Below are 117030 nucleotides of genomic sequence, written 5' to 3' on the forward strand. Positions count from 1 at the left end.
AGACTTGCTTGCCTGAACAGATGGAAAAGCAGGTCCTTGCAGCAAGGTGCTATTCACCATGTGAATGCTTTATCCAGCTCAAGCCCTCAGTCACAGAACAAATTACCTCACGTTTGTATTATGTCAGCAGCTCTCTGCCAGCTGAAGGTAACAAAACTGACACATCTGAAGTAATTCCTACCAGCTCTTCCCACCACATGGAAAGCCAGTTAGATTAATGGTAGCGCTACAACATGGGGGATTACAAAGAGCACAGCTCCCATAGCTCAATTGTGGAGCGGAGTTGCAGTTTCCAAAACATATCCTCATTAGTTCACTTCCTGACTGTCGAGCAACGCAAAAAAACACGTGCAGACTGCGGGCATGCACATCTGGAGAATGGAGGGTCTTTTTCTCTTCCCCAACCCCACCCAATCTAGGCAGTAAAAGTGGAGGTGCTGCACCCACCCCACCCTTAAACTGTAGCTATGCCCAAGCACAAGAGAAACCATTCCTTAAATATGGGACCTGTTCCAGCTTGTTGATGTCAATGGGAATCTTTCCACTGACCTCAGTGGGATTTGTATCATGCCCATAGAGCATATAAAGCCAGGGTATAAAATCACATCTTGGCCATTAGGCCAAGTTGAAGTGCAGCATAATTTAAGTATCTAATCAGTAGCCTATTAGGGAACTATGTCCTGCTCCCACTATAACAGAGCTAACACCGCAGATCCTTTGCTATTATGGACTCAAATTCCTAAGCAATAATGAAGGAGGAGATAGCAGTAAGTGATAGAATGTAAGAGGTCCCTGCTCTAGGACCCTACAGTAATTTTCATACAATATAAAGCCGACACCACACAGATGGCGCAGAAGAATTTGCAACGTCTGCTCATACCATGTAACACAGCTCATGCCTTACTCTGAGTCACTGTCAATGCCCTTCACCCTTATTCACCACTGTATTGTTCCTTTACTCTCTTATTGATACATCATTCCAAACTGTTTCCCAATGCCGGTAACCCAGAAAGGAACACTACAGCTAAATTATATTATATGGTGATTTAACAGGGCAAAACAGTTAGCTAATGTAGGAGGCTTGAACATGTGATGAGTTTTTCCGATGTATTAGCGATATGGAAAAAACTGATAATATGCTTAAACAGGCTTATTGAAAGGCAAATACATGGCTACATATGTGACATAGGTTTGTTTTCCAATACTAGTAAGTACCTCCATAGATAGTGCCTCCCTGCCTTTATCATTTCTCTCTCGGTAAGACAAGCAATGTCTTTCACTCTGAAGCAGTAACATTGGCCTACCCCAATTCTACAATCCTAGCTCATAAGAGTAGACCCACTGGATGTTAAAGAGAGCTATGTACGTCACAGATAGCACTCAGCAACTTGTTGGAGCAATGCAGCCGTTCACATGAATCAGGATTACATGTGGTAGTAAAAGCTGCAGGATCTAAGCTCTATTTGAGCAGCACAAAGCAAATGATGCAATAAAGGTTGCAGGGAGTCATTGGTTCAAAGAGCCAATGGAACAATAACCCGAGTATCAAAAACATTAGATTTTTTGATGATCAGATCCTTGCCTGCAGGCATGCTTAAATATGGGACAGTCTCACCACATATGATTAAAATTACTATGGCTCCTCTTCTGTCTTCAGAGCTGCTGTGTCAATAATCAGCACTAGTTGTCATTATGAAATGGTTAGATAGATGCTCACAGAGCCCAACTACCGTAACAATTCACGTAAAGTAAAATAAACCTCCACAGTCAACACTAACATCTCATTGACTTCTCTCTTTTGGCACCTACCTACCACAGTATTTAGTGATCTCGGAGTATCTCAGAAAGAAAAAAGAAGTGGAGGCAACCTTCATGGGAGCAGTGTCAGGTGAAGAACATTTTTAAAGTGCCAGTTTCCTACCCTGTGTAACTAATACCATCGGATCATTGAAACAAAAACTTCACAAATCTAAAATGACTTTTCAGAGTTAGCATCTTTTTGTTCATTTTTTGCACTTCACTCAGCTTGCACCATGAAAAAAGATTAGTCAGTCTTACTCGTCAGCTACTTACAAGCCCATTTCGCTTCCTGGGTCTCATGCCCTAACACAGCGTTGCAATGGATGAGTTAGACACACTGCAGGGGAGCTCTTGGCTCTTGTTTTTAAATTCCATAAACCATGTCTATTGACATGAGGCTTGTTTAAAACATTTTTTTAATTTAACAGAATATAAATTTGAGGCCTGCGTCTGTTTAAACGTTGTGGTTTAAATTTAAATTAGTTTTACTGGTTTGACCTAAAAAAAAAAAAGTAACCCTTTTAGCTAAAATCTTTTCCTTCCTCCATCTGCCTGCCTCCATTTTTATTCAGTCAGAATAAAGAGAAAAGAATAGCATTTCAATTCGATGCAACCCTGCTAGTGGATGTCCTGTCTTACTGTACTATCCCTTAGCACAAAGAGTTCTGTCATTATTTGTGACAAAACAACATTCTGGTTAGATTTCTCCCCTTCCCACCCCCCCACCCCCCCACTCTGTTTTGTAGTCACAGATGTACTGGACAATGCGTGTGTTTACCAAGTGCAGTATACAGGTTAGATCCTTGTTTCACCTTTTTTATTCTTTTCCCAGGGAGTGAAATGAACAGTTTCTAGAGTAACAGTACCACGTCCCACATGTGCAGCACACCATTAGCTGATTTTATCCAACCACCACCTGCTGCTGAGCTGAGCCACTTAGCAGAACATTCCTGTAGTTAGGAAGGAAAAAAAAATCTATGGGTCAGATTCTGCATCTTTAATCAAATAAAACTCCCACTTATTTCAGCTTTGCTTTATGTGGGCTCCATCCTGCACCCTTTGAAGTCAATGAGAATCTGGCCATTGACTTCAATGGAGACAGGATCAGACCATAAAGGATCACAGACTTTGGCACTGTATCTGTTCTCAGAATGAGGACTCTCATATGCAGCAGGAGGACACCACATGAATTTGGGCTCTGAGATTTTCAGCTGCGTGCCAGGGTCTGGAAAAAGCTTGGAGAAGGAAGGGCACAGGCCAGTCTTGAGAAAAGGAGCGTCTCTTATCACTAGCCAACATATTAATGGCTGATGCATGGCACTGCGTAGTTTACTCCTGGGGGAATTCTGCACCACTGCACAATGCAGAATTCTGCAGAATTTAACATGCGCACAGAATTTCCTTTCCCACACAGAAATGGGCTGCAGTGCTGCCAGCTGCCACTAGGGGCTGCTGGACTTGGCAGAGCCCAGCCCACACATAGAAGACACTGCTGTGGGGATGGAGAGGGAACTAGTGGGTTCCTGGCAGCTGCATTTCCCAGCTAGCCCTGAGGGAAGGAGAGGGCAACGCGCAGGAAACTCTGTGCAGGCCTGGGACCGAGCATCAGGCTGTTTCTCTCTCTGGATCCCTAGGCTCTGGGGCGGGGGGTGGGGGCGTGTATCTGGGCTGGGGGGCCCCACGGCTGAGCTCTGGGGGTGTGCGGGTATCTGGGCTGGGGGGCCCCACGTCTGGGCTCTGGGGGGAAAGGGGTTCGGATGTATTGGCTGGGGGGGGACCCCCACAGCTGGGTTTGTAGGGGGAGGAAGGTGGCAGAGAAACTGGAACTGCATTGTCATAAGGGTTTCTTTAACTCTGCTCCTGGGGGAATTTTTATGTGTGTCTGTATTGTTACAGACATACTTGCTGACTTGAAATAAATTACCAAAATAATTGAAACTGGCATGCTTATGTAGTGTTATTTTGAGAAATACAATTTGCAGAATTTTTTGGCACAGAATGCCCCCAGGAGTATAGTAGTTAGACACAGGTAAGAACATCAAGCCCCCCTTGGCCAGAGCCACCCTGAGTTGGAGTCTTTAAGGGTGGCATAATGTCCTGGGACATTCCTTCCACATTCCTCCTCAGGGCTTTGAAGCCACTAAAGAGGAGAGAGCCCAGACAATCCATCCCAAGTTTTACACCAGGCTGGATAAAAATCAATTATTAATATTTTTTTATTTTTTTATTTTAAATCAGATTTTTTTGATAAAATGCTTTTTGAGGAAAAAAACTATCTAAAGTTAGTTTTAATTAAGATACATTATAGCTCGAAGAGATCTCATCATGGAATAGGGATTATAAATTCTGATTCTATAGTATGAGACAATATATTCATGTAATGTTTAAGAAAAGTTTTGTAAATGAGTTTCAATAGTTTATGGATTAGGGACTCAATCTTATGGAGTTCCAGGGGCTTCTGTATAGATTATTTAGGGTAATCTTTCTATCTACCCAATAGGACTCAGTGCTCAGTCTAGAAGATACCATATGAGATGCTTAGTTTTGCAGTTCTCAAACTGTGGATTTGTGTCTCCAGAGATATCATGCTTGTTAACAGCAAAAAATGTTTTTAAAATAAATAAATAATATATAAAGATGAGAAATAACAGACCTCAACCCTATTGTCCCTCTGCAAATTTGTGTACACAGAGTCAATCCCTTACCTCTCTCTAAAAGTGCAAAGTTTCAAAAAGTTCAATGAATAGAAGATTGTTGGGGGTGGAATAGTTCTGCACAAGGAGAAGAAGTCTGGAGATAAATGTGAGAAGGGAGGGACAGGCAGTAGAAACAAAAGTGAAACTGTTTGAGGAGCATATTCCAGAAGTCTTGTGGTCTTTCTCAGTGTAGCCTTCATTGATTTGAGATCTACCATACCATTCTCTCACTAGAAGGGAAAACCTATAATGGCAGCAGGCCATAAAAGAGACCCAGTTTGGGAATAAGAATCATTCAAGAAATATACGTTTGCTGATGATGTTTTAAAGAAAGTCACACTAGTGAACTGGAGGAAATCACTTAAGCACTTGGATTCAGAGACTGCTGAAGTGATAATCTCACTTTTAACAGCAGTAGCTTCTTCTGCCGGTATAGATAGAATATTTTCTTCCTTTGGACTAATTAATTAGGGTTACCATATCTAACAAATAAAAAAAGAGGACCCTCCACGGGGCCCTGGCCCCGCCCATTTCCCACCCCCAGCCCCGCCCCAACCCCGCCCAGTCCCCGCCCCAACCCCACCCAGTCCCCGCCCCAACCCCGCCCCCTCCAACCTCCCACTCCCAGCCACGCGAAAAGGGCTGCCCGAGCGCTATCGGCTTCACGGTTTGCCGGGCAGCCCCCAGACCCTGCGCCCCCGGCCGGCGCTTCCCCAGCGCAGCGGAGCCCGGGAGGGGAAGCGCCCAGCCGGGAGCGCAGGGTCTGGAGGCTGCCCGGCAAACCGTGAAGCCGGTAGCGCTCGGGCTTCGGGCAGCCCCCATGCCTCCGGACCCTGCGCCCCCGGCCGGGCACTTCCCCTCCCGGGCTCCGGCGGCGCAGGGTCCGGAGGCATGGGGGCTGCCCGAAGCCCGTAGTGCTCGGCTCTTAAACAGAGCCGAAGAGTCAGGGGAGGAGCAGAGCCGCCGCGGCCGGAGGCTCTGCTCCTCCCCTGACTCTTCGGCTCTGTTTACGAGCCGAGCTGCCCGAGCGCTACGGGCTTCGGGCAGCCCCCATGCCTCCAGACCCTGCGCCGCCGGAGCCCGGGAGGGGAAGTGCCCGGCCGGCGGCTGGGGTCCGGAGGGTGGGGGCTGCCTGAAGCCCATAGCGCTCGGGCGGCTCAGCTCTTAAACAGAGCCGAAGAGTCTGGGGAGGAGCTGAGCAGCTGCGGGAGGGGAAGTGCCCGGCCAGCATTTTTCCCGGACATGTGCGGCTTTTTGGCAATTCCCCCCGGACGGGGGTTTGATTGCCGAAAAGCCGGACATGTCCGGGAAAAACCGGACGTATGGTAACCCTAAATTAATTCCAAATTGAGAAATCGTTTGGGACCTAAAAAAGTAGGAAAGCTTGTTTTTCTTTTCCAGATTATGGACAAACAGGAAAATGAAGGTGAAGACAACTGAGTTAGCTGCAGAAGCCAATATTTCAAGTTTTTCATGTTGACCTGGCTGACATAGTTGATTTAATTTTTGTTTTTTTAAAACAAATATTCCATTTCACTGTTTTAGTTAAAAACAATTTTAACAAAAACAAACCTGATTTTAAAAAACCTGAATGTTTAACTAAATTTGAAAATTCATATGCTTGTTTTGTTAAAATATTGTATGTTTGCTGTTGAAGAAAAAAATCCAGAATACATAACGTTGTTGTTTTAGTTAAATAAAACAGTTTAAATGTCTGTCTGGTGATGTTCTCCTCCTAATACAGCATGGCAAGAAAATCCTCCAAATATTAATGATTAACCTATTGAATTGGAGATAGTTCACCTCCCAATGACTTCATAAATATCTGTTTCAATTACCTTTGGTAAATGAAATAACCAATCATTCATTTTCTGATATAGTTGTAAAACTAATCTGAAAAGTTTTCAAAATAAATCAGTTTAAAAATGTATAATGTGTATCTTCTAAAAATGAAACCTACATCTATCCCTGAGTTGTGAAGAATATGTATTAAGGTTATAACAACCAACAAGAATGCACTTTTATGTAGAAATCCATGATTAAATCGAGTCTTCCTGACTAGTGATTTAAATCATGATTTAAATTAATTTGATTTAAATTAAATCCACCCTGTTTTATACCGAGGCTAATGCAACATGGGACAGGACTTTGCGAGTTTAGCTGGTGCTATGTGAATACTCATGCAGTGCAGACACGATCAATCAAGCTCACGGCTTTTCTACCATATGCACGTCCCAGTGCTTTAAGGATCTCCCTAGTAATCCGGGATGTTACAGGTGTGGGGAAGAATACCAGACTATACTACCAGGCAGAGAAATTCTGTCTCACTTCATGAGACTACTAACTACACCAGAGTCCAACACAGCTGAGAGCCAAGGCTAAGTAGCTTGGTGTTACAGCCAGTCCTGCTCTAGTGAATGCAAGTAGTTAATGTTCATCACAGGTGCAGTCCAAGGCAGAGTCGCCTTGGTTTCTTTTTACACCTACCTAAATAAACCATCCAAGCTAATTAGTCCTGGGCTACTATAAGCATGTTCTTAAGAATACCACACCTGTATAATTAAATAAAACATCCTGTTCCCAGCATTGCCTGGCAGACATTTGCTCTAGAAGGAACACTGAAGCCGCACCACTGTGACATCTGAAATTTCAAACTTCACACTGATGTAGGTAGGTAAACGCATGTGACTGATGAATATGTGCGAATAAACATGGTCCCAGATAAGGCACTGATACCGTGTGCTTGTGCTTCTGCCAGTACTATTTAAACACCGATAGACTCTGACAAACAAAAGCCCTTTTGTGCATTGTGCATCTGTGGTTACCATCCCCTGGTTTTCCATATGGTCTAGGTTTGTGCTCAGATTATTCCTCGTGGTTCATTATTCCAGCTTGTGCTTGCACCAGCACAGCTCACCACAGTTCTAAGGCTGAATGAAGGAGCTTTCACCCTAGCAGCAGATGTCCTACTTACTTTGTCGCAAAATCTGCCTCTTCTGGTTCTGCTGCACAGGGGACAGTTTTGTGTGGCCCACCCCGAGGTCCGCGCTCCTTCTGCACCATAGGAGACAACACTATGAGGCTTCCCTGCATGCCAGGGATTGGGTAGGTTTGTGGATGGGGTGATAGAGCCACAACTAGGCAGAACCTCTGGACATTCTCCTTTCATGGAGGGAGGGACACAGTGACAGAGAGGCTGAATGCCAAACAGAGCTACATCATCAAATCCTCCTACAGACTAGTGCATTTTACTAGAAATTAATCCAGTTCTAAGCCTCAGTAAAGTTAGATGAGTATTTTGATTACCTGGCTTAACTTTGTCCCGTTTCTTCCAGTGGGTGCATGGAATGACATCTGCTTATGGGAAAGCCTCCTTATATTTATATCCCGAATCCATTTTTTCTTTTCCATTATACTTTCCCAAATACTATAAATTTTATTTGGAGACTGGGGGCATTTGGTTGTTTCCAGCTGGCTGTAATTTTACATTAGACAGCAAAGAACAGAAGCAGATATAAAGGTATATTTTCTTTTCTTTTTTTAATTGTAGGACCCATCAAGACAACTACAGTTCTATCCTACATCATCTTAGAACTGTTTACTGATGACGTGCCCTATCCTGCAAGTTGCTGAGTACCCTCAACTCCCATCCACTACACTGAGCATTGTGGGAGCTCAATACACCTCAGGAGGCACTCAGAACCTCACATGACTCGAGCCTACTGTCTTTTTATAGTGGTAAATATGTTATTAGATATAGAGAAAGAAGCCTATTTAATTACATTGAATTCCAATTTGTCTCTACTGAGCACAACTTGTCTCCCATAAAGATTCCCTTGCTCTTTTATACATTTATGAGACTCACAAGGGCAAGGTAGCACTGGTGCATTTTTTAAAATGTATTTTCTTTTATCACAGAGCTTATAGATGACGAGACAGCTCTACTCCATATATGCATACACAGAGCATCTATAAAAGTATCCTATTCTTGACTTGGACTAGTTATTTAACTGCTCCTGCCTGAAATATACACAAATATTATAATTCATACAACTGTGTTTCTTGTTCTGTAAAAATGTTTTTTTGTTTTTGTTTTTTAAAAACACAGTGGGTAGTATTAGTTGCCACATTATAAAAAAGAGGCAAATCTGAACAAAAAGAAAAACCACCATTTTCCTGCTACCCAAGTTTGCTGGAGACATTTATTGTGCTTTGTAAGTGATTTTTAATGCATATTAAGTCCCTGAAAGTTATTTTTTTAAGTTAAAACACTAATGCAGTTTTTAAAAGATTAGGTGTTCAAATTCACTTGTAGCTGCCCATGTAACGTTCACATGGGGAGATTGTGCGCCCAAATGGCTGAAGCATTTGCATGCAGTTTTCCAATTTATGCACATAAACCTGCCAACTGCATGTTCAAATTAAACATGCAGGGTTTTTTAAATGAATGAATGAAAAATATTGATCAGACAGTAATCCTTCAGTCTTCACTTCCTCCTGTCTATGAAGAGTGCTGTAAAAACCCCAAACATACACAACATTTTCAAAAATAACAGGAGTACTTGTGGCACCTTAGAGACTAACAAATTTATTAGAGCATAAGCTTTCGTGGGCTACAACCCACTTCTTCGGATGCATATAGAGTGAACTATATGCATCCGAAGAAGTGGGTTGTAGCCCACGAAAGCTTATGCTCTAATAAATTTGTTAGTCTCTAAGGTGCCACAAGTACTCCTGTTATTTTTGCGGATACAGACTAACACGGCTGCTACTCTGAAACAACATTTTCACACAGCTAAACACAAAAGCTAAGAAATGTTTGATTTGCACATGAAAAATCATGGTTTAGACCTACTGTGTGACAGACAATAAATGGAAATTATCTGGTAAAAACTGCAAAAACAACAAGCTCTGCTCCAGGCTAAAAAACCTAGGTACCGCCTACGGCCCAAAGAAATAGCAACCCTGAGAAGTTCCTCTTAAACCCATTACTCTAAGGATAGCATGCTTGACTCGGTCATTTCAAAGCAACGGCACCGCTTTAACATGAGGATTAGGTAAGAAAGTTGTAAGAAACAATTATAGCCTGCACCTACTTTTGTGTTAGATAATAGACAAGAGTTGATGTTTGTTGCTGGTTTCAATAAATTGAGCCCCAAATCATTGATTTGCTGATATTTATGAACAGCTGCAATAGTTACGAGAATCTCTTTAACCAAACCTGTCAACAAAGGAGATGAAAAATATGAAAAACGTTCAAAAATTAGTGGGAAAAGGGAGAGCGTGGGCAACTTTAACCAATGAACCAATTTTCCCATGAGCTCATTCTTTTTTTAAGCAAATGTGAAAAAGTTATGCATCTTCTAATAAAGGGAACTAACTATCCAAAGATTATTTGCAGGAGGAAATCATGTGCTGTTGCTCACATTATTGGAACACCAAACATAATGCAATTTCTAATACACTAAGGCCTGTGATATTAGTTGTATCTGTTATAACTCTTAACAAAGGATACTGGGCATATAGACCCAAGGGGGAACACTTTTGCCTTGGTTAATTAACTTCTTAGAAGCAAACATTGCAGGGAGGTGCCGGCCTGAGTTCACTTCTTGAGCAGCGGCTGTACTCAAAACAGTATTTTATAAAGGGACTAGCTTGAATGAACTTAATAACCTTTTCCTGTTCCTAACATTAGTAAATGTTTTTATATGATGAGTAATAAGTGTCTTTAATAAACCCAGCCTTGTAAATGCTCCATATTCAAGGAGTTTTTAAAAGCCTCTTTAATCCAACTGCTACTAGATTTGGCTTATTGTACATATTTTCCGCAACACATTTGTTTATCTTTCCCTCTAATTAAAGTATACTCTGCTCTCAATATGAAGAAATAAAAGCAACAGTATGTGCTATGAAAACTTATTTCATGATGTAATGAGATGGCAGCAAATCCCGCATACTCTCTAGATATGATCTGAAAATACAGAAAAGCTACACACCATTAAGCTACTGTAGGTCAATTTGCTTTTTCCCTAAATTATGGGCCCAATCCTACAAAGTACTAAGCACCTCCTATATGATACTGAGTGCCTTCAACTTCCACTGACTTCAAGGGCACTCAGCACTTCGCAGCACCAGTTCCAAGAATAACTTAAAAGATCAGGCTACACCACACTATAAAATGGGCCAAGATAATTCAAGTAATGAGTCATTTATATAAAGGAAGCCACCAAAAACAAATTCAAATCATTGGCTTTGTGATGGCCAAAGTGCTGCACAGTGAATGCACTTCAAACACATTTTTCTTGTAGCCTTTGGCATAAAGCAAAGTCTATGGAAGTTTTTAGGTTTAAAAAAATATCTAATAGTATTCATCAACCACTTCTTGGAAACATAATCGTGTTAAAAAAAACAAAATCAGCTGGAATGAAAAGAGGAAAATTTCCTCAATCTTTTTAAGCAGTGGGGAGGTCTCCCACTAACTTGTTTCATTGCTCAGCCTTAATCCTCACTATTTTCACACGAAGGCCATGGACAATTAGCACCAAACCTTTTCCTCTGAAGCTGAACTCCCATTAGGCTAGAATAAAAGAACAAAAGGACACGTTTCATAATTCCCCCCCTGCATCCCACCTGACAGTCCTCCATTCTTTGCAGACAGATTGAATATCCTCCGACACATGGTGTTCTTCTCTCATCATCATCTCATCCTGTCTCCATCCACTTGCTTTTTCTTCCTTCAGCGGATCCAAAAGGGACTTTTAAATGGTTGCAAAGAAAAATGGTGAATCACACAAATGTTTCTAATATTTATATCAGATTGAAGAGTGGCTCCTCTCTAGCACAGCCAGTGCTTCCTGCATAGAGGCTAATGATGATGTACATGGTTAAACCTATTACTTTATTAGACTTACAATGAAATAATCTTTTGGTCACAGCAGAGGGCTGGGAGCCAGGAAATCGTGAATTCGAATCCCATCTCTGCCAAAGACTCACTGTGTAAACTTGAGCAGGTCAATCTCTCTGTTTCTTGATCTGTAATATGGCATGGATAACGTTTGGCTACGTTAGGGAAAGCACTTGAAGACCTGGAACGAAAGATGTTAGGGTAAATGCGAAGGACCATCAACCACCAGGAAAGGTTAAATAAAAATCCAACAGTTTTACCTCCGAGCAGAAAAGTTTGGTTCCTAAATGGAACAGACAGAACACTGGGCCAAGGAAACCAGTCAGCCTTCTTGAAAGACTAAACAGTAAAGATTGGCCCAAACACCAACAGCCCCAGGCTCTAGGGAAGTCTTGTGTCTCAAACCCATCTGCACTAAATAACACACATTGGGTTTTATTTTGTTAAAAATTTCCCAATTAAAATTTCATGGAAAAACAAACAAAAGCATTTTAATCATCACACACTAAGCTAAAGCAGTTCTTAGTGAGGCAAAGAGATAATGTACCTTTCTTTCTTTACAAGCAGTTTTGGGTAGTCCCAGTTTAAAAAAAGTCTACAGTTTAACTCCTTAAGGTTGCATTAAAGTGGATTAAGGGAGATGTCAGCTCCAGGAAACTGATGCCACATACATACCATTTCTGCATGGAAACCCAGACATTTGCTTTGCGCACTTTGATAGGGTTTTAAAAATGTTGGATGCTGTTTACAACTTTAATGGCAGGCCTGCTTAAAGAAACAGATCCAACTCTTGGAATCATTGAATTAAAAAAACAAACACCCAGTATTACCACAACTCCAAATGTCATTTCTAAAGTGTGGCAAAGCCTCTCTACAAGCTAGTGGGTAAAATAGGATTAAAGATGTTACGGATGGACAAGACAAAGTAGATCATCAGGTCAGTCTCCTGGAAAAATCAGAATACTGTCATCTCAATGGAAGATGTATCAGATATTAAAATAATACACAACACTGATACTGATGATATATCGTCTTTTAAATTGCATGTGTGACTTCGAAGCTGACCTTTTAAGAATGGTACCAGCCAAGGCCGGCTCCAGCGTTTTGGCCACCCCAAGCGGCGAAACAAATAAATAAAAAATTGCGATCGGCAGCACTTCGGTGGCAGCTCTACTGCCGCCGCTTCATTCTTCGGCGGCAATTCGGTGGCAGGTCCTTCCCTTCGAGAGGGCCTGAGGGACCCACTGCCGAATGGCCGCCGAAGAGCCGGACGTGCCGCCCCTTTCGGTTGGCCGTCCCAAGCACCTACTTGCTGCGCTGGTGCCTGGAGCCAGCCCTGGTACCAGCTCTACAAATGAAAAGAACTGAATTTCAACAGGAGGATCAAATACAACTCATTGTCAGAACCTGACTGCTATGGCCCCTTAAAACACACCCAGGGCCGGATTAACCTTTGGTAGGCCCAGCACCAGACATATTTGTGGAACCCCATGGGGGCAATGGGACATGGCATGGAGGACGGGGTCCCCAGAGCAAGGGGCCAGCCGGGGGCAATGGCATGGCGAGAGTGGCCCTGCTCCGCCCAGCCCAATGCGAGGGCACTGTTAACAAACCGGCAGCCACCAGACACACACTGGCCCAGCGCCCAGCCCTGTGCTGCCAGTGTGCCCCTTCCCCTCAGGGGCAGGCCCACACCATGCCATACTGCCCCCCTGCCAATCGCCCCCTTACTCCCTATGCCCAGCACCCCCCCGCCCAGACTCCTATGCTTAGCACCCCCCACCCAGAGATCCACCCCCCAGACCTCTATGCTTAGTGCCCCCCCAGACTCACTATGCCCAGTACCCCACCGCCCAGAGACCCCCACCACAATGGCACAGCGCCCGGCACACACACACTCCCGCCCAGCACTTCCCCACCCACAGACTCCCCACTGCCCTGCACACCACCATCTCCGCCCAGTACTTCCCCACCCACAGACCCCCCACTGCCCACCACAGCTCCACCACCACAACCGCACAACACCCCAACACACAGACCTCCCCCACCTCCCATTTCCCAGCGCACCCCCCCCCCAGACTGCCCAGTGCGCAACACCCCAAAACATACAAACCTTCCCCACTGCCCAGCAGACCCCTCCCCCAGAGACCCACTCCCCATGCCCTGCCCCCCAGACACATTCACCGGCCCCGCTAGGAGGTGATCGTGTCTGCCAGGCTGAGCCAGCAGTGCAACCTGGGCCAATTGTTCCGGCCCCTCAGGAATGGCGCATCAGCCAGGCTGGAGCAGGAGCGGGACCTGCCCGGGCCAGGCTCCCTCAGGACCCACTTGCCTGGTTGGGCCCGGCCGAGCCCCCCATGCTACCCTCTCCCCCACTACCCGAGACCAGTCCAGTCTCTGCACTAGTCCCAGGCAGCTAAGCCCCAGGGAGGTAGGTGGGGCCCCGCAGGTGGCGGGCACCAGAGAGTGTTCGGAGCTGGAGTCATGCTGGGGAGCAGGGCAGACCCCTGGGATGCGATCCCCGAGAGCCTACCCAGCTTGCCGCACCCATCTGCCTCAGGGCCAGCACCCCTGCTGAGCCCGTATGGCGGAGCCTGGCTAGTTCCCGACAGGTGAGCGGGACCTGCTGGCTGGGAGCCACTCACACAGGAAGGCCTAGATGCTGGACTGCACCAAGTGAGGGGCCAGACCCAGCCGTGTGGATGGGCTAGAGGGGTCCATACTGGGCCCCTTCCCAGTGTGGGCATGGCCCCACGGTGCCATTGTAAACCTGGTACTGAACACACCCCAGGAACTGAGTCAGAGGGTATGTAACACCTCTCTGGAAAAAACTGTGCAAGGCAGGGACGGCTCCAGCGTTTTTGCCGGCCCAAGCGGGAAAGAAAAAAAAAAAAAAAAGCCGCGATTGGCGACACTTTGGCAGCAGCTCCACCGACACTGCTTCGTTCTTCGGTGGCAATTCGGTGGCAGGTCCTTCCCTCCGAGAGGGACTGAGGGACCCGCTGCCGAATTGCTGCCGAAGAGCCAGACGTGCCGCCCCAGGCACCTGCTTGCTGCGCTGATGCCTGGAGCCGGCCCTGGTGCACGGGAACAATTGTCACCACTGCTAAACACAACATCCTCAATTTTATAGATTCATAGATTATAAGACCAGAAGGGACCATTGTGATCCTCTACTCTGACCTCCTGTATAGCCCTGGCCATAAAACTTCCCCAAAGTAATTCCTAAACCACCTCTTTTAGAAAAACATCCAATCTTGATTTAAAAACTATCAGCAATGGAGAATCCATCATGATCCCTGCTAAATTGTTCCAATGGTTAATTACTCACAACATAAACAAATTACACCTTATTTCCAGTCTGAATTTATCTAGCTTCAACTTCCAGCCATTGGATCGTGTTATTCCTTGGCTAGATTGAAGAGCCCCTTATTAAGTATTTGTCCCCATGTAGGTACATATAGACTGTAAGCAATTTACCCTTAACCGTTAAATTAAATAAATTAAATTTGTTAAATAAATGGAGATATCCTATCTCCTAGAACTGGAAGGGACCTTGAAAAGTCATTAAGTCCAGCCCCCTTCCTTCAGTAGCAGGACCAAGTACTAATTTTGCCTCAGATCCCTAAGTGGCCCCCTCAAGGACTGAACTCACAACCCTGGGTTTAGGAGACCAATGCTCAAACCACTAAGCTATCCCTCTGCCCAACTGTTTCCTTGTTAAGCTAAGTAGATTGAGCTCTTTGAGTCTCACTATAAGGCATGTTTTCTCATCCTTTAATCATTCTTGTGGCTCTCCTCTGAACCCACTCCAATTTATCAACATCCTTCTTACATTGTGGGCACCAGAACTGGATATGTTATTCCAGCAGCGGTCACACCAGTGCCAAATACAGAGGTAAAGTAACCTCTCTACTTCTACTCAATTGTCCTTTGTGTTTATGCATCCCAGGATTGCATTAGCTCTTTTGGCCACAGCATCACACTGGGAGCTCATGTTCAGCTGATTATCCACCATGACTCCCAAATCTTTTTCAGAGTCACTGCTTCCCCATTGTGTAATTATAGCCTACATGTTCCTAGACATACACATTTAGCCATATTGAAGCATATATTGTTTGCTTATGCCCAGTTCACCAAGCAATCTAGCTTGCTGTGAATCAGTGATCTATCCTCTTCATTATTTACCACTTCACCAATTTTTGTGTCATCTGCAAACTTTATCAGTGATGATTTTATGCTTCCTTCCTGGTCACTGATAAAAATGTTAGATAACATAGGGCCAAGAACCAGCCCCAGTGGGACCCCACTAGAAACCGAACCCGTTCAACGACTATTCCATTTACAGTTACATTTTGAGATCTATTAGTTTTTAATCCATTGAATGTGTTGCAAGATAATTTTATATCACTCTAATTTTTAAATCAAAATGTTGTATAATATTAAATCAAAACACCTTACAGAAGTCTGTTATGTCAACACTATTACCTTTATCAACCAAACTTGCAATCCCATTAAAAAAACAGATATCACCTTAGTTTGACAGGATCTATTTCCCATAAACCTATGTTGATTTGCATTAATTACATTACCCTCCTTTAGTTCTTTATCAAGTCCCATATTAGCCACTCCATTATTTTGCCTGGGATTGATGTCAGGCTGACAGGCCTATAATTATCTGGGTCATCCTGTCTACCCGTTTAAAAATATTGACACATTAGCTGGCTTCCAGTCTTCTGGAACTTCCCGAGTGCTCCAAGACTTATTGAAAATCAACATTAACAGTCCAGCAAACTCATAAGCCAGCTCTTTTTAAAAATCTTGGATACATGTTTATCTGGACCTGATTTAAAAATGGCTAACGTTAGTAGTTTCTGTTTAACATCCTTCAGAGATACTAGTGGAATGGAAAGAGTGTTATCACCATATGATGAGATATCATCTGTTCTTTCCTCAAATACAGAACAGAAATATTTAGTGAACACGTCTGCCTTTTCTGCATTATTACTGATAATTCTAACATCTCCCTATAGTAATTGACCAATACCATTATCAGAATTCTTTTTGCTCCTAATGTTTAAAACACTTATTGTCCTTACCCGTGCTGATCATAGATTTCCCTTTGTAGCTCTTGGCTTTCCTTATCAATTTTCTACAATTTCTAACTTTTGATTTATATTCATTACCAGTTTCCCTTTTGTGTGTATGCGTGCGCGCATATTATATATATATATATATATATATATATATATATATATATATATATATATATATTTACAGCTGCTTTCATGTCCCTTCTAGTAAGGTGTTCTTAAAATGATTCCCAATTATCATTTTCAATGCCTCTTTGTAATAAGAGGCAAAATAAACTCTCTTGTTTCTGAGCAGGGCCTGGTCAACTCAATTTTTGTTCTGGTATAACTATTTTAATGGAATCAGATATATAGGGCTTGAAGAGACCTCAAGAGGTTATCTAGTCTACCCATCTCCCCACTTACCTCTGCCTGTGTTGAGGGAGGATCAAGTATATCTAGAGTCTAGAGACAATCTCCCTTGGAAGCCTATTCCCGTGCTTAACTATCTCTACAGTTAGAAAGATTTTCCTAATATTAACCTTAAAGTCCCTTGGTGCAGATTAAGCCAATTACTTCTTGTCCTACCTTCACAGGACATAAAGAACAATTGATCACTGTCCTCTTTATACAGTCCTTAAGATCTTTGAAGATCTATCAGGTCTTCCCTTAGTCTTCTTTTCTCAAGATTAAATATACCTAGTTTTTTTTAACCTTTCCTCATAGGTCAGGTTTCCTAAACCTCTTATTTTTTTTGTTCTCCTCTGGATTGTCTCCAATTTGTCCACATCTTTCTTAAAGCATGGTGCCCAGAACTGAGCTGAGGCCTCACCAGTGCAAGGTACAGCAGAATAATTACCTCCCATGTCTTACATGCCACACTCCTGTTAATAAACCCCAGATTATTAGCCTTTTTTGCAACTGCATCACATAGTGGATCACAAATTGAGTCTGAATCCCCAGATACTTTCCTGCAGTACTATCCCCAAATTTGTACTTGTGCATTTCATTTTTCATTTCTAAGTGTAGTACTTGGCACTTGTCTTTACTAACTTTCATCTGGTTGTTTTCAGACCAATTCTCCAATTTGTCATTTTGAATTCTAATCCTGTCCCCCAAAGTGCTTACAGCCCCTCCCAGCTTGTGTCAACTACATTTTTATAAGCATATTCTCCATTCCATTAGCCAAGTCATTAATGAAAATATTGAATGATACTGGACTCAGGACAGATCCCTGCAGGGCCTCACTTGATACATCCTCCCAGTTTATCAATGGTTCATTGTCAAATACTCTAAGTATGGTTTTTCAACCAGTTGTGCACCCACCTTACAGTAATTTCATCTAGACCACATTTTCCTAGTTTGCTTATGAGTATGTCATGTAAGACTGTTTCAAAAGCCATAAATCAAGATAGATCAGGTCTATTACATCCCCCTATCCACAAGGGCAGTAACCCTGTCAAAGAAGGAAATTAGGTTGGTTTAGCATTATTTGTTCTTGACAAATCCAAGTTGGCAATGTATCACCCTATTATCCTCTAGGTGCTTACAACTGATCTTTTAATAATTTTGGTTAGAGGTGTGATTTATTTATTTTTTAACTGAAATAGCTATGCTGTAACAACCTCTAGTGTGGACAGTTATGCTGATATAAAGGTTACTCATAGAAATATAGCTTATTCCTCTTCCCATACAGGAATAGTTACACCAGTATAAAGCACCTTGGTATCACTATAACTGCATCCACATTAGGGGGTTGTACTTCTTTATACCAGTATAGTTAAAGTGCTATAATTTGGTGTATGCAGACAAGCCCAGAGTCTCCTAGATCTCTTATTCCACACACAGCTAGCTAAAGGGTCCAAAGCAGCTTGACATTTCTTATATGGAAATTGAGAGAATTTTAAACCCGAAGTAATTCACTATAGGGTCAATCTCTTTCTTCATCTGTGCTTAAGCCCTCTAGATTCCCAGAAGTAAATTCTCCTGTTACCCCATCTTTTAAATTATCAAAGTGAACCCTTACTGGGTCATTCTAATGGAGAAGTATAGACCTCTGCAGCATTTTCTCTACTTCACATGCCACCCCTTCCCCCCACCACACACTTAGAACCTGTTCCTCTTGCATTTCTGTGCATGTTACTTCCATTTATGTTGTATGTATAGGGTTAGCAAGATTAACCTAAGCCCTTGATCAGAATACAATTTTATCTAAATAAAAAGAGAGAGGAAAACACAGCGGTGTGGCATAAAGCTCTTATAGGCATAAGTTTGGGATGGCTGCATTACTGAGTGAGCTATACATGTCATCCCAAATATGTGCCAATAAAGCCTCACCATCATGTATTCTGCATATGCCATGGCATGAGATAGAGGACATTACAACTGTCACTGGGGCAGAAGTGAATACTCAATTTAGGCTTCAAGCCACTATTTTTTTTGGGGGGGGGGGGGAGGAAGGAAGATATATTTTTCCTTGAATGTAGACTATTTTTATGCAAGGTTGATATAAAAAAAAAAAAAACATGCCTGCTATTTAAACTTGCTCAAGAATTTAGAATATTGGGAGTCCTAGGGTGATGAACTAATGGGCAAGGGAAGAGGCCAAAGGTGTGCGATAAATTAAATTTATCACACAACTGTCAGCACCACCTGTGTGGTATAAAATGGTTTAACTGCCATAAGATTTGCTTCTTAACCTCAAAATAATTATTTGAACTTGGAATTTAGAGAAGCCAGTGTGGAACTCCATTTAACAACAGATTCTTCAAGCCCAACCATTCACCCATTTTTACAGAATATTCCCCCCACATCCTTATACACCCCTCCCCCCCAAAAAAACCTAATGATTCCTTAAACTAGAACTGATATCTTAAACGAGTAATTGAACACCATGGGCAAGTCTTTGGCCACCAAATGAACGGAAACAGGAATGCAAAATATTCCAGTTCTCTGAATATACAAGACCAAATAAGGCCCAAATGCCAAGAGAATAAACACGAGGCTAATCTACCAAGTTTGGGCAAATGTGAATTAGAGTTCTCTAATGCTGCAGATATTACTTTGCAGGGTAAACTTAATTCTTCCTGCTGCAAATGTGTATACTTATTCCTATTTAAAAAGGAAGCCTCTGTGTAACCTGCACAGATCTTTGTAAGTTCAACTGCTCATTTGTCACAACTGTATAATCATGAAGACTATGAATAAATCATTTGACAAACAGATAGAGTTATACATTCTAGACTAACAAAAACAATTTAAAATTGTTCATATAACCACTCGTTTCGAAACTGCCAGAAGGATAGCTAGTATTTGGACATTGCCTGAAGGACTTGACAAACTGTTTATATAAAGGGAGAAAGACCTTGAATTTCAGGAAATAGATGTGTAGAAAACTTTCTTCTAGCAGAAAATAAAGTTCCATTTGTACCACACTGGTTTGCAAGACATTAAATAGATGGTATTGGCAGCTGATATCCAGATCCCAATAAAGTTCATTTTCTAAATTAAACACTTGTCTACAGCAAAAATTGCTACATAAGTGACATTTATTAATGTTCTGCTATATTTACAGTTTTAACATAGTAAAACTCCAAAGTGAATTACCACTTGGCAGAAAGCACGAAAGTGCACATTAAATCTACACTTATAATGCATCATAGTTTTTGCTAACACAAATTATAAAAGCAAGAATTACAGGTATGTTAGGGATCATCTCAAAAGTCCCAAAGACAACAACAACAACAACAAAATGATGACCTCTCTTTTGCAAGGTCAAATTTTTTTATACAAAGTTGCGTTATGATCTTCGAGCTTTACACTACCAGTATATATTGCGGAAATCCCTATATAGTCCAAAAAGTATGCAGTATGAAAGTAAAATATACTGCAAGATTTAGAAGAGACTATAAAAAAACCCAATACTGGTGCCATCTTCAAAATAATACTTTCCCCCCAATTATGCCATAAAGAATCTATTGTGCACACTGATTTTACTTTCAGGTATAGAGACAGCACAGTTTTAGATTTAACAGCAGATAGATATGTGCAAAAATGTAGTCATAACAAAACAGTCTTCTAAACTTTTGAGAACACCCCTTCAAAATAGCCAGCATTATACATATTTTACACTAAAATATTGGATTCCAGAATCATTTTTAAGATGGAGAATGAAATAAAGCAAGACTGCCCCCTACTGGCTACAGGGGCATAGCTCATGCTATACTACAAATACTATATAAGGCATTATAAGTACATCACAGACTTGACTGCAATAGCTTTTTCAAACATTAGCCCACTAATGATTCAATAATTACAGAATTCTGCATTAACTATTAAAATTTTACACCTAGAAACAAATAGAAAGAAATGCTTCTCTTTTTCAACAGTACTTTTATTTATTTATTTTAAAGCAGGTGATTATTTTTTCTTCTGTGTTCAGAGTCTTGATTCACTTCCTGCAGGTGTCCTGTTACTTCTTGAGGGAGAATTCATTAACGCAGGAAGACATTTGCCAGAAAACATCTGTCAGAGAAGGATATTGAATATTGAAACTATAGTTAGATGGTTATTTTGGTTAAGAGAAGGATGTAGTTCACAAAGAGTGCAGGATGTTGGAAGACATATGACATGCATCTGAGCACAGTTACAAGTTTATAGCGATGGCACAATTACACAGTAGTTTTCTGCCTATTTGACAATTTTAGAGTTCAAACCCCTTTAGAACATAAAGCAACAGAAAAAGGAAGACAACGGGCCAGATTCTGCTCTTGGTTATGCTGGTGTAAATCCATAACAACATCACTCAAGGCATTGGAGTTAACCTGTATTTGAATAATGGCAGAGCAAACTTTGACCCCATGTTTGGTTTGATTTGTCTGCGCCCCTAATATGGCTACATGCTAGCAAACATGTGGGATATTGGAGAAGCCAAACCTCCTAAACTCTCTATCCTGATTACTCTGGCTGGGATGTTTTTGCACCAAGGATAAAGTATGAAACTAGTACACCTACAGTGTAGTTTGTATCTTCTGCTTGGATCCTGATTTGCCCTGCCAACTGCATGCAGTCATATACCAGGAAGATTTCCAGCAGTGATAGATAACATGACCCATTAGAACACAGTATTTAGATAGCATATGCCAAGCTTTCAGCCAGGTTCATTTTACTGTTAACTACTTTTGGCTTGCATAAAGCACCCTCCCCAATCCCTCAGAAAACTAAAACCAACAATCACCGTCCTAACAGTGATAGGTTCCAGAGTGTTCTGTGCACTTCTGTCACTCACTAACAGCGGATGGGATTTTAACCAAGAAAAGCTCTGTTCATTTATTTATTTATTTTTAAAAAAAAGTGATACACACTGGCTTGTAATTCAAGTTAACTAAAAGCAGTATCCTCAGAAAATCCCCACTCCAAGTTCACAAGCCACTTGCAAGCTATGATCCTTGGGCCTCTTCTGGAAGCCTGAGCCATGCTTTGGAATCTTTTACCCTCTCCTCATTCCGTGTCCTCACAAGGTCAATCAGTACAGGCATATTTGGAGAAGGTTCTGACATGCTGGATTCCATCACCAAATTTAAATGATCTAATTCTAAAAGGATCTGTTTAAGGAAAAGTAAACAGAGAAAATGTAACACTAACTTCTTCACAAGGTTCCCAATACATAGGTAGTGATTCTTTCCACCACCTACCTTCAATATTACTACAAATTGTGTATTTATAATATCCCCTCTTTATTAAGCTCAGCATGTCTGGCTCTCATCAATGGTGTTATGATGTGGGTGGAGTGCACTAGCAAGCAAATGCTAATTAGAAGTAATATTTTCGTTTCTTCAGTGGTCAGCATTTTTCACAGCTATTTATTCTCGGAGACTTTAAGGGCATTTTAAAAACAAAACAAGTGAAAAGTCTTATTTTAATTATGTCTACTTCAGCTCTCTCAGAAGGAGAAGGAAGTGACACAAGGGCAACTGGAAGAGCTGGTGTTTTGTTCCTACAAAGCACCTACACAGACCATAGAGGCACAGCAGATGTAGAAACCCCAGTGAGATATGTGCAGCTATAGCAGCTGCATGGGGACTGATCAAATATGTGCTATAATGTTTTTTAGACATATGCAATGCAGTCCAAATAGTTGACTTACACAAGTCAGTCTTTGGTATTATTGCTATGGACAAATTAGCCTCTATTTCATCCTTAAATCAGCATGTTTAGAGAAGGATGGGGGTATATTCCTGGGGCTATGGGGAGAGTGAAGAGGGTAGAAAGAACTTTTTTGTTGCTTTGATTTACTCGCTGGCGGTTTGTGTATATCCAGATAGCATTTCTGTTGTTGCTGGATGACCATTATTATGCTGTTATAAGGCTTTCAGGGCACCTACAGCTCTTTGTATAGTTTGTTTTAAATCTAAGTAAATAAAACATATGTGGTTTAACACAGGCCTGAAAATCCAACATTTTAGGGTCACAAAATCCTTTAATAAAACTTTTTGTCTTCTCTGTAGTCAAATGTACACCTCACATATAATTATATTCAATTTGAACAAGACAAAGAATCTGAAAGGACTGTCAAAGAGAACTCATATTTCAGTATATATAGCATATACATGCTTGTCAGAACTGAATAGTCTGTGTTGATTACACAACAGTCGTCCGCTCTGGCACAGCTAGTATAATTAGATAATATTTATGGGTAACTTTATAAATTTGACTCTTCTCCACAGCATGCACAAGCTTTGCCATACATGAGATGTCTCAGTCAAAGAGGAGTAAAAGGTCATAACCAGGGGTTCTCAAACTGGGGGTCCGGACCCCTCAGGGGGTCATGAGCTGTCAGCCTCCACCTCAACCCCGCTTTGCTTCCAGCATTTATAATGGTGTTAAATATAATAAAAAGTGTTTTTAATTTATAAGGGGGGGTCACACTCAGAGGCTTCCTATGTGAAAGGGGTCACCAGTACAAAAGTTTGAGAATCACTGGTCATAACCATTCTGATAAGGACTCTAGGCCCCTTCATATAGTTTTTTTTTTTAAATTAGGTTTTCTATGCTATGAAGACAAATAAGCCAAACACAAACAGTGAAAACAAGCTACTGTACATAGGAACAGTTCCAACAGACAACACTCACACATGAATCAAATTCCCACCCTCCTTGTAAAGAGCAGGCAATACTCAGATCTGGTTCTGCCAATTAAAATTTTAACTTACATTCCTAATCTTCACTGTTAATTATGGTCTTGTTCTCAGCCTCCATAACATCTATCCCAAAGAATCTCCTTTTAGTATATATCAGAGGGGTAGCCGTGTTAGTCTGGATCTGTAAAAAGCAACAGAGAGTCCTGTGGCACCTTTAAGACTAACAGATGTATTAGTGTACATCTGTTAGTCTTAAAGGTGCCACAGGACTCTCTGTTGCTTTTAGTATATATGTATCTCAATTCCTTTCTTAGCAAAACAAACCAGACTTTTGGTGACTAGCTACAATTAATATATGGCAATATAGATGTTCTTACAATATACGCCTTCTTTCTAGATACAAATATGGAATGAAGTTAAGACTAAGCCTTCTCAAAACTTCTGCATTAAAGAATCAGGAGAATGAGAACATCACCATGTAGTGCTTGTTCTAGATACTAGAACCAAATGTATGAATTTAATGTTAACCTCTAATATCCTCTAACTTTCATAATAAATAATTTTTAGATATATAATCAAGTTTTTTAAATTGTGAGAAGGTAGGTAGTGAAATAGCAGCTTCCCTTCACTGGCACCAGAAAAAGTAAAAGAGGAATCTGATTTGAGGAAGGATGCTATAGTGATACCAGAAGTGTTTTGAGATGCTTCTCTTCAATATTTCATATTATAGGTTTATCTGAAGAGTCCAACAGAGTGAAGTTTAGGGCATGTGGAAACATCAAGGCCTAAATTTTCATAGTGCCTAGTGTTTCTGGATGCCCAACTTGAGACACCTTAAAGATGCCTGATTCAGAAAGTGCTGAGGACCCACACTTTGAAAGACAAGCCCCTTTAATGTGTCTCAGGTTGGGCACCCAAAAACGTAGGCACAAAATCACTACTTGCATTTCAAAACATAGGCTTCAAGGTCTATGCTACCAGGAACCAAGCAACTCCTATAAAAAATGAAGAGTCAAGTCACTTGAAGAGCAAGAAGACCAGAATACCAGTTGCTGGGACCAGAAATAGCTTTAGTATTCAAGTATTAAATACATGGCTGTACAACCAGTAACAATGTGAATTTAAGAGGGGTTCAGAGGTTACCACAAACCCTAAGAAGGGAAAACCCAAACAACCAACCCATCACATCGCAATTTCTTTTTATAGCATTTTCAGGTTCAGTTTAATAAAGCAGAACCATTTGCAATGTGTGTGGTTCCTGCCTTGTGAAGAGACAGGAACAGGAAAACAAAGCCTTGGTTTTGAGAGCCAAACAATTTAATGACACCTGATTTAAAGTTTTGTGTTTCTACTATTGCCCTGGTTACAACTGCTTCAGCTCTGTCCTGGGGGAAACTAGCTTCATGGAGCATCGTGTTGCACTCATCATCTGGGAAGCAACTTCTTTCTTACAGGGATTTTTTTCTGCCTCAAGAGAAAGAAAGTTAATGCTAGCCATTATCTATTGTATGAAGGAAATGCGCTAAACAAGCTGAACTACTTTAGCTTCCATCAAGGTCCCACCAAGATTTCAGCAAAGGACAAGAACAAGACATGTTAATGTGCAGCCCAAAAGTGGGTGAATTTTAGATGTTTAAAAAAACAAAACAAAAAAACAAAAACAAAAAAACCTTAAAATTATTCAGGTACTACAATTAGTTAAAGGCATGTTGGAGTGGCTTTCAGAGTTTCTCCCAGAACTTGGCAGAGAATGAGTAATACAGAAAACTCAGATGAAGTGCTGGTTCTGGGCCATAAGCCAAAGACATTGCTATATGCCTCTGCTCAGGCTTGGTATGTGACCTTAACTCATGCTGAAGGTATGCCACATGTTTCAAGCGCATTACTAGTTCTTAAAATCACATCCTTCAGGGTGCACAAGTGTACCAAGCAATAGGGATCTGTTCTGGTATTTCAAATCTTGGAATCTAAGGCATCTAAAATTCCCTTCATCAAATTCTGGAACAGATACTTGATAATTAAACTCCTGCTGTGTTGTCATAGGAAAGCTGGACTAAGAAGTAAGTACAGTAGCTGGCAGCCCAGGAAATAAAATATCAGCCACTGGCTTTGGCCTGTGAAATTATAGCAGAGCAGACCCAGCCTAAAGAAATTGCCCAGTAAAGTAAAACAAAAACAAAAAACAGCAAAAAAATCCCTCAAAAGTGTATAAGATTTACCTTTAGTAAATAAAGAGAACTCTGGTCCTGGGGAGAGTGGAAAATGTATCAGGCATCTTCCGAACCTTTGCATAATTGATAAATCCTCTGAGAAACAGCAGAAAGCCTAAGGGGGAAAAAAACCACATTTGTTCACTTAAGAAACAAAATCTATATAATTTCCAATGTTTTCTTCTCTACTTAGGAAAGGACAGTAAGACATCTCAGAATGTCTTACAGAGAAGGCCTCTGATTCTTAGCACTTGTGGCATTTAACTGAATATAGACTTGTTTCTGGACTACGATATTAAAGCTTTGGATTTCCATATTAATGAACAACAAGAAAGTTTATTTTAAGGGTAAACCTAATTACCAAGAAGTTAGTTCTACAAATCTGGAAGTCAGCTAAAGAAATCTAAATTGCTGATCAGGATGAATGCTTTAGTGATCAAGCCAATCTAGAAAAGGCAGTAACTCAAATAAATGAGGAATAGTTTTATGAAATTTAGTCATGTTTCTTGGAAATTTATGATTATGTCACTAAAGATCCGGTATCATTTTCTATGACATATTCAGTACAATTCTGCTGCAATCTTTTTACAGTTGATTTTTGCTGGTTCTGGAGTGTTTCCTATGACACATTTTACCTAATTTAAGAATCTTGGTATGTTCTGAGTTGCTTGTACTAGGTTAGCAATTCTCAAACTGTGAGTCGGGACCCCAAAGTGGGTCACGACCCCCTTTAAATGGGGTCACCAGGGCTGACTTAAACTTGCTGGGGCCAGGAGCTGAAGCTCAAGCCCCACTGCCCAGGGCCGAAGCCAAAGCCTGAGGGCTTCAGCCCTGGACAGCACGGCTCAGGCTGCAGGCCCCCTGACTAGGGGCTGAAGCCCTTGAGCTTCAGCTTTGGCCCCTCCACCCGGAGCAGTGCGGCTCAGGCTATGTCTTGTCTGTGTGTCCCCGCCCTCCAGGCAGTGGGGCTTGGGCGGGCTCAGTCTTCAGTCCCCTCTCCTGGGGTCATGAAGTAATTTTTGTTGTCAGAAGGGGGTCACGGTGCAATGAAGTTTGAGAACCCCTGTACTAAGTAAGGGAATTCTGCCGTCTAGTGGTGACTTAATTTGTTGCACATAAAGGAGGTAGAGTATTATTTAGTACTTAGGTTGCACTTTCCATCTGATGCTCTCAAACACTGTGTAAGTATTGATGAACTAAGCCTCCTGCAGTGAAAGTAGAAAAAATAATTGTAGTAACATCAGAAGTGTGTAGTGTGGAACCAGAAACCTTAGTGTCTGTCATGTTGCTGCTTATTTTGTGTGTTTATATGTAGATTATATATCTCTTATACATATGATTTGAGATTTCTAGATTAAGAGTGTTATTGAAAAGAGATGATTATTACTAATATATATTTGGTTGTGATACTTTTTTCTATACTTAACCTTATAGAAAATAAAGGCATTTTATTAAAATATTACAAATTAGAAATTAGAAGCCCCAGTCCCCAAATACACCACTTTTGATGGGTTCCCTCACTTGAGTAGGGAGTTTGCAGGATCAAGCTCCAGAACAAAGTCTTTGAAATGGAAAGTTGAAAACTGTGATACAAGAGATTTATCTTATTTACCTTATGCACCATTGAAAGAACAGACCCAGTAAGTTTCTGAATTGAATTACTTTTGAGGTAGATTTCAGTAGAAGATTAAAGGGGAAAAATATATATTAAAAATATTACTCATTTTCCCAACATGACAAACAACACTAAGGTTTCTGGTTCCACACTACACACTTCTGATGTTATTACAATTATTTTTTCTCCTTTCACTGCAGGAGGTTTAGTTCATCAATACTTCTTCCAGTTTTTGAGAGCATCAGATGGAAAATGCTAAGTACTAAATAATATTCTTTTACCTCCTTTGTGTGCAACAAATTAAATCGCCGCTTGATGGCAGAATTCCTTTACCTAGTACAAGCAACTCAAAACATGCCAAGATTCTTCAATTAGGTAAAAATGTGTCGTAGGCAACACTCTAGGAACCAACAAAAATCAACTGCAAAAAGATGCAGCAGAATTGTACTGAGTATGTCTGGGGAGACTTTGGAGTGGTCTTTTCAGGCTTAGAAAGGTGGTCTTTTGTACCAGTTTCACTGTACTATCACTTTTATTCTTCCACATAGGTAGATTTACAGCTAAATATTAGCCACAGAGTCAAAGAACAGAATCAGCTGGCTACAACTCCAGGAGGCATATTTGGAACAGTGACATGCATTACAGATTGATACTACAAACTTAAGTATCACTTGGTACCCATGTAACTGGTGTTTTGGTGCAGCAAAGTTGATCCACATATTTTTAGATAATTAATTTCTCAAAGGGCCTACCAGTCCTCATGATGGTCCCAAGAGTGTCTGAGACTCAGTATAGGATTTAGAACAAATCAGTCTACTTGCATTTTAATCACTTGAATGCCATAGTCCAGTGATTCAACTCCTAGCAGCTACTGTCAGTGTGAGGAAGTGCTGCTCTCTGATTTTCTTACTCTTTTTTGGTGAGAGGATGTGTATACTTTTGCTCCTTAATTTTTTGATGACAGTAGAGGAATTTAAATAAACACACACACATCTAGAAGACATTCACTACCAGAATAAAATCATTTTAAAAAGATAATATTTTGGTCATACACCTTTAAACATCTGGTAACAAATACAACAACACTTGTCTCTAAAAGTCACTTTTTGCATAACTTCAAATGTTATAAGGACTTACCTAATACAAGGAAAACCCACCAGAGCCAGTACTGACCATCAAAGTAACCAGGGAAATAGGTTGAGAACTAAAAAAGAGACAGAAATAATAACACTTGATACTTTCTGGGCCCAATCCTGCTCCCACTGATGTCAGTGGTAGCCAGACTGTGCCCTCTATGGCCTTGTCTACACTGGAGGCAGCATGTCGAATGTGTGTATCCACAAGCCACAGTGAAAAGCAGGCTGCATCCACACTGTAGTGTGTAGTCACACTGGACAGTGAAAGGCTCTGGCAGTGGGATACTACACTGCTTAAAATAGCAGTGTAGACGAGGAGGCATTTCTTGGGAGCGTAGAGGGCCATACAAGGTATATACCTTAAGGTTCTGGTGCATCTTTACTCTTCTTGCCTAAGCAGTGCCTCACCATCTACACTCTAACTTTATACCTGTGCTAGGGAGGCATGCGGTATATGTACTCGACACACCGCCATAAGCGTAGACATAGCCTTACTGTAAGAGAAGCACAAGTTACAAATCCCAATTATTAAAAACTGCTCCACTTTGACCAAGAAGATGTATACAAGACAGTTCAACACTCACTAATACCTCTCCTGAGATCAGCTAGTAGGGAGACACTGCTGAATGACAGCTCTTCCCATTCTCCCTCACCCACCGGCTGCCTAACAGCCTCTGCCAATTTTGGAAGCGAAAGGCCAGGCTTGCAGTAGTAACCCCTGCTAACTACACTTCAAGGTTGGATGATGTAACAAAACAGCAGTGATGCTGAAGTTAAGATTCATAGATTCTAGGACTGGAAGGGACCTCGAGAGGTCATCGAGCCCAGTCCCCTGCCCGCATGGCAGGACCAAATACTGTCTAGACCATCCCTGATAGACATTTATCTAACCTACTCTTAAATATCTCCAGAGATGGAGATTCCACAACCTCCCTAGGCAATTTAAGCTCTTGTAGGTATGAGGAATCCTCAAACTTGAAAATCTGTTACTGGGAAAACTGCTTCCTATTAAATGAAAAGTGCCCTTGGTGCTGATATAATTATAGAATCCAATTTCATTATGTTGTCAGTGGTAGATTATTAACTTGATTTTTCATTTTTTTTTAAAGTTTAAATCAGAAGAAGGATAAGTTAGAAAAACTAGATACTAAGGTTGAAATCAAATTCACAGTTAAGGCTGCCACTCTCTCTCACTTCATTTTCTTATTATCTCAGGAAATGGCACTTAGGTCTTCTGTATGAGACACCTGTAGTACCTAAGCACTGTACAATGGAGACAGTTATCTCACTAGATGTCATATTTGCAGGATCTGAGTCCTGGCACAAAATGATTAAGGATAAAGACCTTAACTCTGAATCTCTTTGCTTTTGGTCTTCAGAGCCATTTTTTAAATTTTTTTATTGGTTTCCCTTGCACATCTGCCTGCAATTTTTCTAGTCACAGGCTGCACACATGACATGTTTGCTTGGACAGAAATTGCTTTGACGTTTTCACAAAGATAGAGCTTTATAATTTTTCATTCCTTTCCCCATTAAAAGCCTTTGCTTTCTTGACCTGCTTTATTTTCACGTAGAGGATTTTTTTTTACTTCAAGAATAAAACATCTGGGGTAGGTGGTATCTCTTTTAAACAAATATTGCTTAACATACAGCTACATATTACACAAGCTGCTTTACTTAATAAGAAAGAGACACTTATAAAAATGCAGCACTCCTCTGGCACATTATTCTTATTTATTACAATAACAAGGACCATCCTACCATCCCAGAGCAGTGTCACGTTACCAGCTCTCTTCAACCTCTAGATAGTCTATCACAGCCCCCACTCCCAAAGCACACTGCTAGATGTGCCACAGCAGGCAAGTTTACTGTTTCAGATGAGAATAAAGCAAGCAGAAAGGGTTATTTAAAAATCACACCTGAATCAAAACAGTCCCCAAGGAACTTTTGTGATGGTCAAGGAAACAAACAGGCTAGTCTTCAAAAAGGAACTTCTGAAGGATTTAGGGCAAATTTCACTCTTGGCATGAAGAGTCAGCCCAAAGCCCTCTATGCCTCACATTAGCCATGGGCACCCGCATGGCCCCACAATATGCCAACATTTTTATGGCTGACCTGGAACAACGCTTCCTCAGCTCTCGTCCACTCACGCCCCTTCTCTACCTATGCTACATTGATGACATCTTCATCATCTGGACCCATGGGAAGGAGACTCTGGAAGAATTCCACCACGATTTCAACAGCTTCCACCCCACCATCAACCTCAGCCTGGACCAATCTACACGGGAGGTCCACTTCCTAGACACCACAGTACAAGTAAGTGATGGTCACGTTACCACCACCCTATACCGAAAACCCACTGACCGCTATGCCTACCTTCATGCCTCCAGCTTCCACCCCGGACACACCACACGATCCATCATCTACAGCCAAGCACTGAGGTACAACCGTATCTGCTCCAACCCCTCAGACAGAGGCCAACACCTACAAGATCTTCACCAAGCATTCTCAAAACTACGATACCCACACAAGGAAATAAGGAAACAAATCAACAGAGCCAGACGTGTACCCAGAAGCCTCCTGCTACAAGACAAGCCCAAGAAAGAAACCAACAGAACTCCACTGGCCATCACCTACAGTCCTCAGCTTAAACCTCTCCAACGCATCATCAGTGATCTACAACCCATCCTGGACAACGATCCCTCGCTTTCACAGACCTTGGGAGGCAGGCCAGTCCTCGCCCACAGACAACCTGCCAACCTTAAGCATATTCTCACCAGCAACCACACACCACACCATAACAACTCCAACTCAGGAACCAATCCATGCAACAAACCTCGATGCCAACTCTGCCCACATATCTACACCAGCAACACCATCACAGGACCTAACCAGATCAGCTACAACATCACCGGTTCTTTCACCTGCACGTCCACCAGTGTTATATATGCCATCATGTGCCAGCAATGCCCCTCTGCTATGTACATTGGCCAAACTGGAGAATCACTACGTAAGAGGATAAATGGACACAAGTCAGATATCAGGAATGGCAATATACAAAAACCTGTAGGAGAACACTTCAACCTCCCTGGCCACACAATAGCAGATGTAAAGGTAGCCATCTTACAGCAAAAAAACTTCAGGACCAGACTCCAAAGAGAAACTGCTGAGCTTCAGTTCATTTGCAAATTTGACACCATCAGATCAGGATTAAACAAAGACTGTGAATGGCTAGCCAACTACAAAAGCAGTTTCTCCTCCCTTGGTGTTCACACCTCAACTGCTAGCAGAGGACCTCACCCTCCCTGATTGAACTAACCTCATTATCTCCAGACTGATTCTTGCCAGCATATTTATACCTGCCTCTGAAAATTTCCATTACATGCATCCGAAGAAGTGGGCATTCACCCACGAAAGCTTATGCTCCAATACATCTGTTAGTCTTAAAGGTGCCACAGGACTCTCTGTTGCTTTTTACATTAGCCCTACTGTGAGTTGCCTGAGGGGAGCAGCCATGCAGAGAGGCCTTATATCCCCTGTATGCTGTGGGGGTCCACTCCACACCGCCCTGAACAAGTCAGAGAGCAGAGGTCTTTGTGGAAGCTGAAATGTCAGACTGAGTGGTGCCACTAGTGGGTGTGGAGTGGCAGCAGCTACTCATGTGGGTTGGGGCACTAGCCACAGATGCACTGTACCCCTGCCCATGGGGTGGGAAAGGACAGGATTCTTCCCCTTCCAAAAAACCCTGCTTAGTGGACAGTACAAAGCCCAATAACCCAGGCTTTTGCAGGTGCAAGTTTTGCCAGGCAAAAAAGCTATTTAATTGTGAACTGAGATGAGCCACTTATTAAGCAATGTAGCAAATACACAGAGGCCTTATGTTTGTCTGGGCTGCCTTTTTGTTTTTGTTTTTTTGCACTAACTTACCCTGACAATCAGGATCCACTTAATGAGAGACAGACCAAACCCCGAAATGGCCCCATATCGTCCTGCAGCTGAAGTGGTCAGACAGAAGGACAAGAAAAATCCAATCCAGTTGAAGAGGAAAGCCACTGAGAAAGCAAAGGGAAAGCAATAGGTCAAAATGGCTGGAAGCTGAAGCTAGACAAATTCAGACTAGAAATAAGGCGTAAAAATTTAACACAGAGATTAAGTAATTATTGGAACAATTTACAATTGGATTCTCAATCACTGAATTTTAAAATCAATATTGGATGTTTTTCTAAAAGATCTGTTCTAGGAATTATTTTGGAGAAGTTGTATGGCATGTGCTATAGAGGAGACTAGCTGCTCACAGTGGTCCGCTCTGGCCTTGGAATCTATGCATCTATTAAGAGCCTCTTCATATTTTTAGGCTGTCTTCTTCTCGTGTCTGTCCACCACACATCACAGTTTTTTCCAGTGTTGGGCACATGTGTAGCCCTGCCGAGATCTTCCACAGTACACGGTTCCTCGAGGAGCCAGCAGACGAACAGATGTTCCATTGTTTGTGTTTCACCGCAGTCACATGTATGTGGGTCACTGGAACAGCCCCACTTCCACATACTGACTTTTGACCTGCCCACTCTTGTTCGGAGGCAATTTAAACTTCACACAAGTTGTTGCAAGTGAAATGAGTGTTGGCTTCAACCAGGGTTTGCCCACTAATCTTTATGAACAGCAGACAAACTTAGATTTAATATCTGACCCTCTGTGCATTCTGAGCTGCGAAACCCTACATCCCCCCTTTTAACTCCGACTAAGAGAAAATGCCTCATGACAATTTAGCTACACTATATTTCCAGTGCTTTCATGCTCTTCACATACAAACGCGGAGACAACTGCTACTAGCCCTTTCCTAAAATACTGAGAGCCACTTCACTTTTAATATTAATCCATTACCAACTAAACTCAATTTTTAAGAGTTCAAACAGAGTATGGGTTTGCCCCCCCAAAATAAAAAATATATATAGTTCCAGAAGTTTGACTGAACCAAATAAATAACTAGTTTTCATAAAGAGCAGAGATGTTTTAGGATTTCTCAATGGCATGGTCAGCAGCATACTATGTGAATGAACAGCCTTGGAACTCCTGATCATCCGTTCAGTTTATGCAGCCTCTTTTTTGAAGGGGGGGGGTAGGACGAGACAGCATTCACCATACTTGAGCACGCTCTAGTGGTACATTATGGAGTGGCAGGAGTCTCTACTGCTATTACCCTACAGCTAGAAATTTTGGTTTGCATTATGGGAGATATATAAGGCAAGAGTTGGTTTAGTAGTGAATGAAGAGGTGCATCTCCACATTCTTGTCACTTCCTTGTGGAGGTGAACAGCTCTTCACAACATGTTATTAATGAGGTTTATAGGGAGCAACAGAAACAGATATTGGGGGATGCGCTTTAATGAAAAAAAGAAGAAAAAGAAGGGGATGGGGTTTGTTTGTAATGAAACCCTAGACTAACTTGGAGAGTTTGACACCTGCCTGAATGGTAGATAATTTCTAGAGGAGGAAGGGAAATTTTTTCCTTCCCAGAATTTCATACTGGCATATCTAGTTTTTCCAGCTCTACGTCACGTACATGAAAAGGTTAACTTCTTCTTGTCTTGACTGAGGAAAAGTTCAAGGTTCTATTGGGTACTTACTGAAGAATGTTAGCATGAAGATGCCATCATTTCCTATCCTCAGCTGGTCAGTATCATCAAAATCATCCCGTGCCACAAAGTCATCCTCCTAAAAGTGAAGAGAGAAAAGGGAATGGAGGGAGGTCAGGTTTAATGCAATCAAAGTCATACAGCAAGCCTGAGGTTATGAGCTTACACAAGATTTTATGGGAAAGGACTATCAACTTGCAGAGATCACAAAGCTCACATTGCAAGGGTACAGAATATCTTTTCATTCAAGAAAAAACTCCTTAAGGACAACAACAACATTTCTGCATCTAAGACTTCTCCCCTTTGTACCTGAACAATTGCTAAAGATAATATAAGACATGAAATACTGACTTGTCAGGTGAGATTCCCTCTTTTAGGTAGCCCCCCCGAAAACAAATAAGGATACTCCCAATACCAACCACACAATTTATCTCCCTGTCTTTCTCTAACATTTTCCCTCACTGGGACAACATCATATGTGGTCTCAGTGGGACTCAGGCTCTTATGGGAGAAGAGCTACTAGCATTAGACAGCAGATGCTGGTAGCACTACTACCAAATGCTAGCTGCGATCAAGGAGCATGAGGGAGGAGGGCAGACAGCAATGGAGGAAGAGAAAAGGAAAATCTCTCGTCAGAGACAATGGATTTTATTATTCACAGACCAGAAAAGCCAGTAGGAGTGACGAGGAAAGCCAAGTTATCTAACAAGGTAGGAAAGAAATCAAAATATGACCGCCTACTTTTCAAGTTTTGTTCTTCTTTGATGAGTGGGTAGGATATGGTCTACCAGACAAAGGTATGAAGTGAGCCTTGACCTCTGAAGCTTTGCCAACTCCCGTTTCATAACAATGAATTTGAACTACAGGAACTCACTCAAAAATTGGGTGCTGACAGATCTTCTGATGGGAGGTACTTTGGAAGTACAAATTAGTAAGTCGTAAGATAAACAGCGAAGCTACACATGTAGCCTATATCAGCTTGCCAAATTAATCAGTACTGCGTGCACTAGTGCAGGGGTAGGCAACCTATGGCACGTGTGCCGAAGGCGGCACACAAGCTGATTTTCAGTGGCACTCACGCTGCCTGGGTCCTGGCCGCCAGTCCGGGGAGCTCTGCATTTTAATTTAATTTTAAATGAAGCCTCTTAAACATTTTTAAAACCTTATTTACTTTACATACATATTATAGACTTATAGAAAGAGACCTTCTAAAAACGTTACAATGTATTACCGGCACGCAAAACCTTAAATTAGAGTGAATAAATGAAGACTCAGCACATCACTTTTGAAAGGTTGCCGACCCCTGCACTAGTATTATTGACATGTCTTACATCATGCCAGTGGACCAGACAAAATGTTTTTCAAAAAAATATTGTAGAACACTGAAAAAAAAAAAAAACAATGAGAAAAAATAAATCAAGATTTTGATTAACAAAGTATTTAGGTTAATTCAGTTATATAAATTCTACAAATGGACCTTTAGGGACATTCAGCACACAAAGTGAACTTACTCTTCCAGGAACCAAGGGAATGGTAGCTTCAGCCTTACTTCGCTCCGCTTCATCGTAACTAGGCAATGTTGTGGCCACATTGTAAGAAGGGGGCTTGGGAAACCCTGATTCATCTTTGTAGTCAAAATATTCTGCAAAGAGAGAGTTTACATGAATTGTAGGATGTAATATGCCTCTGACGCCTGATATAAGCAGCTCTATAACCAGCAAAGAAAACAAAGTATGAAGAAGATCATGATTTTAAAATTACCATGTATTCTTTGGTGAAAGACTGTAATTTAAACTCACATGTATTGAACTATAATGCCATAATAAAGAAAATATTAAAGCAAATTTGAGACCTACAGTAGGATACTAACAGACTTTCAGAAGGGGAAGGGAATTCACCCTAAATAAATTAGTATGACAGTCATCTTGACCTAGACAAGGAAAGGCAAGAAAAGTTGAAACCTTGTTAGAAACATATGCACACTATGATACCACATACAGAGGTTCTTGAGCTTTTTAAGGACTGAAACATAAGAGCTCCACAGCAGATACAGAGTATGAACAAGACCACTTTATCGAGGGTGCACAAAGGCACCTCCCAATCTAGAGCAACAGAGACAGGAACACATGCTGTGCCTCCTCTGATTTCAGTAAGAGACAGAGAAAGATATATTTTCAAATTTCAAATGGTTTTGATGAGTAAAAGAAGAATCCCCATAAGGTATTCAGCCAAAGGTGGCCAGTTTGTCTGAAAAAGACCCCAGTTTCCTTTCGAATGTCTATTTACTCCTTTGAGCAGTATAAATTGGGACAGGGAGGGGAGGTTACCACAATGATGGGGATATCTTTAATCTTCTCCTTTTTCCCCCCTCCCACCTTGGTTTCCATATGCTACCTTTATGCATCTGAGGTGCCTGATTCTCAAATGTGATTCTGACTTTTTATTAAGAAAATGTGGGTGGGGGGGAAAATCAGGATCTAGATTATGACCAGCATGAATGTGATAGCTCCTCTGAAAAGTATTATTGGCTTTTAACTCAGGTATGATCATGCAGAAAAGGTAGCTTCCTCATGGGCACTCTCCTTAGAAGGTTTAACCAGTCTCCATTCCCCTTTTTACCAAGAGATTATCATGTCCATGATCATAATTATCTCTATAATGAAAATGATATAATGAATGCCACTCCAAACCTTCACATAGTGCAGAATATGTAGTTTTGGTGCATGCATATTACATCTGTGTTGCATACACATCTATTTACAGGTGCCAATTCAAGGTGCTGATTACAATCTAGAAAGTTAGAAATCATAGGACTGAAAGGGACCTTGAGAGGTCATCTAATCCAGTCTCCTGCACTCATGGCAGGACTAAGTATTATCTACACCATCCCTGACTGGTGTTTGTTTAATCTGTTCTTTAAAATCTCCAATGGTGGAGATTTCACAACCTCCCTAGTCAATTTATTTCAGGGTGCTTAACTACCCTGAAAGTTAAGAAACTTTTCCTAATGTCCAACCTAAACCGCCCTGGCTGCAATTTAAGCCCATTGCTTCTTGTCCTATCCTCAGCGGTTAAGGAGAACAATTTTTCTCCCTCCTCCTTATAACAACCTTTTATGTACTTGAAAACTTATGTCCACTCTCGGTCTTCTTGGTTTGGGACTTGGCTACCTTAAATACTGCCTTTACACCTATACCCAGGTGTGACAGCAGACATCAACTGGCTTTTACCAAGTCCTTAGATGTGAACTCAAGGACTGGAGGAAGGGTGTTCTCAGGCCTGGTCTACACTGTGGAGCAGCGGAGGGGGAAAATCGATCTAAGTTACGCAACTTCAGCTATGTGAATAACGAAGCTGAAGTCGACGTACTTAGACCTACTCATCGCGGTGTCTTCACTGCGGTGAGTCGACTGCTGCCGCTCCCCCGTCGACTCTGCCTGCGCCTCTCGTGTCGGTGGAGTACAGGAGTCGACGGGAGAGCGCCTTGGGATCGATTTATCGTGTCTAGACTAGACGCGATAAATCGACCCCCGCTGGATCGATCGCTGCCCACCGATCCGGTGGGTAGTGTAGACATACCCTCAGAGGCAAATCTCTGTCTGTGGAAACTACTCCCTGGAGTAGGCACCAAAAGATTGAATTTGTTAGAACAAAAGTGCAAGGTTCATGTTTTGGGGCAACATTTTATCAAATGGGTCTGAACAAAGGCATTTTTTCTAACTTTTCTGATATCTTCATTTTAAACTGATGTTTGCTTTATCAGCTATGTGTTCTGATGCCACAGAACACATACTGGCTAAGTTACTGAAAAAAATATAAGCATAGCCTCTTAACGGGTCTATTTCTACTGGATTTCTGCTCTAATTAGCAGAGAGTAAGAAGACTGCCATGTTATATCTGAGTTGAGCTCTCTTCCAAGCTTTCAGCTCCAGCCACATTTTTTTTTCTATAGTTGCAGATGACGGGTATTTAAAACATTGTAATGCATTCAAGCATTGTTAATCTACAGTATCATAAAAGCATTTGTATATACTTCACAAGACAAAAATTCAGCATAATGACCAAGAAAGAAGCCCTGAAAAAGGACAGTAAAGTAAAAGACACCAGTAAAGATACCGTTAAAGATCACTGGAAGAAGCAAGATATTACTCAAATACCAGATCATTACAGACCACAAATCCTCACTGCACTACCATTTTCACCTTCTTCTGTATGCTAAGAGCGCTGTAGAAAGTAACTTGAGCACCATTTTATGGAGATGACATCAGTTGATTGCCACCAAGGCATGTTTTCTTTCAAACCACAAATAACCACAATCTCTTTGGATCAGGTCCCATCCTTCCCAGTCTTAATAGATGCTGCAATGTCAAACAGCAGTGAGCATATTATAGAAAAAGAAACAACTAAAGGGATGGGAAAGAAAACCAAGAAAAAAACAACATTTATTTCCCTGCTGTTCAGTTTACCTGCATTCTCCCCAGAAATGCTGCTGTAAGGTGGAGGGGCATCGTTCACAGTATGTTCAGTCTCTCCAGGCTCTTCCTCATTCTGCAACTGAACAGAATCATTTACATTTTAATAGGGCTGAAGAAAAAGGACAAATAAATCGGACTCCCCCATAACACAGAAAATTACACAATCATGGTGTCCTGGTCAAAATCCAATTGGGTTAGTTACATTCTGCCTACCTAAATTACCCCTGCACTTTCAGGTGCATATGGCAATCTCTTCTTGTCTTAAACTGTTGTAAAGAAATGCAGTGCACTGTTAAACACTTGACACATTTCACCTCAGAGGTAGCCAAAGTAATCCCATTGGTAGATTTTAATCAACGTGCCAGTTATGATAAGTTTGTATGCTAAGTCATATTTCTACATTTCAGGTTCCAGACTGCTACAGCGCATCCATATGTATTTACTGTTGTACCTTTCCACTTCCTCAGCACTAATTTAAAAGCTATCAGGTCATGCTAATTGTGACAAGACCAAATTGCATTTGTTTTCATAAAAAGAGGAAATGGTAGGAGACATTCAGTCAAAATCTCCATTACCATCTGTGGCTTTGCTAAGAAAACTGGTGCTCAGCTGAGTTATGCAAAATAAACTGTTTATCAGTCAGTCATGCTGTGGATAAGAGGGAATCCAGTGGTGAGATTTGTAACTGTACACTCTGTTTTGGATTAATACACACACACACACAGTATAAATAGGCATACAGCTTTTCATATATACAGTATGTGACTTGTATTATGTAGAGTTTGCAAACATTCTTTGATAATAAAAGCTGGCAATACTGGGTTAGGCATGTCCAAAGAAGAGTGTATTAGCTATCATCTAGCTACTTCACTCTTTCTATTGCACATCACTGAAACAACAACAACACCACACACACACACACACACACACACACACTTGCATAACAAATAGACTCTCAGATTTAGAAAGATTTCTTGGGACTGAACCACTTTCCTACATTTGGAGAGAGAGAGAGATTTTTTTTAAAATCATAATTAAATGACAGTAACACTGCAAATGGCAATTCTTTTCTTAATATCTTCCTTGACTACCCTTCATGCATAATAATGCTAATATCCTTGAAGCCATCTGAGACATTTTTCTTCCTTTTCTCTACGGAGACACTTATGACCTCTTTTCACTATAGTATCTAACTGCCTCCCAAGTACTTAAAAACAAAATTTTCCTCTCTCTTCCTCTTCAGCCTGCAGAACTAACAGATCTATTACTTTTAGGGTTGGGTTTCTGTTTTAGTTGCACATATGTGAAGACCTTGAAGGTCTTGTTTTACATGAGCTTGGTCTATATCTTGTGTTCAGTATGTATTTTTTGCTGTTCATACAGTCAACAGCGAAGGCTCAAACTGCATCCATACTGCTTCTGAAAGTCAACCTCAAAAACTTTAAGGACCACATATTCAAGTAATGTATGTGTGCAGTTAATGCATGTGTGCATTGCAAACATGTGTGTGTCTAGGTTACTTGAAAATCAGGCCCTAGAAGTTTGCTAGAAAATATTTGGGGGTCAGATTAAAAAAAAAAAAAAGTTAAATGGACAATCGCATGCCTAATTCAGTTGTAAAATTATCATGATTGCATACACAACAGGTAATTGTGCATGCAAATGGCTAATTAGGTACAATATAAAGACTCCCTAAATTCCTCAAATCTTCATTCTGGAGATGAATTACTAACTCCACAAGCCTCCAAAATTGCCATTATTCTGACACAGTGGCTTTCAACCTTTCCATAACAAGTCTCCCTTTTCCAGGATCCCCTCCACTTCCACGGAGGTCACCCTCCCCTTCTAGCTAGGATACCACTCATTTACCAATATGGGCACACTGGTAGCAATTTAGGCCATGTCTACATTTACTAGATGAGCTGCAATCAATGCAGCGGTGTCAATTTAGCAGGTCTAGTGAAGACCCATTAAGTCAATGGGAGAGCGCTCCCCAAGTAAGGTAAGTCGGCAGGAAAGCATCTCCCGTCGACACAGCGTGGTGTAGACACTGTGGTAAGTCAATCTGACAGTGCCTTACTTGGTGACTTTGGGCAAGTTCCTTTTCTCTGTTTGTTTGTTTTCCCATCAGGCCACTAAAAAATTGCTCACAACAGGAGAATTCTGATGTAAGCACAACTTGAGTTAAGTCAGAACAGTCTCCTGCTCTAACTACTACACCATACTCCCCCCCCAATCTAATCTTAAATATATAATCTAAAAAAAGCTTTTAGATAAAAAGTAGTATCAGATTAATTTCCTGGGCATGCCCAGTTCATTAAATACTATTTTATTAGTCCAAATGCCAATAGGTAGGACAAAATGAAGTAATCTGGGGACAAGAATGATGCATGTAGTTTGGTCATTAGGGAAAAATATTCTCAATTTGAAGAGTAATTGTATTCTGAAAGGAGGCAGCTGAGTTATCACTGCAGAGATTGAAGAACAGGTTGGAGAAAACACAGCAGGTAATCTAGGGAACAATCCCGTAAAATGCAGAGATTCAGACCCGATGACTCTTCTGTCTTCCCCTTCTATGAAGTGTAGGCCCCATTTCAATTCCTGAAAGTTACACTTGAAAATGAAAGCCTAAAATACTACCCAAGAAAACTGCAGCTATGTAATCTGCTGAGAAATAAATTTGCATAAAAATTCATTACATTAACAGTGAATGAGGTAAGGGTCTGGCAAACTAGATGTCCTGTTATTACTCTCTGAGTAGCATCACCTGCTATCTTAACAGTGGAAGGAAGTGTCCCACTGCCTCTCTAATGTTTACAAGTAAAAAAAAAGGGGGGGGGGAGGAATTAGAGACTTGAGAGATGTAATCCCAAAGGGAGAGAAAGTGAAAGTGCTGGCTAAATGACATAATATTACAAGATATAATAAAGAAGAAAATGCACATGTGATGGAAGAGGGCAGAACAAAAAATATTCTTGCAATTAAGAAGAGTTTAGAAGATTCCAAGGCCCACAACATTCTAAATAGTTATATGAAAAAGATTTCCCTTCTAATGCACATGGTACGCAGACATGCCTTGCAGCCTTTTTAATGTTTCCAGGCATCTAAAATTCAACTAAGTGCTCATTAACAAAACAATAAGGGTTCATGTGGCAGGAAGAATGAATCATCAGGCCTCAAGTGGCCCAACACTGCCATGACAGCACTAGTCTTGCATTTTCCATGCAAGATGGTGCAGGCACCTGGCATACACAATTAAAAATGCTTTATTATCTGCTCTTGCAAGAGATTTTTCCCCCTTCAGGCTACTAAAAAATTGCTCACAACAGGAGAATTCTGATGTAAGCACAACTTGAGTTAAGTCAGAAGGGAGCTTTTTCATTCACTGATCTAGGCCAAGAGTTACTTTCCTTTTGATTCACTGAAGTATTTTACTTTAAGAACATTCTTTTTTGTTGGGTTTTAAAGAAAAAAACGTTGGATTAAAATGTTAGTAGATATTTAGAGTGTTAATTTAAAAAAAATTCAGCTAAGTATTTCCCCCTCAATTACTTAGATATTGGAGCAGTAACGTGCTGTGGTTACAGTATGTGATGAGATCCTGGAATATTCCATTCCTAATGAAGCCATGAGGTCACTGTAGGCTATGGTGAAGGCACTCACCCTCTGTGTCTCAGTTTCTCCTTGTGTAAGAGGTGTATAACAATATTTACATATTTCACAGTGCTGGTGTGAACTTTAACCTTTGTAAAATGCTTTGAGAACGTTGGCTGAATATTTTTCTACTGAAATGCAAAGTCTTCATTTAATAACTAAAATATTTTTATTTTAGCAATCTTTCAAAACATACTGTTACATGGGCTTCAGATATAGTATCATTTCTGAAATAGCTTTTGGTTAAACTCCATGTCTAAGGCCTGGTCTACACTAACCCCCAAATTTGAACTAAGGTACGCAACTTCAGCTACGTGAATAACGTAGCTGAAGTCGACATACCTTAGTTTGAACTTACCGCGGTTCAGACGCGGTCCACACGCGGCAGGCAGGCTCCCCGTCGACTCCGCGGTACTCCTCTCGCCGAGCTGGAGTACCGCAGTCGACGGCGAGCGCTTCCGGGATCGATTTATCGCGTCCAGACCAGACGCGATAAATCGAACCCGGAAGTTCGATTGCCAGCCGTCGAACTACCGCGGTAGTGTAGACCTGGCCTAAGTTATCCACAGATCTCACACACCAATTCCAAACAAGTGTTTAAAAATCCATACCCTGGGTACTGAATAGCACATTTAGATAATGTGTTTTATAGATAATCAGGAGTAAAATCTGCAGTTGACATACTACTCAACAGCACTGCAAGATTACTTTTGAACAAATTACAAAAGCTATCAGATTTCCTAGCAAGTTCTAACTCTTAAAAAGCCATAGTCAGAAAACAAGATGCTTTAGAAGAATATCAGCATGTGGTAACTCCGGCATTCAAAACTGAATCTAATTTAAATTAAATTAGAAGATTATTGCAAATGGAATGGAAAGAGACAAAATGAAATCCATTCTCCATGCTTTTCTGAACTATTCCAAGTGCAATCCTACAGAACGGAACAGGTGCCGAAGTGTCTGAGTAGAAACCTGCCTTTTAGATGTCCACAGTCACAAAGCAAATTGTAATCAAACAGAATAGCCTCCAAGAAAGCTTTTGAATTTTTTCTTGTAAAAATCACTCTACAAAAACGTGATTTATTACCCGCAGAAATAAATGAATGCAGATGGGTCTCTGATATTACTGCCATGACAATATGGCAGTGTGCAACAAAACAAGCTCTAAATAGAACTCCATCCCCAAGTGTTCCTGAAAAAAAATCAAACTAATGGTCTCAAGATTGAAAGTCAAAGTTTTGGCCTGACCAATCTAGCACTCAAAATCATCCCTATAAGAAGATTTGGGGGTGGGAGAGAAAAAATAAGGAAACAGTTTCTAGCTTCCAAGAGGTATTTCTAAACAAAAGAGAAGTTCTAAAATATGCCTTGATTGTGTCTATTTTAACAAGTTCACAATCAAATTAGTTCATCCACCATTTTTGAATGAGTGAATTTTAAATTACATTTGATTTTAATTTGACATCTTGTAGATATAAGCCAAGATCTGTTTCAGTACTGCTAAACATTAATTAGACCTCAGTGCCTGGAAAGAACAGATGAGCGCTGCAGTCTTGGGCCACAATCCTACAATCCTTATGCACATGCTTAACTTTACTACTGTGACAGGGACTGACTACTCATGGTAGTGAAGTTAAGTGTGCGCATAAGTGTTTGTAGGATTGAGGCCTTAGCAAAAAGATGACAATGAAGTTTAATTATTTTTTCGAGCTCAAACATTCTTGTTTTTAAAAAGTTCCTTAATATAAAGTTTCCAACTTAAAAAAAAAATCCAATATCATTTAAAACATGCAACAAAGATGACTACTTTACCATTTATCCAATACTTTAGTTGTTATCAGTGGTCTTCTATGATTCTGTTTGTTCCATTAAAATTTAATCAATCAGTTTTTGGAGGGTTAAATCACTAAGAAATCTTTTAATAAAAAGGATTCACAGACTGGAAAAATTACCATTGCCACTAGTTCACAACTGTATATTCTCATTCAAAGGAAACTCTGGTAAGTACTCAGTAACACCCGTGTTACTGGGCAGAATCTACACTGAATATGTATTTCAGTTACTGAAATACATGCTCACAACTTCTGGTGTGCTCAAGCAGAATTGCTGAACAGTCCCATAGTGATAACCTACAAGAAGCTCTAACTGCAGATAACTTTCATCTGATCTCACATCTCATGCTGTTTCTATGGTAGTGTAACGAGTTGTATGAGATTTCTAAAAGGAAAACACTGCAGTCACAGACTGCATAAGAATCAATACCAAAAGTTACAGCCTTTCACCACAGTGAAAATCACAGAAGCTGTGAAAGCCAAGTATAAACAAAACACACTTTCAATGTATATATTGCTAATAAATTAGAGACTAGTACAGAGAGCCAATAGTCTCCCTATACAAAGGTTACAAGTAATTTCCATTATAAAGCCCTATTTTTGTCCCCCTATAACTTTGACTTGAAATAGGATATGACCTAAAACTGCCATATTTACTTTAAAGGCAAAGGAAACTATTTTTGCAATCTATGAAGGAGAAAAAAGGAACATTTCTAAATTTGAGTTAGTTATTTAACATTTGAAATGTTGACTTGTGTGTGATGTTGCTTTGGGTCCTTCCAGCTCAAAATCTCCAAACTTTCTATTATTGCTAAAACTCCCTGAAAATTCATGCAAAGAGAAAAAGTTGTAATTAAGCAAAGTGATTAACTGTTTTTTATTGTGGATAATTTTGTGTCCATTGATTTTAATGAGAGTTGTGGGCCCAAAGCTACTCACATTAATGTAACTGGAAGTTTTTTACCATTCACTTAAATGAGAACAGGATCAAGCACCACAGCCCTGATCCTGCAATTTGGTACACGAAGGTGAACCTCTGTACAGCTCCACCCACACGGATACCATAGAATCATCTGTGGCCTTGTCTCAAAGGACAAAATGGGTGTTTTCTTCAACACTGTTAGCTCAAATGAGTTAATTTAATGCAACTGAAAAGCCATCTTCACACTCATTAAGTCACAGGCAAAGGGTTTGTCTACACATGGAGCTGTTCTTAACTCCGTAAGTGGACACACTTATTCCAGAATAAGAGTGCCTTGTTCCTGTTTTGCTATATTCCAGAATGAGTGCCTTGTTCATAGGTTAAGCAAAACAGGAACAAGGCACTCTTATTCTGGAATAAAGTGTGTCCACACATGGAGCTGTTCAGGAATAGCTACTGCACTTGAAATTCACACCCTACCTTAATCCGAAACAACTTTCAAATGTAGAAAAGCCCTCTTACCTTAGGGTATGTTTACACAGAAAAAGCTGTGCACAGGTCAGTCACCTGAGCAAGCCTGAATCCAGCAAGCACAGGTAACAATAACTATGAAGACAGTGCAGCGCAAGCTTCAGCATGGGCTAGCGAGCCAAGTACGTACCGAGGGACCATGCTGGGCTTCTACTCCCCATGCTGAAGCCAATATTGTTACTCATGCTAGCTGGATCATTCAAGGAGTCACTCTGCACGGTAAAGCACATGACGCCTCTTCACTCCCCTTTAGCTAACTCAACTGAGCTAACAAGACTGAGGAAGAAACAAAAAGCACCAATACCCCTTGGAAATTTCATGCCATCCAAACTTCACCTAAATGACAACAGTACATTTACCAATCACATCCACTACTAACTGCAAGAGTTAAATAACAAGGAAATGAATAGTTGTGGACATCATAAATCGAACTGTGCCCACACAATAAAGCATAAAATAAACATGCCCTTTGCATTTGTTTTCATGCCTTAGGGATTAAAACCTCACTTCAACTGGAAAACTGAATATAACCTTAACTACAGAGTTGCTACTGATGTCTCCATAACCTTTATATTTAGTTACAACTTCTAAAGACTGCTGGATCTTCCCAGACTCTTACATACACCTACACTGCAATATACACCTACACTGCGGCATGACCCTGGCTGGCCCAGGTCAGCTGTCTATGGCTCACAGGGCTTAGGCTGCAGAGCTAAAAATTGCAGCACAGTCATTCAGGCTTGGGCTGGAGTCCAGGCTCTGAAACCATAGGGGAGGTGGGCCTCAGAGCCCAGCCTCCAGCTTGAGCGTCTACACTGCCATTTTTAGCCCTGCAGCCCAAACCTGAGTCAATTGACCAGGGCTCTGAGATTGGGTGCCACAGGGTTTTTGCAGCATAGACATAACCTCATCCTGATCCTGAGCCACTCCAGAGGCTGAAGAGGCCCTCAGCATAACTCAGACAGCCCTAGAAGCCAAATTATGGCAGCTTCATGGGGCTCCCCTATGGGACACAGTGCTGCCCAAAATTTCCACAGCACTGTGTGCTATGGCCCTATTCCCAACACATCCCTCCCACTTCAGCCTTCCTCTGGCATACCCCCCTACGCCCCATCTTATGAGGGGGTCCCTGAAAGACAGCCTGAAACTATCTTCCGCAGTTACCCTGGCCAGCTCCTGTAAGCTACTCCAGCCCCTTTTCTCTAACGTAGAGGAGATGGAGTGGGGTTGAGGATCTCACCACAAATGACTTAAATCTATCAAAGAAATACAGCAGACTCTGAGCACAGTGAAAAAACAATAACCATAGAAAGCAGAATATACATTATTAGATTAATTGTTGCATCACTTTGAGAGCACAAGCATATGCTATTTTTGATCAGTATCATCTCGTATTTGAGCCAATCACAATGGTTAAAAATGCCGAAAGATTACCTTTAAAAAAAATCAAAATCAAACACCATTTTTATGTTTCTCTTATTGGTGAAGTGACTTAGCCTCCGATCGTGCACCAAGACAAGGCTCATGGCGGATATAGGGGCCTGCACACAGTTCTCAGTGGAGGACTGGTACTGGGAAAGAAGACTTTTTTTTTTTTCTTACACTGAATTTTACCATTCATTCCTGTTGTCTTTAGGATATCTAGACAAACTCATTTTTTCTGAAACAATAACTTCCAGTTTTTGGAAGAAACACACTCATAAAAACATTTTACAAATGCTAGTCATCCCATGGACTCAATGGGAATGTTTATGCGCATAAAGTTCAGCACATGCATAAGTGTTCGCAGGAGTGGGGCTTAAATTACCATACTGTCATAATACATCTAAAACCCTTAGATTTAGCTTGCCATGGACCAGCCAGTAATTCACCACTGCTATTATACAATCTGAAACCCACTGACAAATTAAAAGTAAGAAAAACGTTAAAATCAGGATTTCCACCCTCCTTTACCCTTTCATAATCCTGTAACATAAAAATTAAGTGTGTGATTTCGATGTATGAGCCTGTTCTATGGGTTGCTTTCTGGGAGCACAGTTTGTCAGTTTACCAGTTCCTGAAATTAAATATATCCGCTGTGGTTATTAACTCAGGGCTATACTTCATGTCATAGTCACAAGTGACTTATTCACTTATTCATTACAATACATAGCAACATGGGATAAAATTGATTTAAATTTGACATCTTCAGTGTTAGAAAATGATTCTCCTCATCCTTTCTACAGCTAAATGTCAGCTATGCATCTTTATTTTCATAGCATACACTTTTGGAGCAAGATAGACCACAGCATACCAATCAATCCAATAACAACATATTTTTTAAGAGAAGAAAAGAAGAATCGAGAAACTAAGATTTTCCCCCCCTTTCCTGCATGTCCCTTAGGGTCCCGCACTCCTATTACATTTACTCTCAAAGATTCTGTATTGTGACAGCCTTTTCATGGTACCTTCCATTTTCTGATGCTCCTTTTGGAGCAGGGACAATCTTTCTAATCTGTAAAGTACCAGGAAAATTACAGCACTATTATAACAACAACCACCCTGTTATGTGCATGGTTAAGAGATTAATAGGACCTGGCAAAATGACAGCTTTGATTTCCTTACAGAGAACTGTGTAATGTCATTCTTATCAGTCAGAGGGGAACTAAAGAGTAATACAATATTCTCCTTCTAGGGAGCAGCATGCTTCCTCCACATATACCCCCTATGGGCTCAGGACCATAAGACCAGAACTTGAATCCTTCTGTAACATAGGCTATGACTTCACTAGAAACACTGCACCAGCACAGAGGCAGAACTACATACTGTGCCACTACAGCACTTCCGTGTAGACACCCACTACAGCGATGTCAGGGGTTCTCCAATTGCTGTAGTTAAGCCACTTCCCTGAGAGACAATAGCTAAGTTGATGGAAGAATTCTTCTGTTGACCTAGAGCTATCTAAACCAGGGGCAAGGTTGGCTTAACTATGTCACTCAGGGGTGTGGATTTTTCACACCTCTGAGCGACGTAGCTAGGTCGTCCTAACTTTTTAGTGTAGAACTGGCCACACTCTGGCTATGTCTACACTACGGGTGCTACAACGGCACAGCTTTGTAGACGCTTCCTACAGTGACAGAAGGGGTTTTTCAATTGCTGTGTGTAATTCACCTCCCTGATTCTTCCATCAACCTAGAAGTGTCTACACTATGGTGCTTCTTCAAATCCCTGAGCCTCGTACCTATGTTGATCTGAATTTTAAGTGTAGACCAGGCTTCTGACTCTCAGAGGCGTCGTACAGATTAATGTTTAAATACTTTGAGATCCTGAGATAGACGGTACTACAGAAGTGCGAATATTAGCGTAAGAAGTTTGGGGTGGGAGGAGTAAGACCAAAAAAATATGACTGAAAACTTTCTTAATGGTGAAAACATGTAAAATCTATATATATCTCAGATATTTAAAAAAGCTTTACTCCTCCCACCCCAAACTTCTTACGCTAATATATATATTAAAAGACTAAATAGAGCTTTATCTAGCTTTTAGACATACATAAAAAACCCTAACCTCTGAGTTGAGAATAATCATGAAAAATTTAATCCTAATGGGAAATCATTTTGAAAGGTTAAAGCACTCTGAAAAGAGAAAGTGCCGTTATGGTTTACTATCTACAACTTATTATAGTGTCACTACCAGGACACTGTAATAAGTAGTAGATAGTAAATATTTCATACAAATTCATTCTTCCCTCAAAAATCTAATATGTTTTTCACTGCCCATACTGTTAGTTTACTTTCTGCACTTCACTCAGCTAGAACAATTAAGACCAGTCAGTTTACCTTTCTAGTTCTGATGCACTAGCACAATGCTGAAATATTTGAATTACAAATGCAGGAGAATGTTTAAATTCAAAATAAAGCATTATTTTAATTAGAAATATTTTAATGACATCGAAACTATTAATTTAATTTGGGGGTTGGTAATTTTCAATACCTGCCCACATGGGAAACCTATATTTTGGAGACTCTCTCACATAGGCCCTTTAAACAACAAAACAAAATTTAAAAAATTATCAAAAGGAAACCTTCCAACAAGCTCAGGCAGACCCCTGAGTCTGCACTGCATACAAGAACAGGAAGAGAAGATAAATACTGTGTGAAACCTAAACTGAAACTAGGAACGGAAACTATATACAGAATCAAAAGATTTTTGTAATGCTTTTATACGGATCATAATTATTCTCCTTTGTTTTAATTAAGGCCCCAACTCTACATGTTGGAATGTGTGGGTACAAGGGTCCACTCGTACTGTCAGTTGCAGGACTGAGGCCTTTGTCTGTCTAGTTTAGAGTTATGTTTCTCAAATATTTTGCTAGACACATGTTCCAAGCAATATACATTTCCTTCCCACAGAAAGCCTGAATCACGTGGAGCGAGGGGATGGAATTCAGCTCCCCAATATGTGGGCAGAATGTGGGGCTCCACTTCATCTTCTTTATTGTTAATAATAATTATTTGTGTATCACAAACAATATGCTCAGATAAGGACAGTTTCTGCCCAAACGAGTTTTTAATCTAAGCGAGTCACATAGAGAAGACCAGATGTAAAAGGAAATCTAGAAGAGGGGAAAACAGTAATTTAAAAAACAATATCTCTGCTTATGGACACTGCAGAAGAAAGTAGTTTTTAGGAAATATCGGCATAAGATAGGGGCCCTGACAACTGGGATTGGGAGATCATTAAATGCAGTAGCTTCAACATGGAACTACACACAGACAACTAAGAAAGAAAGAAAATGAGCTGAACATCAAGACTAGCGATATCAAGTGCAGATATTTAAGTGCAGATCCATCCTCATTGTTGCGCCCTCCCCCCAACCCCAACAGTCTGCAGCCAATGGCCAATTTAATGCCAGTCTACAGAGAACTTCCATTCAATCCATCACAGGATAGGCACCAACCACTATGTGGCTGCTCGACTCATGCCCATCTTCCCATGCAGACCTCAAGTGGCATGCAAAACCTTATTCTGACCCTCTGTGCTTGGATGAGTTTAATGTCACATACATTAAATTATCTCACCTAAATTCCCACAATTAGGGATTTTAGTTTAGAACTCTTCTATCCAAAGACTTATTATGGAGAAGGTGCTTTAACCTGTCAGTGACAGTGAAAAGTCCAAAACACCCAAATAAATGTTACATCCTTGGGTTAGTTTACTCCTGACTGAAGATCACTTAACTATTAATCAGCACCAAGTAAATTCATCCCATTAAATCATCCTAATGCTAACACAGGATTCGGCTATACTAAGACACATCGGACCCCCCCAAATTCCACTGGTACACTCCACCAAGCAATACTGTATGTGCATTCAATGCCACCCGGCACAGGGAAGCCCCATCTGTGTATGTTGTGATCACACTGATGAGCATGGCCTAGATGATTTTGTGCAGATTTTCACGCCCGCTTGGCCAGGCTGCATTACGGCCAGGACCTCTGTTCCCGGAGGCTGATGTCTAGTTCTTCCCCCAACCTGTAATTTTGAGGTGTGTCACGGGCTCTCAGCCAAGGAACAGGCACTGACTTTTGGAATGGGGGGTTACAATCCATACAGGAGTTTTCCTTGGATGGTCGCACACTCCCAGGCCCCTCCACACACCAGCGGCCAAGGCTGCACGGGGCAGGGGTTGTTTCAGTCGGATGGGAGGAGCGGCCCGGGGAGCAGTGGGGCGCCCTGGGGGCTCGCGCAGCCCCACGCCCATGCAGGGGCGGCAGGTTCCCGCTGCCCCTAGGCCCATGGCTCGGGGTGCCCGGCAGAGCCCGGGGGCTGGCGGGCTGTGGGGTCACCCTCCCCCCCGGAGGAGGGGCTCTGCTCCCCGCCCCACACCGGGTCCCACGTCGCGACCGCGACCGCTCCCTCTCTCGGCCGGGTCGGGGGAATCGGCTCTCCCCGGAGCCCCATAATCCCAGCCGTGCGGCCTAGAAAGCCGCGGCGCTCGCGTACCCGCCCTGCCGGGCCCCGCTCGCGCCTCACCTGCTGGTATCGGCCGCTGCTGGGCTCGGCGGCCGCCGCCGCCATGGCGCTGGAGAGGGAGTGTCGGGCGGAGGCCCCGCGGGGCTGGCTGGGGTCGGAGGGCCCAGAGACGAGTCGGGGCGGCTCTGGAAGTGGCGCGGCTCCGCTCAGACACCCCTGCCTGCCTCCCACACTCAATAGGCGCTGCCTGCCCCTGCTGCTGCTGCTGGAGGCGGAGGTTCGCAAGTGCAGCGCTGCCGGGTCACTGGCTGCTGCCTGCTCAGCTCCAACCACTTCCCTTCCCCCCGCTGCTGCCGCCCTCCCTCAGCTGTCACATGCCTGCCTCTCCTTCGCTGTCGCACTCCCTCCCTCCTCCCTCGCTGGCACATCCCTGCCGCCTCCCCTGGCTCACTCCTGAGCCCCGGGGCATCCCTCACACCTGCCCCCAGCCACTATTCAGCTCGATACTGATTGGGTTTAATAGGTACAAATGGTAACGATGGGGCATTCCCAGTTTCCCACCTTCTGCAGGAACCAAGCACTTTCCTAAGAGCCGGAAGTATGGACCCTGCCCTCCTCTTCTGAAATTGGTGCCTTGCACTATCTGACACCCTGGTGTCATGTCCTACTATATCCATCCTAGGGCCGGATCCTACAAACCCATTCCAAGCCTTAGCATTTCCCATTTTTTTAACAACTGACTGACCACCACTTTAGGAATTGGGACTAGCTAAATTCATCCCTATTAAATCTTTAGGCTGATGCTGTCCTGATTAACCAGCACTCATTACCATTCACTACAGCTGCTTGGAGAAAAGGATCATATCTTTTCATATCTTTGTACAGAAATTATCACAATGGGAACTCAATTCCAATAGGGGCAGCTATGTGGGACAATAATAGTATCAATAGTCTGAATCTGTAAAAAGCAACAGAGGGTCCTGTGGCACCTTTAAGACTAACAGAAGTATTGGGAGCATAAGCTTTCGTGGGTAAGAACCTCACTTGCATCTGAAGAAGTGAGGTTCTTACCCACGAAAGCTTATGCTCCCAATACTTCTGTTAGTATCAATAGTTTAATTATTAATATTGGCAAAATATTTGTTTAGGAGCGGTCCTTGTCACAGCCTGGTCCAGTCCTACCCTCCAAACAGACATCATTTGTTGTTAGATACAACTGCTGAATCCCACACACTGCTAAGCTCCCTGGGTCTGGGTAGCGATGGATCACTGTTCCTAGCTCTTGGTTCCCTTGATACAGTCCCCAGATGCAGACCCCATGTCTGCCACCCTTTTTGGTCAGTAGGACCATACAGTCCAGTCCCCTAGACCTGGAACCACTGCCTCAGCCCTCCCAATACCCCAACAGATTCCCTGCAGAATCTACCTGGCCATGTGAGTTCTGGTTTTCCTAGTTTCACCTTTCAGGAACAGTGTGGCAGTAAAGCAAGGAACACCGGTTTAGGAAAAAAATGTACATCTATACTATAGAGACTATACTGACATAGACCTGTAGTGTAGATACAATCTACACTGACTGAAGGAGTCTTTCTGTCAGTGAAGGACTACCACCTCCCATAACAAAGTTAGCTATGTTGATAACTGAAGACAGCTTCTGACATAACTATGTCTAATTTGGGTATTATGTTGGCATAGCCACATAGATCAGGGTTGTGACTTTTTTCCACACATGACACAGCTATGCCAATATAACTTTTCAATGTAGACCAAGCCACGCACTTTATTCTTAAAAAGTACAGGAGAGTTACCAATCCATGGAAACCAACAAACTCCACAATGTACCCCCGCCTCCCAGTCTGAGCTCATCCCTTTTGTAAGGGGTATGGAGCAAGTCATTTAGGGGTGGCAAAGTCCCTCCTGCCTCCACTCAATCCAGCTGAGTCTTCAGTTTCTGGGGACTAGTCTACACTAGAAGTGCTACATCGGTGCAGCTGCGCCACTGTAACGTGTCTAGTGAAGACGCTTTATGCCGATGGAAGAGAGTTCTCCCGTCAGCATCATAATAAATCCACCTCCACGAGAGGTGGTAGCTATGTCGGTGGGAGAAGAGGAGGAGAGAAAGAGAGGAGCGAGCAGCGGGTGGGGGCACCTCGGGGGTGGGGGCAGAGAGCTGTTGGTGGCAGGACCTCAGGGGAGGGATGGGAAGAGGCTGAACGAGTGCAGGGCCTTGAGGGGAAGAGGCTCAGTGGGGGCGGGGCCACGGTCCAGGAGCCAACACCCCCATTCCCACAGCTAGGGAGCTTCCGGTGCTCATGTGTGAGCCTCCCCAAACAGAAGATGCACACACTGCCTATGTTTCTACCTCATCATGCTTTGTGCACATTTCCCACAAGATAGTGCACTGGACAATGGCGAGTTGCACACTGGAATACCTACCTATGGTGCACCACACTGTGCATTGACACAAGCACTCTTGGTGAGTACACACAGCGCCGGAGCAAGAAGTCAAGTATGCATGCACATGGGTGATATACTAACTGCAGCGGCTTTATGCCAACATACCTTGTGACAACAAAAATCTGTAGTGTAATCATGGTCTATGTGCCTGACTTCACATCATCCCTTTAAATGCATTACATCATTGCTCCTGAGAACCCATTTCACCCCACTCGCCTGAAGTCCTATCACAGCCCTTTGAAAAAGAGGCCACTTTGCACCTCACTGAACCTTGGCATGCAGCAGGCTCCTCAAAATGGACCTGCATGAGCATTTTTTGATGTGTGTGTGTGTTGGTAGTCTATCGCTGACTATGATGATATTATCGCCGTTCTTATCTATGGCTACGCATATGACTCCGAAGTCTAAACCCCGATGCACCGAGTTGGCCGCACTGAGGGCATGGGACGTCTGTATTTATGTTTGATGATACAGTTCTGTGGTGCCTTTCACGTGCAGCCTGGAGATGAATTTGTCGATCTTGCGCAAACCTGTTACATGCTGATCTTGTCAGAGACCACTAGTGAGTCCTGTTCTAATCCATTTGCTCAAGTTCTTTGGAATTGATGCCAGTCACCGGACTCTGCTCTTCAGATTATCTTTGAAGCGCTTATATGGATGATCCTTCTTTCTTTTGCCCTGACTAAGCTCCCCATACACGATCTGTTTTGGGAGATGGTGGTCTTCCATTCCGATGACATGTCTGGTCCCCCTAAGTTGTGCTCTCAGTAACATTTCCTCAATACTGGTTGTGTTTGCTCCTTCAAGGACCTTATTATTGGTCACTCTGTCCCACCAGCGAATGCTCATTATTGAGTGGAGGGAGCACATGTGAAATTGCTCAAGCTGTTTAATGTGACGTCTATAAAGAATCCACATCTCAGATCCATACAGAAGAGATGTTAGAACCACTGCACTGTAGATCTTCAATTGGGTGAAGAGACGAATGTTGTTTTGGTTAAGGACTTTTGTTCGGAGTCAGCCAAGGGTCTGGCTGACTTTACTAATTCTGTGGGAAATTTCCTTATCAAGGGAACCGTCACTTGAGATGGTGCTGCCCAAATACAGTACTTGAACTGATCCACATTTTCCAGCTGTGTGCCTTGGATGAAGATGTCTGGCACTGGGTCATTGGAATGAGGTGCTGGTTGGAACAAGACCTCTGTCTTCCCGAGACTGATGGTGAGGCCAACGATCTGGGATGCTTCAGAAAATCTACCAATGATGACCTGAAGGTCATCGTTTTTATGGGTCGTCAAGGCGCAGTCATCTGCAAAAAGTGCCTGGACGAGAAGTCTCTCCAGCATCTTGGTCTTAGCACTGAGTCTTTGAAGATCAAAGAGGGAGACATTGAGTCAGTAGTGGATGTATATCCCCTGATCTAAGTCCTTTGTGGCATGGCTGAGGACACAAGCAAAGAACAAGTTAAACAGCGTGTCGGCTTGCGGGGGCGACGAGCCCCAGCCATGGAGGAGCCGGCATGGTGCAGGGGGGCAGCAGCCCTGCAAAGGCGGCGGCGCTGCTAGCGGGGAGCAGCCACAACCCCCACCCCTCCTGCCCAGGCTGCAGCCCGGCGCCCCCCCCCGGGGGCACCTGCAGGCTGCAGCAGATGCATGCGGGCACCGGCCCCCGTGTACCCCCCGGCTCCCCCATCATCGCGCTCGGGCTCTGTAGCTCCCGAGCATGTGAGCAACCGCCGCCGCCGGGGCACGGGGCCCTGAGCCTGCTCCGGGAGGGGCAGCGGCGGCTCACACTCCTGGGAACTGCAGAGCCTGAGCACGGCGAGCAGGGCCGGCTCTAGGATTTTTGCCGCCCAAAGCAAAAACAATTTTGGCCGCCCCCCCACCCCCCGTTTTTTTCTTACCCCACCCCCGGCCCCGCCTCAACTCCGCCCCTTCCCCAAATCCCCAGCCCTGTCTCCTCCCCCCAGGCTCTCAAGCCTAGGAGGGAGGGAGGGGGAGAAGCGGCATGCGCGCCGCGGCGGCTCGGAGTCTCCCCCTCCCTCCCAGGCTCTCAAGCCTGGGAGGGAGGGGGAGCAGCGGCGTGTGAATCAGCTGTTTCGCGCGCCGCAGCCGCTCGGGATCTCCCCCTCCCTCCCAGGTTTGAGAGCCTGGAAGGGAGGGCAAGCAGCGGCGTGCGAATCAGCTGTTTTGCGCGCCGTGGCGCGCGAGCGGCAGCAGCGGAGGTGAGCTAGGGCGGCCGGGGCACATTTTTAGGGGCGGCAGGGGCGGCATTCTGGCGCCGGCCATGCCGCCCCTAAAAATGTGCCGCCCCAAGCACCAGCTTGTTTTGCTGGTGCCTAGAGCCGGCCCTGACGGCAAGGGAGGAAACGGGGGGCGCACGCGGGCCGCCGCCCACATGCATCCACTGCAGGAGCCCCCCGGGGGGGGCGCTGGGCCACAGCCCAGGCAGGCGCGCCCCCCGGCTCCTCCCCTCACCGCGCTCGGGTTCTGTGGCTCCTGGGCATATGAGCTGCCGCTGCCCCTCCCGGAGCAGGCTCAGGGCCTCACGCCGCGGCGGCAGCTCACATGCCCAGGAGCCGCAGAGCCTGAGTGCGGCAAGGGAGGAGCCGGGGGGTGCACGAGGGCCGGTGCATAAATGCATATTTAGAGTTTTTCAATAACATAATATCCCATCACATTGCATTTTTGGCCTTTTGTGTTTTGTGTTTGAAAAGCAGATTCTGTGTCCACCATTGAAAATCTTGGTGACATTCCAGAACAATGGTACAGAATTCAGAAGTAGCCCTAGATTATAGCTTATCATGCAAGATGGGAATATTCTTCAGATTTCAGATAAAAAAAGACCAATTACATGGTTGAGAAGTAAATATAAAGTATTTTAATGTGTTTATACAAAGTGAGTTTGTTTATACTTGGACCATCACATCTTAAAAAAAGTCTTGTTTTACTAACTTTAATATTGTTAAAAATTCACAAAGAAAGAAAATGACTTTGAAAGTTGAGTATGGAAAAACAACCTTTTTTTTTTTTGCCCTTTTCTGCCTTTTGAGGTACTGTTACTCAAATATTTGCACAGCATATTTTGAAAGTCAAATGAAAAACAATGAACTCATATCAACTAAGCCACCAAGTAGTTCAGTTTCCAGAGGATGGGGAGAGAGAAATATATTTTTTATCTAAGAGATAAAGAGCCTAGATTTTCATGAAAGTTGCTGAAAGTTAGTTGAGCAAATAACTGAGTGGGATTTGTCAACTGCAAAGTTGATTCTTGGTAGGCTATGCCAAGTGACTTTATTTATTAATTTGGATTTCATTCTAAAAGAAACATCCCACAGCCATACGCACCACTGACAACCTGCCCAGTTCTTTGTCTATGCACCTGTTATATCATGTCTTTAGACTGTAAACACCTGGGGACTATCATTTACTGTGTATCAATTTAGTTCCTAGCACAATGGGGCCCCAACTTGGTTGACGCCTCTGGCAATATAAATCTTTAATATTAATATTTTTAAAACACAGTGCCATAGGAATTGTAATACATAACTCCATCCAGAGTAGCAGCATTTCTCCAGCCCCCATGCTACATGCACTGAAGCATGTGAGTAACTTTAAACATAGCAGGACTACTCACATGGTTGAAGTTATGCCAGTGCTTCAGTGCTGTATTGCTCTTTAACCATAAACTGACAGATTAGTGTTGTCCTGCACCAGGGCCGGCTTTAAGCCGATTCGGCCGATTCCCCAGAATGGGGCCCCGCGCCTAAGAGGGCCCCGCAACGTCCGGGGCTGCCGGCGGAGCAGGAAAAAAAAAAAAAGCCGCGTCCTGCTTCTCCCCCCTCCATCCAGCGCTTGCGCCACCATACAGCTGATCAGCACAAGCCTGGGAGGGAGGGGTGAGGAGGAGGAATGCGGCATGCTTGGGGAAGACGCGGGGCCAGGGCGGGGATTTGGGGAGGGATCCAATGGGGCAGTGAGGGGGCGGGGCCAGGGCAGGGATTTGGGGAGGGATCCAATGGGGCAGGGAGGGGGCGGAGTCGGGGCAGAGCCGGGGCGGAGTTGGGGTGGGGGGGCGCGAGACAATTCGCGTCCCGGCGTGGGGCCCCGCATCTGCTAAAGCCAGCCCTGTCCTGCACCCTAGGACACATAGTCCATGGTTGCAAGTAGTCCTGCTTAAGGGACTCGCTCTGGGTACCCTTGGTGAACAAATTCCCTCAAAAGGTGCTGGGCTGCAGACTTGGTCATGTTCCCCTTACACCTTTCTCCACATTGGTTGCAAATATGGTAGCATGTCCTCTAGGGATGGTGTACCATGCACACTCCCTATCCCTGCTCTCTGGAGTTCTTGGTAGGCAATGTGCCTATTCAATTGAAAATGAGGCATCTGGGTGTCATGTTGGCCCAAGGATATGTCTATGTAAGAGCCAGCTCTTCTAGATGTTCCTCTGAGTTGCCTTGCAAGGGAGAAGAATCTGTGTGTTGCAGGAATTCTGAGGAAAAGCTGGGAATAGAACATGGATCTTCTCACTTCCAGGCATGTGACTCACACACAAGACCTTCCATCTTAGCAGCATGTATGATTTATATTATAAGAGAAAAAGATTTACAACCTGTGACAGACCCAGACCAGTGGGGTACAGGAGTCTGGTAGAGGGCAAATATACTGGTCACTGGATGAGTAGTTTTCTGTTCCCTGAGTGACCAGAGAAGGGGCTGCACTAGAGTAATCAGGAACCTGCTAGAACCAGTTAAGGCAGGCAGGCTAATTAGGACACCTGGAGCCAATTAAGAAGAAGCTGCTAGAATCAATTAAGGCAGGCTAATCAAGGCACCTGGGTTTTAAAAGGAGCTCACTTCAGTTTGTGGTGCGAGTGTGAGGAGCTGGGAGCAAGAGGTGCAAGGAGCTGAGAGTGAGAGGGTGTGCTGCTGGAGGACTGAGGAGCACAAGCGTTATCAGACACCAGGAGGAAGGTCCTGTGGTGAGAATAAGGAAGGTGTTTGGAGGAGGCCATGGGGAAGTAGCCCAGGGAGTTGTAGCTGTCATGCAGCTGTTACAGGAGGCACTATAGACAGCTGCAGTCCACAGGGCCCTGGGCTGGAACCCGGAGTAGAGGGCGGGCCCGGGTTCCCCCCAAACCTCCCAATTGACCTGGACTGGGGGTTCTTCCAGAGGGGAAGGTCTCTGGGCTGTTCCCCAACCCACATGGTGAATCTCTGCGGCAAGAAAATCCGCCAATAAGCGCAGGACCCAGCAAGATAGAGGAGGAACTTTGTCACAAACCCAATAATAAAATATCCCCTCTGCCCTTGTATTGTATGATTGTATTCATTACTGATCATTAAGAAATATCTTTTTTAAAAATCAAGAGGTAACAGGTACAGTTAGAGCTATAAAGGCTCGTTGGGATTTGCCCCTCAATGAACCGATGTGCAAGGGGCGGGGGAGCGCAAGGTGGAAGTTTCACCTAGGGCGCAAAATATCCTTGCACCGGCCCTGACTATATCCACTGGATGACCCTTGTTCACATGTTTGTTGACCCCCCCCTCAAAGAATTCTAATAGATTTGGGAGGCATGATTTCCCTTTACAAAAACCATGTTGACTCTTCCCAATAAATCATGTTCATCTATGTGTCTGATAATTCTGTTCTTTACTACAGTTTCAACCAATTTACCTGGTACTGAAGTTAGGTTTACCGGCCTGTAATTTCCAGGATCGCCTCTGGAGCCTTTTTTAAAAATTTGTGTCACATTAGCTATAACTCCAGTTATCTGGTACAGATGCTGATTTAAATGATAGGTTACATACCACAGTTAATAGTTCTGCAATTTCATATTTGAGTTCCTTCAGAACTCTTGGGTGAATACCGTCTGGTCCTGGTGACTTATTAAAGTTTAATTTATCAATGTTCCAAAACCTCCTCTAACTCTAATGACACCTCAATCTGGGACAGTTCCTCAGATTTGTCACCTAAAAAGAATGACTCATGTGTGGGAATCTCCCTCACATCCTCTGCAGTGAAGACTGATACAAAGAATTCATTTAGTTTCTCCGCAATGGCCTTATCTTCCTCGAGTGCTCCTTTAGCACTTCAATCATCCAGTGGCCCCACTGATTGTTTAACAGGCTTCCTGCTTCTGATGTACTTAAATTTTTTTTTTGCTGTTAGTTTTAAGTTGCTCTTCAAATTCTTTTTTGGCCTGCCTAATTATACTTTTACACTTGACTTGCCAGAGTTCATGCTCCTGTCTATTTTCCTCAATAGGATTTAACTTCCAATTTTTAAAAGATGCCTTTTTACCTCTAGCCACTTCTTTTACTTTGTTATTAAGCCGTGATGGCACTTTTTTTGGTCCTTTTACTATGTTTTTTTAATTTGGGATATACATTTAATTTGAACCTCTATTATGGTGTTTTTTAAAACTTTCCATGCCGCTTGCAGGCATTTCACTTTTGGGACTGTATCTTTTAATTTGTTTAACTAGCTTCCTCATTATTGTGTAGTTCTCCTTTCTGAAATTAAATGTTACTGTGGTGGGCTTCTTTGGTGTTATCCCCCACACAGGGATATTACATTTAATTAGAATATGGTTGCTATTACCAAGCAGTTCAGCTATATTCACCTCTTGGACCAGATCCTGTACTCCACTTAGGACTAAATCAAGAATTGCCTCTCCTCTTGTGGGTTCCAGGACAAGCTGCTCCAAGAAACAGTCATTTATGGTGTCAAGAAATATTATCTCTGCATCCCGTCCTGAGGTGACATTTACCCTTTTAATATGGGGATAGTTGAAATCCCCCATTATTATTAAGTTTTTTATTTTTATAGCCTCTCTAATTTCCTTGAGCATTTCACAGTCATCATCACCATCCTGGTCAGGTGGTCAGAAGTATATCCCTACTGCCATATTCTTATTATTCAAGCATGGAATTTCTATCCATAGGGATCCCATGGTACAGTTTGGTTCATTTAAGATTTTTACTACATTTGACTCTATGCTTTCTTTCATGTATAGTGCCACTCCCCCACCAGCATGACCTATTCTGTCATTGCTATATATCTTGTATCCTGGTATTAGCATGTCCCACTGATTATCATCATTCCACCAAGTTTCTATAATGCCTGTTATATCAATATCCTCATTTAATACCAGGCACTCAAGTTCACCCATCTTAGTGCAGTATTTAGACTTCTAGCATTTGTATTAAGAACCTATAAAATTTGTCACTTTTTAGCTGTCTGCCTTCATGTGATGTAATTGAACGGGACACCTTTAAATTTGACTGTTTCTCATCAGATCCTACCTGTACTTTATCATCTTCCATCCTCTCTTCCTTAATAGGATACAAAGAATCCCCATTAATAGATCCTCAGCTGAGGGATGTCTCTGTCCAAACCACATGCTCTTCCACACCTGTTGGCTTTCCCCTAGCCCTTAATTTAAAAACTCCTCGATGACCTTTTTAATTTTACATTCCAGCAATCTGGTTCCATTTTGGTTCAGGTGGAACCCATCCTTCCTGTATAGGCTCTTCCTTTCCCAAAGGTTCCCCAGTTCCTAATAAATCTAAACCCCTCATCCCTACACCATTGTCTCATCCACACATTGAGACCCTGCAATTCTGCCTGTCTAACTGGTCCTGTGTGTAAAATTGGAAGCACTTCAGAGAATGCTACCATGGAGGTCCTGGACTTCAGTCTCTTACCTACCAGCCTAAATTTGGCCTCCAGGATCTCTCTCCTATCTTTCCCTATGTCATTGGTATCTACATGTACCACAACCACCGGCTCCTCCCCAGGACTACACATAAGCATGTCTAGGTGTCTTGAGAGATCTGCAACCTTCGCATCCGGTGGGCAATTCACCATGCATTTCCCCCAGCTATCTATATTTCTAATGATCAAATCCCCCACTACTATTACCTGTCTCTTCCGAATAACTGGAGTTCCCTACCCCAGAGAGGTATCCTCAGTGCTAGTGGATACCATGACATCATCTGGAGAGAGTGTCCCAACTATGGGATCATTTCCCTCTGCTCCACTTTGATGTTCTCCTTCCCTGAGACTTTCATCCTCCTCAACAGCACTAGGCTGTTCTATTCTGCATGTAGTTGCAATTTTAATTGGTTGTAAGTTGTAATGATAAAAAGTGCTCTGTCATTTCTGGAGTGCCCAGTTTGCTGTAAAGAGGAATACTCCCACAGCACACATCTCATACCCTCCTCCTACCCAGACTGGATTACTCACAGCTATGCGTTGTTAACCCAGGCACATAGCTAAGGCTCTACAAGTCATGGAATATTGTGGGGGAGGGGAAATAAGTATACCAGTGGTGCCAAGATGGCATGGAGGGCGGTATTATGAGCACACTCCTACTCCCATTGAAGTCAGTTGTAGAACTAACTCTCAATTACTTCAAAAGGAGCAGGATTGGCCCTGTGCTTTTACAAGGCCTAATGGCTGTAATGATTCTCCAGGGTGTTGTGGGAGGATGCTAAGCAGCAGCTTTTGGTATCCCTTAGTAAAGGTGTAGGTTATGCTCCCTCCAGTGCAGTTTATTGGCATTTGTTGAGCACAATCATTACCACCCCCTGCTCCACCAAGACAATCCCCCTTCCAGGGCCGGTCCTACCATTTAGGCAAACTAGGCGGTTGCCTAGGGCGCCAAGATTCGGGGGCGCCAAAAAGCGGTGCCCCCCCCCTTTTTTTTTTTACAGCGTTCCTACGCTCTCTCCCCGAGCGCGCGGTCGCCGCTCCACTTCTCCCACCTCCCAGGCTTGCAGCTCCAATCAGCTGTTTGGTGCCGCAAGCCTGGGAGGGGAGGAGAATTAGAGCGGGGGCGGCGTGCTCGGGGAGGAGGCGGAGCAGAGGTGAGCTAGGGTGGGGAGCTGCCGCACGGCTCCCCAGGGGGGGAGCTGCTGCGGGAGGGGGGAGCTGCTGCGGGAGGGGGGCGCCTCAGAGCTGGGGGGGGGAGCTCCCACGGGGGGGGTGCCTCAGGGTGGGGGGGGGCGGGGAGCTGCCGCAGGGCTGGGGGGGGCGCAAGGTGGAAGTTTCGCCTAGGACGCGAAACTTCCTTGCACCGGCCCTGTCATAATTATAAAGGGAAGGGTAACAGCTCTCCTGTGTACAGTACTAAAATCCCTCCTAGCCAGAGACTCCAAATCCTTTTACCTGTAAAGGGTTAAGAAGCTCGGGTAACCTGGCTGACACCTGACCCCAAGGACCAATAAGGGGACAAGATACTTTCAAATCTTGGGGGGGGAAAGGCTTTTGTGTGTGTCCTTTGTTTAAGGGGTTGTTCGCTCTTGGGACTGAGAGGGACCAGACATCAATCCAGGTTCTCCCCATCTTTCTAAACAAGTCTCTCTTATTTTCAAAATTGTAAGTAAAAGCCAGGCAAGGCGTCTTAGATTTACTTTGTTTTCTCAACTTGTAAATGTACCTTTTACTAGAGTGCTTATCTTTGTTTGCTATACTTTGAACCTAAGACAGAGGGGGTTCCTCTGAGCTCTTTAAGTTTGATTACCCTGTAAAGTTATTTTCCATACTGATTTTACAGAGATGATTTTTACCTTTTTCTTTAATTAAAAGCCTTCTTTTTAAGAACCTGATTGATTTCTCCTTGTTTTAAGATCCAAAAGGGGTTTGGATCTGTATTCACCAGGAGTTGGTGAAAGGAAGGAGGGGGGAAGGGTCAATTTCTCCTTATTTAAGATCCAAGGAGTTTGGATCTGTATTCACCAGGGAATTGGTGAAAGGTTTCTCAAGGCTTCCCAGGGAGGGAATTCTTGAGATGGTGGCAGCGGACCAGAGCTAAGCTGGTAGATAAGCTTAGAAGTCTTCATGCAGGCCCCTACATTTGTACCCTAAAGTTCAAAGTAGGGATACAGCCTTGACATGGTGGCACAGCGGTGGGATCGTTTTAAACCCAAAAGCCAGTAAGAGATTTTTTTTTTCCTTCTAGCTGCTTGGAGAGCAGAGCTGAAGGTAGATGCATATCTTATCTCTCCTTGCCTGAAGGCAGAGGTGTTAAGTTTTTTTTAACAAGGGGCTTTGTTAAGAGAAGGGTTCAATCAGTGAGCAAACTTTGATCTGGTAAAGGTAATTTACAAGCTGAATTGTTTTTTTTTCTTTTTACATCCTCGGAAGTAGCTAGTTAGAAAGTCTCTGTTAACTCAGCAGCACTCAGCAGGAGCCTAAGCTAAATACATCCCAGTTTCAGTCAACTGCAGAGGGTGTGACCCAGCACAAGAAAACAGGAAAATGACTACCAAAGAAGCAGCTAACAAAATAGAACTGGCCAGACTAGAAGCAGAAGAAAATGAAAGAAAACATCAGAGACTGCTTCAAATTAAAAAACTTGAAACGGAGGCCCATGAAAGAGAAGAAAAAGCCAAAGAGGAGGCCCACAAGAGAGAGATGGAGCTGGAAAAAGCCAAAGAGGAGGCCCATGAAAGAGAAGAGAAAGCCAAAGAGGAGGCCCATAAAAGAGAAGAGAAAGCCAAAGAGGAGGCCCACAAGAGAGAGATGGAGCTGGAAAAAGCCAAAAAGGAGGCGAGAGAAAAAGAAAGGAAGCAGCAAGTGCTAGGCAGGATGCATCAAACCATCCTAGCAACTCCTCTCCAGGTACCACTTCCCATCCCAGGAAATTCCCCACCTACAAGGCAGGCGATGATACTGAGGCCTTCTTAGAAAATTTTGAAAGGGCCTGCCTTGAATACAGCATCGCTGCAGACCAGTACATGGTAGAGCTGAGGCCGCAGCTCAGTGGACCCTTAGCAGAGGTGGCGGCTGAAATGCCTAAGGAACACATAAACAGTTATGAACTTTTTAAAAACAAGGCCAGACTCAGAATGGGGCTAACATCCGAGCATGCCCGTCGGCGGTTCAGAGCCCTAAGGTGGAAACCAGATGTGTCATTTACCCGACATGCCTACCACATTGACAAAAATTGTGATGCCTGGGTATCAGGAGCAAATGTTAAATCTCTGGAAGATCTGCTTTCCCTAGTAAAAATGGAGCAGTTTTTAGAGGGTGTTCCTGAGGAAATAGAAAGGTACATCCTAGATAGAAAGCCCAAAACTGTAACCGAGGCGGGGGAGATTGGAGCCAAATGGGTGGAGGTGACAGAAAAGAAAAAAGCTAGTAGCAGTTGGAGCGAATATCAGAAGGGGCAAGCCGAAACAAAACCTTATCACCGGGGACAACCCAAGGCCCCACCCACATCCCAAGGGAAACCCCAGACGCCTTCTCACCCCACCACACCAGTCTCCACCAACCAACATCGCCCCGGTGATACCTTAGCAGGGCGATGTTTTAAATGTAATGAACTGGGGCATATAAAGGCTCACTGCCCCAAGAACCCCAACCGATTACAGTTCATTACACCCCAATCACACCGAAGATCCCCAGACCCAGATGCCTCTCTCATACCCTCGGAGCGAAGGGAAACCTTGAGAGTGGGCGGAAAGAAGGTTATCGCTTGGAGGGACACTGGGGCACAAGTGTCAACTATCCACCAATCCCTAGTGGACCCCAAACTCATCAACCCGGAGGCTACAGTGACAATTCAACCCTTCGTCTCACAGTCTGTAACCTTGCCTACAGCCAAGTTGCATGTCCAGTACAAGGGCTGGTCAGGAATGTGGACTTTTGCAGTCTATGACAATTATCCCATTCCCATGCTACTGGGGGAAGACTTGGCCAACCATGTGAAGCTAGCCAAGAGGGTGGGAATAGTCACCCGCAGCCAGGCTAAGCAAGCTTCCACCCCCATCCCTGTTCCTGAGCCGTCCACCAGGACCCCGTCTGTGTTACCAGAGACCCAAACAAAGGTGGTGGAACCGGATCCCCTGCCAACGACTGCAACAGCCGTAGTGGATCCAATCCCAGAGACCCAGCCAAAGCCAGTCCCAGAACCGGAACTGGCAATGCAACCAGCACCAGAACCATTGTCAGCACTGAGTCCAGCGCTTGCAAGCCCGTCTACAACTCCAATGCCAGAGGACACCAGCGAACCTGAACTGGCGGAAGCAGCAGATAACCTTACCCAAGAGGCTCAGCCAGAGCCTGAGATACCACATAGTGCACCAGCGAACAGCGGTTCACAGTCAATGGAAACAGCCCCAGCACCTGCATCGCTTCCAGAGGGACCAAGCCCCAGTCCACAGTCCAAGGAGGAACTGATGTCTCCAGCATCAAGGGAACAGTTCCAGGCCGAGCAGGAAGCAGATGACAGCCTTCAGAAAGCTTGGGCGGCGGCGCGGAGCACCCCACCGCCTCTCAGCTCTTCTAACCGATCCCGGTTTGTTGTAGAAAAAGGACTTTTATACAAGGAGACTCTTTCTGGTGGGCACCAGGAAGACTGGCATCCTCAAAGACAGCTGGTAGTTCCCACTAAGTATCGGGTAAAGCTCTTGAGCTTAGCCCATGATCATCCCAATGGCCATTCTGGGGTGAACAGAACCAAAGACCGGTTGGGGAAGTCCTTCCACTGGGAGGGAATGGGCAAGGACGTTGCTAATTATGTCCGGTCTTGTGAGGTGTGCCAACGAGTGGGAAAGCCCCAAGACCAGGTTAAAGCCCCTCTCCAGCCACTACCCATAATTGAGGTCCCATTTCAGCGAGTAGCTGTGGATATTCTGGGTCCTTTCCCAAAGAAGACACCCAGAGGAAAGCAGTACGTACTGACTTTCATGGATTTTGCTACCCGATGGCCGGAAGCTGTACCCTTAAGCAACACCAAGGCTAAAAGTGTGTGCCAGGCATTAGCAGACATTTTTGCCAGGGTAGGTTGGCCCTCCGACATCCTTACAGATTCGGGAACTAATTTTCCTGGCAGGGAACATGAAAAACCTGTGGGAAGCTCATGGGGTGAATCACTTGGTTGCCACCCCTCATCACCATCAAACCAATGGTCTGGTGGAGAGGTTTAATGGAACTTTGGGGGCCATGATACGTAAATTCGTAAATGAACACTCCAATGATTGGGACCTAGTGTTGCAGCAGTTGCTTTTTGCCTACAGGGCTGTACCACATCCCAGTTTAGGGTTTTCACCATTTGAACTTGTGTATGGCCGCGAGGTTAAGGGGCCATTACAGTTGGTGAAGCAGCAATGGGAGGGGTTTACGCCTTCTCCAGGAACTAACATTCTAGACTTTGTAAGCAACCTACAAAACACCCTCCGACACTCTTTAGCCCTTGCTAAAGAAAACCTAAAGGATGCTCAGGAAGAGCAAAAGGCCTGGTATGATAAACATTCCAGAGAACGGTCCTTCAAAGTAGGAGACCAAGTCATGGTCTTAAAGGCGCTCCAGGCCCATAAAATGGAAGCGTCGTGGGAAGGACCATTCACGGTCCAGGAGCGACTAGGAGCTGTTAACTATCTCATAGCCTCCCCCACCTCCAACATAAAGCCTAAGGTATACCATGTTAATTCTCTTAAGCCCTTTTATTCTAGAGAATTAAACGTTTGCCAGTTTACAGCCCAGGAAACAGATGACGCGGAGTGGCCTGCAGGTGTCTACTACGAAGGAAAAAGGAATGGTGGCGTGGAAGAGGTGAACCTCTCCACGACCCTTGGACGTCTGCAGCGACAGCAGATCAAGGAGCTGTGCACAAGCTTTGCACCGATTTTCTCAGCCACTCCAGGACGGACCGAACGGGCCTATCACTCCATTGACACAGGTAATGCTCACCCAATTAGAACCCCACCCTACCGGGAGTCACCTCAGGCCCAAACTGCTATACAAAGGGAGATCCAGGACATGCTACAGATGGGTATAATCCGCCCCTCTACCAGTGCATGGGCATCTCCAGTGGTTCTAGTTCCCAAACCAGATGGGGAAATACGCTTTTGCGTGGACTACCGTAAGCTAAATGCTGTAACTCGTCCTGACAACTATCCAATGCCACACACAGATGAGCTATTGGAGAAATTGGGACATGCCCAATTCATCTCTACTTTAGACTTAACCAAGGGGTACTGGCAAGTACCACTAGATGAACCCGCTAAGGAAAGGTCCGCCTTCGTCACCCAGGCAGGGGTGTATGAATTCAATGTACTCCCTTTCGGGTTGCGAAATGCACCCGCCACCTTCCAAAGACTTGTAGATGGTCTCTTAGCGGGATTGGGAAAATCTGCAGTTGCCTATCTCGATGATGTGGCCATTTTTTCTGATTCATGGACAGAACACCTGGAGCACCTGAAAAAAGTCTTCGAGCGCATCCGGCAGGCAGGACTAACTGTTAAGGCTAAAAAGTGTCAAATAGGCCAAAACAGAGTGACATACCTGGGGCACCAGGTGGGTCAAGGAACTATAAATCCCCTACAGGCCAAAGTGGATGCTATCCAAAAGTGGCCGGTTCCAAAGTCAAAGAAACAGGTCCAATCCTTCTTAGGCTTGGCCGGATATTATAGGCGATTTGTACCACACTACAGCCAAATCGCTGCCCCGCTGACAGACCTAACCAGAAAGAAACAGCCAAATGCAGTTCAGTGGACTGATAAGTGTCAAAAGGCCTTTAACCAGCTTAAGGCAACACTCATGTCTGACCCTGTGCTAAGGGCCCCAGACTTTGACAAACCGTTCCTAGTAACCACAGATGCTTCCGAGCGAGGCGTGGGAGCAGTTTTAATGCAGGAAGGACCGGATCAAGAATTCCATCCTGTCGTGTTTCTCAGCAAGAAACTGTCTGAGAGGGAAAGCCACTGGTCAATCAGCGAAAAGGAATGCTACGCCATTGTGTACGCGCTGGAAAAGTTACGCCCATATGTTTGGGGACGGCGTTTCCAACTACAAACAGACCATGCTGCGCTACAGTGGCTTCATACCGCCAAGGGAAATAACAAAAAACTTCTTCGGTGGAGTTTAGCTCTCCAAGATTTTGATTTTGAAATACAACACATTTCGGGAGCTTCTAACAAAGTGGCTGATGCACTCTCCCGGGAAAGTTTCCCAGAGTTAACTGGTTAACAATTGTTCTTGGAATGAAACATATTGTTAGTTTTTATATAATCAGTAGTATGTCTAAAGGTACATGTGTCTTATTAACTCTGTTTTCTCCTAGAGCTCCAGGAAAGAAATCACAGCCAGTGTGGAACCAAACGTCCAACACTATCTGTGATTTGGGGGGCGTGTCATAACTATAAAGGGAAGGGTAACAGCTCTCCTGTGTACAGTACTAAAATCCCTCCTGGCCAGAGACTCCAAATCCTTTTACCTGTAAAGGGTTAAGAAGCTCGGGTAACCTGGCTGACACCTGACCCCAAGGACCAATAAGGGGACAAGATACTTTCAAATCTTGGGGGGGGAAAGGCTTTTGTGTGTGTCCTTTGTTTAAGGGGTTGTTCGCTCTTGGGACTGAGAGGGACCAGACATCAATCCAGGTTCTCCCCATCTTTCTAAACAAGTCTCTCTTATTTTCAAAATTGTAAGTAAAAGCCAGGCAAGGCGTCTTAGATTTACTTTGTTTTCTCAACTTGTAAATGTACCTTTTACTAGAGTGCTTATCTTTGTTTGCTATACTTTGAACCTAAGACAGAGGGGGTTCCTCTGAGCTCTTTAAGTTTGATTACCCTGTAAAGTTATTTTCCATACTGATTTTACAGAGATGATTTTTACCTTTTTCTTTAATTAAAAGCCTTCTTTTTAAGAACCTGATTGATTTCTCCTTGTTTTAAGATCCAAAAGGGGTTTGGATCTGTATTCACCAGGAGTTGGTGAAAGGAAGGAGGGGGGAAGGGTCAATTTCTCCTTATTTAAGATCCAAGGAGTTTGGATCTGTATTCACCAGGGAATTGGTGAAAGGTTTCTCAAGGCTTCCCAGGGAGGGAATTCTTGAGATGGTGGCAGCGGACCAGAGCTAAGCTGGTAGATAAGCTTAGAAGTCTTCATGCAGGCCCCTACATTTGTACCCTAAAGTTCAAAGTAGGGATACAGCCTTGACAGGCCCTTCCCCCTTCAAGGGGTGGCCCGCACTGCTGGTAACATCAGCCAACTTCCTCCTTTTGCTGTCAAGCTGCCTATTGAATGGATGAGTAAGAGCATCCATGAAGGTTCAGCTACTATTTGGTTTGATGAGCACAAGGCACCAGAGGTGAAAGTAAGCCGGTACGCCCCGGTACGACGTACCGGCAAGAGCCGGTGCGCCGTACCAGGGCGGCCCGGCTTCCCCAGGTGGCAATTTAAAGGGCCTGGGGCTCCCAGCAATGGCTGGAGCCCTTTAAATTGCCGCCAGAGCCCCGCTGCTGGAGCCCTGGGGTAGTGGCAGCGGGTTCAGGGGGTTATTTAATGGGCTGGGGCTCCCGCTGCCTCTACTGCCCTGAGCCCTTTAAATAGCTGCCGGAGCCCTGCCGCCGCTACCCCAGGGCTCCGGGGGCTATTTAAAGGGTCCAGGGCGGTAGAGGCAGGGGAGTCCTGGGCCCTTTAAATAGCCCCCAGAGCCCCGCTGCCGGAGCCCTGGGGTAGCAGCAGCAGCCGGGGGCTCCGGCAGCGGTTTAAAGGGCCCAGGGCAGTAGCGGCGGCCGAGCCCTGGGCCCTTTAAACTGCTGCCGGAGCCCCCGGCTGCCGCTGCTAACCCAGCGGAGAAGGGGAGGGCACTTACCGGTATAGGGCAGGCCGGGGCTGGCTCTGCCCCCCCCATCCCTGCCCCTTCCGCCTGAGGCCCCGCCCCTTCCGGGGGCCAGAGCCAGCCCCAACCCAGCCCCGTACCGGTAAGTCCCTGTTTCTACTTTCACCCCTACAAGGCACTCAGTTTGGTACCGCTATAACTTTTTCAGTTAGAGTTGTGATTTTTTTTACTAATATAGGCCAGGTTGACACTATCAAGTTTGGTCAGGTATGAAAACACCACACACCCTAACTGACATAGCTTTGCTGGCAAAACCCCCTGTAGACACAGCTATGCTGACAGAGTGCTTCTGTTGGCATAGATAACATTGTGCAGGGAGGTGGTGATAGCATGCCAACAGAAAAACTCCTTCTATTGGCATTTGCTGTGTCTACACTAGGAGGTTCTGCCAATATAGCTATACTGGCAAAGCATTTGTAGAGTAGACAAGGCCACAGTTACAGCACTACAACTCTAGTCTGGATGCAATTATGCTAGTATAAAGGTGCCTTATACCAGAATCGTTTATTTCCCTTCCCATATGGGACTAACTATAGTGGTATAAAGCAACTATATCAGTACAGTTAAAGCATCACAACTTTTGTGTGTAGACAAGCCCTCAGAAAGTGCAGCAAAGATCTTGGTATAAATGCTTAGCTGCATTGGATCAGACTAGATAAAGTGAGTTTAAATCATCAGGAAGGTTAATTGTGTGATAAGGCACTGTACTGAGACAATGGGGATCTGGGTTGTATACCTGAGTTTGCCACAGACTCCCTGGGTGACCTGAGGCAAGTCACCTAATTTCTCTGTGCCTCGGCTCCCCATTATTGAGGATAAATTCATTGTGAGGCACTGAGATACTATGGTGATGGGGGCTGTATAAGCATACAGTGACAGTACTGGCAAGCTCTGGGCCTCCTAATGCAGCTGGGGTTTGATGGTGACTTGTGTCACTAAGTCCTTACTTCTGACAAACTCATGATCCAAGACTGGCATCCAGGTTCTGCTGGCAGGAGCCAGACAGTGAACCAGGCTCCTAGGGTGCAGTAGTTTCACGTTTTTCCTTCTTATTCATCTGTTTTTTTTGTTTGTTTGTTTGTTTTTTTACACCGGGATGAGAGGAGAGGTGGAACATGCCCAAGCAGTGAGGGATGTCAGATGGTAAAGCTGAAAGAAGCCAGGTCAACTGAGGGATCTAAAAGAGGGTCCCTGGTAGAGGGGGTGTTTTACAGACATTAAAACAGGAATTTTCATCCCCCCCCCCCTCCAAAAAAATTAAAAGCTTCTCAAGCAGCTCCCAAAGGGGAAAATCCTGGTCTCTAAACTCTGCTGGGTTCTGCTGAAGGCAACACAGAGAGTAAGAAAAATATTCTGCTTATTAGTCACCTATTTAAAATTTACCTGCTCTGAGGAGCAGAATTGTTTGCTCCCCACAATCTGCTAGTTGTGAGGAAAGGAAAATGAGCCTGTACAGGTACCATGGAGCTGTTTAACATTTAAATCACTGACAACAGCCGACTATAAATAGGAAAACATTGAAATGTGTAAATAAACTTAACTGCACATGGACTGCATGTTATATTCACACAGCTGCTCATTACACAGACCTGCATAATATGCAGACACACATAGTACACAGAGCATGGCCGCTCTCATAACTGATGCATACACCTGGGTATCTCTTGGATTTTTTCCCCTCCTGCTTTGGGGTTTTATTTCTGCTTTGCTTTTGTCGGGAGCTGCCCATGGCCACTGTGCCTTTGTGCAGTGTGACGAGCAAAGTATCTTTTGAACAGAATGTAAAACAAGGGCCTGACCATTTGTGACCATTAAAATTTCATGGCATTTTTATGAGATGTGGGGAGTTAATCCAAGTGTCCTGGGCAAAGTCTAGTTCATGTACTATGAACTAAGTCCATTCAGCCTATTCTTGATGATTGGTTGGATATTGAGGGATCAATCCTCAGATGCAGCAGTGTTCCACTTAGTGCATCTGAGGGGCCAAAGGGCCATTGAAGAATATGCTGCAGACAGTGACAGGTCTGGGAGGGCAAGTGCCATGTAGAAGCCTTTGAACCTGATAGTGTTCTAATCACAGCAGATTGGGTGACCTAGCTGCTTCCACCCAAAGTGCCATTGCTGGGAGAGGCTAGTGCTGTCGCTCTCATAATCAATTCTTATGCAGTCTGTGTCTTCAGTATTTGCTTTTTAGAAAACTCAGAGACCTGACCACGTTACCATAGTAACAGCATGAGATGTGAGCTCTGATGAGGGTTATCTGCAGTCTAGAGGTTCTTGTGTATTGTCGCAGGGGGACTATTCAGCATTCTGTCTTTGCACACCAGAAGTTGCATATGTGTTTCAATAATTGAAATGTTTATTTAATACCGATTTCAACAAGTGACACTGGTATTGATAGGGAGGTTTACCAGATTTTCCTGCAGATGACAATATGAGAAAAGAAGAACCAGGGATCAGGGCTCTTTTTTTCTGACCCTATGGACCAGAATTGGTCAGAACTTAAAACTATCACTGGTCCCTCTGATGAGCAATGTTTGCTGGCATTGATCTAGAACTGAACATTTCAAGTTACAGCTCTGAGATCAGTGTTTCATTCCCCAGGGATTGACAGAAGTCATAATTCATAGCCTATGAATTCTCTTGAGATCAACAGGTATATTTAAACAATTTAACTCACACGGCAAAAGATAACAAGCCCCATCACACTGGGCCATTGATACAGGAAGCAAACTGCCTCTGGGCCCCGTAGTCCTGTGTTCCATTTCTCTGTGTCTCAGTTTCTCCATCTCTGAAAGAGAGAAGATGGATTGGATAGCATGATTGGCTGTACCTCTGTATTAAAGACTGGGGGGGGGGGGGGAAATTGATCCATTTCATATAAATTAGGAGGGCTCTAGGAAGTTGCTAGTACAGCCCTGAGATGAGCAAAGTTTGAGCATTTCTGATGTACACTGTGGCGAGGCTCTTGGAAATGCAGGCAAGGCAGATATGCTTATGCATCTAAAAATGTATCAGCTTGTTTGGGGTAATGTTTTAACTGGCTTTCTGTTCTTTTATGAACCACATGAAAGTGCTAAAATAACTTAATAGGGTAAAGGGTGGGGGACAAAAGAACAGTCACACATTAAAACTACAGAGGAAATTTAGTTCTGCAAGGTCTAACTGTCTGTTTCTGAAATCTGGCATCTGCCTAATGAAAGCATTACATCCAACATAAAGAACCAACTCTCTGCAGCCACAGGATGCATTACTTCATCACAAGGAGAGGGGAAGCAGAGAACTGAGGCTGGGATGAGGTGGCCCATTGGCACAACATCCATTTCTGCTAATACTGTACGTTACCTCAGGAATGGGAGGTAGGGAGTTTTGTTGTGTGTGAAGAAGCTGAATCAGCCCAGAGCCTGCTTCCTTTTCCACCCTTGGCTATCTACCTACCTACAGCATTTATACCACTCACCTCACCATGGTATCTGATCATCCATCAATAATAAAATCCCTAGCATTTATAGTATGTTTGTCCAATAGATTCCAAAGCACCTTACTAAGGTGACTAACAGTTATTGTCCCCATTCCATAGATGAGGCAAGGAGGCCAAGAGAGACAGAGTGATTTGCCAAGGTCAGGCAGCAAGGTGTGCTGTTTGGATGTTCAGTGATCTAATTTCCCCTTTTCTGCCCCAACTAGAAATCATCTTCTTCCTCTCCCTCCCCTGTCCCGGAGGTAAAGTGAAGCTGGAAAAGTGAGTTTTAGGTTTGGTTTGGAAAGAGGCAAGACTTGTGGACTGTCTGGCCCAGATTCTCAAAGATATTTAGATGCTTAACTCCCACTGACTACAATGGGGCTTAGGTGCCTAGAAACCTTTTATATAAGAGTTTATAATGATTAGGGAGCAGGATCAGACCCCGAAGAAAGCTAATCTGAAGTAAATAACTGCAAAATGCTTTTAGGAGAAGGAGTTAGAGAATGTACACTTGAGAGAGTGAGAGAAGGTGGTTTGTTTCTACCCCAACTGAGACACTGCTCCTGGCTTTGCTTCACAAAGACCTGGTTGCTGAGATACCATGTACAAAAGCTGAACAGCTGGGCCAAACAGACCATTACAGTGAAATGCACCCTTCTAAGAGAAGGGGAAAAAAGAGAGGAAAATGTAGGGTTTGTTGGCCTTTTAATGGCAAGGGAAAATGTGCCATTAGTTCCAAAAGATACTTATTTCTTTATATTTCGAAAAACAGTTTAAATGATTTTCTGAAGAAGAATACACTCAAACAAAACATTTTCTTTAGAGATTATTTATCTGAATACACTTTTAACAGCCCAGGTACTTTAATTATAGGAAGTATTTAAACTCAAACCACTACTATTTTAAGTCCCGATCCTGCAAAAACTTCCATAGGATAACTCGTGTGAGTAGAGTTAAGTACGTGCATAGATATTTGCAGAAGTGGGGCCTTATTATTAATTATTATTATTATTTAATTTGTACATCCAATTCTTCTTCACAAGGAGCTGCCTCAGAAAAGAGGATAGGTATTTTTAAATGAATTTTACAAATACTTTTATAATAATTTGCAATGGATTTAGCCCTACATAATTCCCTCTCTTCCTCATTTTTCAAATCAAAGATCCTGCAATGTACAAGATTTTATGAGCAGCATTAAAAAATACACCAGACATTTTTACACTGATAAGGTAGATAAGGAATTACAGAAATGTAAAGTTAACTGCACGAAGGATTTCATTTTCACCACTGTGGTTTAGATTGTGACAGCTCTTTTGCAATAAATGTAGCTTTACATGGGTTGGTTATTCACCCCTGAAAATTTTACTCCAAGCTTAAACTTGTCACAATACATCTTACCACAAAAATTAAATTTGTGAAGGACCATAGGTGAGAATTCAGTGATGATCCGGACTTGCCATCAATTCTAACCAGTTCAAAACGCTACTATTTGCATTTCAGTAGAAGGAAGCTGCTACTAAATCCTAAGATGGAAGTGGAAGAAACATTGTAATTCTCCAAATGCCATTATTGTAAAATTTACAAGCCAGAGGGTTACGGGTGAGTATTTTTGAAATCTCAAGCCTCCAGGGGGGTGTGGTGAAATCTATTGTCAAGAAAGATTTTCAAGGGACAAAAATAGGTCTCTTAAGAACTCATTGAATAAATGACTCTTGTGTGGATATTTAAACAAATGAAAATGTAACTATAGAAAGATACTAAGTAGTAACACAATTTCATGTCAGTCTAAAGTAAAAGCGACCTTTTTTTCCTTTTGGGGAGAAAATGGTTTATTATTATTATGAAAACCAATTTGACTTCAACAGGGAATTTGTATTACAAATAAAGTATTACTCCACACTTCCATATCAACTCCTATCCAAGGCTTTCAAAGCATATTACAAACATCTAATTAAGTATAACAGCATCCCACATTGAGAACTTAAGGAATAAAATGGAGTCACACTTTATCCACCAGTGAAAGGCAATCATTTCCAGGGAAGAACACAGTAGTTGCTGAACAATATACATACAAGGCAGCAAAATATGAAAGAAAGAATATTCATTTGAAACTGCAGGGTGAATTTAGATGGAGAAGGTACTCACTTAGTAGAAGTCTTCTAGGATACCGAGGTTAATACCCCTACTCTTACAGAAATTTCGCAGGAGCTTCAATGACCAGAAATTATCAGGACCCTAGTTTTATACCTTATCTGAAAGATGGCAGCTCCGGTAGCACAATGCCTCCTAGTAACATGCTAGAACCAGTGCTGACTCAGAGGGAAGAGAATAACCTATGGAATAACTAAGGTCCTGTTTACACTATAGACACTACAGCAGCACAGCTACGGTGCTATACCTGCTACAGTGACAGAAGGTTTTTTTTACAATCACTGTAATAAAACCACTCCCTCAAGAGAATTCTTCCATTGATTTAGTGGTGTCTATAGTGAGGCATAGGTCAACTTAATTGCGTCTCTCAAGGGTGTGAATTTTTCACACACCTGAACAACATAGCTAAATTGACCTAAATTTTAGGTGTAGACCAGGCCTAAGGCCCTAATCCTGCAAAAACTTAAATACTTTGTGCACTGTGAATGGTCCCACTGACTGGCAATATCTGAGCCAATCGCTGCTTCCTGCAGCACCTGTGGGTATCCCATCTAAGCACTGACTATTGTCCCATCATGTCTAAAGTTAGGTCCAGCTCTGCACCAAACCCCAGATAGGTGCCTTAGACTGAGAGCTCTTTGGGACAGAGAACGTCATGTCTTTTAATTCAATCTATAAAGCACTGAGCACATTTTTGGCATCATATAAATAATACGTAATAATAGTGACCCAACCTGCTTCGCTTGAGAGGGCTAACAGTATCATAGCATCATAGCACAAGGCAGCATAGCTTTGGCATACCGATTGCAACTATTCTTACAATGTGTCATGTCAACCTTGGCATAGTCATTTATATCACTGGTATAATCTTCTCCTGAATACAAAATAGAGAAGACTATTAAACATGAAACAGAGATCAGAATTAAGGTGCTTTTTCACACATAGTCAAGACAACAAACCTTCTTACCCAGCAGCTCACTGTCTCACATATACACCTACAAACTAATTGAACTATTTATCATACAAACCAGGAAGGAAGAACTAAAAGGAAAAAGTTACTGTTATATCTATTTTTAAATACATAGGAGGTATTCAGATACTACCCTGGCCCCTGCAGTCCACCTTGCAAGATTGGGGTCCAAACTAGGGTGACCAGACGTCCCGATATCTGCCGGCAGCACTGTGGGTTTTTTTTGTTTTGTTTTGTTTTTGCTCTTCCCCTTATTTGGTCACCCTAGTCCATACACATACCTACTTAGATTAGCTATTTTATAAAATAGTGTCATTGTGGTTTTAGTTTACCCAGTATTCTCAACCCTAACCCATTCAAATCATGAGTCAGGACCCCCAAAATCATGAGACTGGCTTTAAAAAATAATGTGGTTAAAAATAAAAATAAAGGTTGGGTTATATTTATTTGTTGTCTAGTTTCTGAGCTTTAGAATGCACTTGGGTCACATTTTCAAGCTTTTATCTGCAACCATGAGGGCTAGAACATTATTATTTTTTAAACAAAAGGTGTGGTTTACACAAATCATATGAATCTAGGAGCTGGGGCTTTAAGAAATAGCCAAATATGGCAGGATTTAAGATATAATCCAGATTATTGACAATGTTTTACTTTATCAGCTTTTTTCCAAGAGATCCTTACATTTCTGACAACATAGGAACAGCCATATTGGGTCAGACCAATGGTCCATCTAGGCCAATATCCTGTCTTCAATGCCAGATGCTTCAAAGGGAAAGAACAGAATAGGGCAATCATCAAGTGATCCATCCCCTGACATCAAGTCCCAGCATCTGGCAGTCAGGGATTTAGGGACACCCAGAGCACGGGGCTGCAACCCTGACCATCTTGGCTAATAGCCATTGATGGACCTATCCTCCATGAATGTATCTAATTCTTTTTTGAATCCAGTTATATTTTTTGTCTTCACATTTCCTGGCAAAGAGATCCACAGGTTGACTGTGCGTTGTGTGAAGAAGTACTTCCTTTTGTTTGCTTTAAACCTGCACCCTATTAATTTCATTGGGTAACTCCTAGTTCTTGTGTTATGTGAAGGAGTAAATAACACTTCCTTATTCACTATCTCCACACCATTCGTGATTTTATAGACCTCTATCATAACTCCCCTTAGTTGTCTCTTTTCCAAGATGAATAATCCCAGTCTTTTTAATCTCTCTTCATATAGAAGCCGTTCCATACCCTTAATCATTTTTGTTGCCCTTCTCTGTACCTTTTCCGTTTCTAACATATATTTTTTGAGATGATGTGACCAGAACTGCACACCGTATTCAAGGTGTGAGTGTACCATGGATTTATATAGTGACATTTACTGTCCGTGACAATCTGTATCCCTATCCTCACCCTTTTTACAAGACTATGATAAATTTTGTACAAAGTATGCCTTGTAAGGTATTATTTGAAAACTCACAATTTACTGATCATTCTTGTTCTGATAAAATATGTGTGGCAACATTGTATGTAAAGTTATAAAATTCTACTGTATAAGACATGTTCTAAGTCTAGGGAAACAGCTTCAAACCAGTTCCCCAGAGACAAAAGGCTAGCCAACACCTCATCCCAGTGTCAACATAATCAAATGCACTATCACCTGGTTAAGTGGCCATTCTTTGGCAGGAAGAAGGGTGTAAGTGAGAAATTTACATATTGGCAATGGAACAGCTGGAAGTTCCTGACCAAACAAACTTTCCGTCTCCTGAATCTCAGCTGATGATTTTCATAGAGGAAAATAAGAAGTGAGAACAGAGGACACACATTATCTCTCCCTTCATATGTAGTCACGCACAGCACTGACAATACTTGAAAGACAAAGCAAGCATCAGTCAACTGGGGAGGGATCCTGGCTGAAAGATCCAGTCAATAAGACTGCTAGAACATGTGGTGAGAAAGATCCTTTTGCTTTAAGTTCACTTAGCTTGTTAAATTAGGTATTAGTTTGCATTTCACCTTTTATTTCTTTGTAACCAATTCTGACTTTTATGCCTTATTCCTTGTAATCACTTAAAATCTATTTTTCTGTAGTTAATAAACTTGTTTTATTGTTTTATCTAAATCTGTGAGTGTTTGGAGTGACGTGTTTGGGAACTTCGATTGGGATAACAAGATTTGTGCATATCATTTTCTATTAATGGATTTTATATGAACTTGAATTGTCCAGGAAGGTGCTGGGCAGTAGAAGATGCACATTACTGGGGGAAAATTTGGGACTGGGAGTTTGCTGTTGTTGTCCTGCTGGTGTAATTCATGGGTGGATAGCTAAGCACTCATACAGTATAGCTGGGAGTGATTTATATGCTGGAGGCTGTGGGTAGGCAGACCAGGCATAGTTGCTCTCACAGCAAAGCAGTGAAAAAGACACCTCAGGGTGGAAAATTGAGGGGACATAGCTATCCATCAGTCCAGACTGTACCCTGGGAAATATCACACTGTCTTATTATCTATCATTGTCCTAATGGTTCCTAACCTTGTTAGCTTTTTTGATTGCTGCTGCACATTGAGCAGATGTTTTCAGAGAACTATCCACAGTGACCCCAAGATCTCTTTCTTGAATGGTAACAGCTAATTTAGACCCCATTATTTTGTATGTATCATTAAGATTGTTTTCCAAAATGCATTACTTTGCATTTCTTCAACATTGAATTTCATCTGCCATTTTGTTGCCCAGTATAGGAGCAGCGGAAGTGCCCTTAAAGTGGGGGGACCACAGGTGCCGGAATCATGCCTCCCCGCCCCTTCTCCCCAAGCCCCAGCACTGCCCATTCCTCCAAGGCCCCGCCCTCGCACTGCTCCTCCCCCCGAAGTCCCCACCCTCGCACCACACCTTGCCCAAGACCCCACTCCTGCACTGCCTCTTCCTCCCCCCAAGACCCATCCTCGCTCCATTTCTTCCCCTGAGATCCCACTCCCGTGCCACCTCAAACCCCAAGAGTCTGCCCCCGCTTGTTCCTCTCTGCCCCCTCCCCTGCTCACCCTTAAGGCCAGTAAAAAGAGGGAGGGGCCATGGTCCCCTGGTCCCCCATTCCGGAGCCCTTGGCCCAGTCACCCAGTTTTGTGAATTCCTTTGTAACTTCACAGTCTGCTTTGTACTTAAATATTTTAAGTAATTTTGTATCATCTGCAAACTTTGCCACCTCACTGTTTATCCCTTTCCCCAGCTTATTTATGAGTATGTTGGACAGCACTGGTCCCAGTACAGCTCGCTGGGGGACATGCCTATTTACCTCTCTCCATTCTGAAACTTATTCTTTCCTACCCTGGGTTCCCTATTTTTTAAGCAGTTACTGATCCATGAGAGGACCTTCCCCTCTTGTCTCATCCCATGACAGCTTGCTTTGCATAAGAGCCTTTGGTCAGGGAACACTATAGCCCCTGGATCACGCTGGTCCACATGTTGGTTGACCCCCCCTCAAAGAATTCTAATAAATTCTGTCCAGAGATTGTTGTTTTGGCTACTTTAAAAATGAAGCGTTAAGAACACAGCTGCTGGTTGGTTAATAAATACGGTATTTCAGGAGCTGCATGGAAGCAAACCAGGATTGTGTTGCCCAAGCACAAAGCTCACAATGGAGCCCAAACCGGGGTAGGAGCGTTCAGGGAGAACCGGCTTCGGAAGCGAAGCGTGAGCAGCGCTCAGGCGGTTGCAGGAGCCCTCCAACGCCTGCACGTATCTGGCCGGCCGGAGCAGGGGAAGTGCTCGGCTGGGGGAGGATGCCTGGAGTCCGCGTTGCTGAGTCAGCTCCTCCAACATGACCCGCCCCCAGTCATATGACGAGGGGCCGCGGCTTGGGGCGAAGCTGAGCGGGGGGCGGGCGCAGCAGGGCGCGGCGCGCCTGGACAGGTAAGTGAGCCGCAGCGGCGCGGCTCCGGCCGTGCGCTCCTTGCGGAGGGGCTGCGCCGGGGAGGCGGCGGCAGGAGGCGCTAGAGCGCGCGGTTCGGGTGCGGCTGCTGCGGGGGGCTGCGCCGGGGCCCCGCGGGGAGAGCAGGGGCAAGAGTTCGAGTCCCAGCCTCTCCCTCGGGGTTAAAATGGCGCCTGCGGGACGCGGCTGGCTTCCCTTTGTTAGAAGGGCTTTAAATTCCCGCTCCCGCCTGCCGTGCGAGCCCCTCTGCCCGCGACCTGTAACGGCACCTGGGTAGGGGCGCTTTGCCTGCCGTACAGCGCCGGGAGCTGCTCAGCAGCTGGCCGGGGGCTCCGGAGTGCTGGGTCCACGATCAGCCGCAGCCCCCGGAGTGACCGTGGGCAGGTGCTCGCTGAGCCGCCGGCCCGGGGGCGGTAACTGCCTCCCTGGTGGCACATGTGCCCCAGCGCCTGAGGCGGGCAGGGGCGGGGGTGAGGGCGAGGTACCTGGCCAGACTGGGTTATTGGTAGCCCCTGATGAGGGGGGATGGCCCAGCCTGTGTCTGCTTTGAAAGGCCCATTGCCGCCTTCCACTCCCTCTCTGCCCCCCTGAAGGAGGCTAATGTCTCTTCCTGTTGTTTCCCAGCAGAGCGGTCACCTAGCCCCCCCTGCATAGGGGGTGACGCTGTAAGGGCCCCACACTCTCAGGGCCTAGGCTGTGTGAGGTGGGCCTGTGCTCCCAGAGGGAATGTAGGACCAAGCTGACCCCTTCCCAGAATAACTCTCTGGAGTGACAGCTCTTTCTTAGGCTTTGTTCTTTACCTGGGGTTAACTAATGCCCGTGATCGATCCTCAGCTAAAACCACGGGGAAACACCCACCCTGTCTTTAGTTTTACTGTCAGGTAAATTAGGCCAGGTCACCTGCAGGCAGTGGGTTGCTTTCTGCTTAGCTCTCACTTTCTTGGGAAGAGGCAAGAGGGATTACCTTACAAACAGCTCCCCAAGTCTTCAGACTGGGGTTGGGTTCAAAGGGAAGCTGCATTCCCTTTATCACATGCTAGCTTCCTTTTAACTTGGGATCGAATCCTCTCCTGCTGGCATGTGGAGAGGGAATTAGGATCTAGTGGAGCCAGGCCTGAAAAGAAGCCAGGGAGTGCTGCCTCCATGGCATTGTTTGACTTCCTTCCCATCCCCGTTGGCTGATCTATGTTCATAGGATTTGGGGCAGGGGGTGGGGAAGAGACAGGGTCCTGTGGAGGAAGCTGTATACCCCTCAAAACCCAAACTACTAGGGTAGGGTAAGCTAATGCTGATCTGGTCAATGTTAACTTGCCCCTTTCTTTCCCTTTGTAAGTGGTAACCCTATTTGGGCAGGTTCTGGGGCACTGGCTTGCAGAGAACCCCTTATAGTATGGCTTCTGCCAAGCTATACCGCCAAGAGTCAGAGACAGCTGGGAAGGAGAGTCAGCGTGAAGGCATGGGGTCTGTCAGATTACCCTGTGCCTCCTCTGATTTGAGGAGGGGTATCCTTAGGAATCTACATCCAGTTTCTTCCAGATCCAAAATGCCACACCATTTCAAGAAACTGGATGCTCAGTAAACCCAGCGACCTCATAAAAACCATCCGGCACAACACGGACGCGAGACGCTGCAGCGCTCCCCCACAGGTAACCTCATGCCGCCCTGCCGTAGGAGCAACTAGCATCGTCCCCCAGGCTGCACGGTGAGATCCAGCCAACGGAGGAGCCTCCCGTAGCCCCCAGATCCCACAGCCAGACCCCGCCCCCGGGAGACCCAACACCTCCTCCAAGGTTACCCAAAGAGCCTCTGACCGCCAAAAACCCCATGCCCCACCGAGGACCCACCAGCCGGATGCTGCCCGCAGAAGAACCAGAACCATCCCCAGCGCTTCCAAACACGACCGCGCCCCGACAAAGCCCAGCACCGGTGCTTCCAGAACCCCACTCCCTCCCGGAAGATCCAGTGCTGCCTCGGAGACACCGAGAGCTGCCCTCACCGCCACACCAGGACCCCCGCCTCAAGACCCACCTGAACACCGCTCCACAGTCCGAGGGACAAGGCCGCAAACCGTCCCCGCAGCACCTGAACCTGCAGAGACAACGCAGCAGGAGGAGCGACGGCCACGAGCGAGGGTCGCCACGCCGTGGCAATCCGCCTGGATGGAGGAGCTGGCAAAGGCTGAGGACTTTGAGAACTTCGACACCCTGATGGACAGACTGACTGAAGAACTGTCTGCGGAAATTACGGCCAGAAGGAGGGAACCCCAGGAAGCCGCACGGGCCACTCGCAGATTCCCTGCGCTGAGCCGTAACAACACCGCCAGAGAAGGCAGGAGAGGGGACGTCGGCCGCCGCTACAATCCAGCGGCTGCATCCCGTATTCAGAAACTATACAGGATGAACCGGACGAAAGCCATGAGGGAGATCCTCGACGGGACCTCCTCCTACTGTGCCATCCAGCCCGAGAGGCTCTACTCCTACTTCAAGGATGTGTTCGATCACAAGGCCCAGACCAACTTGCGACACCCAGAGTGCCTTTCCCCGCTACCCCGGATCGACCTCACGGCTTGGAGCGAGATTTTTCCCCGCAGGAGGTGCAGGCGAGGCTGTCGAGGACCAAAAACACCGCCCCTGGAAAAGATGGCATCCGCTACCCCCCGCTGAAGAAGCGAGACCCCGGCTGCTTGGTGCTCGCTGCCATCTTCAACAAATGCAAGCAGTTCCATCGCGTTCCCCGCTCCTGGAAAAAGTCCATGACCGTGCTCATCCACAAAAAAGGCGACCGAGACGACCCCGGCAACTGGAGGCCCATCTCCCTCTGCTCCACCATCTACAAGCTGTATGCCAGCTGCCTCGCGGCAAGGATCACAGACTGATCAGTGTGCGGGGGCGCCGTCAGCTCAGTGCATAAGGGTTTCATGTCCTGCGAGGGATGCTACGAGCACAACTTCCTCCTTCAGACGGCCATCCAGGAGGTCCAAGAGGCAGTGCGCAGTAGCATGGCTTGACCTGACCAACGCCTTTGGGTCCATACCCCACCATCACATCTTTGCCACCCTGGGAGTGTTCGGGATGCCAGAAACCTTCATCCAGATCCTCCGGGACCTCTACAAGGACTGCACCACCACCATCCGTGCCACGGACGGAGAGACGGACGCCATCCCCATCCGCCGTGGCGTGAACAAGGATGCCCCCTTAGCCCCATCATCTTCAACCTGGCCATGGAACCGCTCATCCGAGCCATCTCCAGCGGCCCGACCGGCTTCGACCTGCACGGCAAGAAACTCAGCATTCTGGCCTACGCGGATGATCTGGTCCTGACCGCGGACGACCCAGAGAGCCTCCAAGGTATGCTAGATGCCATCAGCCGAGCTACTGACTGGATGGGGCTCCGCTTCAATGCGAAGAAGTGCGCAACTCTGCACATTGATGGCAGCAAAAGGGACTCGGTGCAGACAACGGGGTTCCAGATCCAGGGTGAGCCCGTCATCCCCCTGGCAGGGGGCAGGCATACCAGCACCTGGGCACGCCAACAGGGTTCCGTGTCCGGAAGACACCCGAGGACACCATCCAGGAGATCTTGCAGGACGCTGCCAAGATTGATGCCTCCCTGCTGGCACCGTGGCAGAAGATAAACGCCCTGAACACCTTCCTGATCCCATGCATCTCGTTCACCCTAAGGGGATCCGCCATGGCGAAGGTGCCCCTCAACAAGGCAGACAAGATCATCCGGAAGCTGGTGAAGAAGTGGCTGTTCCTTCCCCAGAGAGCCAGCAACGAGCTGGTCTACAACGCCCACAGGCACGGCGGCGCCAACGTCCCCCGCATGGGTGACCTGTGTGACGTCGCGGTGATCACCCATGCCTTCCGCCTGCTGACGTGTCCCGACGCCACGGTGAGGAACATTGCGGCGAACGCCCTGCGTGATGCAACAGAGAAGCGGATCGGCAGAGCCCCCTCGAACCAAGACATCGCCACCTTCCTGAGCGGCTCCCTGGATGGGGAATTCGGACGGGACGGGCGCGACATCGCTTCACTGTGGTCCCGCACTTGCAACGCCACGCGTCACCTGGGGAAGCGTATCGGCTGCCGCTGGCAGTGGTGCGAGGAGCGCCAGGAGCTGGGAGTCCGGGTGCCGCAGATCAGGTCGGACGACAACACCATCGTCACCCCGACGGCCAGGGGCTTGCTGGAGAGGACTCTGAAGGCCGCCATCTGCTCGCTGTACGTGGAAACCCTGAAGCGTAAACCGGACCAGGGTAAAGCCTTTGAGTTGACCAGCAAGTGGGATGCCAGCAACCACTTCCTCGCCGGGGGCGGCTTCACCCGTTTCGCCGACTGGCGGTTCATCCACCGTGCCCGGCTCAACTGCGTCCCGCTCAACGGAGCCGTCCGCCACGGGAACCGAGATAAGCGTTGCAGGAAGTGCGGCTACCCCAACGAGACCCTGCCCCACATCCTGTGCAGCTGCAAACCCCACTCCAGAGCCTGGCAGCTGCGCCACAACGCCATCCAGAACCGCCTGGTGAAAGCCATCGCGTCACGCCTGGGGGAGATCTCCGTGAACTGCACCATTGCCGGTACCGACAGCCAGCTACGACCTGACGTGGTCGTCACTGACGAGGCCCAGAAAAAGATCATTCTCGTTGACGTCACGGTCTCCTTTGAGAACAGGACCCCGGCATTTCGCGAAGCCCGAGCTCGTAAGCTGGAAAAGCACGCCCCCCTGGCTGACACCCTGAGAGCGAAGGGCTATGAGGTGCAGATGGACGCCCTGATTGTCGGAGCCCTGGGCGCCTGGGACCCCTGCAACGAGCGTGTGCTGCGGACCTGCGGGATCGGTCGACGCTACGCACGTCTCATGCGGCGCCTCATGGTCTCAGACGCCATCCGATGGTCCAGGGACATCTACATCGAGCACATCACCGGCCACCGACAGTACCAGGAGGCGTGAGCCAGAGTGACATCGTTCTCCCACTACGAGAAAGAGACCAAGTGACCTTCTCCGTTGGATCATATGAACTGGAACCATAAACTCCCTGAACATTAAATCTCACCAAATGAGGGTCAATCCATCCTCATCATCATATCCACTCATTATTATCCACACCCGAACATAGCCACTTTATGAACTTCATACCCTCATATCTCAATGTCTGTACTTTGACCCATCAACCTTTTACCCCCAATCGGGGATATTGCAGATTATGTATTCTTCATGCCACCTTATCTTAAACCAAACTTTGCACCCTCGATAATCTGTATGTTATTCCCTGATAACCAGAAACGTCTATGCTCAAACTCTGTTCACTATTTTTTTTTTAACATCATCTTAAGAAAATTTTTAAATCTGCTATTGGCTAACAGTGTTCCTTTCACAGGGCCAAAGTAACTTGGTTATTGCTTCATGAATGCACTCAGATATTGTATGTACCTCTTGCAGTGAGAGGTGGAGGGAGAATGTAACTGTACAGAAAAATTGGTAGCGATATGAGTTCCCAATATTTATTTCAATGTAGAAAGTGAACTCCTTTGTTTAAGCTTCTTTATTTTAAATGTGCAGGAGACGATGAAACTCATCATTCTTGAGAACTATGCGCAAGCCAGTGAGTGGGCTGCAAAATACATTAGGAATCGAATTATCCAGTTTAACCCTGGCCCAGACAAATACTTCACTCTTGGACTTCCCACAGGTAGGTTTTGAAAGAGGATTCATTAAGATGCTGATGGTACCTTCTGTTTAAGCAACTGTAAAGCATCCTGACTATTTCACCAGTTGGAGCATTTAAGTGGCAGAATATTCCCCTAATGTGAAGGGAGTGTCTCCTTATGCAACATATAGATGGACGGTTCTGTTATTTGGGGAGCAACAGTCTATATAATTTACTTAGCTTAAGAAACCTTTCTCTGTTTTTAAAGTAAATAAATTATATAGAGTGATGCCTCCCAAATAACAATAATATAGAAGCTGATGCATTGCATGATGAAATACCCCTTCACATAAGTGGAATAGTCAGTGATGCTTTGGAGAACTGTGCGCTTCCCCAATGTGTAAAATAGAGACAGCATTCCTCTACTTACAAGATTAGTCCCTTATTACTTGAATTAAAAGAGAATCTCCAATATTAGCTATACAGGGCTGACACACAGTTGAGCAGTTCTGATTCTGTCCAGTTGAGGGTAGCGTAGCACACACTCAGCTGGATTATTACAACTGGGCAGAATTGGAACTGCTCAACTGTGTGTCATAGCCCCTTTATGGCTAATCATGGAGATTCTCCTTTAGTTCAAGTAGTAAGGGTCTGTAATCTTGGAGCAACAGGTGCTGGACTCTATACTATTGAAGCTGAAAGTTGATGCAGATTTGTTTCCATATTATTTTTTTTAATATTAGGGTTGTGATCCAACCACATTCTTGTTTTTGGGGAGGCAGCATCAGAAGTGCAACCCACTGGGCTGCCCCTCCCACCACACCATGTAGGAGCTAGTTTGGTCTCACCCAGGCTACTTATGTGATGTTTTGGTAAAACCATTGTTTGGTACGCATGGCTGCTTTTATTTTTGTTTTATAATATTTAGTGCTAAACATCTTCAAAGCAGCTGTGTTCAGACATTGCCTGTCTCACAACCCCCTGCTTTGTAAGGTAGATGAATGCTGTCTCTATTTTACACATAGGGAAGCTGAGGCCCAAAGAGACAATGTGATAGTGGTTGTGTTATTTGCTATACTTAGTCATTTTCAATGTCTCCCAGTCATTAGTGAGGTTCTGCTCTGAGTAGGATTTTGAGCTGGCACCAGAACTGAATTTGCTGAGATGGCTTTCTATATATGTGTGCCAATATTTTGTAATTAAATAGTTAGGTCTTTCAGTAACATAAACCACTTTGAATAATTGAATTAATGATGTATAGCTCTTACGCAGCTCAGTGTTTCACAGTGCTGTGCATACACTAATTCCACTAACTATTTTTAAATTTTTCCCTGTATCTCTCTTAGGAAGCACTCCTTTAGGATGTTACAAAAAGTTGATTGAGTATTACAAGAATGGAGACTTGTCCTTCAAATATGTGAAAACCTTTAATATGGATGAATATGTAGGTGAGTCATCTTATTTCATGAAATGTTGTGGTAAGGACACAATCAAGCTTTTTTTCTTTTTTGGCCCCAAACTTTATTTATTCTGGTGAGTAAAATCAAATGAAATCAGACATTTATGTTAATTCACAATCACTTTGCATAGAACCCAATGTAAAATGATCCCAAAACCAGATGGGGAGGAGAAAGAGAGGAGTTTGGAATGCTGTGTAATACAAATTAACAAGCTGCAACTTTTCCCTCCAATTAGAGAGATCACATTAGCTATAACTCTCTTAAAAGCTGAGTGATATACTACCTGAGTATATAATTAAAGAAGTCCCACTGAAGATGCTGTTAGTAGATTGTATGTAACATCTTTGAAGTTCCCATTTTAGACCAGCTTTCTTCTAATCAGGGAAACTGCTACTTAGCTGGTTTGGACGGAATGCTGCAGCCCTGTCTGTAATTAATAACCGAGACAGGCAGTGTTCCAGCAAGACTGCACTTTAGACTTACTGATATGTGGTCCTATTATGTTAGATTAGGACTGCCTTGTTTGTAAAGTTGTGATGTAATATTCCCTTCTCGGAGCTGGTTCAGAGAGAAAAGTGAACAAATCCTCTGGTTATCAAGGTACCAAACATACATGCTTAATATGTGTGTAAGTTTGCTCTTTGGCCCTAATGCTATTGCATTCTCTTCCTGATTTGAGTGGACAGATTTTTTCTGTGAATAATCATAGTCTGAGAGCTTCGGGTTAGGGTTAGACAGTTCTATAAAGGATGACTCTATAACAATCAGGGAGTTCTTGGAAGAATTCCCTGATTGAATCAGACTAAAATTGCTTCTCTGGTTTTGGCATAGTGTTAACAAGCTTGGACTAACAATAACTCTGCAGAATGTTGTAAAGACCAGAAAAAATAGACCTGCTGTGTATCTGCTCTTTTGGAGAACCTGCTCCATAATATTAATGCACCTTATCCATATAACTAGGATGATCTGCCTCTCCGTAACACTGTGATCTTACTGGAGCTATTGTGACTATTTTTTAAACTCATGGAAGTTAAGGAAGCCCAGCTTGAAGGGCAGATGGGGATACTGGCATTGATTTGTAATCAAAACCCCTGATGTCTATGCAAATATATGTAAAAGTTTTTATATAGGGTATTGTATCCCTCTCTTTCCCCCACTTGTCATTTGAGGCCTCAGTCCTGAAAGCTGTAGCAATCAGAGTGTGAAAGTCAATGGGGCCTTGGATTGTAAGCATTTGAAGCAGGGATTGTGTTTGTACAATGTCCAGCACAGTGGGTCCTGTGTCCTGAAGGGGTCTGCAGGTGTGACTGTAATATAAACATGAAATAATAAATGTTCCTGGTCAACAGGTCTCCCAAGGGATCACCTGGAAAGTTATCACTCCTTCATGTGGAATAACTTTTTCAAGCACATTGACATCTCTCCAGAAAACACCCATATTCTGGATGGAAATGCAGCTGACCTACAGGCGGAGTGTGATGCTTTTGAGGGGAAAATCAAAGCAGCTGGTGGAATCGAACTCTTTGTTGGAGGTGAAAATCTGAAGGAATAACAGACTCGGAGAGAACACAGCCTTGTTTTTTGCCATAATTCTAGCTAACTTTGGGGAATTCCTTTTTTGTTTTGTTTTGTTTTTGAGCCACTTATTAGATTTGCAGTCAGTAAAGCCACATGTGCATCCCATTTCCAATTAGTGTATGCGCACCTGTCTGTTAAGTGTCGCCTCTGTCCATTCCCTTCTATGGCATTGATGGGGACAAATGCTATGCATAGGTGACTCACTTGTGGTGTATGTGTGTTTGGGGTTTTTTTTCTGTCTCAATGAGATGTTCAGGTTGTCCTAGTAGCTATTCCGTCCCTGGTCAAGCCTTACGGCCATACTAGGTCAGTGGAATGTGCCTCCTGCTCAAGTAGATAGGTCTCAAAATGTGAAGCATAGACTGGCTCCAAAGTCTCAGGCTGCAGGGGTAGGGGATGATGGCAGAGTGGTTTTGATCCACTTGGCAGTGGATGACATCCTTAGTGAGTGCTCTTTACATGCTTAATTTTAAAGTTCAGCCATTTTTGCGGTATATTTGGCCAGAAGGGGGAAGGAGTGTAACATTTTTTCACGGAAGTCAAATAGCTAAAGATGTTGTTCAAATTTATTGATTTGTTTTAAATTGCCATTTCATCTAAGATCTAGATTTGAAAATTTCAGTCCAATAGGTGAATTCTTTAGAAAAGTAGTAAAAATTGGGGGGGGGGGGGGGGAAGGTGTGCTAACCAAAACTGTGTTGCAACCTTTACAATAGCAAGTTCTACCAGGTAACTGCTGTAATCAGCTATAACCCCTCTGAGACAGTGGTATCTTCTAACCTGATGCTTTTGGGTGCTAACATCCAAGTTACTTTAGTTATTACGTCCCAAAATGCAAAGGAACAGTGTCTCTGCTCTTATTTACTTCAGTGGGAAATTTGCCATTCACTTCAAGGGAAGCAGGATCTTGGAGCTTGAGCAAAGCTGCAAGTTCTTGTATGAAAGTAATGTGCTTCACCTGTTCTGTAGCTATTCTTAGGAGCCTATAGCATCCTTACAGTAAGAATGATGTTGGCTTTGCTTCCTATGATGTGTTAAGGTAGTGACATAGTTCTTAAACTGTCTCCAACACAGGTATTGGCCCAGATGGTCATATTGCCTTCAACGAGCCCGGCTCAAGTCTGGTGTCCAGAACTAGAGTGAAGACATTGGCTATGGACACCATATTGGCTAATGCTAGATTCTTTGATGGCGACCTCTCCAAAGTCCCCACAATGGCTCTCACAGTTGGAGTAGGCACAGTCATGGATGCTAGAGAGGTTAGAATTAAAATACAGTGACTTAATATCGTGCTCCATGGAGCATCAAACAGTTGTCTAGTCTTCAAGCAGTGGTACTTTCTGCAGCCCAGCCCCAGGCATTGTAACTGGGCTTCCAGAAGCGTAGTTTGCTCAACTAAACAGACAACCCAGCTACCTTCTTGAACCCTGCACAACTACCTCATAGCTTTTTTTTCCCTGGGGCTTTGATTGCAAAGATCAAATTAGCCATGATCAAATTAGACACAAATTGAAGGGCTTATAAATACAGCATGAGGGCTGAGATTTGGTCCTAATAAAAGTAAAGCCATACCTGCAGGGAGAAGAAAAGAAGGGTTGGCTTACCAAACAGTCATATTCATTACATCAAAATGAGCTTATTCATGTGGCTTCCATTATGCTACTTTAACATTTTTCATGTAACTATGCAATACAGTTGTATTTAGCCTGGGGGGCTGGGTAAGGGAGGTTTCCAGGGGACAATCTCACAAGGTAAATGTGAGAACCACTGACTTACTCAGAGGTATACCAGCAAATTGTGAGAGTCACAAGGTGGTGTGTGGTTGAATTTATTTTTACACCTGTAGTTCATAACCGTTAATCACCTCCTCTAGCTGTCTAAAGTGCTCTAGTCTACTTTTGCATAAACACTAAAGGGAGAGCTCACAGTAACAGGTGGATAAACTTTAAAATGGCCAGACAAGCCATAATTTTACTAGCTAAAACAATACAGCCAAAGTGAACTATACCCAGTCAATGAAGTGAAACACGGCTGGGGAGGACTAAAATAGTTTTCTTCTTCGGATGACTTACTCATCTACTGCTTCAAATCACACTTGGGTGTGTTCCCTTTAAACGTACATTACAAAACCTAACAATGTTATTCCTGTGTTTTTTGTTTTGTTTTTTAATTCAGGTTATGATTCTAATCACAGGAGCCCATAAAGCGTTTGCTTTGTACAAAGCCATTGAGGAAGGGGTGAACCACATGTGGACAGTGTCTGCCTTTCAGCAGCATCCCAGCACTGTCTTTGTGTGTGATGAGGATGCCACCCTAGAACTCAAAGTTAAAACAGTGAAATACTTTAAAGGTAAGTATTTGGCCAGATCAGGCCACTTTTCCAGTTAGCTGGGGGGGATAGCTCAGTGGTTTGAGCATTGGCCTGCTAAACCCAGGGTTGCGAGTTCAATCCTTGAGGGGGCCACTTAAGGATCTGGGGCAAAATCAGTACTTGGTCCTGCTAGTGAAGGCAGGGGGCTGGACTCTATGACCTTTCAGGGTCCCTTCCAGTTTTATGAGATAAAGTATAGAAAAAAAAATGGAGATATACCTAAGGCAGGGGTGGGTAAACTTTTTGGCCTGAGGGCCACATTGGGGTTGCAAAACTGTATGGAGGACTGGGTAGGGGAAGGCTGTGCCTCCCCAAATAGCCTGGCCCCCTCCCACTTCTCGCCCCGACTACCCACCTCAGAACTCCCGACCCATCCTGCTCCCTGTCCCGACTGCCCCCCCCCAGAACCTCCACCCCATCCAACAGCCCCCCTGTGACCCCCTGCCCCTTATCCAACCCCCTCCCTCCTCCCCTACCCCCTTACCATGCTGCTCAGAGCCGCAGAAGCTCGCAGCCCTGCCGCCCGTCTGGAGCCAGCCGCGCTGCCCGCGTGGCGGCGTTGCGACGGGACAGCAGGGGGCTAGCCTCTCTGGACGGGAGCTCAGGGGCCGGGCCAGATGTGGCCCGCAGGCTGTAGTTTGCCCACCTCTGCTTTAAGGGCTACCATTTAATTTAGCAAATCTTTCCTGTCAGAAAAATTGTGTTTGAAGGAAGTGCTGTCAAATAACTCTCAACCCTAAAGGTTTAAAAAAAAAAAAAAAAAAAAACAAGAATACAAAATCTCCACTGACTAGAAATCTATTCAGGGTAACATTTAAATGTTCCACTATAGTGTTACTAACCCTATGTTGAGTTAGTAACTTAAAACTAGAAACGGCTATTGCTTAGAAGCCATAAATGAAGAGTGAGGCTAGCTTAATTCTCCAAGCTGAGTGAAGTATGTCCCTCTTTCTGTACATAATGGAATGTAAAGTAGATTTAAAAAATTGTTAGTCTGTAGTGGTGGTAAATGACTAAGGAGTTTTTAAAATTAATTATGCTGACACTCCCTCTAATATCAAGCTTACAGCAATGGGGTGAAAAATACTTTAAGAGGGTTGTGTGGGAAGGTGGAAACGTAAGGATATTACTAGTGGCCATAACTAAAAGCAAAAGTCCTCCATTTATTGCACTTACTACCTATACTTAACCTTTCCTTTTCCCCCTGCACCAGGTTTAATGCTTGTTCATAACAAGCTTGTGGAACCCTTATACAGTATGAAGGAAACAGGAGCAGAAAGAAGACAGTCTAAGAAGCCGTACAGTGACTAGTTTCTTGGGGGCTGGTATGATGCGAAGCAGGCTCTTCTCTTGGAAATCAGCACTGGAGAGGAGGAATCCCTACACATTCTTCTTGTTCAAAAATCAGCAGAGATGTGCTCATTTATTGTCTCCATCTTTTAAAAGAGATGAATGTTGAGTACAGTGGGTTTAATAAATTAGATGAGGATGAGACCTTATGTACTATGTTCTAGCAACCTCGAAACTACTCACTCGCTAGTGGTGAAGCCAATTGAAACGAGGTGTGTAATCTATAAAGCAAGTAAATGAGAACAGGAAATAGATATCCCTCAACTCAAAGGTGAGGAATATGAAAGGAAGTAAAATCAAATGGGTAATTGTAGAATGTATTACCCACACACATTTAGGTTTCTCTCTCTTCTCCCCCCCCTTCCCCCCATGCACTTATTAATCTCAGCTGCACTAGCATCATGAAATTGAAGTACTAGCACTAACTAGAGTTAGCCATTAAATAAACTTCCTCAAAGCTCCCCTGCATTAATTTGTACTATTTTAGTTTTGGGGCTTTCTTGAGGAGATGCTACTAACTTCAGTGTTCATTGATGTATATATGCTATGCACCCTCCACTTCCGCAAAATCAAATGCTGCACCTACCCTGGCTCCTCAGTGTTCTCAGCTTAATGAAAGAGCTGCCACCAAATGGTTAAACAGCAATTGTTCCTTCTCCATCTGTGTAACTCTGGCTACTATTTCACGTCATAGTCAGAATTCTAAAAATTCAAACATTATGTGAATGCCCCTGTATGTCAAGACTAAGGTACTGTCATTACAATCAAGTCTAAATATGTGTGTGGATTTAGTCCCCCCCCCCTCCCCAATGCCGTTAAGTGTTCTGTTAGTTGTAGCACTGTAGGGCCGACTGCCCTCCCCCAAATCTTCTAGCCTGTTCCCTTCTTGCCTTTCCTCATAAATCATGGTGGTACATGCAGGGAGACCTGTCATGATTCAGCTGTCCATGACCTTAACCCATATATTTAACCACCTAAATCCACTTTGTGATGAATGAAATCCTCTACTGCTATAGACCATGCTACTTCCAAAACTATTGGCTTTACCTTTATTACTACCAAAAGGGCTTACATCAAACTACTGAAGTGTAAGTCACTGGTGCTGTTTTTTAAGTGGGGGAATATGTATTTGTTTACATGGAAATCCTACAAACTATTCATAATGTAACTTTCTACATTAAATGCAATATTTTTTAATCCAAATAAACAGTCATGTTGACTGTCTTTACCCATTAACTCTCAAAGTTTTATTAGGAATTAAAACATCCTGCAAGGCCAGACAGAAATAATTGTAGGGGAAAGAGATGCTGGTGTATCAGAAAGATCGTTAGCAGGTAAAGCTTGATGGTAAGGATTGTCACTGCCCACTGAAAAGGGCTCCTGTGGAAAGAGGAAGAGATGGAAGTAGAACTGGAGGTAAACATTTCAAGAGTAGCGAAGTTACTTAGGACTCACTGGATGTCCATAGGACTTCAATGCTCTTGAAAAATTTTATGCTAAATGCTTCGTTTAAAAAAAAAGTTAACCGAGACAAAACAACCAGAATACATTGCTCACGATATGGCGGAACCTAAAAAGTGATGCAAATTTTGGCTTTCTATACATTTTGTCTATTACCACCTCTGGATTTAAAAAGCAACTTGTAAAAATAGGCAGGAAAACATGTTTACTCAATTCCAGAGCCACCTCCTTCAAGCTAGCTTCCATTGTTGCAAGAATTCTGTGTTCATCCTACATTTGTGTGAAATTGCACCAGAAAAACTGGAGGCCCATTTTTAAAGCAGGCCATACACAGTAAATAGATATGCTCCTGCTAGAAAAGTTTACAGAGCTGCTGCAGAAAAATTAAGTATTTTGCTTGAACCCTCTAACAGCTATGAGTAAGATACTGTTAAGTAGCTAGAACTATTCCAGCTTCCATAACTTGTCAATCTTTACAGGCATACCTAAGGCCAAAACTTGGCTTTTAGCTATCTGATTGTCAGACTGTACCATATACTACAGTATTGAGCATCACAAATTGTCCACAGAAGGAAATGGAAAGTTAATGTCAAGGATGTGAAATCAGCAGCAAAAGCACTGAGCCTAGATGCATGTTCTACAGTTAAAAAGAGCAAATAATCGACATTTTTAAATAACATTTATTCATCTCCATCTTACATTCATCGTGGTAATATAGATTTACATCCTTTTTACAAAACTGAGGGAACAAGGCTCGTTTGAACCATTAAAACATTATTTTAAAGGATGTAAACTTACCAGCCTCTTTACTGCATAACATCTCATGGCTATTTCTGCAAATAATGCTTTGCAAACTAACACAGTTAGATTGAGAGAGATTAGGAGGCAGACACTTTATCCAGTCTATATGCATAATCCTTCCCTGCAAATACTTGATATGCCACAGGATGAGTTTTTAAAAAAACATTTTGAATTGTAAACAAGCACATTCCAGAAACAGTGCTTAAATAGGAAACCTCCACCTGAATTAACTTTAGGGTTTGAATTCTTGATCATTGTATTTAAACAGTTAGAGCAAAAGAATACAGAGCTAGCAAACACTTTGCATGGTATGCACCAGGGCTAGGCACTACCATTAATATACATGATTACTACAAACAGCTAAGCTAATTTACCAGCTGAAGTGATCATCACAGTTGCTGCCCAGAAGCAGAATAATAATATATTCCATAGAGCGACTTTCTATGTGCTGATATAGATCCCATAATGGACACAACTGTGAAGACAATTGAGTTTACTTTAAAAAGGTGAAGTTAGTGCATGTGAAAGGTGCTGGAATGCAAATTAAACAATCCACACACAGGAGTAGTCAAGCTTCCCCTACCCGCCTCCACCAAGATTAAGGTGGACCAATTCCAGGCAAGGGGAATCTGTCTCCATGCATATTCTATCTTTGATCTCTCTCAGGCTACCATGCATGATAGTGAGTTGTGTAACAGGAATCTTTGACCCTTCCAGAAATGGCCTAAAACTATTTACTCAATTCAGCTAAACAGACATCTGAGTAAAGATTTATTTACTAACAACCAAAGCTGCATATGAAGAGTTGACCTTGACGCTCTGTATCATTACCTAGCTCCTGAGCCATTCAGGCCCTGCTGTCTTATTTTGAACAAGGTATATTTCTCATTAAAAAGTCAAAGCAGCTGTTTTCTAGCCCATCTTATAGATGAAAAGTATTTCTAAAAATGTAATCCAAGCACTGTTCTCATATTTGAGACTGTTTGTAAAACTACAGGGAGGGAGATTTGTTTTTCCAATAACTTATTTTGAAGTATGACGACAGCGTGAATGAGTGAGCTAGTTCAGATGGAAGGCCGCATATTAGTCCCGGCCATTTATCTAGAGGTCTTTGGCCAAAGGACTTAATTTCACAAAAAATTTTAATAACTAGAAATTGGGAAGGAAAAATATGCAGTTAGGGGATTCAAGTCACAATTGACTGTGTACCTGTAAAATTTCAGTTCGGTGTCTGAGGTCGCTTTTTTTTTTTAAATTTAAGCACCTCATTAATATCTGAGTCAAGAAACACTGCACAGAATTTCACAGATTGGGCACACAGACTGTTTTAATATCCATCATTATGAAAATAATCACCAGACCATATAAATTCCTTCCCTGTTAAGATATGATAGCAACATGGAAATTAATTACTGAAACTGAATCAAAAAAAGTGAGAGTTATGAAAACAGGAAATGTTTGTCAGTAATTGTCTACACAGGACCCAGGCATTAGATCTACTCTGTGGTGGTGGAAGGACAGGAGAAGGAATGGGGGGCAAAAATTCGGCAATTTATAAACCTCTACCACCCCAGTGAAGTGTGTCAGGGTTAGAGCAGTGAGCCACCACAGAAAAATCAGTTTGGATCCAGGTCAGGAAATGCTATGAAAGCAACTGGCTCAGTCTCTGAGAGAGGGGAGAAATTCTTATGCTATGTTTAATGAGTCTTCCTGCAATGGACACAAGAAGCTTCACCAAAGGGCTCCAGGGAGAGCACATCTAGCCCACCTCAGCGATAGGAAAGATTACTGCAAAGTATGCAGGATGGAATCCAGAGATCCTTGCAAGGCCAAACTTCCTGGAGAAATTCCCAAACAGAAATTTCTAGGACGTGTTTCAGAAAAAGGGGCACATTATGGTATTTAGAGTTTTCTCAACTATTTTTTAAGCCTTCGGATGACAGTTTGTTCCCTCTATTTAGCACTGGACATGTACATGAGGGACCTAAACCACTAGAAGAGGAGGGAAATTGTCTCTTCTGTTTGTGGCAATACCATCCAAATGGTTGTGTGAGCACCCTGCAGTGTGAAGTGTTACCACTCATCATATGAAAGCAAACAAACTTGACATAAGCAGAAAAGATTCATTTCTGGTTTCTTCAGCTTTAGGTGATACAGAACATAACTAGTCTTCATCTTCAGCATCCCAGAAGTCACCATCAACATTCATAGCTTGAAACAACCTATGAGACAGGCAAGAATCTGTATTAGGAATCACTGAACAGCAACTTGAATTTGAAACTATGATTTGAACTTTGTAGCTTCTTTATTTTTGTCATTTCATTGAAATGCATGCATTGCAACAGCCCAAAGTTGACTCAAACAACAGTGCCTAGCACAATGGTGTCCTGGTCCATGACTAGGGCTCCTAGGCACTATAGTAATAAAAATAAATTATACTGATAATTAAGCCTCTAAAGATCCCAGAGTATTATTATTAATCATTTTTATTATGGTAGTGCCTAAGACCAAACTGGAAGAGAGCCCCATTGTGCTAGGCACTGTCCAAACACAGTAGTAGAGAGTACCTTGTCCTGAAGAGTTTACAATCTAAGTAGACAAGGATCGGAGAATGGGGTGTAACACACAAGCAGAGTGAAAAATGTGATGCAGCAAACACATCAAATTAGTTCAATGATTAATCTATTTTTTGGGGTGTGGGTTTAAATTAGGAGGGAATAAGCTAAATGGAAAGAAAAGAGAAGGGAGACGGAACTTTGAAGGGAAGGTGGGTAAGAGGAGTGGGGCAGGGAAGGAGAGAAGGGTAGTTGTGGAGTGAAACTGAAGAAAGGAGAGGAGAAGAGAGTGTGGGGGAGGAAGAGGGAGGGTTGGAGCAAACAGCCAATCAGCATAGGCCAGAAAGTCCAGTCATGAACAATTCTCTGAACATAGATCCTTTCCCCATTTTACAAGCAGGCAAATTGAGGCACAGAAAGTAGCTGACTTTTGCTACTGACTTTCATTTATTCGAGGACAAGGAATAGAACTCAGAAGTCCTGACTCCTATTCCCTCCCATGGAAGCATCAATACAATGTCTAATATAAGAGACTCAACGTCCTAGTGCTAATCTTTAAAGCCCTCAATGGTTGGAAGCCTGGCTACGATAAGACATTGGTTTCCTTTGCTAAAACCTGCTATGATCAAAGGTTTTGTTGAGGCTGATGAAGCCCAGAGCTACAGCCAACGCCCTGTTGCTGGGAAGTTCCTACCACCAGAGGTTAGGAAGAGTCCATGTCTTGTTGCCTTTACAGCATAATGCATGACACTCCTCTTTGCACAGCATTTACTTCAAAAATGGCTGCACAATGACCAGCAACATTTCCTCTGGAGATAAATATTACTGAACACATCCACTTAAGAAAGCAGAATAAGCAATGGAGGGATGAAAAATGTGGTCTTAGTATTCATTTGATATGACACCTACATACTACAGTGAGGGGTACATTATACATGCACAGAAAGATCTAGGAATGGAATATAATTGTAAAGAATTCTTCGATCCTGCTTGATTAGCAAAACATTCCAAGACACACAATGCAAGTCAGTGAACCAAGCTTTCATGCTATTATACCTCTCATCCACTTCCCCTACCATCTACCCAAGTAGCAATGATCTCCTCTATTCTTCCTCACAATCCCAATGCTGATGGCGTTAGCCTCCAGTTCTGCAATTCCTTTAGAGCTGCCTTCCTACATATTTATACCAGACTCACCACTGTGATATCTGAGCACCTATACATGAAAATGAACTGTTCCAACAACAGGGGGAAAAAATCCCTCAAAGGCATACCATATTTCAATCATATCTGAAAACATTTTATTCTTTTGCCTACATCTCAAAATTTCTCTCATTTGTATTTTAACTTTGTAACTCGCTATATAATTAAGTGAAAAAATAATTGGGGGGGGGAGGGGCTTACAAGAAAAATGCTATACATATGGAGCTTGTATTGTGTTTGAGGGCATATATCGTGAATACGTACCGGTTAAAGCATGGGGAGGATGTATCATTGAAGTGCCTATATGGGTTCGCCCTAGACAGAGAACCCATACAAAGCCAGCAGAAGTACTGCCTGCAGCCAGTGCATGTCATCTTGTTACAACCATCTAGTTTCTGGTGGGGGAACAAACAGGGAATAGCAGTAAGAATCAACCATATCTCATGTCACTTCTAAGCCTTCAAACCTGCCTTTGTGCAACATCAGCAATCAGTATGCGACAAACGATAGAAATGTGTATTTTCAGAAATGGAACATCTGTACAGTATTTTACTACATGTCACACCATCTTTGACAGACTACAAAAATGTTAACTATAAAAGATTTTTTATAGGCTGTTTACCCACTGTCTGAATAAACGAACAATTTTATTCAAAAGAAATAACTTTTCATCACCAGTTATTTCATTCAACAATAAGGTCACCAGCTGGGCCTGAGCGCTGGATCTTCAGATCCCCAGCTCAGATCTCTGCCTACTTGAATTATAGGAGTAATTATCCTCCACTTGGACTAGCCACTAAAGGGGGGACCTAAGTTACCTAAGACAATTATGCCAGACAGTTACACGGCTATTTGTTAGACAGCAGTATAATACTACATCAGGATTTCTGGGTTCTATCTCTGACTCTGGAAAGGGACTGGCACGTACTGGTTAGATAGGATAATCAAAATACCTAGTTTTGGCATATTTAGCCTGAAAGGCAGTGTTGCATAGTGGCTAAAACTTGATTCTGCTATATTACAGACCTCTGTTTTCTTCCCAATTCTCCTTGAAGTGACTTTGGATAATCTGTTAATTTATTTGCACAATGGGAGATGAATACTTGACTGCCTTCTAGGGTTGGGATACAAGGCCATGGTCAATAATAGTATTTCCATTCATTTCAGATTTTAACAGCAATCAGTAGAGGTGAGGTTTGAAATTATGGTCTTTTGGCTCCCAGCTCAGTACACTTTTGCCTAGTTTACAGAATATTTGGTAGCAAGAGAATCTCCCTGGTGTCTGCGGAACACTGCCTGCCTTGTGGTACAGGGAGCCTGATTCAACCAAAACAGAAAATGGACCATAAAATCTAGTATCCTTGTGAGGTCTGTTGCATGTCCTCACTTCAATCTGGTTTCAGGAGATGTGTACCCACAGGAGGAGTTTCTTCTTACTGTAATGCCAACTGCTTCTGCTGGCTGCAGAAGTGAGGACAAGCTCTATTACAAGTGTAAGTCTACAAGATTGGTGAATGTCTTTCCCTGTTTGTGAACCAGTAGCTTGTGTCACAGAAGCTTTATTTGGCTGCATTACTAAACACACTGGAAACCTCACTTTTTCCTGAACTGTTTGCTGGCAATTACCCAGCACCTGGGGAACTACTGATGAATACCTTTAAAAACTGAAAATACCTACTTTTTATTAAATGTAACACTCAAAAGTAAGACTAGAGTAGCCAGCAGCAGGGATGAGGCACAAATGGAATCATTTGGACCCTACAAATGAAAGTCCTAATTCCCTGGCACTGGTCCCCATAGTGAATCGCATTAGCAACATAGGACAGTAACAATTAAGAACAAATGTGATTCTCCAAGTTTGGCCCAATACACTCACCTCTATAGGAGTGCCACAACAAGGGCAGGCCTTTGAGTTCTTTTCTAGCCACTCTCTACTTTCCATCTCCTCAAGGGCTTTCTTAATCACTCCTTTGCCATAGCGCTGCTCCAAAAATATTTTAGTGGCCTCATCTGCTTCTTGGTACTCATTACGCAAATCCATTAGCTTTTCTAAGGAGTGAAATAAAGACACAGAAAAACACATTAGCCTTACATACCACACTGCATATGGAAGTCACCCTCATTGTAAACATAATTCAGGAGATTCCAAAGATTGCAAGGGTCAAGAGGATTCCAATAACTCTGATAGGAGAATGAGGCAGCAACAGCCACCCAAAAGTTCTACCCAGCTGCTGATACTAGTATAATCTACCACCTCTCAGCTGTGGAAACTCCAGGACCAACAAAACAGAACACACCAGGGACAAGTACTTTATACTTTTTTAAAAAACATGTTATGTTTGAGATTCTCAAACAAGATGTTCCTTGTACTATTTCATAAATATCTGCTCAATATGCAGCTGCAGTTAAAAAAGCAACAAAATGGTAGGATGCATGAGGAACAGAATGAAAGTTCATATTGAAAATATTGCAATTCCATCATATGAACCACCTTCGCTGGGAATGCTGTGTTCTAGTCACCCTACCTCAAAAAACTTAAAGTGGAAATAAAAGGTTTGTGACCAAAACAATTACAGGCATGGGGGGGGAAAATCATATGACATGAGACTGAAAAGATTAGGATTGTTTAGTTCAGAGGGGAGACAAATAAGAGTGTACACGATAAAGGTATACAGAATGAACAGTAGAAAGAAGGTAGATTAGACACTTGTATTTACCCTCTCTTGTAATAAGGACTGTCAAAATTGAAATAGGTAGCATATTAAAAATTGATGCAAGGAAATATTTTTTGCTAACACCATACATTTAGTGGAACTCTATCACAAGACATCAAGGCCAAATGCTCAACAAGATTAAAAAAAAGGAATGGACATTTATATAGCTAATATCTTGAGTTACATTAGTATGGATTTTAAAATGTCTGGAATATAAACCCTCATGCTTCATGGCATATGGGTAAACTCCTCAAAGGCTGGAAGAAACTTCCTGTGGACATGTTATTCCATAAATGTCCACTTTAGGGTTTCTTGCACCTACCCTCAAGCGTCTGCTACCAGCCACTGTGGGAAACTGGAATGTACCCTGTGTATCATATTTCCCTCTAAGTTATCAATAATCATTTTGTTTTTAAAAACCTCAAGATATACAAATGGGTATAGTGAGCAACTACAATGCCATAACCATTGTCCTTCTTAACTGTGTCATTTGTTCATCTAACTTGTTGCAGCATGTCTAGACATTCAACTGTAAACTCTTCAGGGCAGAGGCCAGCTCTTCAACTACATTTAACCTCTCATCCTCATTACACAGAGAGTCCTACCACACAGACGGAGGTGTCAACTCACTTACCCCTTACTATAGCAGATACAGAAGTAGAAATGTTTCTGAGTATCTACTTAATGTCACTCTATTCTACAATGAAAGCTGCAATTCACTTTGTGTTCCATTTCCAAAACAGTGCAACTCACCTGCAGTGACTTTACATGGAGAGACTCCATGATAAGTCATTTTACAGAGGGTACAGAAGGCATAGTTGCAACTGGAACATATGCCCATGGTGCAACCTGGCTCTTGCATCACTGGAGTCTGACAGCATGGACGAGGACAATATACCACGTCTGCCATCAAGTCCAAGCTGGACTGCAGAAGTAGGCGGTCATAACGTGCAAACAACTCCTCTCCAACCAGTTCCTTAACCTAAACAAAGATCAAACAACATTATATTTGCTGGATTCAGATGTTCAATCTATTAGCTCTGGTAGAAAAAACTTTTTTAGGACACGAGTACCAACAACTAGTTTGAATTTGCTTTAGCACATTTTAAACATGACTCTCATTCTGATCAGGAGATTACTGCAATAATCAGAGAGAAAGTATACAAGCTATTGATGATACTCTAATTAAATCTGCAGCTTCTTTGCATGGTCATCTTAAATATTCTGAAGAACAGATTCACTAGCAATTCAAATCCTTGGCACTGACAGTTTAGAGTCCCATAGTGAAAACAATTAGCACAGTAAGTGGGATCATATTAATTCAAATCGGTGTCCAAGACATCTGAAACTAATAGTGGGCAAAATTTTTTAACTCAGGAGCATGTAAGTGGCCTCTGGGTAGCATGAAAAAACTCTGTGCTTTAATTACTATGGTTTGAGCAAAAATCAATTATATACAATTCAGCTTTATTAGTAAGCTAGAGGTGTGCATGCATTGATTATATACTTCTGCTATTACCTGGCCAGGAGTAGCAACAGAAGAACACTTTGGTTCTGGACAGCTGAGGCAGTGGACCTGACCATCCCTGATCTGAATTTCGAAGTAGTCCTTTAAACAGGATTTGCAGTATATATGCCTGCACTCCATGAAGTACATACATTCACTACCCAGCTTCTCAGAAAAGCAGATGCTGCACAAGAACATCTTACTGTTAAAGCATTTTTTCTGCTGAGCCTGATCAAAATCCAAGATTTCCCTTATCAGACTTGACAGAGACTCCACATCCTGTACAGCTCTTTCATCAAGGATTTCTTCTTGTGCTGTTGCAGCACCTGCTGCGCCACAACCATCCAGCTCAGAGTTCAGAGGAAACAGAGATGTCCTGCTTTGCCCATTTTCTTGATGGCACATTTTTAGTTCATATGGGGAGGTGATGTTCAGGTAAGCTAGTGTTTCTTCCTTAAGAAACTGCATCCAGGCAAACAAGACCACACAGCCTCGGTTCTCTTCCCACAAGTTGTCTAAGTGCTTGCAAAGTGCAGTAAGCTAGAAAAGAAAAGTTTGAGCTTAGAACCCAAAAAGAATAGCTCCATCTTCCAGCAACTCCTGACTCAGCTTAGAACAATTTCCCTCTAATATGGTAGCTTCAGATTTCAAATTTAGGCCATGAACTAATTTAGTTTAACAAGGCCTTTGTTGTTTGTACTCATTGGGAAATAATACGAGAGCATCACTTTACATCCTCACCTGATCACTTGCTAACCTCCAAAGCATAAATCCTCAGTCTACACCTTACGCTATACAGAAAAACTCAACTGCATTACAAAATATTAGAAAGTATTGCAAGTAATTGTTAAGAAATGTAGATTTAGAAATAAAAATCATATGATGTGATAAGTAACTTAGATAACACAGTTCTATATGCTTTACTGTACAGATTAAATAACATTTGCTTCAAGGTGACCTAGCTAAAATATTTTTAAAATATGTCTGGTGCCCGGCCTTTTTATGTTTAAAGAAAGCCTGAATAGTTTGTTTTCAAGTCTCTCTCCTGCTGGATTTTCCCTCAGAAATATCAAAATGTCAGGTCTTGTCTTCCCTATTTTTAATTGAGGACTCAACTATACATTGGGCAGGATTTCTGTTTGTTTTTTAGAGTCCTTAGTTGTCAGGGTGCTCAATCTTAAATATACCTTTCCTTCCAATTGCTCCCTGCATGTCTGAATTAAATACGTACACAGAACAGAAGTTTTAAACAGTCAGTTAAAATCACTCCCCTTCTTAAATCAGTTTTCACTTGCTTGATAATCTGATATCCAAATTTTCCATTGGTCCACAGAATCTTCCAGGAAAGATGGGGTAGGACAAGGCCTCAATTTCAAAAGTAAAACACATACAGGAAAAACTAATTTTTAATAATATCTTGCCTTCTTCATAAATCATAAGGCAGAAAAAATGGACACCTAATTTCCCACCAGCTTTGCAGTCACGTTTAAACTTATAAATTAAAAGCCACCTGTAGCATAATCAGAACTCATTTCCTTTCAAGTGAATAGGTAAGAACACTCTAATTACTGCCAGACCTACATACTGATCTAGATATTTTGGGTTACAGGAGGAAGTTATTTTTAGTGAACAACAAAAACAAAGTAACTATGATGCATATTTACAATCTCAACTTTGAAGTTCTGAGTTTAATGAAAGAAGTCAGCCTCGTTATTCTGACTGGACTAAATGTAGCACATTTGGAGGTCAATTCAAGATTCAGCCAACTACTCACCTCTGGTTTTAAGTATAATGCTTTAAGTGTTTTATCATCTGATGTACTTTAATGGTGTTATTTAAAACATTAAAATCTGTATATACAATAGATATTACATGCCTGCACTAATTCATACAGCATTTGCCTTTTGGGCTTTCATTATCAAACACTGAACACATTCTAATGTTGTGTACTGGAATAGACATCTGCTTTGTACCAGAGACTTCCCCCTCTTCTACTTCTGCCTGACTTGCAGTGAACTTTTAGTATTCCAGTTTTATATAATTACCTTAGTAATTTAAACATAGTTAGGATATGAGTATTCTGCTTATCTTGCAACTAGCTTTATTTGTTGTGAGTGTTAGTTCACTAGCAGCAGTGCACTTTGAAGACAGTCTGAATTCTTGGCCAATTAGCACGTTCCCATTCATAACCTTTAGTTTGTCTCTTCCAAATTATACTAACCAATCACTGCTCATGCATTAAAACAGCTCATGCTATAATTACTGCATATTAATTCAGACAACGATTATTGCTGTTTCAGTAAAAGTCAAGTTAACTCAAATGTGATCACCTCACCTGAGTGCACGTTTCCCAAAGACTAAAAACTGGACATGTTAATTGGATGATGTTTTCTCTGAAAAAGTCTAATCTATGGAAAGAAACTGATTCTCTATCTTCCTCCCTGATCTCTTATACAGCAGGCTATAGAAGGAAAATAAATGTTAACTTTAATAACTCAAAGTATAATTTACAAACAAGGGACACCCCTCCACATACCAAGGTTTGTGTTGCTCTTACTAAATTCTCCACTGCTCAGCAATGAACTCTAGGTGCTCAGTCTATTAGTTGTATGATCAGGCACAATGTTTTGATCACAATATTCAGTGGAATTATTTGTACACTGACTACCACAATGGAGCTGGCCTGTAGATGCTACTGTAATACAATAATAGCATACAAGAAATAAAGGCCTATGCAACTGAAATTTTAGTTCATTTATGGGAAAAAATCTAGATGACATGCTTCTTTCATATAAACTCACTGCTGCACAGCAAAGAATGTAACAGATATAGCTGCATGTTAGACAATTTTTATTCAAGGAATACCAGCTATTTTGCAAATACACAGTAACATTAGAAATAGCTAATGCAATAATAAAGAGTTCAATTGGAAGTATCCAGATGTGTTATACCCACTGCACCCAAACATAATGGATGCATTCTTCCACCTATGAAATGATATGGGTTGTTGTCCTGTATACTCACTACCTAACGCAGGTTTTTGGTTTGTGTAATTTTTTAAAAAAATGTATACATCTCATACACCGTTAGTTCTGATAATGTGTTTTTGAATAAGCAAATTTAAAATGCTTTAAAGTTACATTATTTTTATAATCCAATTACTCTCTTTCTTGCAAGTTTGAAATTGAAGTGTCCTCAGTGAATACTGCGCTCTATCCACACATGCATCCTGGATTGTTATTTTTGGATTGCTCACAAATGCTGGGTTAATAGCATCACATGTTTACTAACATCAGAGAAGGCAGGTTGAATTCTGGGGCTATCAATCCTAACAGCATCTCTTTAATCTAGTATTGCCTTTATCAGCCTTTGGATCTCAAGATCTTTAGCTGCTATTGACAGAGCTATGTCTCTCTCCAGAGATTTTAAAAATACACACACTTATGTGTTCTTTCACTAAAAATTTTTGTTCTTCAAGAAAATATTTTACAGTATCTTACACTTAAATAGTAAAAAAAAAAAAAAGTATTTCAAGAAGAATGATTATACATTAATACCTGCCCTTCTTAAATGGTGGAAGGCACCTGAGTCTCATGACACACAATACAAAAGATTTTCAGATATAGGCTGTATTTGCACAGCACAGTATATACATATTCACATGTACCTACTCTATAATGCACAGGATATAAGCAGAGATGAAACAGGACATCGAATCGCTATGATTGGGATTTTCAAAAGTGCCTAAAGGCCAGATTTCCAAATAGGTGCCAATAGACGCAGATAAGCACCCAGTAAGATTTACAAAAGCGCCTAAAGCAAGTTAGGTGCCTAATACCCATTGAAATCAATGGGAGTTAATCACCTAGGCACTTCTAAAAATACCACTACGCATCTCTCTGCATCTTTAGTACCTTTAAAATTCTGGCCATAAGTGACTTAGGAACAGTCACATTTTCAAAAATGACTTCAGCACTTAAGAGCCTATGTTTCATTGACAGTCAATGGGACTTAGGCTCCTAAGTCACTTAAATGCTTTTTAAAATTTTACCCTAAATTTTACCCAAATAGAATTTAGCAGCCTAAATTCTATTCATTTTCTATGAGACTTGTGCACCTAAGTAATTAAGATACTTTTGAAAATCCCATCCTTTATCCTTAAGAATCTTGCAGCATGAAGAGAAAAAGACTTGGCAAAGGGCGCCAATAAAAACTACTTCTTATACAATTCATTAGAAGTATGTATTACACTTCATGATGCTAATTGTTTCCTCCAACTGAACCTGGATGTTAAAAGCAAAGTTCTATCCAACTATTCCTTCACCTTCTGCATTTACAACTATTAGAGTATTAATTATAAAGAATTTTGTTTATGTTCCTGAAAGGTACAAGTAGTGTCAAAAAGATTTTAAACCAAACCTGGGTCTGGGAGAGCCACTTGCTGCTGAGTGTGAACACAGGCGAAGAGGCTGATGGGTAATCTGGTGGGAGTTCAAAATTCAATACAAGTGGAGGCAGAAAGCAAATTGTGTATTCAAATCCATTGTTCTGGAGACACTCTGTGGGACTTCCTGAACCAAAGACAATTGATTGATACAAGTTGAGAGAAAGATCAATAGAACTATGATTATAGGTGTTGCAGCCTAATGAAGTTTAACTGTAAGATAAAGTTTCCAAGAAACCTCTTTTCATTTGATAAGTCTGAGTAAACCAGTTAAACTAAACATTTAAGTAAACAATGTGCCTTTTTAGTGCTATAACAGTTCATAAACAGTTGTGTGCTGGAGGCTGAATCAGTGAATATTGACTTTGCTAGTACTATGATCTGTCAGATAAATCACAAACCAGATAGTCTGGAAAAGCAAATCCTCAAGAATAAGGGTAAATATACTTTGTTGTTCTAAGAAAGTGTAGATTCAAATGAAGTAAAAATCTTAAGCGAATCCACAGGTTCCATAGAGTCTCTATGGATAGAAATTTCATGCTCTAGTAAAAATATAACATTAGGGATCTATTATCGACCACCTGACCAGGACAGTAATAGTGATGATGAAATGCTAAGGGAAATTAGAGAGGCTATCAAAATTAAGAACCCAATAATAGTGGGGGATTTCAATTATCCCCATATTGACTGGGAACATTTCACTTCAGGACGAAATGCAGAGATAAAATTTCTCGATACTTTAAATGACTGCTTCATGGAGCAGCTAGTACGGGAACCCACAAGGGGAGAGGCGACTCTAGATTTAATCCTGAGTGGAGCGCAGGAGCTGGTCCAAGAGGTAACTATAGCGGGACCGCTTGGAAATAGTGACCATAATACAATAGCATTCAACATCCCTGTGGTGGGAAGAACACCTCAACTGCCCAACACTGTGGCCTTTAATTTCAAAAGGGGGAACTATACAAAAATGAGGGGGTTAGTTAGACAAAAGTTAAAAGGTTCAGTGACTAAAGTGAAATCCCTGCAAGTTGCGTGGGCCCTTTTTAAAGACACCATAATAGAGGCTCAACTTCAATGTATACCCCAAATTAAGAAAAACAGTAAAAGAACTAAAAAAGAGCCACCGTGGCTTAACAACCATGTAAAAGAAGCAGTGAGAGATAAAAAGACTTCCTTTAAAAAGTGGAAGTCAAATCCTAGTGAGGCAAATAGAAAGGAGCACAAACACTGCCAACTTAAGTGCAAGAGTGTAATAAGAAAAGCCAAAGAGGAGTTTGAAGAACGGCTAGCCAAAAACTCCAAAGGTAATAACAAAATGTTTTTTAAGTACATCAGAAGCAGGAAGCCTGCTAAACAACCAGTGGGGCCCCTTGACGATGAAAATACAAAAGGAGCGCTTAAAGATGATAAAGTCATTGCGGAGAAACTAAATGGATTCTTTGCTTCAGTCTTCACGGCTGAGGATGTTAGGGAGATTCCCAAACCTGAGCTGGCTTTTGTAGATGACAAATCTGAGGAACTGTCACAGATTGAAGTATCACTAGAGGAGGTTTTGGAATTAATTGATAAACTCAACATTAACAAGTCACCGGGACCAGATGGCATTCACCCAAGAGTTCTGAAAGAACTCAAATGTGAAGTTGCGGAACTATTAACTAAGGTTTGTAACCTGTCCTTTAAATCGGCTTCGGTACCCAATGACTGGAAGTTAGCTAATGTAACGCCAATATTTAAAAAGGGCTCTAGGGGTGATCCCGGCAATTACAGACCGGTAAGTCTAACGTCGGTACCGGGCAAATTAGTTGAAACAATAGTAAAGAACAAAATTGTCAGACACATAGAAAAACAAACTCTTGAGCAATAGTCAACATGGTTTCTGTAAAGGGAAATCGTGTCTTACTAATCTATTAGAGTTCTTTGAAGGGGTCAACAAACATGTGGACAAGGGGGATCCGGTGGACATAGTGTACTTAGATTTCCAGAAAGCCTTTGACAAGGTCCCTCACCAAAGGCTCTTACGTAAATTAAGCTGTCATGGGATAAAAGGGAAGGTCCTTTCATGGATTGAGAACTGGTTAAAGGACAGGGAACAAAGGGTAGGAATTAATGGTAAATTCTCAGAATGGAGAGGGGTAACTAGTGGTGTTCCCCAAGGGTCAGTCCTAGGACCTATCCTATTCAATTTATTCATAAATGATCTGGAGAAAGGGGTAAACAGTGAGGTGGCAAAGTTTGCAGATGATACTAAACTACTCAAGATAGTTCAGACCAAAGCAGATTGTGAAGAACTTCAAAAAGATCTCACAAAACTAAGTGATTGGGCAACAAAATGGCAAATGAAATTTAATGTGGATAAATGTAAAGTAATGCACATTGGAAAAAATAACCCCAACTATACATACAACATGATGGGGGCTAATTTAGCTACAACGAGTCAGGAAAAAGATCTTGGCGTCATCGTGGATAGTTCTCTAAAGATGTCCACGCAGTGTGCAGAGGCGGTCAAAAAAGCAAACAGGATGTTAGGAATCATTAAAAAGGGGATAGAGAATAAGACTGAGAATATATTATTGCCCTTATATAAATCCATGGTTCGCCCACATCTCGAATACTGTGTACAGATGTGGTCTCCTCACCTCAAAAAAGATATTCTAGCACTAGAAAAGGTTCAGAAAAGAGCAACTAAAATGATTAAGGGTTTAGAGAGGGTCCCATATGAGGAAAGATTAAAGAGGCTAGGACTCTTCAGTTTGGAAAAGAGAAGACTAAGGGGGGACATGATAGAGGTATATAAAATCATGAGTGATGTTGAGAAAGTGGATAAGGAAAAGTTATTTACTTATTCCCATAATACAAGAACTAGGGGTCACCAAAAGAAATTAATAGGCAGCAGGTTTAAAACAAATAAAAGGAAGTTCTTCTTCACGCAGCGCACAGTCAACTTGTGGAACTCCTTACCTGAGGAGGTTGTGAAGGCTAGGACTATAACAATGTTTAAAAGGGGACTGGATAAATTCATGGTGGCTAAGTCCATAAATGGCTATTAGCCAGGATGGGTAAGAATGGTGTCCCTAGCCTCTGTTCGTCAGAGGATGGAGATGGATGGCAGGAGAGAGATCACTTGATCATTGCCTGTTAGGTTCACTCCCTCTGGGGCACCTGGCATTGGCCACTGTCGGTAGACAGATACTGGGCTAGATGGACCTTTGGTCTGACCCAGTACGGCCTTTCTTATGTTCTTATGTTCTTAAGAACAAGAAAAGGAACAAGCCTCTCTAATTCTGATAATTTATCATTGACAGTTTTCCTTAGAGAAAAAGCAAATTCATATTTCAGAGGTCTTTCCAGAGAAGGGAGTGTCTAGTGGACAGAGCACAGCATTGTGGATCTGTCACTGTTTCAATGTGCCATCTTGGGCAAACAACAGTTAATAGGTAAACTGAACCAGAGGCACCTCTGATGGAGTTAATAACCACTTCACAGATTGGGAAGCTTAAAAGGACACAATTAACTTGAAAAATAGTCAAATTAAAAACGGAGTTAAAGGTAATTTCAAGTTCCTCTGCCAAATGTTTAAAAGTGTGGGTTTGTTATTTGTTACCTGTGTTGCTGAGTTTGACCCATACAAATAAGGGAAACTGAATGATTGCATATGGGAACCAAGGAAGCCAGCTACACATGCACAATGGTGTCAAATAAACAAATTAAATCACCTGAACAAATACAAAATAATATTTTCTTGAAACTGACAGTTATAGTAATGCTCGGTGTTACCTGTAACAGTATGTAATTTTTTTTCCCCAAAGAGAAGTATCATTTTTAAATTGACAGTGTTCTTTAACTAATATTTCAAAACACAGTCTCAGATGAAAGGCACTACAGAAATGCAAAAGCACACCAGATGGACATGAAAACAACACTTAAAGACGTAGACTAGTTTGCTCCAAGGGTCCCCGATGGTCTAATGAATGCTCAATTCACACAAAAATATTCCAACTTTAATTTAAAATATTTTAGAAAAAAAAAGTATTTTGAAACACTACAGATTAATTCTCCTTAGCAAGTAATTTGAACAAACCATTAAAAATTCCATTCTAGGAAGCTACTATATTTGAAATTTAAAAGTCCACCCTCTTTAGTTTTGATCTTTAAGAATGATATGCAAATACTTAAAGCAAGAATAACATTGTGAAGTTATAGGTATGAGTGATACCCATCCCAGGTGTAATTTGTGATAAATTGTTCATGACCTCAAAGTTCTAAGAAGAGAAAATGAAGAATGTTTGGGTAACCACCTTTGGAACATGTGTAGGAAAATATAGACTATTTTAATAAAACCTAATTTCAAGATAATGCAAAACATCTGGACTCACCACTCACAAATATTTTGAAGTTTTGGGGCAACTCCAGACAAATTCTTGTTTCTCCTCCTTGGGCAGAGTCTGCCCTCTTAAATTCATCTTCATCATAAATACTAGCTAGAGCCAGCAGCTCATCCTCCTGAGCTTCCTTATCTTCTGAAGACATTTAACTTTTCTGCAGAATTAAGAAAACCAACCAAAAAATCAGTTAGGACTAAACAGAAAAGTCAAACGGTCTGTTAATGTATATATTTAATGTTATTGGAATCAAATTTAGAAGAAACAATAAAACATGAAAACACTACCAAACAATAATTACTCTTTCTTCAGGTTAAAGATCCTGCACATGTTCTATCATTTGTTGGCAATTTTAAAGTTATAAAAAAAATGGCTCTCTTCAAAACTTTGATAATGAGAGACCAACCCTTAGAAAGTCAGAGGCTGAAGAACACTGTAGAATGAAATATGCAATGGAGTGTTAATAGTATCAAGATGGCACTTTGTTAATGCTTGAGATGGAAACCAAAGACCAAAGAAGGGATAAAGACAGGAGTGGGAAAGGAAATAGTAACAGTGTAGCTCTCTTTCAGTACACTGACTATCACCTACCAGGTACATCTAAAAATATATTTTTGATTACAATTATTTCAAATGACAAGCAAGAACACATGGACCTCAAACAGACATGTTGGTGCATTTCTATACCGTTTCAGTAAACAATTTAAAGGAGCTCTTTTTAAAAAATCTTTGCAATTTCATTACCTTTTCAGTTACACTTGCAAAACAGTAGCAACTAGAGTTGCAGGTACTGTTAGTGACCCTGCACAGCCACGTTAGTAAGGCCAGGGCACAGACACTGCTCATTCTTCAGAAGGAACTGGGAGTCACAAGCTTTTTCTGTGGGAAATCAAGAAGACTGTAGGTTCTGTTGCCAGGGCAGGCATGGTGATGAAGCTCAGTATTTGTCTGCTGCCTAAAACAAAAAATTAGAGGGATTAAAATCCTCTCAGCATTTCCATTATGAGCTGCTATCATCAACTGTTTCACTCAAGTGAGCCTTGGCATGCACACTCAATGACCTAGAGGTTTTTTGTTTGTTTGTTTTTAAAGTTTCCATAGTACACATCTCAATGATGTATGTTAGCCCTGATCCTGCAATTGGATCTATTAGTGCAGACCCCTGGGCTGAGCACAGTCCTACTGAAGTCAATGGGGTTCCACGCTAGTGGATCTAATTGCAGGATTGGGAGCTTACCTTATTACAGCTCAGAAAAACTGCTCACTGGTAAATAGTGATGGGTCGGAGGAGATCTGTTTCAAATTATCCATGAGATTCAAATGAGTAAATAATACTTTTGAAAAAAGTCCATACTTATACACTTCTATTTTTGTAAATATAACCAAGAAAGGTGCATTTAAAAAACAAAACAAAAACAAAGGAGAGATACAAGTCCAATTCAAACCCTTACACACTAGGAAACTCAGAGTTTTAATTATGTAAATCTGAAATCACTCCTTTCCTTTAACATACCACTGTGCCTTGCATATAAAGAACTCTGCTAACTCTCACTCGGCTAATGCAACAGAATGACAATTCTCCGAAGGACCTGCATGGTCTCACCATGCTTCCAAACAAAACAAATAACACATAGTTTAAGCTACAACTCTCAAAAGCGATGATTAAAGTACATTTTGTGATACAATGCCCTTGATTTCACGACTTGTTTACTTATTAATTTGCAAAGGGGCTTTCAATCATCAGTACAAATTAGTGAAGTTCAGCTGTAAAAGACTGAGTGTGTCTTTCTGGTCTCATGCTATGCCTACATTGCAACCAGAGGCATAATTTACATCTTGTGTAGACGTATCCAGGCTAGCTTTAATCTAACTATCTTATTTAAGAAAGCAGCAAAGACATAGTGGTCTGGGCTGTTGAAGCCCACTGTGGTCTCCTGGCTATATACTTGCACTACTAGCCCACACTGACATGTCTCTGCTGCTATTTTACACAAGCCGAAAATTACACCTTGGTTGCAGTGTAGATATAATCTCAGGCCTGGTTTACACATAAAAATTAGATCAACCTAGCTACAGTGCTGTGCTGCAAGAAGTTACATGTTCTGAGGACTACGGCTATGTTAACTGAAGAATTCTTCTGTTGACCTAGCTATAACCTCTGAGTGGGAAATTAACTACACCAACAAAAAAATCCCTTCAATTGTAGGAAGCATCTACACTGGAGTGGCGCAGCGGCAGCACTGTAGCTGTGCCGCTGTAAAGCAAACATGGCCTCTAGCTCCTGCAACACTTAGGCCTTGGCTACACTTGCGAGTTACAGCACAATAAAGCAGCCCCAGGCGCCCTAGCTCACTCTCCGTTCACACTGGCAAGGCACATAGAGCGCTCTGACTCCGCAGCTACAGCGCTGCTGGTACTCCACCTCGGCGAGTGGAATAACGTTTGCTGTGCCACCAGAGCGCCGCGGCGCCAGTGTGAACGAGGTGTTGCATTACTGCGCTGTGATCAGCCTCCGGAAACGTCCCATTCTTAAGTCAAGTGGCCACTCTTGTCATTGTTGTGAAATTGGCTGCAAGAATGCAGAAATGCCCTTTCAAAGCTCCTTTTCGGAGAAGCCGGCTGCTTATCAGCTCTGAGAAAAAGCAAACAGTAAATGTTTGTGTGTGTGTGGGGGGGTGCTGAACTTACAAGACAGCATGCTCACACACTCTCAGCACCCCAAAAACCCCACATACACACAACACACTCCCGGTCACACTCCACTCCACCCCACCCCCCACATTTGAAAAGCACGTTGCAGTCACTTGCATGCTGGGATGGCTGCACATAATGCACCGCTCCCAATGTCGCTGCAAGTGCCGCAAATGTGGCCACACCAGTGTGCTTGAAGCTGTCAGTGTGGACAGACTGCAGCGCTTTCCCTACCACGCTCTACCAAGGCAGGTTTAACTCACAGCGCTCTACATCTGCAAGTATAGCCATGCCCTTAGTGCTGGTCTTTGTTGCAGTTGTTATAACTCAAGTGTTGCCCCAACACAACACCTGTCCACGCACAAAGACCTTAACTCAAGTGCAGTGACACTTTTAACTCAAGTTGGCTGGCCCGTCAGGGGATACAGCTCAACTCGAACAACCTCTCAGCTGCTCACACAATCACACTGTACAGCTCAAGTAGTATTTCCAACTCCCAGTGTGGCCGCTCTTGCTGGAGCCGTTAACTCTAGCGTAGACAAGTCGAGTTAACGCCACAGAGCCCACAAACTCCAGAGCAGTGTCAGACATAGAACACGCATCACCCAGGGTAAAGACGACTCTCACATGCACAGGTGAAAGGGTTGTGAGATAACGAGAAGGCACAGAGAGTATTTGAAAGGAGACTTTTGGCCTGGGAAGTGCGCCCCTAGCAGGTAACCCCAATGGGACTTAGGATAGAAGAGTCAAGCCCTTGATTCTTAGTTTCCCAACCCTTTTCCCAGCCAGCCCCTCTCCCCGTTCCCCACCGTCCCCCCAAGCCAGCCCCTCTCCCCGCCCCGTTCCCCACCGTCCCCCCCGGCCAGCCCCTCTCCCCGCCCCGTCCAACCAGCCCCTCTCCCCGTTCCCCACCGTCCCCCCCCGGCCAGCCCCTCTCCGCCATCCCCCGGCGAGCCCCTCTCCCCACCGTCCCCCCCAGCCAGCCCCTCTCCCCGCACCACTCTCCACCATCCCCCCGTCCAGCCCCTCTCCCCGCCCCACACCGGCCAGTCCCTCCACCCTTTCCTTAGCCAGCCCCGCACCACTTCCCACTCTTACCCCAACCCCCCGCTTTCCCCTCACCGTTGCCCCCCAGCCCTTGCTCCAGGCCGCCCCACATCGCCCCCCACCTCCTCAGTCCCGCCCTGCCGTCACAGCGCCCCCATATCCCGGCCTCTCGCTCGCTCCCACCTCTGCGCTCCTCGGCCTGCACGCTCCGCTCCCAGCGCCGGCCCCTGGGCCCCAGCCGAGGCGCAGAAAGCGGCCGGGCCTACTCCGTGGGACTCCCTGTCCCCGGCTCTCAGCTGGGCCGCGGGCGGCCTCCACCCTACCCGCCCCTCACCACGCAGCCGGGCCCTAGAGCGGCGGCCCGGGCTGAGCGCTAAGCAGCGTGGCTCGGAGCCAGCGCCCCCTAGAGGAGGGAGGCGGGCCCTGCGGAGCCGGACGGGGCCGCCGGTGACCCAAGGGCTGGGGGAAGCCGCCGGTGTGACGCCACGAGAGCAGGGGCAGAAAGGCGCTCCAGCGCTGGAGGTTGCTAGGTGATCGGCTAGGCAGCGCGGGCCTTGCCTGCGTGTTGCCCCGGCCTGGCAGCGCCTGGGCCCTGCTGCACACGTACCTACGGAGCACTCGGGATTAAGCGGGCCCGGGGAGCAAGAACGTCTCCGA

The 117030-nt window shown here is 43.3% G+C and overlaps 3 protein-coding genes across 3 annotated transcripts; 1 reads left to right on the forward strand and 2 right to left on the reverse strand.

Moving 5' to 3' along the window:
* Nucleotides 1–20002: 20002 nt before the first annotated feature.
* On the reverse strand, nt 20003–51703 carry NDFIP1 (Nedd4 family interacting protein 1). Its single transcript, XM_065408928.1, has 8 exons — nt 51635–51703; nt 38672–38759; nt 35717–35847; nt 34197–34284; nt 32500–32624; nt 28574–28640; nt 25831–25936; nt 20003–20996 (listed from the first exon to the last, which is right to left on the reverse strand). Exons 1-7 carry the CDS (start codon nt 51677–51679, stop codon nt 25833–25835), a joined length of 648 nt encoding a protein of 215 aa, XP_065265000.1. The 5' UTR covers nt 51680–51703; the 3' UTR covers nt 20003–20996; nt 25831–25832.
* Nucleotides 51704–81086: 29383 nt separating this feature from the next.
* On the forward strand, nt 81087–93708 carry GNPDA1 (glucosamine-6-phosphate deaminase 1). Its single transcript, XM_065409013.1, has 7 exons — nt 81087–81143; nt 86725–86854; nt 88159–88260; nt 89622–89804; nt 90925–91109; nt 92026–92200; nt 93435–93708. The coding sequence occupies exons 2-7, from the start codon at nt 86731–86733 to the stop codon at nt 93530–93532; spliced, it is 867 nt and encodes a 288-aa protein (XP_065265085.1). The 5' UTR covers nt 81087–81143; nt 86725–86730; the 3' UTR covers nt 93533–93708.
* Nucleotides 93709–95694: 1986 nt separating this feature from the next.
* Nucleotides 95695–113582, reverse strand: RNF14 (ring finger protein 14). Its single transcript, XM_065409078.1, has 8 exons — nt 113380–113582; nt 112630–112792; nt 108232–108383; nt 103825–104352; nt 103059–103287; nt 101468–101640; nt 99856–99986; nt 95695–98055 (listed from the first exon to the last, which is right to left on the reverse strand). The coding sequence occupies exons 2-8, from the start codon at nt 112781–112783 to the stop codon at nt 97998–98000; spliced, it is 1425 nt and encodes a 474-aa protein (XP_065265150.1). The 5' UTR covers nt 112784–112792; nt 113380–113582; the 3' UTR covers nt 95695–97997.
* Between the last annotated feature and the right edge of the window lie 3448 nt (nt 113583–117030).

The sequence above is a fragment of the Emys orbicularis genome, chromosome 8, assembly GCF_028017835.1.
Source record: "Emys orbicularis isolate rEmyOrb1 chromosome 8, rEmyOrb1.hap1, whole genome shotgun sequence".
Lineage (NCBI taxonomy): Eukaryota > Metazoa > Chordata > Testudines > Emydidae > Emys > Emys orbicularis.

Excerpts from the sequence above, each read along its gene's own strand:
- GNPDA1 (XM_065409013.1), top strand. The coding sequence starts at position 86,731 with ATGAAACTCATCATTCTTGAGAACTATGCGCAAGCCAGTGAGTGGGCT. Across the intron at positions 86,855-88,158 it reads CACTCTTGGACTTCCCACAG|GAAGCACTCCTTTAGGATGT; the intron begins GTAGGTTTTGAA and ends TATCTCTCTTAG. Across the intron at positions 88,261-89,621 it reads TAATATGGATGAATATGTAG|GTCTCCCAAGGGATCACCTG; the intron begins GTGAGTCATCTT and ends CCTGGTCAACAG.
- NDFIP1 (XM_065408928.1), bottom strand. The coding sequence starts at position 51,679 with ATGGCGGCGGCGGCCGCCGAGCCCAGCAGCGGCCGATACCAGCAG. Across the intron at positions 34,285-35,716 it reads TTCCCTTGGTTCCTGGAAGA|GAGGATGACTTTGTGGCACG; the intron begins GTAAGTTCACTT and ends CTTCACTTTTAG. Across the intron at positions 28,641-32,499 it reads AGTGGATCCTGATTGTCAGG|TTCTCAACCTATTTCCCTGG; the intron begins GTAAGTTAGTGC and ends TCTCTTTTTTAG.
- RNF14 (XM_065409078.1), bottom strand. The coding sequence starts at position 112,783 with ATGTCTTCAGAAGATAAGGAAGCTCAGGAGGATGAGCTGCTGGCTCTA. Across the intron at positions 108,384-112,629 it reads CTTCAAAATATTTGTGAGTG|GAAGTCCCACAGAGTGTCTC; the intron begins GTGAGTCCAGAT and ends TCTTTGGTTCAG. Across the intron at positions 104,353-108,231 it reads AGTGGCTCTCCCAGACCCAG|CTTACTGCACTTTGCAAGCA; the intron begins GTTTGGTTTAAA and ends TTTCTTTTCTAG.